Source organism: Elaeis guineensis, chromosome 11 (genome assembly GCF_000442705.2).
Source record: "Elaeis guineensis isolate ETL-2024a chromosome 11, EG11, whole genome shotgun sequence".
NCBI classification, from domain to species: domain Eukaryota; kingdom Viridiplantae; phylum Streptophyta; class Magnoliopsida; order Arecales; family Arecaceae; genus Elaeis; species Elaeis guineensis.
In genome coordinates, this window is record NC_026003.2 from 123,479,799 (window position 1) to 123,623,977 (window position 144,179).

At 36.1% G+C, this 144,179-nt stretch overlaps 2 protein-coding genes across 2 annotated transcripts; one reads left to right on the forward strand and one right to left on the reverse strand.

The window, feature by feature from the left end:
• Positions 1–48,456: 48,456 nt before the first annotated feature.
• Positions 48,457–76,739, reverse strand: LOC140852440 (uncharacterized). Its single transcript, XM_073245378.1, has 2 exons — positions 76,696–76,739; positions 48,457–48,820 (listed from the first exon to the last, which is right to left on the reverse strand). The coding sequence occupies exons 1-2, from the start codon at positions 76,737–76,739 to the stop codon at positions 48,457–48,459; spliced, it is 408 nt and encodes a 135-aa protein (XP_073101479.1).
• A 12,040-nt stretch (positions 76,740–88,779) lies between these two features.
• On the forward strand, positions 88,780–109,517 carry LOC105054534 (protein transport protein SEC23 E). Its single transcript, XM_010936070.4, has 12 exons — positions 88,780–89,753; positions 89,927–90,100; positions 96,325–96,486; positions 100,730–100,872; positions 103,159–103,234; positions 103,334–103,506; positions 103,607–103,688; positions 105,529–105,606; positions 106,074–106,235; positions 106,343–106,606; positions 108,496–108,600; positions 108,995–109,517. The coding sequence occupies exons 1-12, from the start codon at positions 88,971–88,973 to the stop codon at positions 109,139–109,141; spliced, it is 2,349 nt and encodes a 782-aa protein (XP_010934372.2). The 5' UTR covers positions 88,780–88,970; the 3' UTR covers positions 109,142–109,517.
• The last annotated feature ends 34,662 nt before the right edge of the window (positions 109,518–144,179 follow it).

Below are 144,179 nucleotides of genomic sequence, written 5' to 3' on the forward strand. Positions count from 1 at the left end.
AAAATATATTCTTCTATCAGTCTTTGGCCATAACTAATAAAAACCTAAGTTCTGATACTCTAATAAGGCTGATAAAGACAGTAGTATTCAATGTCTCAGTTAGTTGAATTAAAGAGATAATTTTATTTGATCATGATTAGAATAGAAAATAGATAGCTCAACAGAGATCAATAAGGATCAGATCTTACTATAACATATTTTTGCCTAGCAAGATGTTGTCGATGTTGTCATGGCTCCATTTTTTTTATGTATCTTTATAGACGTGCAAGCTAACTTGCAAGAAATATTGATGGATAGGCCTTGGTCTGCAGGATAAGTGCCCCACTATTAGGGGATAATAGCTAGTGTTGTGAGAGGAGAGCAACTTTAGTCCTACATCAGTTATGAGTTAAGAGAGGCTCTATCTTTATGGGATCGAGGCATTCTCTCATCCTAGTGAGATGTCTTTTAAAGGATAAAAGATAAAACCATGAGGCTCCAAGCCATGATTTGATCAAAGCGGATAATACCTCACACAAGCAAGCATAGAGAACCGTCCATCCCATTCTACTATTGAGAATATGTTCGTCTAATCCCTGTTGGAAGATTCAAGGAAGCAACCGAGCTGTCTATCTGATCCCCATTTGAAGATTCAAGGAAGCAATTGAGCTGTCCAGGGTTGCGTGTTCCAAGTAATCTGACCAAGTGAAGTGCCAGCCTTGTGTTGTTAGGTCAAGCAAGTTCAAATCCCTGATAATATGACATTTGGTGGCTGCATCAGGAGTTGCCTCCTTTTCCTATGTGGCCTATGAAATCTGAATACACCATAAGTAAGGTGGATCTACATGGCCAATTTTGACCAATCAAGTCCCTACTCTTAATTAATTGGATTTAGTGTAAGCAACTTAATCAATTCCAATTTTTCATTCTTCTAGAAACAAAGATGAATATGCCAAAGGAATGCTAGATTTTATTTATTTATTTATTTATTTTTGATGAATTTTTTCCATTTATCTTGTGCTATACATGCCGGAGGAATGCTTTACATGCATACACATGCACAAAAGGTGGTGCACCGATTTGGTCTAACCATGTGTGTCTCTATGTGCTAGTTCGCTTTAATAATAAGTGAGGAAGTTTGTGTTAGATGAGATGCAGTTTAGGCCCTCAATTTCCACTTCAAACTCATTAAAATATAGATTTGAGATTTAAAAATACTTTTATATCGTAGAGTGCATAATGGCTCTTCTAAATCTTGAAGTTCACCATATACGGTAGGCTAGTCCGAAGTGGAAACATAATTTTATATTTCCATTTCATAAAGGAACTAATTTGCTTTCAAATTGTACGTGCTAAAAGTGGCAATATTCATCAATTACAATGTATGAATACAAGACATCTACAACTTAGGATGAGTCCTTACTTACCAGTTCAAGATTTTATATGATATACTCTTATAAAAAAAAAAAAAAAAGATTTTATATGATATACATTCATATCATATTATGCATTTTTATGCCATTATAAGGTACCATAGAAGACACCTTGGCCAAAGTGCCTTGAAAGTTCACCTCAACTAGATATATGATCTCAATTTATTTTATATAACCATTTCATCACTTAATATAACCCTTCTCTATTAATTAGAGGTCCATGAGGCCCAAATTTGATATTTATATGTTGTTTTAAGAAGCATTTTCAATATTAGATGATTTTAAACAATTGAACCCAAATCATAACCCTAAAAGTTAGAACCTAAAAAAAATCCATGCTCTTTAGGCTTTTTGTTCACCAAGCTTGGATTGATAGAGAATTATATATATGGATTTATGTGTGATCATGAATCTCAACAACCATTTGTTGATGTTGCGAGAAATTCCTAATTTCGATTGGAGTAGCTAGAGATGGCCAGAGATAGCTAATGCAGTGTGACCTACAAAACAAGTCCTAATCAGGGTTGGCTCCGATGCAGACCCTTCGACAGCCAAATCAGGAAAATGCAACAGATGAGAAGGAGAGCGAGAGAGGTAGAGGGCACGCATATATGCGTATTTAGAGGGTTCCTTTTTTATCTTTATTTATAGGAAGATGAGAGCCATAAGAGGAAAAATGGTGTGAGACCATTCTGGCCTCTTCATTCATACCATCTGAGACATCCGGCTTCATGAAATACAAAGGTTAACTACAAGAAATTTGATTTTTTGCGATGAAATTTTTTCGTCGCTAAAAATCATATTTTGTCGCTAAAAGTATTTGCAACGAAATATATTGTCGCTAAAAATTTGTAGAGAAAGCCTCGTAGCAAAAGACCTTAGCGACGAAAATATTTTATTTCATCGCAAAAAATAGTAAACCTAGACGACGAAGTTATGTGCTGTATTAGCGACGAAAATATTTTGTCGCAAGAGCTTAAATTTTCATCGCTAAAATTACAACGAAAAATAATTTCGTCGCTAAATATTGTGATTAAAAAAAAATATTCTCTTATTTTTTGCGATGAAAATGAAATTCGTCGTAAAACTTAGCGACGGATTTCGTCGTAAAAAAATTTATCGCAAAAATTTTGTCGCAATAATTGCGACGAAAAAAATGTTCGTTGCTATAATTGCGACGAAAAAAAAATTTCGTCCCTGTAATGGCGACGAAATAAAAATTTCGTCGCTAGAAGGGCGATGAAATAAAAAAATTCGTCGCCATAATTGCGATGAAATAAAAAAATACGTCACCATAATTGTGACGAAATAAAAATTTCGTCACAAAAAGATAAAATTTTTAGCGACGAAACTATTTTTTCATCGCAAAAATAGTAACAAAATAATTTTGTCGCAATAATTGCGACGAAAAAAATATTCGTTGCTATAATTGCGATGAAAAAAAAATTTCATCGCTATAATGGTGACGAAATAATAATTTCATCGCTAGAAGGGCGATGAAATAAAAAAATTCATCGCGATAATTGCGATGAAATAAAAATTTCATCGCAAAAAGTTAAAATTTTTAGCGACGAAAGTATTTTTTCGTCGCAAAAATAGCAACGAAATAAAAAATTTCGTCGCAATGAATAATAAAAGTTTTACTTTTTTTGGGTTCACAAATTTTTTTGCGACGAAATTAATATTTCATTACTAAAATAAATTTTGGATAAAAAATAAAATTTTTATTTATTTTCAAAAAAAACTTGCTCAAATACAAATTATCTGATCAAACATATTTTAAATAAACAGTATATTAACACAATAAAAATATTCTAAGTCAAAAGACCAATTTCAAGTATCAAAAAGTTTCATAACCATCTTTGTCATATACAAAAATATAAGTCCATACACCATTTTAAATTTAAAATAACTACAAACTAGGTATGATCTGACTCGTTGGCCTCGTTCCCTTCTCCAGGCATCGATTCCTGACCCGATATGTGTCACGATGGTGGTGCAGAGGCGGCATCATGTGACTGTAGAGGTGCTAACTCAGAAGCATCAATACCGAGCCATCCCGCCATCGCAGCTACGATCCTCCGAGCGTCTGACTACGATTCATCCAGTAACTAATCTGATCTTGCATCATGCTCATGGATGTCCTAACTGCCTCTGGCACCGATGCATCATCAGACCGGCCGGATGACGAACTGCGTGATTTTTTGGACCGCATGCTATGACCAGATCCTAGCTGCCGCCCGAGGACAGTATCCAAAATCGTATCATCTGTCATCAAACAAATCTGCTGCGATCCAGTATCACCGTCAGATCCCACCTCCCTCGTCGCCTGCTCTCTCAATTCTAACAATTTTTCCTTCACAATAAATCAAATAAAATCATAAATTTTTTTCAAACTCTTTAAAAGTATTCAAAATGTAGAGTAATGATACTTACATGACGCTGCCTCGCCTCCTTGATTACGAACTCGCCACTCTTGTTTTGATAGAATTTAGCATAGGCGTCGACTCCGGATAGTCCCTGTTAAAACAAAAAAAAAGAAAAAAAAGATATCAAAATAATATAAATATTTAATAAGAAGTTACAAAGTATGATTGCAAATATAGTTACGTACCATCCTCTTCATTCCTTGTGTAAAAGAGGCACTTCCTTGCATGTGAATAGAATCAATCTTACTCCTATTCACCTTATCGCCTTCGATCGTCGCTACAAAATACATACAATTATAACCAATAAAGAACATAACAAAATTAAAAAAACTTGAAACACTAGACATACCTAAAATGCCTCACTTTCAAAATGCTCACATAACCACCGCCAATCGTTACTAGACCCAGCCCAATTTCTTTATGGCTGGGTCACAGGATCAATCCCCTTCGCCTGCAGTTCATTGCAGTATTTATGAAGCCTACATCGCCGATCTCTGTATCTATTTACAGCCATTTTGAGAATACATACCGTCACTTCTTCGTCAGTGCAATCCTCGAAGTCAATATTATCCTACACAGTAATCATACCAAAAAGCAAATACATGAAATTATTCATATAATAAAAAATTTATTTATATAACCAAAAATAATATGGATCATGTAATGATATGCAAGACATTCAAATTTAATTCTTACCTTGATGTGAGAGACTAGAGCATCACAGTATCGAGGAGCTACATGCTTGAAACTTTCAGCAGCCCACGGAAAATGATTCCACATATACAAACTGATCTCATTTGCGACGATACTAGCCTCTGTGCCAACCGGATGATCTCGAAATATCTGTACCTTCAGTTTTTCATTGTGTGTATGCACATATTTTTCCAAAACAAGACCCCTACTAGGACCACGCATTGCACGTCGATGCTGTGTTCCTACATATAAAAATTGATGAAATGAACATATATCATGTATCACTAAATGCATATAACAAAAAAATATATATAGTTTATAAATTGATAGAGATGTACCTGTAAGGGGATGATACTGCGGTACCATGACCTCCGACTGGGCAAGCTTTGGCTGAGCACTAGTTTGCTCTGTGGACTCGGGCAACTGAGTCTCATCTAAATCCTCTGACTCATCATGCAAAATGCTAAAGTGAGGATGTGTATCATCAAGCGGAGCCTGCTGCCTACCCCGTGAATGTCTACGTCCAGGACCAGTCATGATGCTGCAATGATTAAAATAATTTAAATCAGTACGTAATCAAAAAAATTTAAGTAATACATGATATAACAAAAAAAAAAAATTGAATTACTTATTCATATTAATTATTGTTCTCAGATTCTGAACTCGTGTCCATATAGTCATCTTCGACGGGAGTCATAGAAGACTTCGACCCTGAAGTGCTATCATCATTGTCGTTAATGAAGTCATTATTGGATCATGCTCGTGTCTGTGCCCTTATCGACGATCCAACAACAGAAACATCCTCAGGTTCATAGTCGTCTCTTTGTAATTGTCCTATGTCAATCGTATCATCTGGCACTAATATGTTATCTGGTGCTTGCATTTGATATGCTTCGTTTTCAATAATTGCACAGACTTCATTCTCAAGATGTTCATCGTTCAGGCATGTGAAAAGTGCAGGATCAAACAAATGCCTATGCTGAGCCCTTATTGCAACTCGTCAAGGCTCTTTCATTTTGTTATCATCAATATACCACACTAGTCTTGCTTGCTTTGCAAAAATATAAGGATCACTTTCATACCATACATGACCAGTGTGGACACTGACGAGTTGAGGATCTATAACAATTGACCTGTGTCGTCCTAAGTCATACCATCGACACTTGAATAACACAATCCGTCGAAGACCACTATATCTCAACTCTATAACCTCATGCAGAACACCAAAAAAATCTATTATTTCACCCTTGTGCTCACCCTCCACGCTTATTCCACAATTCTGTGTGGTTCGATCGCGATCGCGATCTTCCGTTAAGAATCGCACACCATTGACTATGCATGCTGAATATATTGATACACATCTGTCAGGTTTTCGTGCAAGTGCAACTAAGTCATTACTGATACAGTTAGGATTGTCTATACGTAGCTGAGCTATCTATAATTAAAAGAACAATAAGCAGGTTAAATTTGATAAAAAAAATACTATATAAACAAACTTTTAATTATGGATGAACATGAACATAACTTACCCATTCGTCAAACCATGATGCGAATTGATTCCTATGTCGTGCCACTGCTAATGTAGGATTACTTCTTCTGAGCTCACTTTCGTGTTCTTTGAAGTGATACAGTAATACCATGTATATTTTAATTTAGAGTCCACGTACATTCATTGATATATCAACAAATAAAAATTAAATGTATATACTCACATCATGTACGCTTCTACCTCCTCACAATTGTTTAGCACATACCAATGCATGTCATCCGTTTCTTGTGGTGTCAACATTCGAAAATCTTTTTTACCATATGGTCGGACAACATTGGAGAACACGGACAATCCATCAGTCAGAATCTCATCAACATCGATATTCCGTTGTGGCCTTATAAATTTGGTCTCCACTCGTCGAAGGTACATAGAGCAGAATGTCAGACATTCATTCATAACATGTGCCTCTGCTATTGAACCTTCAGGCCATGCTTTGTTAGTGACGGCACTCTTGTATTCACGCATCTCCCTATTCAATAAATTATCAATTGATATCACATATAATAAGAATACAATAATGAATAATAAATATTATAATATCATGCAATTACCTTTCAATTGGGTACATCCATCTTGTATGTACTGGCCCACCCAATCTAGCATCATGTGGAAGATGAACAGAAAGATGCACCATGATATCAAAGAAGGCGGGAGGAATATCATCTCGAGCTTACAGAGAGTAATGATAATCTTCTTCTCTAATATGTCGATCTGACTTCATCTCAATGTCTTCGCACATAAGTCCCGAAAATAAGTTTTCAGATCAAGTAACGCATCACACACATTATCCGGCAACAATCCGCGCAAACCAACTGGGAGCACATGCTGTAGAAGTACATGACAATCATGACTTTTCATCCCAACGATCTTCCCATCTTTCGACTTGATGCACCGTTTCAAGTTTGAGGCGTATCCATCAGGAAACCTCACTGATCTCAAATATGAAAGAAATTGATTTCTCTCTCTTTGATTCAGTGTATAACATGCCAATGGCTTCACCAGCCTATCCCCTCGTCAAATCAAATGTAATTCTTTTCTAATCCGCATATCCTCTAAGTCAAGACGAGCCTTCACGGTATCCTTCGTTCTTCCTTCGATATTGAGAATGGTATAAAATACATTATCAAATATATTCTTTTCAATATGCATGACGTCAAGATTATGTCGAAGAAGAAGCGTTTTCCAATATGGAAGATCAAACAACTTGCTCTTTTTTCTCCAATTTTTGATACTTGTTCGCACCCCCACTTGGCTGGCCAGACCCTTACCAAATATGACATCCTGTGGGTTGGGTAACTGATTTAAAATATTATCTGTAGACCAGAATCTTGGCTGCGCACGTCGTTCATGCTTGCCATTGAACTTAAGACTTCTCCTCCATCTATGATCATCTGACAAGAAACGTCGATGGTCGGTAAAACAAATCTTTCCACGAATACGGTCCGATGTAATATCATCGTTACAAGTTGGGCATGCTTTATACCCTTTTGTACACCATCCAGAAATATCGTCATATGCAGAAAAATCGTTAACTGTCCAAAGCAGTGCTGCATGCATACGAAAGATGCCTCCTACAACATGATCATATATTTCGCATCCTTCTTCCCCCAAATATTGTAACTCTTCGATCAATGGCTCTAAAAATATGTCTATGTCTCTTCCAGGGGCACGGGGACCCGGGATCAACAAGGCCAATAGATTAAAAGGTGATTTCATGCACTTCCATGGTGGTAAATTATAAGGAAATACCATAACAGGCCATATACTATAAGCAGTACTAAGATTACCATATGGATTAAATCTGTCTGTTGCCAACCCTAGCCTGACATTTCGTGAATCAGCTGCAAACCATGGATGTTCACGATCAAAATATTTCCACGCATCTCCATCTGATGGATGTCTCATGACATCATCATCCATATTATTTACCTCCTTATGCCATCGCATGTCACAAGCAGTATGCCTCGACATGAACAATCGACGCAATCGTGGTGTAATCGGAAAGTACCACAAAATCTTGCATGGTATTTTCTTTTTCTTCTTATCCTTACCACGACTTTCTTTCCATCTGCTTGAATGACAAATTGGACATGCTTGTAGATCTTGTTTATCCTTCTGAAACAGAACACAATCATTCGGACATGCATGTATCTTTTTACAGCGTAGGCCCAAGTCATCGACTCCCAAACCGAGTCCTTTCAATAATTTTTTGGCTTTATAATGACTTGACGGAAGTAACTCTCCCTCTGGCAGTAAGTCCTTCAAAAATTTGAGCAACCAATTAAATGAGTTGTGTGACCACTTACCAAGTGTCTTCATGTGTAATAACTTTATTACGGCGGACAACAGAGAGTACTTCTTACAACCAGGATAAACATCACTTTGTGCATCTCTTAATAGACGCTCGAATCTATCATTTATAGATATATTACTGTCCTCTTCAGCTTCTTATCTCAGAATGGAATGCTGATGTTCTGCTCTCGCTTCTACATTTACTTCAAATAATTTCGGATGAAGATCCTCTAAAATTTCTCTATCTTCTTCACCAAGTGTTTGTCTTTCACGACTGCATGATCCACCGACTGACGACGGATTTATGGGACTCCTGGACAACATGTTCGAACTAGTCAGCAAATCTTCACCATGACAAGTCCATCTCTTGTAAGTCACATCTATATCGTGTTCGTATAAATGATTCTGAATGTCCGATAAGGTACACCAAAATAAATTTCTACATCGACGACATGGACAACGAGCTTTCCCATCTTCTCTAGTATGATTGGACGCCACATTCATAAAAGTCGTCACACCCGTAATATACTCGGGACAGAACTTATCAAGCAATGACATCCAACCACGATCCATACCTACATATTTATGATGCAAACTATACAATCAATTTTATGTAATAATAGTTGACTAACACCTTATATCTCCTACCTATAGGGTGATGGTCCTATTCCATTCAGGAACGTAAGAATTTAATATTGCAATACATGTCTTGTATACCAAAAAAATTTCGACAGCATTTCGACGCAGTTCTCCAGATACACAAGCATTAAAATTATGCTATGTATCCAGAGAACATGATCAAAAATACCGACAAAACTCTGCGATATAGAAGCACATGTGTTGCAATATTAAATTCATTCACGGTACCAAACTGTCCACGAGGATAATTCGAGAATAGTGTGTAAAGCACCAATATTTTTTTCATAAAAAAAAATATTGATTTATGCACGCTATCCTCGAACAAAAATTCTAAGGCTTATAAATTTGTTATGCTACAATTAATATATTATTATTAAAAAAAATTATTTTTAAAATATTTTTAAATCATGATTAAAATTAATTATATCAAATAAATAATTATATCTAACATTATATCTAATTACTAAAATAATAAATAATTATTTTTAATGGCTAAAATTTATTAAGAAAAAAAATTAAAAAATATATAAATTAAAAAAATAGTTCTCACCTTCAACTCTTTCATGAGCAGTGATGGTGATAGTGACGGCAACCGACGGTGGCGCGGCAGTGGCGGCGGCGGCCCTACGAAGCCAGACAAGCCAGGTAAGGGATCGACCTTCAACTCTTTCTCAGGTAAGAGACTGAGAAAGAAAATGAGGGAGAGAGACAGGGGATGGATGGGTCGACCAGCGGCGACTGCCTTGCAGACGCTGCGGTGGTGGGGGACGGGATGCCGAAGCGGTAGGCGGCGGCGGGGGATGGGAGGCCGAAGCGGCTGGCGGCGGGGGACGGGAGAGGGTAGGAGGCGCTCGAGGAGCTTGAGCTTGGGGAGGAGATTGGAGGGGACGTTGGTGGTGAGGACAGTAGGGCAACGGCGGACGAAGGCGTGGAGCTGGCGGGGGGAGAGGCCGGCATGGCGGCGGAGGAAGGCGAGGTCGGCGTCAGGCTTGTCGGGGGTGGTGATGTGGAGGAGGGATTTGGAGGCGACGAGGGCCTTATCCTTGGAGTAGCCCAGATGATTCATCAGGTACTCCGCCATGAAGGGTAGAGGAGAAGAGGAGGAGGTAGTCATTTCGGCGGCGGCCGGCGAGGAAGAATAGGAGGAAAGTATGGAAGGAGGAGGAAAGGGAGGGAGGAGAGGTGGCCGCCACCTTCGTTTTATGGATTGGAGGGTTAGGATTTTGAGGGATTGGAGGGAACCGGAGGGAAGGAGGCAGAGAAGAGGGAGGATTTGGTGCGCGGAGGAGAGGGTGGCGAGGCGGGAGGGAGATGGCCGGTGCACTGGGAGGTGGGCTCGATCAGCGACGGGGGGCGGGCTCGAGCGGCGACGGTGGCGGGGAGGGAGGGCTCGACGGCGGTGGGGAGGGAGAGAGAGAGAGGATGGTGGCGGGGAGGGAGAAAATTTGGATGACCGCGGCAGAGATCGGGGAGGGAGAAATCAACAGGGTTATTTTCAATTAGGGCAGAATATCAAAGGTTTTTTTTTTAATTAAAAAATATTTAGCGACGAAATACATTCATTGCTAAAAATAAATATTCTGTCGCAAAAAAATAGACTTTTTGCAACAAAAATTTTTTCATCGCAAATGATTAATTTTTTGCAACGAAAATTTAATTTCATCGCAAATGATCGTAAAATCAAGTTTCTTGCAACGAAATAAATATTTCATCGCATAAAATCAAATTTTTTGTGACATAATTATTTTCATCGCAAAAAAAAAAAATAGCAACAAAAAATTTTTCTGTCGCCAAAAAAAATAATTTTTTGCGATGAAAAAACTTTCGTCGCTAAAGATCAATTCTAGCAATGAAATTTAAATTTTTATCGCAAAATATTCAAATTTTTTCAATAAAATAAAATTTAGCGACGCAATAGTTTCATCGCTAAATATAAATAAAATTGATCGTAAAAGCCTTTCTTTTTAGCAACGAAATATCAATTTCGTCACAAAAAATATAATTTTTTTGCGAAAAAATTATTTTTATCGCAAATTTTTTTTTTTAACTACGAAAAAAAATATTTTATCGCAAAAAAAATTATTTTTTACAACGAAAAAAAAATTTATCGCTAAAAATCAACTTCTAGCAACAAAAATAAAAATTTCGTTGCAAAATATATAACTTTTTACAACGTAATTTTTTTCATCGCAAATACCTAATTTTTGGGGATGAAATTTAAATTTCGTTGCAAAAGCTTAATTATTTACGATGAAATAAATTTCGTCGCTAAAATTTCATCGTAAAAAATCAAATTTCTTGTAGTGGTTGCAATGATGTGTTATCCATCATGGGACTTGAGTAGCTTATCCGGACATAGTCCAAGCAATCATTCCTTCCTGTTTGAACTTTGATGGTAGACATTATCTTATTTAGTGTGCAGTTAGATATTCAATGGGATGGCTTGATTTGATGTGGCCTCACTTAGCACGCAGCCAGTGTTGGAGTGGTATGGCCTCACTTTAAGTGATGTGACTTGATGTGATGGCATGAGGGTTGACCCTTCCAAATACGGTAGCTAGCAAGTATCAAAGGATGAATAACCTACAGCAGGGATCGACGTGAGATCCTTTGGTCCGAGATGATATCGGGCTCAGGTCTCTTGTTGGATCGATGTCCGATATCCGAGTGTCATCCTTATGCTAGTGGCTAAGGACCTACGGGCGGAGCTGTGAGGGACAACCATAGTCAAGTTTAGCGGCCAAAGCTAGGGCTGGAGGTTGAAGTCAGGATCGTCGGGTCTTCCACCAACCACTACGAGGGCTTCAACCGAAAGGGTCAGTGAGAGAGTGAGAATTGGTGGGATCTGCAGTGAGATCCATTGCTTCATTGTGTATTGATTGACTTCCTTCAACGTGGCTCTTTCTATAATTCTGAAATGACATATCTACCACTGGGATTATGCTCATTTACCTCCGTTCGGCACTGTAGTGGCAGCCTTAGAGAGTGAAAATCGGATAGGTTCGAAGTGAGATCCCCACTGCCATGTATCTTTAGTATGGACGACAAACTTCTCCCCAATACATGCCCCCTACTCTTGAATTCAAATTGAATAGGGTTCGAATGAAGGGAGTATGCTGATTGGTAGTTGATGAAGACATGCCCCTATCATGGCTGAGATGATGCGTCCGCATCTTTTTGAAGAATGGAAGGGTCATATCAAGAGTTAATCATGATTGAGAGAAATAAGATGGCTTTGCAGGATTCGAAGGATGGTGTGCTTCGTTCAGAGTGTTACCCATAAATGAGTCGTCCGTCAGTTTCTGCATGCCAATAGGGATGCACCAAATGTCAGCCATTCGATGATTAGGAGAGATTTGGTATCCAGACTGTACTGACCTCTCTATGCTTATAAAAAGTGGCTATCTTTTTTCTCTAACTTCTCTTATGCTTCCAGAGTTTTTTCTTTGTTTCTAGCCAAGTTTCCAGCTTCCTCCAAACTCTTAGAGAAGTTTTTCTTCTGACCATCTCCTCTAGTCTCCTTGGGTTGCCGGTGACTTCTCCTGGCGACTTTCCCCGTTTAACCATCCTCATCTCCCATGCCGTCATAGGTGGGTCTCTTCGTTCCCTTGCCAATTTTTGGTTTCTCTCCCTTTCTTTGGCTCTTTGCTAGTTCTTCTGGTCCATCTTTCTCTTCTCCTTCCTTTTATCCTTCAATAGTTGGTTCTGAGGGCTTTAGCAAAAATTGGTCCTCCGAATCCACCCTTCTTTGGAGAAAAATCTCATCAATTGTAATATTGGATGTGAGGGTGAACTACCTTTCTTGCCTGATACCACTGGGTCTATGTTGGATTCAGGAGATTTGGATCTATTACAGGTTCAGTATGGGATTCCAGCTTCATATCAGTTGGAGTCCCCGGGTCTCGCAGTAGGATTGGTGATCCTCCACTTGATAGAATCAGCCTAAATGAAGAATCATTTAAGGCTAGTTTTAGGTTGCTCATTCATCTCTTTGTTGCAGAAGCTTTTCGTTTCTTTAACATCTCCCTGTGTTCCATCATTTCCAACTCTTTCCGCTTTATCAGTGGCTTCATTGCCATCTACTTCTGACCAAACTCCAAACTTCATTCTTCTCGTTTGATCCTTCTAGACTATGAAGAGATAGACCAAAAATTGATGGTACATCTCACCATCAAGGAGGGTTTTCATCTTAAATAAGGGGGCCCCATCTTTGGTCCATGGATGGAAGGGCTGATTTTTGTTCATCTCGAGCCTTTCTATCAAGAGTCTTAGGTTTTTCTGTTGGAGTCAGCCAAGGAATTCTATTTTTCAGATCTCAAAGTTGGGAGAAAAAGATCTAAAGCACTCCAAAATTTTATGAAAGTACAAGGTTCATGCCCTAAAAGAATTGCTGTTGGAGTGGACTCTCTTCCATATCGACCTTAGTTTGATCGACCCTAGAGGTCAGTTTAGTAGCCTGATAACATTCGCCTCCTTTTTTCCCTTCCACTTTTTCTTTTAATTTATTCTTGCTTGTTGTAGACATAAGGCCTGAAGAACTTGAGGCATTAAGGAGGAAAAATGCTCAAAAGAAGAGGAAAGCATTCTCATCAGCTACCGCTGGGGGCCAGAAGAAGCCAAGGCCCTTCGAAGCTGATTAAGGGGAGGTGCCCCCTCTGGCTTCCTCTACTCGAACGGAAGCCATATTGGCTCCTCTGATCTAGTCCTGTCTTCCACTGCCGGCCACTCTCTCTGCCCTCGGGTCGAGGGGACCTATGCCCAGGCTAGCCAATCAAGTTCGAACTCTGTCAAAGTACCAATCGAGTGGAGGAAAATCCAAACTTCATTCCCCACAGATGCGACCCATGAGGACTGGAAGGTCACACGCCGTGCAATTGAGGGGATGCTTATTGATGCCAATCTTGATAGGATCAAGGAGATGGGTATCGAGAGATGATAGAGAGAGGTCGTGACCTCCTTCATTCAGATAAGTCTATTTTTCTCCCTTCTCTCTGAGCTCCTCTTTTTTCATCTTAGGTAGTTGACCCCTCTCTTTCCTGGGTGAAGCCAGGTCATCACATCGCTGCCTTGGTCAACTCACCATAGAACATCGAGGTGGAGGCCATTATGGTTGAGAAGAAGATGGAGGCTGCTGCGACTGAAGCTCAGTCTAAGATCGAGGCCGTCGAAGCCAAAACCCAGTGCCTGAAGGAGGCACTGGACAAGGCCTAAGCTACCAGGGTGAAGGCGGGACTGACCTAACCACAGAAAAGAAGAAGCGACGGGCGGCTTAGGACAAGGCTGTGGAGGCTAAGAAGAAGGTGGAGAGCCAGATCGCTGAGGTTGGGCATTTGACGGTTGAAGTCTTTCGAAGATCAAAGGAACTCTCTTAGATAAAGGTGGAGTTTGACCATGAAGCATATGCCATTGGTCAAGATAACTGCCATAGTAAGAATGTGGTACGCTTCTCGAGTTTGAACCTATCTTTTCTAGATGAGGAAAAGGGAGCTGATGAAGATCAAGCTCCCAAACCTACGATGGTTGAAGAGCTTTGAGCACCCAAGGCAGCACCTATTGGGGAGTCAGTACCCACCACTATGATGCCATGCCTTTGTCGATCCTTCTGCCACCTACCGAAGGGTCCGAGAAGCTAGCTGAAGCTGCTCCGAGTTCTTCCATCAATCCTCAAGTCGAGGCTACGGATATTTAATCTTGTATCACTTTTGTTTCTTTTATTTCTTGTTGATGTAAAATGGACTTTTTCTTATTAATAAAAAAGAACTTTTTGTCACTTTCGTTCCTCTTTTCTTCATGATTTCTGATTCAATGTGTCAACTCTCACTTCAGGTGACGTATGAAAGGTTGCACAGGATTTCATGCATGTATTTGAAAAATTTTAGCGAAAGAATATTAAATTCAACTATTTAATCTATAAATACATGCATAAGATCTGATCTTAAAACTCCTACAAATGGATCAATGACATAAATTTATATGCATAAAAATCTAAATCTAAAACAACAAGCATGTGAATAAAAAAATAATATTTAGTAATAGATCTAATCTATCATTTTTAGGATTCCGAACCCAATACCTAAATGTGGATAGTTGAACTCCATGATCGAGAACATAGATCTGAAAATTCTCTTTGGTCATTCTCAGCTACACAAGCATCCAATCTCTATGGATGGTCCACACGAAGCCCTCAAACCGATCAGTCCTCTGTGGGAGTGCTAGCTTGCACAGTCAACTTCTGATGGTAGATCTGATTTGATCTCTTTCTTCAATCACCTCAGACCTTTTTGATGTCGAAGATGGATCAGAGGAGAATACTGGATGGTAGAGAAAAATGTGATAAAAACTCTCTTCTCTTTGATTTTTTCTTCACCCAAAAATCTTAAAATAGTTCTAGATCTCTCACCTGAGAAGAGATCTGTCTCCTCCTTTGTTCATGCCAAGGAAGATAGAAGCCCACCCAAACCTCATGCCCCAAAGAAGGTTTTTGGCCCTTTTTCCTTTGGTATCTCATGGTGAAAAGTTCTCTCTTGTTGGTGCACAAAATTATGGCCTTTTTACAGTTTTCGCACAAACCAAATTAGATAGAATAAGAGCTAGAGTTTGTTGCAATTTAAACCATTTTGAATTTCAATTTGACTCCAACTTTTTCTCACACTTATCTGACCTAAAGAGGGACTTATCAAAAAAATTTAGATATGAAAAACAATCAGAACACTTCCTTTTCTCGTACACAATGGGCGCTTTCAAAAAAAGCCAACATGTGGAAGGATAGGGATCGAATTTTAGGTTGAAATTCAAACCATTTTGAATTTAATTCAAAACCAACTAAATTTTATCCTTAGTGGGTGACAAAAGAAGGGTTAGCTTCTGATTTTTTCATGCACAAATTGATTTTGTACGGTGAGAAAAGGTGTGAGACCTTTTGGATGGCGCAAGAGAGAGAGTCCCATTCATCTGAGACTCTAGGATTTAACCAATTGGATTTCTTTCAAGCCCAATCCAACTAGACCCAAATAAAATATGATGAACCTAATCTAATTAGGCTTCTATAATCTCAATTAAATTTGATCAAATCAAGAAATTAATTGAGCCATAGATTCGATCAAATCAAGATCATTTCTCCCTTACCGATTAGGTCATCTCATAATCTAATCAGACCTGACTTGATTGAATTAAATTCAATCAGACTTGATCCAGACTTTAATGCTCAATCAAATTGAGCTAATTAATGATCTAATCACTAATTAATCTTCCATTAATGATAGAGTCCAAGTCCAGTGGGACTCTTCACCAGAGTTTCAGTCTAGTGGGACTTTTCAGTAAAGTCTCTGCCTAGTGGGACTCTTCACCAAAGTCTCCATCCACTGAGACTCTTCAGATTAGCTATATGATCAGAGAAAAACTTCTAATATATGTGATCCCATAGGTTCGAACCTAATCTGATAGCATAGAAATAGATTTCTGTACCAATCAAAGTAACCATCTAGCAATGGTATCCGACATCCGGATAGGTCGAATGTATGCAAAGCAACACTCAAGAATCTATTTGGATATAGTTACCGTATAATTCATCTCTTTGACCCTTGGTGCTGGGATGACTTAGAGTTTAAACTGTCAACTCTCAACAGTACATTCATTATGTATCTCAACCTAATAAATCCTGTGACTTCTTACAAGGATTGCCCTGGCCAAGATCTTACTAAATTGAAACACAAAGTATTCTCTCTAATCCTTTAGAGTGGTCAATTCTATCTTGATTCACGCACCGACTTCACAAGTACTTGACTGTGTCCAAATATCTTCTGATCTTGAATTAGAAATTCAGATAGTCTGGCACCAAAGCACAATGAATTACTTGCAAGTCACCATGGTGATCTCAGATCGGAGAGACACTTATACCCATATTCTTTTAGAGTGACTTTTGACAGCAGAGTGCCCCAGATTGGTCATATTCAATGAAATATACTCTTATATTTCACCTGCATGCCATACCACTGTCTCTACACTCTTTGGTTAAGAGGACAACCAACCTATATGGTACATAATGACCTATGCTTGATATGTCTATTATCCTAGTAATAGCATATCATTTGATCGTGAACTCATTTAAAGATTAAACAATAAATTCTTCTTTATCAATTTAAAATAATCTTAAAAATTTTTATCATAATATAAAAGTTCGATATAGAAGATGTACAAGCTTATGATGAAAAATTATCAAATAAATATTTTATTAATTAATTTATATATAATTACATCAATAAGCTTAACCGTCAACAGATTAATGATTGGTTTTGGGACATAATTTTCAACAACTCCCATTTGGACTAAAAGAATTCTATACAATATCTTATACCCATCTTTGATTTATAGTCTTCGAACTCTTTGACATCGAGGACTTTAGTAAATGGGTCGGTTAGATTTTTCTTTTCATCGATCTTTTAAAGCTCGACGTCACCTCGATCTATGATCTCCCAGACCAGATAGTAGTGGCGCAGAATGTGCTTGGTCCACTTATGTGACTTCGATTCCTTCGCTTAAGCAATGGTGCCAGTACTGTCGCAGTACAACAAGACAGGGCCATCAGCGGAGGATGCCACTCTGAGCTTATTGATGAATTTTCATAACCACACAGCTTTCTTCGTAGCATCGGATGCTATGATATATTTCATCTCGCAAGTAGAGTTAGTCACAGTGTTCTGCTTGAAACTCTTCCAGCAGATTGCTCCACTATTCAAGATATAAATATATCCTGACACGCTCTTACTGTCATCATGATCTGACTGAAAATTGAAGTCTGTAAACTCTATAAGTTTTAAGTTGGATTCTCTATAGATAAGCCATTGATCCTTAGTATTTCTCAAATACTTAAGGATGATCTTTACGATCTTCCAGTGGTTCTCACCTAGATCGAACTGATATCTGCTCACTACCTCTAGTGAGTATGCCACATCTGATCGCGTATATATCATGATGTACATAATAGATTCCACTACCGAAGTATATGAAATTATACTCATATGTTCTCTCTTGAGGAGTTATCAAACAATCACTCATTAAGAGAAATTTTTTTGATCTATCGAAAGATAGCCTTTTTTGAATTTTTTAGGTTGAATATTTTCAGCACAGTATCAATATATGTCGACTGAGATAATTCAAGTAATTTTTTAGATCTATCTTTATAGATCTTTATCCCAAGGATGAAGGATGCTTCTCCTAAGTCCTTCATAGAGAACTGTGATGACAACCAAACTTTTATTCCTTGTAATGTAGGGATGTCATTCCTGATTAAGAGAATATCATTCACATACAAAATAAGAAATACTATCATCGAGTTATTAACCCACTTGTATATGCAGGATTTCTTTCCATTCTTAATGAAGCCATACATTCTAATCACTTTATCAAAACACATATTCCAACTCTGAGATACCTGCTTAAGTCCATAAACAGACCTTTAAAGCTTGCACACCTTAGACTCATATGTGGATATGAAACTTCAAGTTGTATTATATACACCTCTTCTTTCAGCTCTCCATTTGAAAAGGTTGTTTTCACATCCTTTTGCCAGATTTTATAATCCAGATGTGTTGCTATCGCAAGCATGATCCGAATGAACTTGAGCATTGCCACAGGAGAAGATATCTCGTCATAGTCAATACCATAATGTTGACGGTAAACCTTGACAAGCAGATAGACTTTATAGGTCTCCACCTTTTCATCTATGCCCCTCTTCCTTTTGAAGATTCACTTACACTCTATGGGTTTTATCCTTCAGGTGGGTCAATCAATGTCTATATATTGTTGACTTTCATAGACTCCATTTCGAATTTCATGGCTTCCAGCCACTTATCAGAGTGAGACCTCTGTATCGCATCCATATAGGTGATCGGATCCTTATAGTTCTCATCGAGTTCAATTGGATCACTATCTCGGATCAAAAAATCGTAGTATCTCTCCTGTTGATGCGATACTCTACCAGATCTTCTTAAAGATGTTTCTACAATATGTTTCAAATTTGATCTAATCAGGTCCAACTCTATGGGTTTACTAGATTGTGTCAGATCTTCTATCGATCAAACTTAATCAAGTTCAATCTTTGAGGCATTAGTTCCTTCCCCGAAGAATTTTATTTCTAGAAAGACTGTCCTATTGCTGACGAACACCTTCTGTTCGTCAACAAGGTAGAAGTAATACCCTTTGATCTCTTTTGGGTACCCTACAAATAGATACTTGTCAGATCTAGGTTCTAGCTTGTCAGTTTTCAAACGTTTGACATAAGTCTGACATCTCCAAACCTTAAGGTGAGAGAGTGCTAGCTTACGTCCTGTCCACATCTCATGTAGTATTTTACTTACGGACTTATTCAAAATTTTATTTAAAATATAACAAACCGACTGGAGTGCATATCTCCAAAAAGAGATCGACAGACTTGTAAAGCCCGTCATGGATCGAACCATGTCTAATAGGGTTCGATTCTTCCTTTTTGATACACCATTATACTATAGTGTTCCAGGAGGAATCTATTGTGAGAGAATCCTATTCTCTTCTAAGTATGTCAAAAAATTACTGGAGAGATATTCTTCTCCTCGATCAGATCGAAGAGTTTTAATACTCTTTTCAGTTTATTTTTCTACTTCATTATAGAAGCATTTGAATATTTCAAATGATTCTATCTTATATGTCATTAAGTAGATGTGCCCATACCTCGATAGATCGTCTGTAAATATAATAAAATAATAATATCTATCTCTGACACTGGTGTTCATGGGTCTATATAGATCAGTATATATCAAACTTAGAACTTCACTAGCTCGCTCATTTTTTTTCAGTAAAAGATGATTTGATCATTTTTTCAAAAAAATAAGACTCACAGATTGGAAGTGATTTACAATCACTAACTTTGAAGATACTTTCTTGTGTCAATCTATTTATTCTGTTCTTATTAACATGACCTAACCTACAGTGCCAAAGATAGATATCGGAGATATCACTAATTCTAGAGCATTTGTTGGATGTGTACATTACACTAATAGATTGTGATAATATGTAAATACTATTGTTCAGCTGTCCATTTATCACATTAACACCATTCATAATGATATTAAAATTATTTTTTTTATTAAAATTTTATAATCGTACATGGTCAAAAGGCCTACAGAAATAATGTTCAATAAAAAAGAAGGATAAAAGTGATATTTACTAAGAACAATCATATTCGACTTGAATACAAACTTAATAATTCATAACACTAGAACTGAAACTGATCTTCTATCTCCAGTATTAAGGAATCTTTCGCCTTCTTTAAATCTCCTACTGACTTGTAGATCCTGCAATGAATTACGAATATTAAAAGGGCTTTCGATATTTAATACCCAGGTAGTAGAATCATAAATTAAGAAATTACAAGGTGTTATCATATAATTATCTTGTCCAGTAATAACTTGCTTCTTTCTCGATCTGTTCGGATCTATGGAGGCAATATACTGAGGATAATTCTTCTTTCAGTGCTCCTGCTTCTTACAATAGAAGTATTCTGCTTGACTCTGATCGAACTTGGATTTTTTGATCTGACAGAGCTTCGGTGTCCCAGCACTTTGACCTTTTTCTTATTTTTTTTATTTTTTTTTTCTTTCTTAAAGGATCGACGTCTAGAAGAAGACCCTCTCACTACATTCACCGACTCTTTATGGAGCTGGTTATCCTTCTCAAAGTTCTGCAGCAATCCCAGCAAACTGTGGTAGTTGATCGCAGGCTTTGTCATTAAAAAATGAGTAAGAAAAGGAAGGTAGGACTTGGACAGAGAGTTCAAAATGGCATCTTTTTCTAGCTACTCATATAGGAGAAAACTGAGCTTGCTTAAGCACTCAATCATCTCGATCATGTGCAGTACATGATCGGTGATTGACGCTCCTTCCCTCTTTCGAGCATTAAAGATGGCACAATAAGTCCTGTGCCTCTCAATATCGTCGGATGTGCCAAAAGACTCATTCAACATTTACAACATGTCCTATGGTTGAGCATTCTCGAAATGATGGCTGAACTCATCATTCATTACCATCAGCATAATACAATGAACCATAGTTCGATCGTTGAGCCACTTCTGATAAGTATCTCTGATCATGCTACGCACGTTCGGAGCTGGCTTCTCGAGTGTCGGATCTATCAATATATATAAGATCCGTTTGTGCTCCAGGACTATTTTGAGCTTTCGATATCAGCTATCAAAATTTGATCCCATCAATTTATCACATCTAATAGTGATCGGAGCGACAAGGTGGTGGCCATAACTACAAAAGGAAAACTAAAACTTAATTAGTATATAAATTGATTAAACCTAAAGATATAGTTTTAGTCTAAAATTTTTTTCACTATTTTATTCAAATTGATAGCCTCTACCTCTAATTCAAAGAATTACACTAATTTCTTAGTGGGTACTAGAATTCACATGGATTGCACATGGGCCCGAGTGTGGCTCGGCCAACTCCCGTGCACTCATGAATATGTTCTTAATCAATTATTTTATCAAATAATTTTTAGCATTCAATTTTGCCCCAGACACCTCTTCAGCAGGCATATGGTACCTCCACTGAAAGTTATGGTTAAGTCCAACCATTAACATGCCAGAATTTAGTGTATCTAACAAACGAGTGACCAGGCCCGAGTGTGGCTTGGCTAATTTGACCATCATCAGAAAGACACAACTAAATCAACATATTATGAATGATAATTTTGATAGCCAGATGAGCACCAGATGTGTGGTGCCTCCAATGATTATCTAAACTGTTGGACTTATTATCATCTAACTTAATAGGAGGCTATGATCTAGTTATCACCATAAATATTTTATTTTAGGCACCTAATAATTTTAAAAGATTTAATTAGTTGAATTGAGAGATGATAAGAGACTTGATCAGTTAATCTTAATCTTCTCACTGACTTCACCAAGTCAGATTAAAGAAAATCAGGTATAAGCTGGTCCAGCCAATCAGTCATGAATCCTCCCACTGACTTCACCAAATCATAAAGAGGACTCAAGACAAGTTAAACTAAAGGCACCTAAATCAGTCATACTAATTTTTTAGTTAGCATGGGTCAACCCTAATCATTAAGTGATCTAATCAAAATATGATTCACCATATTGACCAGGTAAGTGAGATCGATGGGAGGGATATGCCATTAACTCGATATAGATTTAATCTATGCGAATAGTGTTGGAAATTGTGTTCTAAAATCAATCATGTGACGATTGAGTTCATCTTTGTATATGAATTATTGATTATTGAATAATAATTATTTTAATATTTTTCATCATAAAGTGACATCTTCTTTGAACTCTTGTACTGTGATGAAGTCCCTAGAACTATGCTAGTATACGATAAAGAGAGGATTTATCGTATAGTTCTTAAACAAGTTCGCGATCAAATGATACGTCATTACGGGACGATGACATTTATCGAGTGAAGGTCATTGTATGCCATATGGGTTGGTTGTCCTCTTAACCAAGGAGTGTAGTGACACTGGTATGGCATACAAGTGAGATGTAAGGGTACATCATCACTGAGCAAGTGACTCACTTGCTGAGCATTCTGCTGTCAAGAGCTGCTCGCAAAACACATAGATATAAATATCCTTTAGATTTGAGATCACCATAGTGACTTGCAAGCAACTCACTGTGTTTTGATGCCGAACTACCTGAATTTTTAATGCAGTGACAGAAGGCTACTGGATACAGTTAAGTACTTGCGAAGTCTGTGTGTGGATTAAGATGGGATTGACCCCTCCAGATTATTGAAGTTGATGTATCGCTGTATTTCAATTTAGTAAAGCCTTGGTCAGGATAATCTATGAAATAAATTTGAAAGGTTGAAATACAATGTGGATGAAGCAATCTCAGTTGACAGTTAATCTGAGACCATCCTAGAGCATTCAGGGTCAAAAGGATGAATTATGCGATAACCATGAGTATGAGTTCTGAAATATTCTTTTGCGATAAATCGATCCATCTGGACGTCGAAAATTATTACTAGATGGTATCTCGATTAGTGTAGGAATTGATTTCTATGCTACTGACTTAGTGTTTGAATCTATGGAATCACGCACACAAGTCAAACAAAGTAGAAGAAATTAACCTATGTTTATATGTCCAATCTAAAAATATTTGACTTGATTGAATATATAAGCTAAATGATAAGTGCTATATTTTTATATTTATTGATGATATTTTTGATAATTTATGGTGCTAACATCTTCTTAAAAATATAATTTTATGAATAAATTAATTTTTTTATAAAAATAAATAATTAAAAAAAAAATAAAATTAGAACATATTTATAAAAAATAGATGTTAATTTAATTGAGCAATTTAAGCACCAAAATGATGAAAAATTTTTGAAAAATTTAATACATATTTTTTTAATTTTTAAGATAAAAAATTAGAGCAAAAATCGAGCCAAAATATTCTTAAAAATAAAAAATATTACCTCCGGTGCATGGTGGACTGGTCGCTCGGTCCATAGAGCCAGGACAAAGTCCACAGAAAACTTCACACGGTTCACAGGCATGGCTCACAGTAAGAGAAGGATTCTGGATGCGATCCAACAATTGAAATTCATCCTGATCCAGATCTGATGGTCAGCATTCGTTACCGATTTGTAAGAGAGTTTTTACGTGATCCGATGGTCCAGAAGTGATCCATCATGCGATCGAACGACTTAGGACGCTCCCGACTGTGTTAAAGATTTAAATTGCATGATCCGATGGCCCAGAACCAATCTCAGATGCGATCGGATGGCTGTGGTTCGATCCGACTTTGATAAAGATTAAAACTATGGATTTTGATCAGATCTGGGCAGTCCAAAGCTGATCCGATGGTCAGAAATATTTCTAAGGAGATTAATATGATTTCTAAGGGTTTTCGAACTCCTCCTACCAAAAAATTATAAAAAATTCATCTATAAATAGGAGGTCTGGGAATAAGCTTTGAGAGCAAAAAAAATGAGTAAAAAGTGAGAAAAAAATAATAAAAAATAAAATATCTTTAGGGATCCAAGAAAAAGAAGGAAAAAATTTAATTCGCTCTATGGAGTACGATGGAAGATGGAGAGGTCATCAACCATCTTTTCGATGAGGCTTGATTAATCAATAAATAAATGATATATTTTTATATTTATTGAAGATATTTTTGATAATTTATAGTGCTAACATTTTCTTAAAAATCTAATTTCATGAATAAATTAGATTTTTTTATAAAAATAAATAATTAAAAAAAAAGAAAATTAAAGTATATTTATGAAAAATAGATGTTAATTTAATTGAATAATTTAAGTATCAAAATGATGAAAAATTTTTAAAAAAATTAATGTATATTTTTTTCTATTTTTCAGACAAAAAATCAGAGCAAAAATCGAGCCAAAATATCTTAAAAATAAAAAATATTACCTCCAGTGCACGGTGGACCGATCGATTGGTCTACAGAGCCAGGGTGCGGTCCACAGAAAATTTCATGAGGTCCACAGACGTGGCTCATAGTGAAAGAAGGATTCTGGGCATGATCCAACGACTGAAATTCATTCCGACCCAGATCCGACAGTTCAGACTCGTTGCCAACTTTGAATAGGACTCTTTTGCACGATTCGACGGTCCAGAACTAATCCAAACCCAGATCGGATGGCTGTGGTTTGATCTGACTTTGATTTGGATTAAAACTATATATTTTGATCAGATCTGGATGGTTCAAGCTCCATTCGATGGCCAAGAATATTCTTAAGGAGATTAATATGATTTCTAAGAGTTTTAGGACTCCTTTTCCTACCAAAAAATTATAAAAAAATTATTTATAAATAGAAGGTTCGGGAATAAGCTTTGAGAGCAAAAATATTTAGTAAAAAATGAAAAAAAATAGAAAAAAAATAAAATAGCTTTAGGGATCCAAAAAAAAGAAAGAGAAAAGTCGGTTCGCTCTATGGAGTATGACGAAAGATGAAGAGATTATCAACCATCTTTCCGACGAGACTGGACTGATCAACTTCAGATCCTTATTATAGTTTTATTTTTATTTTATTTTATTATTTTTTTTAAATTTTTTGTACTTGATTTTAATTTCAATTAATATAAAATTTATTTTTTTGCACTTTAAATTTCTGTCTTTTATTTTTTGCAAGTAGATATTAGGATCTAGCTAATAGATTTTAGTATCCAATTTATTTTATGCTTTTTAAAATAGGAGATTAATATTGATAAGTGCTATATTTTTATATTTATTGAAGATATTTTTGATAATTTATGGTGCTAACATCTTCTTAAAAATCTAATTTTATGAATAAATTAATTTTTTTATAAAAATAAATAATTTTAAAAAAAATAAAATTAGAGCATATTTATGAAAAATAGATGTTAATTTAATTGAACAATTTAAGCACCAAAATGATGAAAATTTTTGAAAAATTTAATACATATTTTTTTTTATTTTTCAGATAAAAAATCAGAGCAAAAATCGAGCCAAAATATCCTTAAAAATAAAAAATATTACCTCCAGTACACGGTGGACCGGCCACTCTATCCACAGAGCCAGGACGCAGTCCACAAGAAACTTCACGCGGTCTACAAGTGCAGTTCACAGCAAGAGATGAATTCTAGCCACAATCAACGACTGAAATTCATCCCGACCCAGATCCGACGGTCAGCATTCGTTGTCAGTTTATAAGAAGGGTTTCTGAGTGATCTGACGGCCCAGAAGTGATCCATCATGTGATCGGACGGCTGAAGATGCTTCCGACTGTGTTAAAGATTTAAATTGCATGATTCGACGGCCCAAAATCAATCCCAGGCACGATCGGACGGTTGTGGTTTGATCCGACTTTGATAAGAATTAAAACTATGGATTTTGATTAGATCTTGGCGGTCAAAAGCTGATCCGACGGTCAGGAATATTTCTAAGGAGATTAATATAATTTCTAAGGGTTTTAGGATTCTTTTTCCTATCAAAAATTTATGAAAAATTTATCTATAAATAGGAAGTCCAGGAATAAGCTTTAAGAGTAGAAAAATTGAGTAGAAAGGGAAAAAAATAGAAAAAAAATAAAATACCTTTAGGGACCCAAGAAAAAGAAGGATAAAAGTCAGTTCGCTCTATGGAGTATGACAAAAGATGGAGAGGTCATCAATCATCTTTCCAATGAAGATTGACTGATCAACTTTAAATTTTTATTACTATTTATTTTTATTTTATTTTATTATTCTTTTTAAATTCTCTGTACTTGAATTTCAATTTCAATTAATGTAAAATTTATTTTCTTGCACTTTAAATTTTTGTCTTTTATTTTTCGTAAGTAGATGCTAGGATCTAGTTAGTAGATCTTAGTACCTGATTTATTTTATACTTTTTAAATTCTTATTATTTATTTTTATTGCAAGTAGATGCTAGGATCTAGTTAGTAGATGTTAGTATCTGATTTATTTTTCATACTTTTAATTTTTATTTTCTGACTTAAATTATTTTCCTTAAAATTTTATTTTTTTTATAAAATCAAAGATTTCAAATCAAAATCCTACCTTCTCTGTGGATTCGATCTGACTCACTACTTTCTATGTATTTTTAATTTTTATTGAAGTCAAAATTTGATTGATAATCACGGTGTCCTAACGACAGCATCTTGACGCTATCAATTTTTGGCGCCGTTGCCGGAGAAGGCAACAATTTTAATATTTGATTTTTTTGATTTTTTTATCAATATAGCTTATTATTTTTTATATTTTATTTTTTTATCTTTATGAAGAAAAAAAAAATTCAAAAAAAGATAGAAAGCTTCCAATTTTGCTTGGTGAGATCAATCCTAATCCTAACCCTAACCATTTTTTTTGTATTAATTACTATTTTTTTTCAAATTAACCTAAAATTCATCCACATAAACTTAATAAAAATTGCATGACAAGAGTAAAAAATTAATTGTTTAGAAGCATTCATCATCTTAGATTTACTTTTGATGATCGCTGGAGACAAAGTAAGTTTTCAAGTTTGATTAATTTCATGCATCTAATTTAGTTGCATAGAACCCCTTGTTTGAAATTGGTTGTGCATATTCATCTCAAATCAATTTAAGGACAACACCCATAACAAGATAAGGTGGAGATCTCATCACCCTTTCTTAGCCCAAAAATAACCAACCAGCATCCCGCATTAATCCAAATCTAACTAAAATCAAGTAGACATTGGCCCCTAGGATCCATTGAGTTTAGTTTGAGTGTTGTGGTGAAGTTAAGTGCAAAATAAGTTTGGACTCACCCCTGAAACTGGTGTCTAAGACTGGAGGTTACAAAGGCTCTGCCTAAGTGGACTCGTGGTTATTTAATTGGTTCCGTTAGCTTACCTGGCCAATCTAATTGATGTCTAAGGCAAGTAACGGGGGAACCCCTACGATCCCACCTCTTACCTGGCTAGTTGAAGGAAGTGAGAACAAATCCAATTTGTATTTAAGCTAAGCCACTCTACATCAAACCGTTAGGTCTAAGAAACCCGTAGGTATCTAAGTTTAACTGTTTGCTAACTTGATTGCAATTAACACTTAACCACAATTAATTCTTCTCATCTTACGTCTTTAGGTCTAAGACTTTTCTTAAGGATCTCACCTTTAGAACTTTTTCCTTTCTTTCTTTTCTCTTTTTTTTTCTCCTCCTTCTTCTTAAAAAAAAAATTTGAACCACACATATTAGGGTTTGCACTGGTACATGTACGGTATAATTTATTTTGACCTAGTTGAACCTAATTTTGAAGTTAAATGGCTGATCCATATTACACCTAATAATCAAATGGCTAGAAATTCTAAGAACCACCTAAACAAATGAAGAAATATTTTATTTCTTCCACCTATAACCCATCGATGTTTCTATCATTCTATGAGATCAAATATTCTGACTCTAGTCCTGAGATCGATTTGAATCTGATAATCCAAAAATTAGATAAAGTCAACTTTCTTATAGATAAATGCCTAGCCTTAGATCTACAATCTCTTGTGCAATACACATAACCTCCCAATTATCAAGAGATTTATTCTATCTGTGCTAGCCCAGCCCATCATGTTAGTGAATGTCGTACGGTTGCATAGTTTTTATCTTTCATCTAAGAACAAGTTCAAACTACTCAGGGTTACTCCAATCTTGTCAATGATCCATTTTTAAATACGTATAACCAAGATTGAAGGAACCATCCTAATTTTTTTTGGAGACCCCAACAAACTCAGGCTAAGACTCAAATTTTTTCTGTGCAGAACTTTCAGAATGAGCTCCAATACCAAAATTATGCCTATAATAGTGGTCAGCCTAATCAGCTTATTCAGACATCCTATTACAATCAGCCATTATACCCATCTCCTCAACAGACCAATCTAGCTGACGATAGGTTTAGCCAACTTCAACAAATAATCATGACCCAACAGCAATCTCTCGCTAGGCTAGAAGTACAAATAGATCAATTAACTGAATCTATCATGAGGAGAGAACTAGGTTAATTGCCAAATGAACCAATATCGAATTTTAAAAATGACCCACCCATTCACCAATCATCTGGATCTAGTCATCAATCCAATATCCCACCTAAGAATCTCTAATTTGAAAGTGATAACGCAATTTCTGAGCTTAAAAGTAATAGGATTCTTAAAGACTCATACCAAGATCAGGTGAGTGAGGCTAGTACTGATGCTAGCCAAAATATAAATTTTAAAAAAGAAGTTAGTACTGAGACTAACCCAATAGAAGAACTTGAGCTTAGTACTGATGCTGATCTAAGTGAAGAAAAGAAGAGAGTGGATGAGTTATCTAAGATATATCCATCAAGAGTCCCATTTTCTTCAGCCTTAGAAGCCAGTTCTTCTACTTTAGAATTACCATCTCTTTTAGAATTAAAATTATCTTTGATCACACTTGAGAACACATGTTTAAAATCAACTGACATCCTTTTAGCACCCATTACTTCAAACTCAACTCCTAACCTAAAAACTCAATTCATGAGCATTTTAGAAGAATAAATAGGAGAAATTTTTGATAAACAAGGGTCTGTGAGTGGGTTTGTGAACTATATTTTTAAAAATTAAGAATGGAGATGTGAACTATTTTCTAAATATTAGTAATAAAATATTAAAATTTATTATAGATCATCTTCTTGAGATTGGTAATCCAAAATCATTAAAATTTATCAATCCAATATTCGACACGGGATAGGTGAGAGAATCAGCATGGTCTGACTGAAGACGGTAAACTTAGCACTTCCTAGAAGGCAATCCAATTTTTAATTTTTAGTTTTGTGCTTTTTGCTATCTTTTATATTTTATTTAGATTAATTAAGTTTTACTTAGTATCTTTTGTAGGAATCTAAAGATAATCTTGGCTAAGTTGGAGAGAGAATCAATTTTGAAATTTTTTTTTAGATCAGGTGATATCTCTTCTTTTCTTTCTCTTTACATGTACCCTTTATTTTTCTTACTCCATTGAGGATAATGTCGATTAAGTTGGGAGAGAGAATAATTTTTTTTTTAAAAGTCCTCAAGTAAGTTAGTATTTAGTATTTAAGCATCTGATTACACTTAAAGAATCAAGTTAAACCAAGTATTTTTTAAAAAAAATTGATGCACAGATCAGAGAGTTTGTGAGATATTGAGGGATCAAGTATTAAGAAAACTCAATAAAGAGTTAAGTTTAAAACTTAAACAGTTCTCTTTGAACATTTTTAAATTTTTTTACCAGTATCGAAGAAAAGTTAACTTTTTATGGGCCTATGTAGAGTAACTATATATTTCTTCATATATTTAAATAAAAAAAAAAGAAGAAGAGTTTTCAAGTACTTCATGCTGAATAACCGAACTTCTTTGCCTAAGTAAGCATTGAGTTTCGCATCAAAAGGTATAAAGGACAAAGAAGCTTTATTGTAAAGCTAGTTTTAACTCGTAGCTATTTGATTCGAGCAAGTAGGTCCAAGGGGTATTCTATACCTAGTGCCCTAAAGCCGTCTGGTTTGGAGTCATTGGCTGAAAACTCACTACATGGATGAAACAGAAAGCTTAAGGGGTTAAGACACTCAATAGCAGTACAATGTTAAAAAAAAAATAATCAATAAATATAGGATGGAAGTAACAATATATTTGTTCATACGAAGGTTAATAATTTGGAGATAAAGGTAGCGATAATTTAAAAAAGTTCAGAAAAGATTTAGTGTTCTTAGTTTAACTCTCATATTAACTAGTATTAATACCCCAATGACATACCTCATTTACACTCTATTGAACATCAGTGATCCTTTTGAAAATTATTTGATAAAATTTGAGATTTTAAGTTAAACGGTATTTGATTCTAAATTCTTTCTTTACTCGAGGACGAGCAAAGTCAAGTTGGGGGGTGTGATAAATGCTATATTTTTATATTTATTGAAGATATTTTTGATAATTTATAGTGTTAACATCTTCTTAAGGATTTAAATTACGCGATCCGACGGTCAGAACTTCATCAGAACCCAGATCCAATGACTGACATTTGATCCGACTTTGATAAGGATTAAAACTATGGATTTTGGACAGATCTGGATGGTCCGAAGCTGATCCGATGGTCAGAAATATTTTTAAAAAGATTAATATGATTTCTCAGGATTTTAGGACTTCTTTTTCTATCAAAAAATTATAAAAAATTTATCTATAAATAGGAGGTCCGAGAATAAGCTTTGAGAGTAGAAAAAATTAGTAAAAAAAAAAAATTTAGAAATCCAAAAAAAAGAAGGAGAGAAGCCAGTTCGCTCTATGGAGTATGACGGAAGACAGAGAGGTCATCAACCATTTTTTTGATGAGGCTTGACTGATCAACTTCAGATCCTTGTTACAGTTTATTTTTATTTTATTTTATTACTCTTTTTAAATTTTCTATGCTTGAACTTTAATTTTAATTAATGTAAAATTTATTTTCTTATACTTTAAATTCCTATCTTTTATTTGTTGCAAGTAGATGCTAAGATCTAGTTAGTAGATCTTAGTACCCAATTTATTTAATATTTTTTAAATTTTTATTATTTATTTTTATTGTAAGTAAATGCTAGGATCTAGTTAGTAGATCTTAGTATCCGATTTATTTTTTACACTTTTAATTTTTATTTTTTGACTTAAATTACTTTCTCTAAAATTTTATTTTTTTACAAAATTAAAAATTTCAAATCAAAATCCTGTCTTCTCTGTAGATTCGATCCGACTCACTACTTTCTATGTATTTTTAATTTTTATTGAAGTTAGAATTTGATTGATAATCACGGTGTCTTAACGACAACATCTTGACCCTATCAATTTGTAGTTAGTAGATCTTCTTAAAAACTTAATTTTATGAATAAATTTAGTTTTCTTATAAAAATAAATAATTTTGAAAAAAATAAAATTAGAACATTTTTATGAAAAATAGATGTTAATTTAAGCACCAAAATGATGAAAATTTTTTGAGAAATTTAATGCACATATATATTTTTATTTTTTAGACAAATAATCAGAGCAAAAATCGAGCCAAAATATCCTTAAAAATAAAAAATATTACCTCCGTATGCATGGTGGACCAGCTGCTCAATCTATAGAGCCAGGGCGCGGTCTACAGGAAACTTCACGCAGTCCACAAGCATGGCTCACAGCAAGAGAAAGATTCTGGGCACGATCCAACGATTGAAATTCATCCTGACCCAGATCTGACGGTCAACATTCATTGTCGGATTATAAGAGGGGTTTTTGCACGATCCGACGGTCCAGAAGTGATCCATCATGCGATCGAATGGCTGAGGATGCTCCCGACTGTGTTAAGGATTTAAATTATGCGATCCAACAGCCCAGATCCAATCCCAGATGCGATCGGATGGCTGTGGTTTGATCCGACTTTGATAAGGATTAAAACTATAGATTTTGATTAGATCTGGATGGTCCAAAGTTGATCTGATGGCCAGGAATATTCCTAAGGAGATTAATATGATTTCTAAAGATTTTAGGACTCCTTTTCCTACTAAAAAATTATGAAAAATTTATCTATAAATAGGAGGTCCGAGAATAAGCTTTGAGAGCAAAAAAATTAAGAAGAAGGTGAGAAAAAAATAGAAAAAAAATACCTTTAGGGATCCAAAAAAAAGAAGGAGAAAAGTCAGTTCATTCTACGGAGTACGACGAAAGATGGAGAAATCATCAACCATCTTTCCGACGAGGCTTAACTGATCAACTTCAAATCCTTGTTATAGTTTATTTTATTTTATTTTATTATTTTTTTTAAATTTTTTGTACTTGAATTTCAATTTTAATTAATGTAAAATTTATTTTCTTATACTTTAAATTTTTGTCTTTTATTTTTCACAAGTAGATGCTAGGATCTAGTTAGTAGATCTTAGTACCCGATTTATTTTATACTTTTTAAATTCTTATTATTTATTTTTATTACAAGTAGATGTTAGGATCTAGTTAGTAGATCTTAGTATCCGATTTATTTTTCATACTTTTAATTTTTATTTTTTAACTTAAATTACTTTCTCTAAAATTTTATTTTTTTTGTAAAATCAAAGATTTCAAATCAAAATCTTATCTTCTCTATAGATTCAATCTGACTCACTACTTTCTATATATTTTTAATTTTTATTGAAGTCAAAATTTGATTGATAATCATGATGTCCTAACGACAGCATTTTGATCCTATCAATTTTTGGCGTCATTACCGGGGAAGGCAACAATTTTAATATTTAATTTTTTTAATTTTTTTGTAAATATAACTTACATACTTTTTTATTTTATTTTATTTTTATCTTTATACAGAAAAAAAGAAAAGAGAGAAAAATTCAAAAAAGAGATAGAAAGCTTCCAATTTTGCTGGGTGAGATCAATCCTAACCCTAATCCTAACTATTTTTTTATATTAATTGCTATTTTTTAAAATTAATATAAAATTTATCCACATAAATTTAATAAAAATTGCATGATAAGAGTAGAAATTTAATTGTTTAGAAGCATTCATCATCTTAGATTTACTTTTGGTGATCGTTGGAGACAAGGTAAGCTTTCAAGTTTGATTAATTTCATGCATCTAATTTAGTTGCATAGAATCTCTTGTTTAAAATTGATTGTGCATATTCATCTCAAATCAATTTAAGGGCAACACCCATAATAAGATAAGGTGGGGATCTCATCACCCTTTCTTAGCCCAAAAATAATCAACCAGCATCTCGCATTAATCCAAATCTAACTAAAATCAAGTAGACATTGGCCCCTAGGATCAATTGAGTTTAGTTTGAATATTGTGGTGAAGTTAAGTGCAAAGTAAGTTTGGACTCATCCCTGAAACTGGTGTCTAAGGTTAGAGGTTACAAAGGCTTTGCCTAAGTGGACTCATGATTATTTAATTGGTTCCGTTAGCTTACCTGGCCAATCTAATTGGTGTCTAAGGCAAGTAACAGAGGGACCCCCATGATCCCACCTCTTGCCTGGCTAGTTGAAGGAAGTGAGAACAAACTCAATTTGTATCTAAGCTAAGCAACTCTACATTAAACTGTTAGGTCTAAGAAATCCGTAGGTGTCTAAGTTTAACTGTTTGCTAACTTGATTGCAATTAACACTTAACCATAATTAATTCTTCTCATCTTACGTCTTTAGGTCTAAGAATTTTCTTAAGAATCTCACCTTTAGAACTTTTCTCTTTCTTTCTTTTCTCTTCTTTTTCTCCTCCTTCTTCTTAAAAAAAAAAATCTGAACCACACATATTAGGGTTTGCACTGGTACATATACGGTATAATTTATTTTGATCTAGTTGAACCTAATTTTAAAGTTAAATGGCTGATCCATATTACACCTAATAATCAAATGGCTAGAAATTCTAAGAACCTCCTAAACAGATGAAGAAATATTTTATTTCTTCCATCTATAATCCATCGATGTTTCTATCATTTTATGAGATCAAATATTCTGACTCTAGTCCTGAGATCGATTTAAACCTGATAGCCCAAAAATTAGATAAAGTCAACTTTCTTATAGATAAATGCCTAGTCTTAGATCTACAATCTCCTGTGCAATACACACAACCTCCCAATTATCAGGAGATTTATTCTATCTGTGCTAGCCTAGCCCATCATATTAGTGAATGTCCTACGGCTGCACAGTTTTCATCTTTCATCCAAGAACAAGTTCAAACTATTCAAGGTTACTCCAATCTTGTCAATGACCCATTCTTAAATACATATAACTAAGATTGGAGGAACCATCCTAATTTTTCTTGGAGACCCCAACAGACTCAGGCTAAGACTCAAATTTTTTCTGTGCAGAACTTTTAGAATGGGCTCCAATACCAAAATTATGCCTATAGTAGTGGTCAGCCTAATCAGACTATCCAGCCATCTTATTACAATCAGCTGTTATATCCACCTCCTCAACAGACCAATCTATCCAATGATAGATTTAGCCAAATTCAATAAATGATCATGAGCCAACAGCAATCCCTCACTAGGTTAGAAGCACAAATAGATCAATTAATTGAATCTACCATGAGGAGAGAACTAGGTCAATTACCAAATGAACCAATATCAAATTTTGAAAATGACCCACCCATCCATCAATCACCTGGATCTAGTCATCAATCCAATGTCCCACCTAAGAATCTCCAATTTGAAAGTGATAATACAATTTCTGAGCTTAAAAGTGATAAAATTCTTAAAGACTCATACCAAGATCAGGTGAGGGAGGCTAATACTGATGCTAGCCAAAAAAAAAATTTAAAAGAGGAGATTAGTACTGAGACTAACCCAATAGAAGAATCTAAGCCCGAAACTAATACTGAGAAGAGAGCAGATGAGCTATCCGAGATATATCCATCAAAAGTTTTATTTTCTTCAGCCCTAAATGTCAGTTCTTCTTCTTTAGAATCACCATCCCCTCCAGAATTGAAATCATCCTCAGTCACACTTGAGAATACATGTTTAGAATCAAATGACATTCTTTCAGTATCCATTGCATCGAACTTAACTCCTAAATTAAAAACTCAATTCATGAGCATTTTAGAAGAACAAATAGAAAAATTTTCAACAAACAAGAGCCTGTGAATGGGTTTATGAATTATCTTACTACAATTAAGAACAGAGATGTGAAATACTTTTTGAAAATTGGTAATAAAATATTAAAATTTATTATAGACCATCTTCTTGATATTGATAATCTAAAACTATTGAAATTTATCAATTTAATATTCGACATGGGATAGGGAGAGAATCAGTATGGTCTGACTGAAGACGGTAAACTTAGCACTTTCTGAGAGGCAACTCAATTTTTCAATTTTTATTTTTAGCTTTTATTTTTTTTATATTTTTTTAGGTTAATCGAGTCTTATTTAGTATCTTTTGTAGGGATCTAAAAATAATCTTGACTAAGTTGGAGGGAGAATCAATTTTGAAAAGACTTATAGATCAGGTGATATCTCTCTTTTTCTTTCTCTTTGTATGCACCCTTCATTTTTTCTACTCCCTTGAGGACAATGTCGATTAAGTTAGGATGGAGAATAAAATTTTTTTAAAATCCTCAAGTAAGTTAGTATTTTATATTTAAGCATCTGATTATACTTAAGAATCAAGTTAAACCAAATATTTTTAAAAGAAAATTGATGTACAGATCAAAAAATTTATGAGATATTGAGGGATAAAGTATTAAGAAAACTCAATAAAGAGTTAAGTTTAGAACTTAAATAGTTCTCTTTCAGTATTTCTAAATTTTTTTACCAGTATCAAAGAAAAGTTAACTTTTTATGGACTTGTATAGAGTAACTATATATTTTTTCATATATTTAAATAATTTTTTTTTTAAATACTTCATACTGAGTAATCGGGCCTCTTTGCCTATGCAAGCATTGAATTTTGCATCAAAAGGTATGAAGAATAAAAAAACTTTGTTGTAAAGCTAGTTTTAACTTGTAGTCTGTTTGATTCGAATAAGTAGGTCCGAGGGGTATTCTATACCTAATGCCCTAAAATCATCTAGTTTGAGAGTCATTGGCTGAAAACTCGCTACATGGGTCAAACAGAAAGCTTAAGGGTTAAGACACTCAATAGCAGTACAACGTTTAAAAAAAAAATCAGTCAATAAATGAAGGATGGAAGTAACAATAAACTTGTCCATACGAAGGTTAATAATTTGGAGATAAAGGTAGCGATAATTTGAAAAAGTTCAGAAAAGATTTAGTGTTCTTAGTTTAACTCTCATATTGACTAGTATTAATATCCTAATGATATACCTCATTTACACTCTACTGAACATTAGTGGCCCTTTTAAAAATTATTTGATGAAATTTAAAATTTTAAGTTAAACGGTACTTGATTCTAAATTCTTTCTTTACTCGAGGACGAGCAAAGTTTAAGTTAGAGGTTGTGATAAGTGCTATATTTTTATATTTATTAAAATTATTTTTGATAATTTATGTGCTAACATCTTCTTAAAAACTTAATTTTATAAATAAATTAATTTTTTTTATAAAAATAAATAATTTTAAAAAAAATAAAATTAGAATATATTTATAAAAAATAGATGTTAATTTAATTAAGCAATTTAAGTACCAAAATGATGAAAATTTTTTAAAAAATTTAATGTATATTTTTTTTAATTTTTTAGATAAAAATTCAGAGCAAAAATCGAGTCAAAATATCCTTAAAAATAAAAAATATTACCTCCAATGTACGATGGACTGGCCGTCCGGTCCACAGAGCCAGGGTGTGGTCCACAGGAAACTTCATGCGGTCCACAGGCATGGCTCATAGTAAGAGATGGATTTTGGATGCGATCCAATGGCTGAAATTCATCTCGACCTAGATCCGATGGTCAGCATTCGTTGTTAGTTTATAAGAGGGGTTTTTGCATGATCCAACGGTCCAGAAGTGATCCATCATGCGATCGGACGGCTGAAAATGCTTCCGACTGTATTAAGGATTTAAATTGCACGATCCGATGGCTCAGAACCAATCTCAGGTACGATCGGACGGCTGTGGTTCGATCCGACTTTGATAAAGATTAAAACTATAAATTTTGATCAGATCTGGATGGTCCAAAGCTGATCCGATGGTCAGGAATATTTTTAAGAAGATTAATATGATTTTTAAGGATTTTAAGACTCCTTTTCATACCAAAAAATTATGAAAAATTCATCTATAAATAGGGAGTCTGGGAATAAGCTTTAAGAGTAGAAAAATTGAGTAGAAAGTGAGAAAAAAAATAAAAATAAAATAAAATACCTTTAGAGATCCAGAAAAAAGAAGAAGAAAAGTCAGTTCACTCTACGAAGTACGACGGAAGATGGAGAGGTCATCAACCATCTTCCCGATGAAGCTTGATTGATCAACTTCAGATCTTTATTATAGTTTATTTTTATTTTATTTTATTATTTTTTTAAAAATTTTTTATATTTAAATTTTAATTTTAATTAATATAAAATTTATTTTCTTGTACTTTAAATTCTTGTCTTTTATTTTTTGCAAGTAGATGCTAAGATCTAGTTAGTAGATCTTAGTAGTCGATTTATTTAATATTTTTTAAATTCTTATTATTTATTTTTATTACAAGTAGATGCCAGGATCTAGTTAGTAGATCTTAGTACCTGATTTATTTTTCACACTTTTAATTTTAATTTTTTGGCTTAAATTACTTTCTCTAAAATTTTATTTTTTTTTTGCAAAATCAAAGATTTCAAATCAAAATCCTGTCTTCTCTGTGGATTCGACTTGACTCACTACTTTCTATGTGTTTTTAATTTTTATTGAAGTTAAAATTTGATTGATAATTATGGTGTCCTAATGACAGCATCTTGATCCTATCACTAACTTGATTGAGAATTGAGTTATGGGTCAAACGGGATTGAAGAGTTGACTATGTCTAGCTAGCACTACACATGAGGTTCAGGTTCAATCCCGTAAATGAACAATTTTCGTCTATGATCCATGAAACATATGAAAGATTAAATTTAAATATTAATTAATTTTAGATTAGATCTGAATTAATTAAACTTAAATAGGTTCAAAATTTAAGTTAGACTTGATACAAAAATCTTAAAGAGTTTAGAATTAGCAGTCTTTCAAAATTATTTCGAACCGACTTCGAATCAGACTCAAATCGGATCTATTTTGGATGAAATATGAGTATTCCTACTTGCAGTGGGAATACCCACTCATGAAGCATGACCAAAAATTGGTTTGATACTTATTTGGGATGTCCCAAGTGGGAGTAGAAGTGGCTGCAAAGTAGATGTCATAAGTGATGGCAATTATATCTCATGTAGGAGTCTTTCTTTCATGAGTATTGGATCAATTTAAATCAGATTTGAATAAAGTATCCTCCTCTCATTGAGTCATGAGAATTATCTATAAATAGAGATAATCTCTACTTATGGATGAAAGAAGAGAATAGAATAGCAAACAAATCAAATTGAGAGAAGAAAAAAAGAGAGAGAGACAAGTGTGTGAAGAGAAAGATCCTTCATCTTCTACATCTCTCCCTTTGTTGTTGCCTCCTCTCCTTGGGCGTAGATCCTTCTTGGGCATCCCACCTACTGGTGTGAAATGTCACACTATCACATCTCATCCCTCGATTGATTGAGTTGTGAAGCCAGTTGAATTGGAGTTCATCCTGCTTTTCTGTGACGTCTGACGTGCATGCGAGACCTCCATGAAGGTTTATATCAGATAATTTGGGATTTGATCTCTAATTTTACTGCGATTAGGTAAGAATTTGATCCTTAAATAAGTAAAAAACTAAAAAAAAAATTTAGATGCAATCTGGATATTCTAGAGAAAAACTGTTTCCTTCCCTTCAAATAGCTCTCAATTAATAACCACCGATCAAAGCTGTCATACTTACCTTAGACACTAACTGGTTACTCATTTTCAATTTGATCAATTTATAGACTTGAGTTCGACTACGGAGCCATGATCAAAGTTCATATTAATCTAATCAAAGATATGAACTTGACCAACTACAACTATTGAAATTGATCAAGAAAAAAAATTGACCCAATTAGAATTAATTTTTAATTGATTTGATCAATTACTAACATAGTCTATTATCAATTATTTCTAACCTTAGATCTAACCTAGTTAAATAGACTTGACTCGAGCTAACCCATTAACCCATGAATTATAAAATTAATGCCTTAGATCTTTGATTCTCAAATCTATATTGCTTGATTCTTAATTAAATTTTGGGCTGACATAGGTTCGGATTCGATGTTTGAAAATATTTTTTAATTTTATAAAATATTTTTACAATCAATCATCTAATGATCAAAATACTAATTTTAAATGTAACATATATTATTTTAGATCTAAAATAAAATTTTAAATTTTTTGTTATTATTCATAATTATGAAAAAGATCGCATAGCATCCCTACACGCCATAGGAGATCCCATCGAATGGGTAAATAGAGTTGCAAATCTTGATTTCTCTTATGATCGAACGGCTATGAGGATCTATCCAATCAGATTACTATACTACTCAGATAATAAATTAATTATTTAGATCTAATATAAATAATTAAAATCAGATTATATGTAAAAATAAATTCATGTTATAAGAAAATCTGGCTCTGATACTATTGAAAGGTTGCACAGGGGTTTCATGCATGCATTTCAAAAATTTTTAATGAAAAAATATTAGATTAAATTATTTAATTTATAAATATATATATAAGATCAGATCTTAAAACTTTTATAAATAAATCAATGACATAAATTTATATGCATAAAAATCTAAATCTAAAATAATAAGCATGTGAACAAAAAAAAATAGTATTTAGTAATAGATCTAATCTACCACTTCTAGGATTCTGAACCCAATATCTGAGCATGGATAGTCAAACTCCATGATCAAGAATAGAGATCTAAAAGTTTTCTCTGATTGCTTGCAGAAGCACAAGCGTTCAGCCTCTATGGATGGTCCACATGAAGTCTTTGGACCGATCAGTCCTCTGTAGGAGTACTAGCTCGTGCAGTCGGCTTCTGATGACAGATCTGATTTGACCTCAGATCTTTTTAATATTAAAGATGGATCGAAAGAAGATGATGGATGATGGAGAAAAATCTAATGAAGATTCTCTTCTCTTTAGTTTTTTTCTCATCCAAAAATCCTAGAACAGTTCTAGGTCTCTCACCCGAGAGGAGATCGATCTCCTTTGTTCGCACCAAGAAAGATAGAAGCCCACCAAACCTCATGCCCCAAAGAAGATTTTTAGCCCCTATTTCCCTCTGGGATCTCACGATGAAAAGTTCTCTCTTGTTGGCACACAAAATTATGGCCTTTTTATGGTTGTCGCACAAACTAGATTAGATAGGATAAGAGCTGGAGTTTATTGCAATTCAAATCATTTTGAATTTTAATTTGACTCTAATTTTTTCTTATCTTTATCTGACTTAAAGATGGACTTGCTAAAGAAATTTAAGCATAAAAAATAAATGGAAACACTTTCTTTTCTCGCATACAATGGGTGCCTTCAAAAGAAGCCAATATGTGGAAGGATAGGGATAAGATTTTAAGTTGAAATTCAAACCATTCTGAATTTAATTCAAAACCAACCAAATCTTATTCTTAATGGGTGACAAAAGAAGGGTTAGCTTTTAATTTTCTCATGTACAAAGTAATTTTATGCGGTGAGAAAAGGCGTGAGACCTTTTGGATGGCACAAAGGAGGGAGTCTCATTCATCTGGGACTCTAGGGTTTAACCAATTAGATTTTTTTCAAACTCAATCCAATTAGATTCAAATAAAATATGATAAATCTAATATAATTAGGTTTGTATAATCTCAATTAAATTTGATCAAATTAATGAATTAATTAAGTCATAGACCTGATCAAATCAGGATCATTTCTTCCTTACCGATTACGTCATCTCATAACCTAATCAGATCTGACCTGATTGAATCTAATTCAATCAGACTTGATTCAGACTTTAATGTTCAATCAAATTAAGCTAATTAATAATTTAATCATGAATTAATTCTTCATTAATGATAGAGTCCAAGTCCAGTGGGACTCTTCACCAGAGTCTCTGTTCAGTGGGACTCTTCAGCAGAGTCTCCGTCCATTGAGACTCTTCAGATTAGTCATATGATCAGAGAAAAATTTTTAATATGTGTAATCCCATAGGTTTGAACCTAATCAAATAGCACAGAAATAGATTTCTGTATCAATCGGAGTAACCATCTAGTAATGGTACCCGATGTCTGGATAGATTGAATGTATGCAAAGCAACACTCAAGAATCTATTTGAATATAGTTATTATATAATTTATTCCTTTGACTTTTGATGCTAGGATAACTTAGAGTTTAAATTATCAACTCTTAACAGTACATCTATTATGTGTCTCAACCTAATAAATCCTGTGACTCTTCACAAGGATTGCCCTGACCAAAGTCTTACTAAATTGAAACACAAAGTATTCTCTCCAATCTTTTAAAGTGGTCAATTCCATCTTGATTTACGCACTGAATTCATAAGTACTTGACTGTGTCCAAAAATTTTTCGATCTGAATTAAAAATTCAGATAGTTCGATACCAAAATATAGTGAGTTGCTTGTAAGTCACCGTGGTAATCTCAGGTCAGAGAGACACTTATATCTATATCTCTTTAGAGTGACTCTTAACAGTAGAGTACTCCAGAGTTGATCATGTTCAGTAAAATATACTCCTATATTTCATCTGCATACCATACCAGCGTCTCTATGCTCCTTGATTAAGAGGACAACCAATCTATATGACACACAATAACCTACACTTGATATGTCTATTATCCTAATAATATCATATTATTTGATCGTGAACTCATTTAAGGATTAAATAATAAATTTTTCTTTATCGATTTAAAATAGTCCTAAGAACTTTCATCATAACATAGAAGTTCGATATAGAAGATGTACAAGCTTATGATAAAAAATTATTAAATAAATATTTTATTAATTAATTTATATATAATTACATCAATAAGCTCAACCATTAACAAACTGATGATTGACTTTGAGATATAATTTTCAATAACGTAGACATCGCATCGGATGTTTGCCCATAATGACAATCCTATCGATTCGGCCTAAAATTAAAGCTCTTGAAAGGGGGATTAAAGAGGCCAAAAAGGAAGCAGCCAAAGCAATGCAAAAGCTTTGAAAAGTGAAGAAAGATTTTGACGAGGCTTCGATGAAGGTAGACTAGCTGAGGACATATGCTAGACAAACCTGCATGGAGTATCTCATCAAAAAATATGAATTGATCGAAGATCAAGATAGACTCGCCAAGGCGGCAAGTGAAGCAAGGTGGAGCAAGGCCGCGGAGGTGGCCTTATGTCGGGTGGAGCTGCACGAAGTCCAAAAAAGGATATTTGAGTTGGAGTACACCATCACATCATGATAGGGTTTGACTGCCAAAATAAGTCAGCTTCAAGGTGAGCTTCATTCGGCTCAAGGCATGATTGATGATCTTGATCGGTCATTAAAGAAAAAGTGGTCAACAGTCGTCGAGCTTCGAAGCGAGCTTGCCGCAGCTCAGGGAGCTATTGATAGCCTCCTTCAAACCATGAATAAAGAGAGATCAGAGATGGTGGAGCTTCGGATCAAACTGATAGGGAGTGAGGTGACAGGCAGATTTGTCGAAGGCAAGGTTAAGCATCTGGAGTCCTTGCTTGCAGCTGGTCAACATGAGGCAACGTTCCAAGCCAAGAAGGCATCCATGGAGGCCTTCAAAGCTGATTTTGGTGAATGCAGGATTCTATTTGCCGAACTCTTCCCTGAGGTGGACACCAGTCTCCTCGAGATGCCTAATGTTGGCGACACTGGTTCCGAGTATCTGGTCATCAAGGATGCTCCGGGTTCACAACGTGCCAAAGCTTCATCTGCAGGAGGGGGATCTCCTATGTGATTGATATATTTTTCTCTCTTTTTTGTAGTCACCTTTTTTTTTCATGACCTAACTTCTATAATCGAATAAGTTTATTAATAAAGAGTTTTAAATTAAAGTCTCGTGTTTCATCCATGTTGCTTGTATCTCTTCCTTGATCCATTTTATTATGTAGCCTGAACTTTATGTTCTTTGACTTCATATTGGAGATGGCCAGGAGTTGAAGCTCCAGGTGTGGTTGATTGCGTAATGAGAGATAAGGCTCTCATGGGTTCTTATAAGAGGTGGAGGTATTCAGGGGCTCTAGAGGATCTTTTCTAAAAAGCTACTTTCATAGAATCTTGAGGGCATCATGCTTTTGTCATCATATGTCTCCAAAATGAGAATCCCATAAGGGCATAGGATTTGGATTCTTGGTCAATGATCGAGGCAATCTCTACGACTCATTCCTGATTGATCCCCATCCTTAATAGGCAGGAGTTATCAGGGGGTGACCTACCTCCTACTTCTTTTTATAGAGGGATCCTTCATCATCCTAGGATGGAGATCTGCTTACGACACTTCATGGCATGGCAGTGCGGTCTTCTCTCCGATGAGTAGCAGATGTCTTATGGCTAGGGGAGCCAGCTCTTCAAGTCGGGCCTCCACCAACCATGAGGACTTAGGCTTAGAATGGGTGGCCTTGAAAATTCTCCACCGCACTTGGGGAGGATTTTGGATCTGCAAGGGATGAGGATTATTCCCTTGCAGTGCTCAAAGGAGAGGTTTTTGATCATTTAGTGGGTGCCCCCTTTCCCTTCAATGGGATGGCTTCTTCCATGGTCTTTGGTGGGACATCCGGCTGGTGAATTTATCCCTCTAAGCTTTTCTCATAGTGTACTTGGGAGACACGTGCTCCTGAGAGGGATGGCCACTTGGCTATTGAAGGGGCACTCAAAGAGGCAGCGACCTTCGCTAGCAGGAGGGTTCCCATGTGGGGACCCTCAGTGACCTATTGGTGTGGCTTGGATCCATTGACATCATTGACTGACGAAGCTACCATCATTACTCTTTGTATTCCTGCTTTACTATTGTCTTTGTAATGATGGTCTGATTTTTAAGGAGCATATATTTTTCCTTTACACTTTTTCCTTCATCTCTTAGTCTTGCGTAGTTGCTGTCGATATGCTTTGTCCGATGTAGCACCTCCGAACAGCTCTCAGCTACATTTGTGTATATAAACAAAGTGCCCTTCTTGAGGCTATATTCATCCAGAGACGAAGCACTTTTGAGAAACTCCTGGCTATATTTGTTCAGAGATGAAGTGCCCTTCTCGTAGCTATATTCATCTAGAGATGAAGTGCTCTTCTCATGGCTTGATCGAGATTTTTATCTCGGATGGTTGGAATTGGTGGGCTATGAGGGTCCTTACAAGTTAGCCCTTTGAAAGTAGGGTCGACAAAATATGATCCGACTGACCAACCTAATCCATATTTGATTCACCATAAATAGATTTAGATTTAGGCTAAATGAGTTTGGATCATAAACAGATTGATTCATTTAATCTATTTAATATTTGGATTGGATTTAGATTTTAGACATCTGATCCATTTAATCTATTTAATATTCAGATCAGATTGAGTCAGATAATCTATTTAACCTATTTAATCTATTTAAAATTTATTTAACATATTTTTAATCCATTTAATCAAACTTGTTTAACTTATTTAAGATCTGTTTAATCTGTTTAAAACCTACTTAATCTATTTCTGACCCATTTAACCTAATATATTTAACCTATTTAATCTATTTAACCTAATTTGACCTATTTAACAAATGAGTTAAACAGATCGGATTGAATTATCTATTTAAGAAACAGATTGGGTTCATGTTTAAATTTTTAATCCATTTAATAAATAGATCGAATTTGGATTGATGATTTTTTGACCTGATCCATATTGATCCAATCCGTATATGACCTGAATTGACCCAATTGCCACCCCTATCTGAAAGTCCTCTTGGGTTAGCCTTCGCTTTCTATACCATGAAGATCTTTTGATGCTTAACTCACTAAAAAGCTAGGAGTTGGGGGTCCTTTATAGGTTAGCCCTTGCTTTTTAGTTGCCGAAGTCTTCGATCCATATAGCTTGGATTGACAGGCACTGGGGGTTCTTTTAGGTTAGCCCCTTTTCAAAGGTCCTCAATAGGTGAGACTTCGCTTCCCATACGATTAAGATATTCTGATGCTTGACTCACTGAAAAGTGAGAAATCAGGGTTTCTTTATGGGTTAGCTCCCGCTTCTTAGTTGTCGAGATCTTTAGCCCATGTAGTTTGGATCAACAGGTGCTAAGGTCCTTTTAGGTTAGCCCCTCTCTGAAGGTCCTCAATGGGTGAGTGTTCGCTTCTTGCTCAACTAAGGTCTTCTGATGCTCAACTTACTGAAAAATGAGGAGTCAGGGGTCCTCTATAGGTTAGCCTTCGTTTCTTAGTCGCTGAGGTCTTCAACCCATGAAGCTTGGATCGGTAGGCACTGGAGGTCCTATTAGGTTAGCCTCTCTCCGAAGGTCCTCAATGGATGAGTCTTCACTTCTCACATGACTAAGATCTTCTAATACTTGACTCACTGAAAAGCAAGGAGTAGGGGGTCCTCTAAGGGTTAGCCCCCACTTCTTAGTTGCCGAGGTCTTCGACCCATGTTGCTTGGATCGACAGGCACTGGGGGTCCTTTTAGGTTAGCCCCTCTCCGAAGGTCCTTAATGGGTGAGCCTTCACTTTCCACATGACTAAGGTCTTCTAATGCTCGACTCGCTGAAAAACGAATGATCGGGGGTTCTCTATGGGTTAGCCCCCACTTCTTAGTTGTCGAGGCCTTCAGCAAAGATTAGGAGAAGAATGGTTGTGTCTTGAAAAAGGGATTATTTTATTTAAAACATAATCAGTACATCATTGATAATGCACCTGAAGATTCTCTGGCATAGTTTGCTGTTGCTTTGGTTGGGCTTCAAAGACTTTCGATGGATGAACCTAAAGTTTCCTCTAGGTGAGTTTGGGGAGTTCTAGCAGTTGGGCCTATGTTGGTCAAAGTTTGCTTGTGGGTTTGCTCATCAGAAACCCAAGTGCCAGCCCGTGATGCACCTTGGAACTCCATTCATCATAATGGTGAGTGGGACTTTCCAAGGGAATGAACTGGGGATTTGTCCTGAGTCAATCTCTGCATGCCATATGACAGGCCAAAGTAGGTCTTAATAGGTCTCACCAGTTGCTCCTTGGTAATGGAATTGCACAGTCAATGGCTGTGATGATTGATGTTTTAGAATCGAATGTGTGACACGATTTGATTGCTAGTTGGTTGGGCGCATGTCGCTTGAAACCTGTATAAATAGGGAGTCTCCCTCATAGTAGAGGCATTCGCTAGAGAACCCCTGTGAATCTTTCCTAAGTTATTTCAGTGATGGAGCCGTCACCACAACTTGTGAAGGAGGTAGTGGAAAAAAAGCCGAATACCTACAGAAATCTTTGCCAAAGAGGGAGAAGGCCCCCTTTCTGGAGACTCCAACTGCAGATCGGGCACCACCTCCTCTGAGGGCCCCAAGCGAGCGGTCCTCCACTTATGGGGGAGCAGCCCATTAAGGCATCACCGTTGATGCCTTCGTGGAGGTGTGGCAGAGTACAAGACTTTTGAAGCCTTCAAGGGAGAGCTCCTTGATGCTTCGATGGCTGGATTCATCCAAGACTTCAAAAACTGCAAAGCCCACATAAAGTACCTGATGCTGCAATTGGACCTGCACCGTCTCCACTCAGGGAACAGTGATGAAGAAGTCAGAGTGTTTTCCTCGAAGGATGATGATTAGGCCCTCTTTGCTATCTAGTTTCTGCTTTTCCTTCTTTCTTTTTTTCTTTTTTCTTCTTTTTTTTTTGCACAGTGCCTTCATGGCACCATTTTTGTAAATGTAAATATTAAGATGAATGGAAAAAAGAACTTTTATGTATGCCTTTCTTGTAGATGAATTCTTCTTTATAGTGGTAGCTTTCTCTGAAGTTTTCTAGACTGTAGTATCGCAAAACCATTGGGTCATTGTTCTAAGGATATGCCTTTGAGGGTTCGATAGGCTGAACCCTTTGTCCCAACTCTTGGGGATTCGCATGGGAATCAGGTCACCATCGAGAATCAAGAGAGGAGTGTGGGTCTTGAAAAGGATTAATTTATTAAGAAGTAATTACTACATTAGTGGTAGCATAGTCGAAGGTTCTCTGAATTATATGGCCGAAGTAAGGGCGCTCCATCTAGTTGCTTTAGATGATACATCCCCAGCCTGATGATTTCATCTACTAGATAGGGGTCTTGCCATTTAGGGGATAACTTTCCTCGCTCTGTAGGCTGCGATACTTCGACATGCAGTAGGACTAGATCACCGACTCTAAATTCTTTGCCATGGATACGAGAGTTATAGTATTGTGCCACTTGATGTTGTTAAGCCACCATCCTCATCCATGCCTTCTCTCAAACTTCAATAGATCCTAGTTGGCCCGAAGCAACTCTGCATTGCTTTGGTCATTGTAATTCTCGACCCACAGCGATGAAAGTCTGATTTTCATTGAGATAACTACTTCCATTCCAAAAGAAAGGATGAAAGGTGTCTCTCCCATAGATATCTTTTGGGTGGTTTGGTAGGCTCAAAGCATGTTATTTAGTTCATCCACCCAAGATCCCTTGGCTCGATCCAACCCAGACTTCAACCCCTACAAGAGCATGTGGTTAGTGACTTCAGCTTTTCCATTAACCTGCAGGTGCTCTATAGACATGAAGTGGTGAGAGATGTGAAAGCTTTGACATAATTCGATGAATTTGAAATCAGAGAATTGACGATCAACACCTGTGGGAGGCTGAAATGGCAAATGATAGACTTCCAGATGAAGTCCTTCACTTTAGCTTCAGTGATGCTGGCAAGAGGTTCTATTTTTATCTGTTTCATGAAATAATCGATGGCTACAAGTAAAAATTTTTTCTAGCCCGATGTCTGTAGGAAAAGCCCTAAGATGTCCATCCCCCACTGAGTAAAGGGTCCAGAGGCACGATTGGGGTCAGCAGAATGGCCAATTGGTGTTGGATATTGACATTTCTCTAGCATTGGTTGTAGTGTTTGGTGAAACTAGCTGCATCTTATTGTATCGTGGGCTAGTAATATCCTCATCGTAGTAGCGTATAGGCCAATGATCTACTATCTAAGTCATTTCCACATATCCCCTCATGTACTTCTTGTAGGGCATAATTAACTTCAAAGAGGTGAAGATATTTGAGGAGCAAGAGGGAGAATGACCGCTTGTAGAGTTTGCCTTTGTAGAGGATGTAATGGGGGACCTAATGTTTGATGTTCCGAGCCTTCTTTGAGTTCGGGGGTAGTGTCCTGTCTCGAAGAAAGTAGATGAAGAGATCCATCCAACTGGATTCATCATCAACCTGTAGGATTGGAACTGGATCTTCGGTGCCAGGCTCCTTTAGGATCTTAAAGAATGATCTTCGGGCAAATCCTTTGGTGCCAAAGTTGTCAATTTGGATGGCAAATTAGCTCTCAAATTTTTCACTCGGGGACCTGCTGAATATCAAAGCTAGCAAACATTAGGATTAAGTCTTTCACTTTTTTTTGGAGATATTTCTTCATACTCTCCTCTCGTGCTTTGTAGTCCCCCTTCACTTGCCCTGCCACCAACTGAAAATCAGTGCGGATTCTCAAGTTCTGCACTCTAAGATCCTTTGCAATCCTTAGGCCCATGATGAGAGCTTCATATTCAGTTTCATTGTTGGTGGCTGAGAAGTCAAATCTTAGGGTATACTCGACAACAAATCCTTCAAGTCCAAGGAGCAGCAGGTCTGCTCTTGATCTAGCAGAACTGGAGGACCCTTCTATGTGCACTATCCAATACCCATCTGGTTCTCTGAGGAATCTGGTTCAATAGGTTCGATCATTTTCAAGACTGGTTCAAGCTTTTTTTGATCCTTTGAGATGGTACATTCTATGATAAAGTCTGTCAGATTTGAACTTTGATAGAAAGTTGAGGTTTGAACTCCACTCCAAATTCTGTCAACTCAATCACCCATTTAGCTAGTTGACCAGATGTTTTGGGCCGATGTAAGGCCACCTTCAGTGGCTGCTCAGTCAAGATCATAATGGGGTGTGCTTGAAAGTAGGATCGAAGCCTTCGAGCCACAATGATGAAGGCGAAGATGAGCTTCTCCAACCTGGTGTATTTGGTTTCTGCATTATGGAGAGTTCAACTGACATAAAAAATTGGCTTTTGAACCTTATCTTGCTCATAACCCAATACGGCACTCATGGCAACTGGAGAGACTATCAGATATAGATAGAGTTTTTCACCTGGCTTTGGCTTGCTAAGGAGTAGTGTGGAGCTGATATAGTTTTTCAGTTCCTCAAATGCGCACTGGCATTCTTCGGTCCATTAAAATTTTTTTGGCTACTTTAGGACTTGGAAAAAGGAGAGGCAGCACTCAATCGATTTGGAGATGAATCGATTTAATGCTGCCACTCGACCAATGAGGTGTTGAATCTTCTTGACAGTCCTAGTGGGTTCATTTACCATATGGCCTTGATATTTTTGGGATTGGCTTTGATCCTCCAGCTTGAGACCATAAACCTTAGAAACTTATCCGTAGTGACTCCAAAAGCACATTTTGTCGGATTCAGTTTCATCTAGTATTTTCAAAGGATGATAAAAATCTCCTCGATATCTTCAATATGGATTTGACGGGCTCTACTTTTAACCAACATATCATCCATGTAGACCTCCATACTTCTCCTTATCTAGTCCTTGAAGATATTGTTCACGACGTGCTGGTAAGTCACACCTGTATTTTTTAAGCTAAAGGGCATAATCCTATAATGAAAGAGACCTCGATCAATAACAAAAATTATTTTTTTCTCATCTTCAGATGCCATTCGGATTTAGTTATATTTAGAGAAGGTATCCATGTTTAGATAAATGCCTATAAGCCAATCGGACTGACACATTAATTTTTTTAAGATATAATTTTATATTTGACTTAATTATTTAGGATAGTTAATTACCATTCATATAGTGTATGTGCTCATGAATTATCTAATGAATTAACAAGATGATGATACATATTCTCAAGAGTTGAAAATTTGAGGTATGTATCATTGATGGTTAATTCATAACTACTCTCGATCGTAGGATCATCATGGGGATGATGATCGATCCAGATAGGTTGATGCATGAATCACTTTCTTATGGATAGATGAATCTTGAATATATAGTATAGGGACACTGAGCAAGAGTGTAAGTGCTTGTTAGAAAATAAAGATGCTGAGCATGACCAACATGAGAAGTCACTTGGATGTCTACTCACTCATCAGTGATATTCTCAATACTGAAGTAGTGTGAATAGTTCTTTGATCTACGGTGCCTCGACTGTTCATAATGAGATTACCGTAGTTTGACTGTACCATAACTCAATCTTCTAACCATACAGAGTCTTAAGATATATGTTGGCTGTAGTAGGTTTATTATAGGAATAGGATATGCACTTAATGAGATCTATCGATCTTAGTAGAAAAGAAGAAGTCCTATGCAATTTACGAGACTGAATTTAAAAATTTTTGGCCAAAGCAAATATGACTATTGAAAAAGAGTTTCCATGAGAATTCATAAATGAACTCGAGTCAAGCCAATCTTACATATGACAGGCAATGGGATTTGACGAATTTTTCATAATCTCCGTCTTATCGGGACTCATGATAGAAAAACTAATCATACGGTAACTACACCTAGAGGTTCATTATTTTTATTCTACTAAATTATCACTACATACTGTTAAATATTAATGATAGATCGTGAGACTCGTCGAGCATCATTTTGATGATCGATGACCCTTGATGGGTAGAGTTGGAATTGTTTCAATCTATTGAAAGGAGTTTCAATGATATTTGATGGAAATCAAAATATATCTCACTACTAGATAGAATAGAACCTAAGAGATTATATACAAAAGAGATCTTGACTAATCGAGATGTCGAATTATGATTTTGAATTGTAAAAAAATTTAATTATCAATTTGATTGATGATTGGACTTACATATAAAAGTTACATGAAGAACTCACTAAGAGTTTGTAAGTTATAGGAGGACTAATTTACAAATATTATTAATTATTTGATTTGATCAAATATGGACTGAACTAAATCAGATTGGATCTGATTGGATTTGGTTTAATTTAGATTTTCTAGTCTAAATAGAATTTGGACTTAATTCCTAATTGGATTTGAGTCGTTTGACTTAATTTAGATTCAAATTGGATTCGAATCAGATTGATTAAGTTAGAAAATTAGAGTCTCATTGCACTGGAACTCTCTTACTTATCCATGCCCAAGAGGACCATGCCATTATGTTTTTGTGCATGGAGAATATATTGGCGCAAGAAAAGTGGCGTACAAGGGGAGAGGGGCGGCACATATCGACGAGTCCTTCCTTAAGGACTCTAACTAACTTCTAACCTAACCTTAATTGTTAGAAATAAAAGAGGGTGCCTCTAATGAGATTACATGATGAGAAAAGAGAGTCTTTTGGCATGTAGGAAAGGAGAAAAAAGGAGAACACATAAGGGAGGGTGGCACATTATCTCTTTGAGTCCAAACTCTCTTGGACTCCCATCTTACGCCTAAAAACCCTAACTAACTTATATGTGGAAGCCTCCTTATCTCATATGATGAGATTTTTAGCTTGAAAAAGAGAGAGGGTGTGCATGAGGAAGGGATTAACACAAAAAGAAAAGGAGGGGCGCTAAGGTGGTTAGACGCATCCTTCTTCTTTCTTACAAGATGTCCAAAGTTGTTGGGCTCTCCCTTCTTCTCTCTCTTTTTGTCTAAGAGTTGGATATTTCTTCTCATCCTGATTACATCTAAGAGTTGGACATGGCTCTCTCTCTCCTTCTCCTTCATAGATGTCCAAGAGTTGGATATGCTTTCTCCTCCATGATCAGTCCAAGAGTTGGACAAGAAAGAAAAGAAAAGAGATGGGATTTCTTATTCTTCTTTTCTTTCGATCTTCTTTTTTTTCTTGAGAAGAAAAAGAAAAAAAATAGATTTAATTTGATTTTTTGATCCTCCTACAGATCTCTTTAATTTTTTTGAGAAGAGAATCAAAAGAGATTAAAGATTTGACAATCCAAGAAGCGATCTCTGCAAGGAAGCTAGCACCTCGGTGAGATCAAAATCTCCTAATCAGATCAGTCTTGTGTGGATATCTGTAGAGACCGACAAGTATGTGGCTTCAAAAAGACTTAGAAGATATTTATAGATCATCATATCATGGATTCAACGGACCATGAAGCTATCCATGGATCATCAAATTACGATGAAGATCTACTCACATAAAGATAAAAATCAAATTTTTATTTTTGCTTGAATCTTATTCTTATACATATAATGATGTATAGGTTATGTTGAAATATGATCTCTATATGCATGCTTGATTAGATTAGATCTAATAAGTGATTTATTTTAACATCATTCTGATATAAGGTTGCTCTGACATAACGTTGGTAATTATATTGTATGGTTGTCCTATAATGATATTGAAAAGTTTTTGAATTTTTTTTACTACATATTGAAAAATTTTTAAAATTTTTACATATATATCGGATCGTCATATGATGATATTTTCTAATAGTGGTATCAGAGCCATCTCATTATTTCAAGATTAAGATTAAAGTTTAGATCTGAAAAATATTTTCAAATATGAAATTATGAATGATTATGAGAAGGAGATAGAGTTCAAGATATGAAAATCTGAATGATTGAAATTCATGTGATGGATTTTGTGATATAAAAATCTATTTTTATATCTAAAATTTAGATTATTTTATATTCATGCATTGATTTCAAGATCTAAAAATTATTTTAAGATCTAAAAATTTGATTTTTAATGTTCATGCATCTATAAATTGGTATCTAATTTTCATGTAATGTGAATCCTATTAGATCTGAACTTATTTTTATTATATATTTATGCATGAGATGATGTTCATAGATAGAGATTCATCTTGATGTGATCTGTGATGATATGGATATTTTCAAGTTAGAATAATTTGATTGAATATAGATTTTATAAATCAATCTAAGATCATCCTGATATAAGATTGTCCTGGCATAATAAGGATTGTTATGTAGTATGGTTGTCTTTGAATAAAAAGAGATTGATATATAAAATATCATAAGAAATTAGCATAAACATAAGGACTATGTGATAGTCACGCATGTGTTTTTCATAGATACGTGTGGTGGCCTTCATGAATCACTACAAATCCTAAGAGCAGGATTGTATTATGAATACACTTTAGATAGTTGCAATCTCAATTTGTAGTGAGAAAACAAAAGCCAAGCCCAATTTGAAATAGGTTGACCTATTGGTGTCTAAGATAAGTGCTTTGAAAAGTGGTTACTTAATTAGGATCGTCGCATCAGCAACGAAGAGCCTCCATCGATTATTACTTATCTGACTAATTTGGTTGATCAAATTCTGATTTGGGGTGCATAGTATTGAGTTCGTCACGATTGTGTTGCACCATGAGTCTGGTCTTGATGAGTCAAGACGTGATCTCACTAGTAGATCCAATTTAATTATGAATTTACATGCGATGTAAATAAATAATTAAAATCTAAAAAGATCTAAGTAAATTTTTTTAATTAGATATTAAGTCGAGCGATCTTCCACCTTATGTTGTGGATGTTCGGATCCTTCCGGATGTTGACTGTTCTCGGTTGGTTATAGTGGTTCAGTTGCATCAAGGAAGATGTAACTACTCTATAGCATGAGATGCTTCAGGGTAAAGATAGGATTGGACCTAATAACTGTCAAATGAGAGATCCGATGATGGCTTTACACCTGTTGGTGAGCAGTGGGTCTGACTTAATTTAGAAATAAGGTCAATAACTATTAGGTGAGGCCTTAGGACTTAAAGGTTGAAGATTACTGCAACATATCTAGAGAAGCATTGGACAAGAGTTGTCTATTCATTGGTTGATATATCTCCAATAACTATCAGGTGAGATGGTGTGCCAATCAGTGGGATTCCAATATCCACTTGAAATCCTAGTCGTGAAGGATTTTTGTTTCTTTACCTGAGGAGTGCAAGAGATTCGAAGAAATAGTAGGAGGTATATTTATTTTAAAAAATCTTAGAATAAATATTAAAATTAAGTATAAAAATCTAACTAGAATCTCTACTCTTGATAGAATAAGATATCGGCTTCAAATCCTTTAGGTCATATATTAGAAACCACTTGACTAACCAAACAAGTTATAAAGACTGGCTCAAAAATCTAAAATAATTTTAAGTTTTGAAACATTGAGCTTATATCATGTCTTGGATATCCCTATGATACCAAACCGTTCGATAATTGATCAAAAGACAATCAGTTCATGATCATTGTTTTACAATGATTAAGGACTTAGTAGCTTGAGAAGCTCGACCATGCACAAAGAATTATGAATGAATTTGATTCTGCAATCTCTTACCAGTTTATATGGATAGTTTATAGCAAACTACCATATGAATTAGATGGATTGCACTTGATTAGATTATTGAACATGTTGGTAACTATCGAAGAGACCTTGGAGAGTTCAATGTGCAGAGTTCTTGTTGTCGAGCGGGCTTTTACTTCTAAGAGAAGGTCTACTTAAAAATCCATGAAGAAATATAAGTCTGAGAGCAAGCCAAAGAAGAAACTATCCTATATACCTGAAAAGCCTAAAGAAAAAAAAGGGAACATACCTTCAAAAGGTATGTTAGGTCTGCTCGATATCGATATCTGATCAGATAGTGAGTGTCGTAGGATCTGAGAGATCTAGAAATAAGATGAACCCAAAGTATATGTGAAACCTCAGATTTGGTCATATTGGAGGGGACAGAATAAACAAAAAAGAATGGCATGAGCTTTTTAAGCTCATCGACTCTCGAGTTATTTTTGATTTGTAAATTCTATCTTCAGGGATAAATAACCAAACTACCCTTTGTGGGACATAGGATGAGAATCACTGAGATACTTGATCTGGTACATACTGATGTGTATAGTCCATTTGATGTGCAAATCAGGAGTGGTTATCTTTACTTTGATACTTTTACTGATGACTTTTCATAGTATAGGTACGTGTGAGATACAAATCTGATCTTTTGAAAAGTTCAAAGAATTCAGATATGAGGTAAAGAAGTAAATTAGAAAATCCTTAAGATTCTTCGATGAGATCCAAAAGATGTATACTTTAGTGAAAGTTTCTAATCCATCTCAAGAAAAATGGTATAGTTTTATAATGGACTCTTTCTGGTACACATCAAGAGGTGTCAGAAAGAAAAAAGGAGACACTATTTGATATCATCTAATCCATGATAAACATCACTAATCTTTCCTTATACCTTTAGAGATAAGCTTTACTATTGAATAGTTTCCTCTAAGTCTAGTCCTATCACATCACATGAGATGCAGCATGATGAGGATATTCGGCCCATATCATATGATAACAGGTAGACAAATTAGAGGTTAGGTCTATAAAAGCTCATTTCTAAGATATCCTAAAGAGTTTAGAGATACTACTTTTACTTCCTAAAGGATCACAATATGATTGTGACCCGACATGTTATATTTTTGAAAAAATAGTTGATCGAAGATGGAGATAGTGGGAGGATAATTGAGCTCAAAGAAAAAGTCTCTAAGAGCAACAAGTCATAAAATCTATAGAACCTATTTATGATTGAGCCAGTATATGTAGTACCTCCTCTATCTCATAGGTCGAGTAATATCTTGAAAGAATAATATCCTACAATTCAATCACATATGTGATGTGATAGAATATTTTTTTATATTTTATCTTCTAAACTCATGTATTTGATATTATTTATTAGTAAAATTAGACATCTTTGATTCATTATATGCTACATCTTATATTTATTTAAAATTATAATGAATCCCATAGATTAGGATATTGATTTTAGAACCATGATGAGATCATGCCAATGAGACCTAAATTCTTGATAGTCCTAATTTAAAATATTCTCAGTCGTTAGTTCATTGAGTCAGAGATCAATAATATCGATAAGACTGGTACATCCTATGTATGCTTGATGGAGAGGATAGTTGATCTCACAATCACTTATGTGTGACACTAATATAAGAATGTAGATGCTCATTAGAGAATGAGTTTACTGAATTGACCTATGAGAGAATATTTGATAGATCTTTATTTGCATATCAGTAGATTATTCTCTAGTGGGAGTTGTGCAAGTGATCCTTAGACTTAAGATCACCTTGGTACCTTATGTACATAAATCCATATTTTGGTTCATTCTCTAGCTTGATTCTCTGATCTTTGTGTGAAGTATTTTAGATATGGTGAAGTATGCATAGAGGTTGTGAATGGTCAATAAGTGATCAATCACTCATAATAAGGGGAGCGAACATCTTATATGATCTCACAGATCGATGATTTGAAAAGTCTTTGGCCAAAGTGAGATGATAATTAAAATTTTTTTTTAATATATCATCAACTAAATCATCACCTTCTGATCGAGATACATATAGATGAGTATTTAATTTTAACATGATTTTATATCCATTGCTCATCTAAAATGTTGTATGGCTGAAGGATTGAATTACACGATAACTTATCACTGAGTGATAATTTTGATATTTTTATCAAATTTTATCTCTTTCGGATCATCATGATACATTTCTAATATCAATCTTGACTTGTGGACTCATAAAAATTAAAAAAAATTAATTTAAAAATTAATTAGAAAGAATTCTGATTAATTGATGCAATTGGGCTGACCTAATCTAATCAGATTAGGGTTAGGTCGAGAGCTTGGATCCACTGCTGGCTAGATTTAGAATCCAATAGATCACACTCTTTAAAATTTGATCTTAATCTGATTTAATTAGAATTTATTATAAATTTATGGGTTAATTTGATATGCTAGCATATTGTGTTAACTTAAATTCCTAATTTGATTAGTTCAAAGTGTTTGAGTTAGACTTAACTTGTTGTCTTGAACCTAATTAGATTAATTTTATATTTAAGTGGTTTCTTACCTTTACATAAAAGTATTTCATGTGTGAAAGAGGTTCTCTATGCCACCCACCTGAATTCAATGCCAAAATTCATGGATGTGGTAAAAGAAGAGTCTTTCTTTTAATACATCTCTTTGTTTCTCACTCCATTTATTTCTTTCACACACTATTAATATATGATATTTATAAATGTGGAAGAGAAGAAATTTTTCTATAGATGGGACTCCTCCACACCATTTATTCTTGCATGAGGATTCATTTCCTCATGTGAGAAGGTGGAGCACCAATAATTGGCGCCCTTTGGGAGATCCATGCACCTCTTTATTTCCTATTTATAGGGGATCCCTCCTATGGATTTTGAAACAGATATCCTAACATTTGGACCTGGGATAAGTGAGGATTAAATAAAAAAATTTGAATAAAATTAAGAAAAAGAAAAGAATAAAAAATAGAAAGAGAGAGAAGAAGAGAGAAAAAAGCAAGTGAGGGCTGCTTGACCTAGGATTTGATTTTTCTATGTGTTGAAGTACAAAATCAAACTCTAGATGATGAGATCTCTTAAGAAGAGGTTCTTGGCATGGTTTTAGTGAAGGAATCAAAGGCAAATAAATAGTGGTGCAATTCATTCTTGGAGAAGGACATTGGTAGCGTTCTTGTGAAGAAAGGCTGTAGCACTATTTCGATTAGAAAGGATCTTGATCATCTTCCGTGTGGATTATCATTGGAGGGCTTCTACTTTAGAGCCTTATGGAAATCATTTTGCCATCTAATTATCTTCTTTAGAAAATTTTTTTTTTTTGATTGCATGCTTGAATGGTTTGATTAGAGTCTACAAGGTGATTCTAGATTTTGAGTTTCGATATGCTAGTTTTAAGTGTTAAAACTCTTTTTATGCATGTTAAATTTTTTTGAAATTCATATTTTATTGTATGATCAAAATTCAATAGTGGTATTTAAGCCACCCTTATTAGATTCAATCAAACAGGTGCTATTGTTGTAGTATAGATTTGATCTGATTCATATGGTATCGAAATATTCTATTGATTTCTTACATCGATCTTAAAATCAAAAATTATTTTTTACCATGATTCAAGTATGACTTGAAATTTTAATTCTTAAATTTTGAATTTATTGTTTTTTGAAATTTTATGATTCATGGTAGATTGGTGCTTGAATTGATTTTATTAAGGTGTATTGTTTCTAGCTTATTTGCTGATTTGGTCAAACCTAATTTGATTATGGTTTGGACGTTGCTTCAATTTGTTGACCTAAGTCAAATTTGACATATGAATTGGACCAAAGGGTTTAGTCCAGATCATAGTCAAATAGTATTAGCTCAAGTGTTGAACCAAATTACACCCTTGCATGATTTAGTAATCATAATTTTTGGCATAGTTATATGAATGATATTACAACTTGAATAGCATGTTATATAGAATGATATGATATATAAAAATTATTTTTATTTTTTTTATATGCATATTATATATGATGTAAGTGTTAGGATATACTAGAGATCAGTTTAAAATCTTCATTAAAAATTATATTAAGTTGTAGTATCGGGATTCACTTTCTAATTGATTGTTGGATTTATTAATCAGTTGGTGTCTAGAAAAATGTTAAAGGTGGTTATTTAATTAGGTCCATTTGCTTACCGACCAAATTGTTGGTGTTTAAGAAAAGCATCGGAGAGCCTCCCACCTACTTATCTGATCAATCTGGTCTATTAAGTTTCGAGTTTGAATTGCTCAGTGATGTAGACACTACATGTGCCTTCCTTCATGCTAAGCTAATATCATATCAAGAACTATAGTGAGTTTATTGTGTAACCATAAAACTTACTATGGAGATTGATGTGGGATTGTCTTAGTACATATTTGATGCTTATAGTATTTTGGATATGTTGCTTTATTGTGCAACTATAAGGACAGTATCATTCAGATATGACTGTATAGAAATAAAGGGTTTAACTTAACTAAAATATTATAGTTTGTTGTGCAACTAAAAGGCTATGAATGTTTTAGAGGTAGGAAGATATTAAGAGTTGCGTGAGATGCAATTAGAAAGAAGTTTTCTATCTTTGAACTCATGAAGGTTTGTTGTGCAACCATAAGACCTTTTATGAAAAATTAGAATCTCAACCTCACTAAAAAAATTAATAAGATTTCTTGTTTATCATAAGAGAGGGCTATGATATTCGATAAAATAATAGAAGTAACAATTAGATAAAAATTTTAATCTAGTTGTGCGCGCCATCATGAGTTGTTTGCTTATATTGTGTTCTTATACTTGTAGATTAATCTGCATAATGGCATCCTCACTTTCACTGCATGGCATACTTGATACCAACAAGTTGATCGGACCTAATTATGTGGACTGATTGAGAAACTTGAGAATTATTCTCACATAGAAAAAAATCTCCTATATTTTGGATATCCTTGCACCCGATTCGATCGGTGAAGATGCAACTGAGAAATAGCCACATACAAGATGTGACAAGATGACAGTGTGACTGTCAAATGTGTCACGTTTGTCTCTATGAGCAATGAGCTTCAGAGGCAATATGAAGGCATGGATGTTCCTTTCATACTCCTTAATTTGAAAGAGTTACATGGAAAACAGAGTCGGACTGCTAGATATGAGATATCTAAGCTGTTATTCCATACCAGAATGAGTGAAGGCACATCCGTACAGACTCATGTCCTAAAAATGATTGATCTGATCACTCATCTGGGATAGTTGAATTTTGCAATGGATGGTGAGCTTAGTCAGGATTTGATCCTGTAGTCACTCTCTGATTTTTTCTCACAGTTTATCATAAACTATAATATAAATAAATTAAACACCAGCCTGCCCGAGCTGCTCAATATGTTGAAGATAGCAGAGACCCATTTCAAAGATGATAAGACTTCAGTTCTTCTTATGGATAAGATCTCCAAGAAAAAAGGCAAGAAAGGTTCTAAGAAAAAGTTGAACCTTAAGGCTAGTATTTCTAAAAAGAAGGTGAAGAAAGTCTCCACCAAAGGTACCTATTATTAGTGTGACAAAGAAGGGCACTATAAGAGAAACTGCAAGGACTACCTTACTTGTTTGAAGTACAAGAAAGTAAATATTGCTAAAGATTTGTATATGATATAAACAAAGTTATCATTAAGTACTTCAATTTCAGATTCTTAGGTATTGGATACCACCTATGGTTCACACTTTTATAAATCATTGCAGGATCTACAGGACATAAAGAGTCTGAATAAAGATGACTTCATGCTGTTCGGTGCTAGTGGAGAGTTCATCTGGATCGAAGCCATAGGAACCAAGCTGTTGAAGTTGCCTTTGGATAAAGTTTTGGAATTGAAGAATGTTATTATATCCCTAACATTATTAGAAATATTATTCTGAACCTATGTTATTCGAATAAAATTTTGAAATAAGAGAAAAGGATAATAGTTGCTCTGTTTATTTTTTTAATGAATATTATGAAAATATTTTTATTGATAATGGTCTTTTATTCTTGTCACTTAATGATAATATTCTTCATATTAATCAAATGAAGAAAAGAAAGAGAGAAGATGTGAATGTCATATACCTCTTGCACTGCCGACTTGATCATATCAATGAGTCAAGGATTAACAAATTATATGAAAAAAAATTCTTTGATCCTTATAATTTTGAATCATATGAAACTTATGAATCTTGTCTCACGAATAAAATGATCAAGACTTCATTTACTGGATATGGAGATAGGACGAGTGATATTTTAGACCTAGTATATACTGATGTTTGTGATCTAATATCGACTCAGATCAAAGGTGGATACTTCTACTTTATCATATTTACTGATGATTTATCTAGGTTTAGATATATGTATTTAATGAAATATAAATTCGAAGTCTTTGATAAGTTTTAAGAGTATCAAAGAATAGTTGAGAAATAAACTGATAAGAGTATCAATGCTCTTCGATCTGATCAAGGAGGCGAATACTTAACTAGTAAGTTTTTTGATTATTTAAAAAAAAATAAATTTTTTTCTCAATGGACTCTTTCCTACACTCCACAATTAAATGATATTGTAGAAAAGAAGAATCACACCTTATTAGATATAGTGCGGTCTATGATGTGCTTTATAGATCTTTCGATCTCTTTCTGGGGTCATGCTCTAGAGACTACTGCACATATTTTAAATAGGGTACCTAGTAAATCTGTCCTTAGTGCTCCATATGAGATATGGAGAGATAGAAAGCCTAATCTTAAGTATCTTAAGATTTGGAGCTGTCCTGCTTATATCAAGAATAATGAAAGACATAAGCTAAGTGCTAGATCGGATAAATATATATTTGTAAGTTATTCTAAGAAAAGTATAGGATACTACTTTTACCATCCAACTCAACAAAAGATATTTGTTTGTAGGCATGCCATTTTCTTGAAGAAAGAGTTCATCTAAGAAGTAGTGGGAGGATAGTTGAACTTGAGAAAGTTCAAGACCTACAGTCTATCCAGAAACAACATGTAGAGAGTCCATAAGTTGATCCTCAACCTGATGTGCCCATTATTGAGGCACGACCGTAATACACACCTCCTCTCCAAAGGTCAGATAGAGTGCATAATATACCACTCAGGTATTGATTTGTCATTGAGAATGACAACTCATTACATATTATTGAGAATGATAATCCCATGATCTATTCGGAAGCAGTCATGAGTAGTGACTCTGACAAATGGCTTGAAGCCATGAAATCTGAAATAGACTCCATGTATGTTAATCAAATTTATACTTTGGTTGATGTGCCTGAGGTTATGACCTCAATAGACTGCAAATGGATCTTCAAAAAGAAGATTGGAGTAGATGGTTAGGTAGAGACCTATAAGATCAGGCTAGTAGCAAAAGGTTTCAAATAAAGACAATGTGTTGACTATGAAGAAATCTTTTCACCTATAGTCATGCTCAAGTCTATTCAGATTATATTTGCTATAGCTGCATATCATGATTATGAGATCTGACAGATGGATGTCAAGACTGCTTTTCTCAATGAAAACCTTAAGGAAGAAGTCTATATGGCTCAGCCAGAGGGATTTATCTTCAGTGGGAGGACAAATCAAATATGCAAGCTAAAAAAATTTATTTATCGACTAAAGTGGGCATCGAGGAGTTGGAACATTCATTTTAATGAGACAGTCAAATTATTTAGCTTTATCAAAAGTATAGATGAACTATGTGTGTATAAAAAGACTAGTAGGAGTGTCATTATCTTTTTGATCTTGTATGTAGATGACATACTGCTCATTGAGAATGACATCCCTATGTTGCAATCAGTCAAAACATGGCTATCTCAAAAAATTTTTATGAAAGACTTGGGTGAAGCGTCTTATATACTTCGTATAAAGATTTATAGGAATAGATCGAAAAAGATGCTTGGCTTGTCCCAGTTTACATACATAGATCTATGTTGAAGAGATTCAACATGGAGGGAAGTAAAATAAGTTACTTACCCATGAGTCATGGCATACAACTCTCTAAGAAGATATCTCCTAAGATACCTAAAGAGAGAAATAGAATAAATTCTATTCCTTATACTTCAGCTGTAGGATTGATTATATATGCTATGCTGTGTATCAGGTCTGATATATCTTGGGCATTATGAGTAGATTTCAGGTAGATCCAAAGGAGGATCATTGGAAAGCTGTTAAAAATATTCTCAAGTACTTGAGAAGGATTAGAGATGTTTTTCTTATATTTGATGGATCTGATTTGAAACTAGAAGATTTTTCTGATTTCAATTTTCAATCTAATCTGGATGATAGCAAATACATATCTGGATATGTGTTCACCCTGTATGGTGGTGTAGTGAGTTGAAAAAATTTTAAACAGCAAACTGTTGTTGACTCAGTCATTGAGGTTGAGTATATAGCTACTAGTGAGGCTACTAAGAAGGCCATCTGGATGAAGAAGTTCATTTCAGAGTTGGATGTAGTTTCTAAAATTGAATAACTAGAGTCTCTTTATTGCGATAATACTAGGATAGTTGCTCAAGCTAAGGAATCAAGATTTCATCATAAATCCAAGCACATCCTAAGGCGGTTCCATCTCATTCGAGAGATAGTTGAAAGACGTGATGTGATTGTTGAGCGAGTCGATATCAAAAATAATATAGTGGATCTATTCATTAAGATCTTGTCATTGCAGCAGTTTGACCGCTACCTAGATTGCATGGGCATCAAGTATAGGGACGATTAGCTTTAGTGCAAGTGGAAGATTAAAAGAATAATGCCCTATAAGCTAATCGCATATGTGATACGATGGAGTATTTTTCTATATTTTATCTTTCAAACTCATATATTTGGTATTATTTATTAATAAAGTTAAGCATCTTTGATTCATTATATGCTGCATCTTATACTTGTTTAAGATTATAATGAACCCTATAGATTAGGACAATGATTTTAGGGCCATGATGAGATCATGCCAGTGAGATCTAAATTTTTGATAGCTCTGATCTAAAATATTTTCAATCATTGATTCATTGAGTCTAGGATCAATGATACCAGTAAGACTGGTATATCCTATGTATGCTCAATGGAGAGGGTGGTTGATCTCACAACCATTTATGTGTGACACTAATATAAAGATGTGGATGCTCATTAAAGAATAGTTCACTAAATTGACCTACGAAAGAATATCTGATGGAGTCTTATTTGTATGTCAGTAAATTATTCTCAAGTGGGAGTTATGCAGGTGATCCTTAGATTTGAGATCATCATGGTACCTTATGTATATGAATCCATATTTTGGTTCATTCCCTAGTTTGGTTCTCTGATCTTTATGTGGAATATTTTGAATATGATAAAATATGCATGGAGATTGTGAGTAGTCAATAAGAGATCGATCACTCCTAATAAGGAGAGCGAACATCCTATGTGATCTCATAGATCGATAATTCGAAAAATCTTTGGCCAAAGCAGGATGATAATTAGAAAGGAGTTTCTAATGTATCATCAATTGATTCATCACCTTCTGATCGAGATATATATAGATAAGCATTTGGTTTCGACATGATTCTATACCCATTGTTCGTCTAGGATGTTGTATGACTGAAAGATTGAATTACATGGTAACTTGACACTAAATGATAATTTTGATATTTTCATCAAATTTTATCTCTTTCAATTAGTCATGACACATTGATAGACATCAATCATGACTTGTAGACTCACAAGCATTAAAAGAGTTTAATTCAAGAATTAATTAGATAAAGTTCTGATTAATTGGTGTAATTAGACTGACCTAATCTAATTGGATTAGGATTAAGTCAAGAGCCTGGGTCTACTATTGGCTAGATTTGGAATCCAATAGAGTACACAATTTGAGATTTGATCTTTATTTAATTTAATTAAGATTTATTATAAATTTTATAGGTTAATTTGATATGCTAGCACATTGTGTTAACTCAAGTTCTCAATTTGATTAGTTCAAAGTGTTTGAACTAGACTTAACCTGTTGTCTTGAACATAATTGGATTAGGTCCATATTTAATTGGTTTCTTACCTTTACATAGAAGTGTTTCATGTGTGAAAGAGGTTTTCCATGCCACCCACCTGAATTCAATACCAAAATTTATGGGTGTGGTAAAAAAATAATCTTTCTTTTAATACATCTCTTTGTTTCCCACTCTATTTATTTCTTTCACACGCCATTATTATATGATATTTGTGGGTGTGGAAGAGGAGGAGTTTTCTACACTTGAGACTCCTCCACATCATTTATTCTTGCATGAAGATTCATTTCTTCATATGAGAAGGTGGAGCACCAATTGTTGGTGCCCTTTGGGAGATCCATGCACTTTTTTATTTCTTATTTATAGGGGATGCCCCCTATGGATTTTGGAGTAGATATCCTGCATTTGGGCATAGGATAAGTGAGGATTAAAAAAATTCTAGAAAAAATTAAGAAAAAGAAGAGAGAAAAAAATAGAAAGAGAGAGAAGAAAAGAGAGAAAGGCAAGTGAGAGCTGCTTGACCTAGGGTTTGATTTTTTTATATGTTGGAGTATAAAATCAAACTCTAAATGGTGAGATCTCTTAAGAAGAGGTTCTTGGTGTGGTCCTATTAAAGGAATCAAAGGCAAATAGGTAGTGGTGTGATTCATTCTTGGAGAAGGACATCGATACCATTTTTGTGAAGAAAGGCTACGCACTATTTTGGTTGGGAAAGATTTTGATCATCTGCTATGTAGATCACCGTTGGAGGGCTTCTATTTTGAAGCTTTGTGGAGATTATTTTGTCATCTGATTATTTTCTTTAGAAAGTATAATTTCTATCCTATTGCATGCTTGAACAGTTTGATTGGAGTCTACAAAGAGATTCTAGGTTTTGAGTTTTGGTATACTGATTTTAAGTGTTAAAACTCTTTTTATGCATGTTAAAATTTTTTTGAAATCTATATTTTTTTGCATGATCGAAATCCAAATGTCTCTCATCCTATCAAATGATATTTAGGTATTCTAACAGAAGATGTAGAGAAAATATTCTTTATGAGAGATAGAAAACATGGAGATGATCTCAGAACTACTACGAGTCGATGTTAGATATCAATTTCGAAAAGTGGTTGAATATAATATAGTTAAAAATTGACTTGATGCATTCGAACCAAATTTGATCCTTAGTAGATCCACCAGCAGGTATAGTACCTAGTGGATTCAAATTGATCTACAAAAAGAAGAGTTGTAAAGGTAGAGACCTTTAAAGTAAGCATCTCGAAATAAGGATACTCAATGCAATCAAATAGTTTGATTTCATCAAGTATAGGAGGAAACATGTTTATAAAAGGGGCTAGTGGGAGTGATATTATATTCCTCATGTTGTACAGTGGATTCCATCCTCCTAATTGAGAATATTATTCCATATTAACTTTGGTTAGAATATGATTATCTAAAGAAATTCTCCTCAAGAGATCATAGGAAACATCCTATATATGTCTATGAGATAGATATAGGTCTATGAGATAAATTTATTAGGATGCTAGTTTCACAGAAGATATATATAGAAGAGGTGCTGAAGGGGTTCAGTATAAAAAATTCTAAAAAGATTTTTACCCCTTGCGTATGGGATTAATCTCTACAAGAAGATGTGTGGGATACATCTGTAGAAAAATAGTACATGAGCTAGATCTCTTATGTTTCAGCTAGTAGGAGCCTTATGTGTATACTTTATACATGATCTGATATATCTTTGCTATGAGTGTTATAAACAAATATTGGTTAAATCCAGACTAAGAGTACTGGATAGTTGTGAAAATATTTTTAAGTACTTGAGAAGCACTTAGGATATGATATTTGAGGAGAATAAAAGTTGAGGGTAAAAAGATATAATGAATCAGACTTTATGTCTGATTGTAATGGTATAGAGTTTACCTCAGAAAAGGTATTTTCTTTTGCAATATAGATTCGGTAAATTGAAAGAGTTTCAAACAATCGATCATTATAAATTTTAGAAGTTGTGGATATCGCTGCTTATGAGATTACTAGAAAAGCCTTTTGGTTAAAAAAAATTGGTTGCAGAACTAGTGTAATGTCATCAGATGGTATAACACTATATTGTGACAACAGAGGCACCATTGCTTTAGCAAGGAGCCTAGATCTCACCAGAATTTCTAGCATATAAGAGTGATTATTCACGATTATTTTCAAAAGTAAGACTTTGAGAATCAGAATAGACCCTACAAAAATGTGGCGGACCCATATACTAAACCATCTGACTAGCAAAAGACCAAAGCACATCTTGAGAAGATAGGGCTTAGGTCTATGGTAGATTGACTTTAATGCAAATAGAAGATTGTTAGATGTATGTCCTAGAAGCTAATCGGGCTGACACATTAATTTTCTCTATGACATAATTTCATCCTTGATCTAATTATTTAGGATAATTAATTATCATTCATGTAGTGTATGTGTCTATGAATCATCCAATGAATTAACAAAATGATGACATATATTTTTAAAAATTAAAAATTTGAGGCATCTATCATTGGTGGTTAATTCATAAACTGCTTCCGACCGTAGGATCATCATGAGAACGGTGCTCGATCCAGATAGATTGATGTACAGATTGCTTCTTTATGGATAGACAAGTCTCGAATCTACAGTGTGAGGATACTAAGCGAGAGTGCAGATGCTTGTTAGGGAATAAGGATGCTGAGCGTGACCAATATGAGAAGTCACTTGGATGTCTACTCACTTGTCAGCGACATTCTCGATGCTGTAGTAATATGAATAGTTTTTTGATCTGCAATATCTCAGTTGTTCACAATGAGGTTATTGTAGTTTGACTACACCATAATTCGATCATCTAGCCATATGGAGTCTTGAGGGGTATGTTGGCTGGAGTAGATTTATTGTAGGAATAAGATGTGCATCTAAATGAGATCTATCGATCTTAGTGAAAAAAAATTTTTATGCGATCGAGACTGAGTTTAGAAAATTTTTGACCAAAATAAGTGTGAATACTAAAAAAATTTTTATAAAAATTTATAAATAAATTTGAGTCGAGCCAATCTTGTATATAACAGATGATGAGGTTTGACAAATTTTTATAATCTCCGTCTTGTCAGAATTTACGATAGAAGAACTGAATCACAAGATAACTATACCTAGAGGTCATTACTTCTATTCTACTGGATTGTTACTACATACTATTAGATATTACTGATAGATTTTAAAACTCATTGAGCATCGTCTTGATGATCAATGATCTTTGATAGGCAGAGTTGAAATTATTTCAATCCATTGAAAGGAGTTTCAATGATATTTTGATGGAGATCAAAATACATCTTTCTATCAGATAGAATAGAACATACAAAATCATACACAAAAGAGGTTCTGACTGATCAAAATATCGAATTATGATTTTGAGTTGCAAAAGGATCTAACTATTAATTTGATTGATGATTGGACTAACATATAAAAGTTACATAAAGGACTTATCAAGAGTTTGTAAGTTATAGAAAGACTAATTTATAAATATTACTAATTATTTGATTTGATCAAATATAGATTGAATTAAATCAGATTGGATCTAATTAGATTCGATTTTATTTGGATTTTCTAGTCCAAATAAGATTTGGACTTAATTTCTATTTGGGTTTGACTCAAATTAGATTCGAATTGGATTCGAATCAGAGTGAAATTAAGTTAGAAAACTAAAGTTCCATTGTATTGGGACTCTCTCAACTTATCCATACCCAAGACACTGGGACTCTCTTAACTTATGCACACCCAAGAGGACCATGCCATTATATTTTTGTGCATGGAGAATATATTGGTGCAAGGAAAGTGGCGCACAAGGGGAGAGGGGTGGCACATATTGATGAGTCCTTCTTCCTTAAGGACTTTAACTAACTCCTAACTTAACCCTAATTGTTAGGGATAAAAGGGGGCACCTCTCATGAGTTTACATGGTGTGAAAATAGAGTCTTTTAGTGTGTAGGAAAGGAGAAAAAAAGGGGAACGCATAAGGGAGGGTGGCACATTATCTCTTTGAGTCCAAACTCTCTTGGACTCCCATCTCACACCTAAAAACCCTAACCTATATGTGGCGGGCTCCTTATCTTATATGAAGAGATTTTTAGCATGAAAAAGAGAGAGGGCGTGTGTGAGGAAGGGATTAATGCAAAAAGAAAAGGAGGGGTGCTAAGGTGGTTAGACGCCTCCTTCTTTCTTACAAGATGTCCAAAGTTGTTGGGCTCTCCCTTCTTCTCTTTCTCTTTGTCCAAGAGTTGGACATTCTTTCTCCTCCTAATTTTGTCCAAGAGTTAGATATCGCTCTCTCTCCTCCTCCATAGACATCCAAGAGTTGGATATGCTTTCTCATCCATGATCAGTCTAAAGTTGGATGGAAAAGAAAAGAAAAGAGATGGGATCTCTTGTTTTTCTTTTCTTTCGTTCTTCTTCTTTCTCTTGAGAAGAAAAAAAAAAAATCAAATTAGATCTGATTTTTAATTCTCCTATAAATTTTTTTGATTCCTTTAAAAAGAGAATCAAAAGAGATCAAAGATTAGACAATCTAAAGAGTGATCTCTGTAAGAGAGCTAGCATCTCAGTGAGATCGAGATCTCTTAATCAGATCAACCTCGTATGGATATCTATGAGGTCGGACACTTGTGTGGCTTTAAAAAGATCTTGAAAATATCTATAGATCATTCGATCCTGGATACAACGGACCATGAAGCTATCCACAAATCATCAGATTGCGGTGAAGATCTACCCACAAAAAAAAAAATTAAATTTTTATTTTTGCTTGAATCTTAATCTTGTACATATGATGATGTGTGGGTTATGTTGAGATATGATCTCTATATACATGCTTGATTAGATTAGATATAATTAGTAATTTATTTTAAAATCATTCTGATATAAGATTGTTCTGACATAATATTGGTACGTTATGCTGCATGATTGTCTTAGAATGATGTTGAAAAATTTTTAAAATTTTCTTCTGCTGCATATTGAAAAATTTTTAAAATATCTGCATACACATCGGATCATCATGTGATGGCGTTTCCTAACACCATGAAGGTGAAAAGTTCGTGTTTTGAAGTAGCATCCACTAGCTAGTCAATCAAAGATAGTGGATAGCTGTTCTTTGGACACACTTTATTCAAATTGGTGAAGTCGATGCAAATCCATCACTTACCATTCATCTTTTTCATAAGGATCATATTTGTGATCCAGTCGGGGAAGGTTACTTTTCGGATAAAGTTGGCATCGAGCAATTTGTCCACTTCTTCGGCTATTGCTTTTTGCCACTCAAGCACCAAGCTTCTTTTTTTTGATGGGTTAATAAGTTAGTTTGATGCTTGGCCAATGTGTCATGACCTCAGGATCAATACCTAGTATGTCAGCTAGAGTCCAGGCAAACACATCTGTATTTTTCTGCAAAAAGAAAATGAGATATTTTTTGATTATCAGATCTAGGTTTGACTCGATTTGGACTGTATGCTCCTTATTCCCCTCATTCAATGGGATCGTTTCGAGGTCTTCTATCATTTCTTCATGCTCCTCCATTACTTTATTATGGGTATCTAGTCCGTCGACCAAATATACTTTAGAGGTCCTGGTGCCATAAAGCACAATGATGTAGCATTGTTAGGCTAGGGCCTGATCTCTTTGAACCTCACCAACTCCGAACTTAATTGGGAATTTCACCTTTAGGTGGTATGTGGATACCATGGCTTGGAGTGCATTAAGTTTCGATGTCTGATGATAGCATTGTAGGCTGATGGCGTTTGGACTACGAGAAAGTCAATTTGAGCTGTGGATCGTCTAGGGGATCATCCAGCAACCATAGAAAGAGTGATAACTCCTTTGACAAGTATTACATCACTAGTGAACCCCACAAGGAGAGAATCCAAGCACCCTAGCCGCTTAGAGGATATACCCATTTTAGAGAAAGCATCATAAAAAATACATCAGTTGAGCTCTTATTATCAACTAAAATGCAGCGTACATCATAGTTGTTTATGTTAAGAGATATAACCACCACATCATTACGTGGGAATTGAACTCTTTGGGCATCTTCTTTAGTAAAAACTATAGATTCCTCTATTTTCTACCTTTTGGAAGGTTCGATGGCTCCTCTTATCTCAATAGCATGATGCCCCCCGATGATGATGTTAGTGACTCTAACTGGGGGTCGATCTACGGAAGGCTCTCTCTATTATTGTTTTGACTATCGGAGATCCATCTATCATTCATCGTGCCGTACACATCCTGCCTGATGAATCGATCCAAGCATCCATGATGAATAAACTCTTCAATCTCATCCCAGAGTTAGATGCATTCCTCTGTGTCATGGCTGTGGTTGCAGTGATAGAGACAGTATTTTTTTTGATTACATTGATCTGGCTTCATCCTCATCCTCATCACTCTAGGGAGCTGCTCTTTTATCTCCATCAGCTCTTGAGTTTGGGGTGTATTCAGTAGAGTATAGTTTGTGAACCTCCTTAGTAGAGATGCACATTGTCCCCCTCTGATGGAACTCTTCTGTTGGTGGTTCCGTGGAGGGGTTCGGGATCTCTGACATTTGGACAGAGATCGGGAGCTCTGCTGACTCTTTTCGCAGTCTTCCTTCGATGGAGGCTCCTTGACCTTATCTTTTTTTCTTTCTTCAGCTCCTGGGGGCATCGGGTGCTCATTTTTGAAGGCCTCATCTTTTCGGGCATACTTTTTTGTCCAAGCTAGGATCTCCACAAAATTGCAGGGGTAGGTCTTCTCCATGAATATCAGAGATCATTTTTCAAGAGTCTGCCCTTTAGGGTGATCATCGCAATCGACTGATTCAGATCGTGAACCTTTAGAATGGCCACATTGAAATGGTCAATGTAGGATCAGATTGACTCTCCTTCCTTCTGTTTGATGTTGATCAGTGAATCCAATCCTTTATGCTACCTCTGACTACTAATAAAAGGAGTCACAAATAATTGACTCATCTAATCAAATGAGTGAATGGTCCTGGGCTTCAAGCTTGAGTATCAATACTGGGCCATACCCTTTAAAGTGGACGGAAAGGTTCGGCACAGGACAATATCAGTGGCATTGTGGAGGAGCATCATAGCTTTGAAGCTCTCCAAGTGATCTACGGGATCGGTGATCTCATCATAGCTCTCCAGCTATGAGATTTGAAGTGATCGGGAAGCAATTCCTGTATGATCCAAGCACTAAATGGTGGATCAGTGTTGTAGCCATCATCTCGCACCAGAGCCTGGTTGCGAAGGGCTTCAATCCATTGATTCATCTCTCGAAGTCTGTGGTCAATTTCTGCATCTCGGATAGTACAAGCTTTAGAATATTGATATTAGAGCTAGATGGTACCAAGGTGCATGATTGGTATCAAAGATAGGTGTTGTCCAGGTTGCAGCGGTGTGGATCAACAATTTGGTATCAGAGCCAGATGAAGCCAAATTGTTCCGATAGTATTAATCAAAATTAAAAAACATGGAGAAGTTAGGCACAATCAAGATGGAGATCAACCACGAATAGTTGATCGATGCTTTTTTGTGCAAGGAGAAGTCGTCTATCATAAAGATGCCAATGGGAGCCTAGTACGAGATGGAGCTCTAGGTGGAGATGGATCGAACACAAGATGAGAGATTCGAAAGGATGATAGGCGATGTCACTAGAAGGCTATCTCGAGTAGGTGTTAGGTCAAGCGAGTCACAGTACAGGATGGAGATGGGATCGAGTGGTCTGACTCGACTCTCATGTTTATCCATCCATGAGTAGGCAGATGTTTGTCTCAGGACATGGGGGTGGGATCATACAAGAAGCACTCAGAGTTAAGTGGAGGCTGAATGTCGAGTCGAGATAGAGATTGTTAGAATTTGGTACCTCAAATTCGATCTACAGGAGAAAAATTTAGATGCAGAGAAGTCCAACACACAGTGCATGATGCAAGAAGCTCAAAAATAGGCTTGGAGATGGAGTGTGTGCAGGCCCACGGTAAGGTGGGATCCGCAAGCATGTGCAGGCCCATGGGACGTGTGGCCCAGGCACGCATTGGCCCAACATGGGCGCACGGCCCAGCACATGCACCTGGGCATGCGGGTGCATGCGCATGGCCTAGCGAGGAAATCTAGCACGGTCCATTGTGGACCGCATGGAAGTCGCAGTCCACATGGCCACCATGGATCGGAGTAGTCCATGAGGCAAAAATTACGGTGCATGAGGTCTTTGTGCAAGCTTGCAGGTGCGATCCAATGGTTCTGGTGGTGAGCGGGAGTGATCTGGTGGGCAAGAGCACGACTGACGATTCAGAGTAGCATGTGGAAGTGATCGGATGGTCCAAGACATTTGTGGAGTTCGATCAGGACTGTGATTTCGATCTGGAGTGGGTTTCAGCTTTATAAAGGAGGCCTAACGGGTGGAGACCAAAGAGCATAGTGGAGCATCTCAGGGTGTCTCAAGGAGATCGAGGGATCTTTGGGAGATCGAGAGTGGGTCTCAAAGAGATCGAGGGCATCTCAGGGAGACCAAAAACACCTCAGGGAGGATTAGAGAGAGATCGTGAGAATGCCAGGGCCATCAATAGCAGTCGGGAGTGTCCAAAAATGACTGAAGAAGTGGCCTAGGAATAAAACCCGAGGCTTGATGTAATGACTGAGAGCTTCACAAAAAGTGTTCAGAGGCATTGAGGACCCTGATACGGTAGGTCTATGAGAGGGTCTTCTTGTTAGATGAGTATCTTAGAAGCCAATTATTGCCTGACATATTTTACATTTTCAGAGCTTATCTTTGTACTTGTAATACTTTTATTATTAATAAAAGATATTTTTATTTTCAATCATATTTATGTGTCTATGATTTATCTTAGAAATTAATAAAGATAATTTTTGTATATTCTCAAAGTGTTGAAAATTTGAGACATATATTAATTAGTAGGTAGTTTCTAAATGCTTCTGATCAAAAGATCGTTATGAATGACAGTGATCAATCTATTTAAGATCGATACACTGTTCACCTCTTTTATGGAAAATGAGTCTCGAGTTTGCAATGTAGAGATACTAGAGTGAGAGTACGGATGGTTATTAGAGAACAACTTACACTAAGCGTGATCAACATAAAAAACCACTTGAATGTCTACTCACTCCTCAGTGGTTATCTTGATGTTGCAGTGGTGTGAGTAGTCCTTTGACTTGCAGTGTCATCGACTATGCATAGTGAGGCTACTGAGTTTGACTTCATATTTTCTTGATCCCTAGTCATTTGGATCCTTACTATATATGTTGGCTATAGTAGGTTCAGGTTCGCTGTTAGAAGTAGGATGCACTTAGAAGAAATTTATCGATTTTGATAAAAAAGGAGAAGTCCTATGTAATTTGTGAAACTGAGTTTAAAAAATCTTTCGTTAAAGCAAGTGTGAATACTAGAAAAAAAATTTACAAGATTCACAAGTGAACTTAAGTCGAGCCAATCTAATATATGACTGATGATGGGATCTGATGACCTCCGTCAAGTCGAAACTCATGATAGAAGGACTGAATCATACGATAACTGTATCTACGGATTCACACTTTCATTCTACTAGATTGTCACTATATATTGCTAGGTATCACTGATGGATTGTAGGACTCATCGAGCGTCATCTTGATGATCAATGATCCTCAAAGGACAGAGTTAGAATTGTTTCAACTCATTGAAAGGAGTTTTGATGATATTGTAATAGAGATCATAATATATCTCACTACCAGATAGAATGGAACCTATGGGATCACACATTAAGGGATTTAATTTTGAATTAACTAATTGGACTTATGAAGTTCTAATTGGATTAAAATTTAGTAAAATCTTATTAGGTTTAAGAGAACCATGCTAGCACATGTTTAAACTTAATTTTTCTCTGAACTTTGATTCCTTATTAAATAAGGATTGGATCAAGTCCATAACTTTGAACCTAATCTAAATCTATTTTGATTTGGATTTAGTGAGACATCTATTTATGGGCCCAAAAAGATTGGATTAAGCCAATTAGTTGGCAAACTAATTATTGTTCAAAGTTGATAAAAGGTTCAAAAAATTGAGATCCTATTTGGAGAAGAAGGATCTACAATGAGAAGAAATGTTCAAGGTTGATCTTGATGGATACCTATAGAGGTCAGACATGTATGCAGCTCAAAAATCTTCAGATCTAAGATCATCGATTGTGGTGTATTTTAACCCATGCAAGGTATTGAGATCCGATCTCATTTTTAATTTTTAATTTTCAAATTATATGCATGTCTTAGATTTAGGATTTGGATAGATATAGATTAGATCTATAATATGTGAGGTTAAAAGATTTAACCTAGATCTATTTTCACTGCTATTTCAAAATATTTTGAAATCTATGCATACTAGTCTATCCAATTTTCTAACAGTGATATCAAAGCCATTGGTTCTTTAAAATATGTATAATCTGATTTTCATATTAGATCTAAAAGTTTAGATGATTTAATATTGATCTTGTACTGGTATAAGGTTGTCATGGTGTAAGGTTTATCCCTTATATTGAAAAGATTGTCCTAGTACAAGATTGATTGATTTTAAAAATTATTTTTGAAATATTTAAATCAATCTTTTAGATCTAAAAATTAATGTATATGATATGTCTTTATTTATTTTATATCTAAAATTAAAATAATTAAATATTTACATCGGATTAGTATAAGGTTGTCCTGGTATAGGGTTTATTCCCTATATTGAAAAGATTGTCCTAGTTTGATGTGAACTATTTTTTTAAAAAAAATATTTTTAAAATACTTTAATCATTATTTTAGATCTAGTTATGCATATATTTGATATATATAAATTTAGTTTTAGATCTGAAAATTAATATATATGCGATATATATTTATAGTTTAGATCTAAAACTTGATATATGTGATATATGACATTAGGTTTAGATCTGAAACAGTTTCAAGATCATAAGCCACTAATGCATGTAATAAAATATAATCTAAAAATATTTTTAGAATCTGAAAATTATATTATTGCATATGGGCATAGGTTGAACAAATTAGGTTGAGTGATCAAACTATAATTAGGGTCAATTGATTAGATCAGGTTAGAACTTGCTGTTAATTTTGAGTAGTTGATTGAATCTAATCAATTATTGGTTAGGATTAGGTCAAAGAGACTCAAAGTCGGTTTTAGTTGTAGTTGGTCGCATCGATTCATATTTTGAGATTCAAACTCAAGATCTAATTTGACTCAATGGTTAAGATCCATTTCAATAGATTAATCTGATCGATTCTAATCGATCAATTTGATGTCTAAGGCAAGTATCTAGATGGTGGTTATTTAATTAGTTTCATTATCTGATCCGACTAATTCATTGGTGTCTAATAAAAGCAACGGGAGGACCCCCACTCATCTTAACTTATCTGACCATTTTGAAAGATTTAGTTTCGTACTAGGTTACTTGTTTACTCGAGTTCACCCATATCGACTAGGACGGTCAGACATATGGATGTGCTGATCTGAACTTGATCAGTTGGATATCATATTTGCTGATTTAGAAGAGATCTAGACCTATATCTCCTAACTAAATATTAAGTCTAGAGGTCTTCCATCATTATAGAGATGCAGGTGCCTTCCTAGCATTGATCGTTCTCGACTGGTTATAGTGGTTTGGTTGCATCGAAAAGGTATAACCATTCTATTGGTATTTGATGCCCCGAGGTAGAGATAGGATTGGGCCTAATAACTATTAGGCGAGAGTTCCAATGATGGTTTTGCATCTATTAGTGAACGATGGGTCTAACTTAACTAAGAAATATGTCAATAACTGTTAGGTGAAGCCACAGGGCTTGGAGACCAAACTTGCTGCATCTTACTTAGTGAAGTAATGGATAAGGTATTGTCCACTCATTGGTCTATGCTCATTAATAACTATTATGTGAGGTGCATATGGATCAGTGGAACCACAGTACCCACTAGAAATCGATCGCGTATAGGTTTTCATTTCTTCATCCGAAAAATGTGAGAGATTCGAGAAAATAGTGAGAGCCTTATTTATTTTTTAAAGTTTCTAGAATAAATATTTAATAAGTATAAATATCTAACTAGAAACTATTCTCTCTGCAGATAACCATATCGAGTTTCAATCCTTTAGATCATATTCTTGACACAAATATGTTGACTGGAATGAACTACAAAGATTAACTCTAAAATTTGAGAATTATTCTCAGTTTTGAGAAACTTACCCATGTTCTTGATCAGGATACACCTGTATTACTAGCTCATCCATCCCCTGATCAATGAGCCGTACTTGAAAAGTGGGGGATGAGGACAATAAGACGAAGTGTTCATTCTAGCATCCATGTCCAATGATCTTCAACATTAGTATGAAGATATGAGGACTGCTAAGGAGATGCTGACTCATCTGTAAGAGTTGTACGGTGAGCAGAGTCGCACAGCTCGCTTTGAGGTCTCTCAAAAATTATTCAGAGTAAAAATGCATGATGGGCAGTCCGTCAATGATCATTGTTTGACAATGATCAAGGATATCAAAGAGCTTCAGAAGCTCGAGATGAATATGGATAAGAAATTACAGGTGGATTTGATCCTCCAATCTCTTTTTGATTCATATGGGTAGTTTATTATGAACTACCATACGAATAAGATTGATAGCACTTTGTCCGAATTACTGAACATGTTGGTAACAGCTGAGAGTACCTTGAAAGGTTCAAAGGATACAGTTCTGACTGTGGAGCAAGCTTTCTCGAATAGAAAGTTTTCTTTCAAGAAAAAGAAGAAGCCTACAAAGAAGTAAGAGAATGAGGCCAAGTCCAAAAAGCAGGTTCTGAAGAAGGCTTACAATAAAAAAATATTTTCATTGCAATATCAAAGGCCACTGGAGAAAGAACTGTCCGGCATATCTGACAACTGTGAAGAACAGAAAGAAGAATGGACTTTCTAAAGGTACATCTAACTTACTCATAATTAAAACTAATCTAATGATTTTTTCTTCTTCTAGTTGGGTTCTAGATTTTGATTTAAGTACTTATTTGTACACTTTTATGCAGGATCTTGAAAAAATTAGAGGGCTGTGAGAATGCGAGATCACTCTTCGGATCGGCAATGGAGCAAGGGTTGCTGCTGTGGCTGTCGGAACCTACCCTCTACAATTATCATTAGAAATTAGTTTAATTTTAAAAGACTGCTATTATATACCGGTAGCTAGTAAAAATTTAATTTTCATATCTGTGCTAGCACAGGATAACTATATTTTTTATTTCAATAAAGATATGTGCATAATTTATTTTGAAAATAAAATTGTTGCACGTGCTTTCTTGATTGGCGATCTTTATTATTTGTATATAGATGTGAGTATTAATATTAACGAGCAAACTGTGAATGTCGTAAGGTCTAAGAGATTTAGAGATAGGGTTAGCCAAAAATATCTATGGTACCTTAGGCTAGGTCATATAGGAGAGGATAGACTTAACAAACTAAAGAAAGATGATTTTCTCGGGCTATTGACTTTCGAGTCTTAGTCGATTTGTGAGTCCTGTCTTTAAGAAAAAATGACTAAGCTACCCTTTATGGGACAAGAAGAAAAGGCCACTGAGATATTAGCTCTAGTACATACTGATGTGTGTGGTCCATTCGATGTACAAGCCAGGGGTGGATATATTTACTTCATAACTTTTATCGATGATTATTTGTATTATGATTTTATGTATTTGATGCATCGTAAGTCTGAAGCCTTTGAAAAGTTCATAGAGTTCAGATATGAAGTAGAAAAATAGATCAAAAAATCTATAAAGATTCTTCGATCAGATCAAGAAGGAAAATACCTTAATGGAGAATTTTGGACCTATCTCAAAGATAATGGTATAGTCTTACAGTGGACACCTCCAGGGATGCCTCAACTCAATGGGATATCTGAAAAGAGGAATCAAATCTTATTAGATATGCTTTTATACATGATGAGCTTCATAGATCTTCCTATCTTTCTCTGGAGACACGCACTACTTTCTACAATTCATCTTTTGAATCGAATTCTCTCTAAATCTATTTCTACCACTCCATACGAGTTATGATATGATAAGAAGCCGACTCTTGGGTATCTTAAGATTTGGAGATGTCTGACCCATGTCAAGCAACAGTAGGCAGATAAGTTAGAGGCTAGGTCTTTTAGGGCTCACTTTATAGGATATCCTAAAAAAATTATGATACACTACTTCTATCTTTCTGAGGATCATAATGTAATTGTGAGTTATCATGCCGTCTTCTTGAAAAAAAAAATTATTCAAGATAGAGGTAGTAGTAGGAGGATTGAGCTCGAAGAGAAGGTCTCTGAAGAGAATCGAGTCTAAGAACTTGAATCCAGTAGTGAGTCATGGATATGGTACCTCCTCCACGTCATAGATCAAGTAAGGTCTCCCATCCTCTTGAAAGGTACTTGGGTATTCTTATAGAGGATCCAGAGGAAGCATTCCTTGTGGGAGATAGGGATATTAGAAATGATCCCAAGACCTATGCTGAGACAATATTAGATATTGACTCCAAGAAATAGATGAAAGCGATGAAGTTAGAAATTGACTCTATACATTCCAACTAAATTTGATCCTTAATAGATCCACTTGAAGGTATTGTATCTATTGGGTGTAAATAAATTTATAAAAAAAAATTAGATCGGATGGTAAGGTAGAGACCTATAAGGCAAGACTAGTTATGAAAGGTTATGTCAATGTGAAGGCATTGACTATCATAAAATTTTTTCACCCATGGTCATGTTAAAATCCATCCGCACTCTACTTGTGATTGTAGTTTTTCATGATTATGAAATTTGATAGATGGATGTGAAAACTACCTTTCTAAATGGATATCTTGAGAAAAATATCTATATGGAGCAGCTTTTGAGTTTCACATCCATTGATAGTGTCACATGGTCTGTAAGCTGCAAAGATCCATATATGAACTCAAGCAGGCATCTCAGAGTTGGAACACTCGCTTTAATGATATAATCAAAATATTTAATTTTATCAAAAATGAGGAGTCACGTATGTACAAAAAGGTCAGTGGGAGCGTTGTTACATTTCTCATATTATACGTGGATGACATCCTCCTGATTGAAAATGATGTTTTCATGCTGACATCAGTCAAAGTATGGTTGTCCAAAGAATTCGCTATGAAAGATCTAGGAGAAATTTTTTACATTCTTGGTATAAAGATCTATAAGGATAAATCTAAGAGAATGATAGGACTCTCACAGCGAATGTACATAGAGGAGGTACTGAAAAAGTTCAGTATAGAAAACTTCAAGAGGGGTCTCTTGCCTCTTAGACATGGCATTCATCTCTCTAAGAAGATATGTCCTAACACATCTGAAGAAATCTAGTGCATGAGTAAAATCTCTCATGCTTCAGCAATAGAGTCTCATGTATGCCATGTTATGCACACGATCTGATATAGCCCTTATCGTGAGTGTCACAAGTAGATATCAGGCGAATCCAGATGAAGAATACTGGATTGCTGTGAAGAATATCCTTAAGTATTTGAGAAGGACTAAAGATTTGTTCTTGATCTTTGGTGAAGGATCAGAGCTAAAAGTGAAGGAATACATCGATTCAGACTTTATGACTGATGTTAATGATAGAAAGTCTACATCGGAGTATATTTTCTTATGTAATGGTCGTGCAGTTAGCTGGAAGAATTTCAAACAACCAATCATTGCAGATTCAATCATGAAAGTCGAGTACATTGCCACCTCTAAAGCTACCAAGAAAGCTTTTTGGTTCAAGAAATTTATTACGGAGCTAGGTGTGATGCCATTGCACTATGCTACGATAATAATGGTGCCATAGCCCTAGCTAAGGAGTCCAGGTCTCATCAAAAGTCTAAGTATATAGAACGACGGTTCCACATCATATGTGAATATCTCGAGAAGAAGTTCGTCGAGGTGTAGAGAGTTGACTCTGTGTAAAATATGGTGGACTCACAGACCAAGCCTCTTAACCAGCAGAAGACTGAAGCTCATCATGAGAAGATGGGTCTTAGATATACGGCTAATTGGCTTTAGGTCAAGTGGGAGTTTGTTAGATGAGTGTCCTAAAAGCCAATTGTTAGCTAATACATTTTATATTTCTAGAGCTTACTTTTGTACTTGTAATCTTTTTATTATTAATAAAAAATATTTTATTTTCAATCACATTTATGTGTCCATGATTTGTCCTAAAAATTAACAAAGATGATTTTTGTATATTCTCAAGATGTTCAAAATTTGAGATATACATTAATTAATGGTTAGTTTCTAAATACTCCCGATTAAAAGATTGTCACAAAGGATAATGATCAATCCATTTAAGATCAATGCACTGTTCATCTCTCTTATGGGCAGATGAGTCTTGGATCTGTAGTATAGGACATTGGGTTGAGAATACGGATGGTTGTCAGAGAATAACTTACACTGAGCGTGATCAATATGAGAAATTACTTGGATGTCCACTCACTCGTCAGTGGTTATCTTGATGCTACAGTAGTGTGAGTAGTCTTTTGACCTATGGTATCATCGATTATTCGTAGCAAGGCTACTGAGTTTGACTGCATATTTCTTTGGTCCCTAGCCATTTGTATCCTTACTGTGTATATTGGCTATAATAGGTTTAAGTTCACTGTTAGGAGTAGGATGCACCTAGAAGAAATCTATCAATTTTGATAGAAAAGAAGAATCTTATGTGATTTGTGAGACTAAGCTCAGAAAGTTTTTTATCAAAGCAAGTGTGAATACTGAAAATAAATTTCTATGGAATTCATAAGTGAACTCAAGTCAAGCCAATTTAGCATATGACTGATGAGTTCTCTATGATCTCCATCAAGTCGGGATTCATGATAGAAGGACTGAATCATACGATAATTATACTTAGAGATTTACACTTTCATTCTACTGGATTGCTATTATATACTGCTAGGTATCACTGGTGGATTGTGGGACTCATCGAGCATCGTCTTGATGATCAATGACCCTTGAAGAGCAAAGTTGGAATTGTTCTAATATATCAAAAGGAGTTTTGATGATATTATGATGGAGATCACAATATATCTCACTATCAGATAGAATAAAATTTATGGATCACACATTAAAGAATTTAATCTTGAATTAATCAATTAGACTTATGAAGTTCTAATTGGATTAGGATTTAGTGAAATCCTATTGGGTTTAAAAGAACCATGTTAGCACATAGTTAAATCCAATTCTTTTCTGGACTTCGATTTCTTATTAGATAAGGATTGGATCAAGTCCATAGCCTTGAACCTAATCTAAATATATTTTAATTTAGATTTAGTAGGACACCTATTTATGGGCTCAAAAGGATTGGATCAAGCCAATTAGTTGGCAAACTAATCTTTTTATTTTTTTTCTTTATTATTTCCTTATGTGGCATGAAATTATTAAAAAGAAGAGAGGAGGCATAAGCCTCCCCTTTTGAAAAGTCCAAGGGGCGCAAACCCTTGGAGTTGGCGTGAGAATGAAAAAGGAGCCCACCCCCTCTTTTGCCATGCCATGGAAGAAGAGAGAGAGGGGCTACGCCCCCTCTTTTGTGTGCCATGTTTTGATAAGGGTGCCCACTCAACTTACCTAATTTGATGTGGGGCATCTCATATACTTACCAAAAGAGGTGAAGACCTTTGCAATTGGATCTAATTTTTTTGAGAAAAAAATCAAATTAAAAAGATAAAAATTTTTATGGGTAAGGACTAGCCTTTTTAGATTGATTGGAGATTGATTTCAAGAAAAGATCTATATAAGAGATGGTCTCCTAGGGTTTTAAAATTATTGAAGTTAGAAATCAGATCACCTCTCTATCTCCTTGTCCATGCCATCTTCTCTTCCTCCTCTCTTTCCAATGCCCAAGGGTTGGGTGTCCTATCTTTCCACATGCTTGAGTTGAGGGTGATTTCTTCTACAGTAAAGAATAGGGAGAAAGACTGTAGTTTAAGCGTTGAGATCGCGGTCAAAGATTAAAGATTGATAAAAGGTTCAAAAAACTGAGATCCTATTTGGAAAAGAAGAATCTACAATGAGAAGAAAGGTTCAAGGTTGATCCCAGTGGATACTTGTAGAAGTCGGACATATGTGCAGCTCAAGAACCTTCAGATCCAAGATCATCGATTGTAGTGTATTTCAACTCATGTAAAGTATTGAGATCCGATCTTAATTTTAATTTTTAATTTTTAGATTATATGCATTTCTTAGATCCAGGGCTCGGGTAGATGTAGATTAAATCCATAGCATGTGGGGTTAAAGAGTTTAACCTAGATTTGTTTTCGCTGCTGTTTCAAAATATTTTGAATCTATGCATGCTAGTTGATCCGATTTTCTAACACTTCTGGGGTTATCTTTGAGAGCATTGTATGGGTGAGTGCTTCTAAGTTAAGAGAGAGGGTTGGTATATGAGAGTTGAGAGTATGTCTCCTCTTGTATTTGTTTCTTTCTTATAAGTGAAGCTTGCATGCTCTGTAGAGATAAGTTTTGGGCTGATCTACGTATTTGATTGTATTTTATTTTATTCTTCTTTCTTTTTGCTACAATAAATGGTACCAGATCTCTAATATAAGGCAAGTGGGATCGGCCTGGGATGAAGTCATGTTCAAAGCAAGGACTTAGGGATCGCCATGTCCTACGCTCTGGTGCTCAGGGGTGGCTTTGCCGAATCTATCCCCCTAACTCAGAACCTTGCAGAGGGATTTGAAGTTGCTCTGACAGTGGAGCGGCTGGTAGTGCGGGGTTGTTATGTTGCATAGTTTGAATAGCAGCAATCAAATTTGGACTTGCTGGACTAGTAAGTTGAACTGTTCCATGTTGACTATCATTTCTGACCAGGGAGAGCCTCCGATGGTGGCACTTGGGCCTGCGGGTTGGTAGAATTTTTCATTGGTTGGGAGCTAGCAGCATTAGAATGGTGGGAGGATGCTCTTTTACATGGTTCCATAATGTAGACCCCTTGTTTCTTCTAAAAAAAATAGGTTCCAGGGTCGTCCTTCCTCTAATGCCAATATGTTGTTGGAGATTCTTGACTTCGATCGGAGTGGTGGAGATAGCTGGTTACCTATAAAACAAGTTTCGATCGGAGTTCACTCTGGTGGGGATCCTCCAACAGTCAAGTTAGAAAATTGCAACAGATGAGAAAGAGAGCGAGAGGGGTAGAGGGCATGCATATATGCGTACCTGGAGGATTTTTTTTTTACCTCTATTTATAGGGAGGTGAGAGCCATAAGAGGAAAAATAATGGAAGACCATTCTAACTTCTTCGTTCGTACCACTCGAGATGTCCGAATTCATGAAATATGAGAGTTGCAGTGGCATGTTATCCATCGTGGGACTTGAGTGGTTTACCTGGGCATAGTCCAAGCAATCATTCCTTCTAGTTTGGACTTTAGTGGTGGATGTCACCTTATCCGATATGCATTTAGCCATGCACAAAGATAGTTTGATTTGATGTGGCCTCACTTGATGCGCAGCCAACTGTTGGAGTGGTATAGCCCCACATAGGGTGATGTGACTTTATGTGATGGCATGAGGGTTGACCCTTCCAAATGCGGAAGCTAGCAAGTATCGAAGGGAGAGCAGCGCCTGCATAGGGATTGACGTGAGATCCTTCGATTGGAGATGATATCGGGCTCAAATCTCTTTTTGGATCGATGTCCGATGTCCGGATGTCACCCTATACCAATGGCTAAGGATATGTGAGCGGAGCTGCGAGGGGCAGTCAAAGCTAGGTTTAGCAACCGAAGCTAGGACTAGCGGTCGAAGTCAGGATCGGTCGGATCTTCCACCAATCGTTACAGGAGATTCAGCTGAAAGGGTCAGTGAGAGAGTGAGGATCGGTGGGACCTGAAGTGAGGTTCACTGCTTCATTATATATTGAATGACTTCCTTCGACGTGGCTCTTTTCATAGTACTGAGGTAACATTTTTACTATTAGAATTATACTCATTTACCTCTGTCTGGCACTATGATAGCAGCCTTGGAGAGTGGGGATTAGAGAGGCCCGAAGTGAGATCCCCACTGCCACGTGTCTTCGACAAGAGCGACATACTTTCTCTCAATAGTTGGAGTCAAACAAATCTCATTAACCATTACTTTCTTGCAAAATTTATTAATTATACCATATTAAAATGGTTGGTACAGAATGTACATATGATATTGCACATCAGGCTTATGCCAATATTCAGTATATTGAACCAGCTCCGTACTAATACAATAATAAATTGGCATTAGTATGAAGCCTGGTATCAAAATATTGAATCTTGCTTCCACGAAATGCAATGTTTTAACCACTCTTTGGAAAGTGCGATCAATTGTTTTCTTTACTCTAAATCCTTGTATATAATGAGTAGCATCAAAAAAAAAAAAAATATCAACGTTAAATTAACAACTCCTGCAAGTAAAATTTAGAAATTAGTGTCCTGAAAATTTATGCCTTCAAGGGAGTTGCGGCTCAGCATGTGGCCCTACACTGCTAAACGTCTTAGCAGTTCTTGTTCTTGTTAGCACGACCGACTATTTTAGTACACGAGTGTACAAAAAGCTAATGTATTATTCAATAAAAATTACAGATTTAAGAAAGATACCATTCATCCCACTGTGCTTGTCAATGTTCTTTGACGAGTTAGTTGGCTGCCTGCTTGCCTCCATAATATACGTGACATGCTTTGAAACCTCTCGAAAGGATCGCCATGTTTCAAGCTCTTTTTTTTTTTAATTAAAAAGATTATATTGACCCTTTTCTCGGAAAAAAGAGAGAAAGAAAATGGTATTGGCTACATGGAACATTTTTTCTCATTTAAAGTACTTTCGCGCAGACATAGGATGATATCCTGTCACTTGTCTCTTATGGTCGAACAGCATCACTCATGTGAGTAAAGGAAGTTGTAACGCAAAAAAAAAAGGGTTGGGAACGGTTTGAAACCCATGCAAGGGTATTTCCTTTTTTGATCTTAATGCAGGAGGCAAGGGACACGAGAGGAGCCCAACGAAAGATCCTTTAGCTGTATTATTGCCTAGTTATTTCTTATTTCAAAGGTCCCGTAATATCCAAATCGATCAATATATTCAAGGCTTACTTATAAATCAATGGATAACACCTCCCTGGCTGTATGGACAAAGGGATCTGTTCAAACAATATTCAGCACCATTGCTTCACAGATCGGGAAAGCAGCATATCTTTGACAGAAGAGGTCAGTATGAGATAAGATCATTTGTAGCTGATGGAAAAGACTTAGGATATATCTTGGCAAGACTTGTTAACTTCTTTTATTTGCTCAAGAAATATTTTCTGCTTCTTCGAAAAAGATTGATGGAAGACTGTTTCTGGATGAGTTTGGGGGGTCTATTCTTTTTTAAGGATCAGGATAATCATATTAAGGGTGTTTGGTTGGAGAGTGGGGGTCTAGAATCGAAATCGGAATAGGTGACTCCTATTTCAATCGTTTGGTTAGAAGAGTCCCATTTGATTCCGATTTCAGGATGGAATGGGAATAGCTCAATTTATATAGAACTCAATCCCTGCTTCCTATATGGATTCAAATTTTCATTCCAATTTCGATTTCGATTCCGGTCACGAATTAAATGCTTCAGAAGATTTGGCCATTCTGATTCCGATTCCAAACCATTCCGATTTCGATTCTATTTCAATTTCTTTTATGAACCAAACACCCCCTAGTGTTCCTCTACTGTATATCACCCGTGGATAATGAGGCATTTTATCGTATAAAGTCAATGCTTTGTAATGGCTTGAAGGTCTGTTTTTACAGGAAACAGCATAAAGAGGAAAAAAAGAATAATATACTGAAAGAGCAAAAGTGAGAGAAAAATTCATACAAAATATTGATATACAAAGTAAAAAAATTGAGTGAACTAAGCAAAAGAATCTGAAAAAGGAAAAAATTAAGAAGGAAAAAGAAGAGTGGAGAGAGAGGGGAAGGAAAATATGCTTACGGCTTATTGTTTTTATATGTGCAGATTACCTATCCATCACAGGACTGGCAAAATATTGATGACATCTATGTTTCAATCATTCTCTACTATGGAATTTTTGTGAGCAATACGAGGATCAATGACTCAATAGGTCCTCTTACCATTCAAATTTACGTTTCAAGAAATGAAAGGAGACATGTTGATAATCTACTATCTATTTTGATGATCTACTGTTCCAAGTTGTTGAGTGGTGTAGGGATTGTTATTTCTGGACTTGAGATTCATGATTGCATGGCTCATGTTAATCAATGCAAAAGGTTGATCCTTTATGGAGGTGTTGTGTGGAATGGGAAAGTTAGAAGTAGAAAAAGTTTGCAACAACAAGCGGTGAAGTGGGGAAATATTATGGTCAAAAGCGAAAAAACAATGCTGGAAAAAATAGAGAGAAGGAAACAACCAGTAAGCCAGGCAAGAATTGAGGGAAAAAACCAAAAAGAGTTAATGTGAAGGGAAAAATTGAGCCAAATAATTAAAAGAATAGAGGGGAGTGTAGAGTGGAGATTTCTAACCTTTTTGTTACTTGTTCTCATGCAGGTTATGCTATTAGCTTCCAGTAGTTCTATGACTAACTTCGTTTCTATGGATTGCTTATTTCACATTGTTAATTATGTTATACTCTTGATGATGCTACTCAGATTACTTCTACAGGGGCCTAAACTGATTATGATAATTGTATTTGGAACACTAATGGTTCCTTCAGGTTATGCTATCTATGAATCTATAACCAATGGCATCTCTCCTTATTATAACATTTAGGGGAGAACTGGTTCTTGGTATCGTTTCCAGCTCAGGGTTCAGGACTATTCTGCGGATTATCAATACTTTATTCGAGCTAAGATCATTCTCTTTCAACCTACCCACTGACTAACTAAATATGATAGCTTTTCTTCGGGAAAACAGTTCAATATTTTTTGGTTTACTGTCAAGACATCGCTGCACAGTAATAAAATTACTTCATGTTTTTATGGTCTCAGCTTATTACTGTTGCTGCACAAACCTCAGGAAATCTGGGGGCTCTGGATGACTGTTTCCTTAGGTACCTCTTATATTCCAAGGTTCCACCACTTTTGGATGTTGTTTTTATGATGTTATCATGTAAAACCTCAGCTTTTAGATCTGTATTGGTTTGTCTTTCTGTTTGTATTAAACTCCGTTATGTAGCTCTCTTTATATAAATGAAGTTTGCTTTTTATCAAAAAAAAGGTTAATATCGGATATCTATAATTCTACTGTCTTTTTTTATGAGTGCACTTGAGGAGAAAAGATTGGCAAAACTTGGAGCAGCTCACTATACCGTAGAGATCGTAGATAGGGTTTATGATGTGGAGAGAAAGGTTTTTCACTGAAAGAGGCGAGGGGCCTTGGAAAGTGCAAAAATAAATAATATCCAAATCCTATTATGCATGATGTAATTTCGACTCACGTCCCATCCTTTCACTCCGCGGACAACAAATGGAGTTAATCGCCTCCTCTCCATCCCTCTTTCATGGATCCTCTCAGATTGTGAAGCAGCTTGGATACAAATTCAAAAAGAAAATCAAAAGAAATTACCAAATGTCCATACAAAATTTGGATAAAAAATTGTTACAAAATCAACAGATATCGAATGTATTATTACTGTAACATCTTTTTTCTGAAAAACATCATTGTAATATTTTTACAAGTTTAGGATTGTGAAATAAGTATAACAGAACAAGAGAATAAATTAACTAAAAGAATGTTGCTAATAACCGATAAATATCACAATTAATTTATGATTCATATATTTTTTTAAATCAGCCTGAATCCATTCATGAATCGATCATAATCTATGCTAACAATTGTCAGTATTCCTTGTCCGATTTGCTTCTGAGCAGGCATATTTTATCCCAAAAGGGCACGTCACCTGTTAATTCGGGAATTATTCGGCGGTAATGGTATAACAGTTGATGCATCTCGCAGAATTCTTATGATACTTTGGATTCTCCGCATCTCAGATTCCGACTCACTTGAGAACTAACGACAGTACTAACGGATTCAAGGCTACAACAAGCCGACCTCCTCAGGATTCCTTTTGGTTCCGCCACTTACACGTCATCATGAATCACGTCATTGACACAAAATTCGGCTTCATCGGGCTTCCGTTGGTTTTGCCTTTTCTTGTAAAACAGTAGCTTTACTTTTTTTTGTAAAACAGTTTGCCTCACTTCTGTAACTCCTTTCTTTACGTCTATAATTGTTTGATTCTTTCCTCTGCAAAACAGTTGCTCTTCTATTCTCAATCGAGAGAAGAGAATCAGGTCTCCGTTATAGTCTGCAAGGGTGGACAACTCCGACCTGGATCCAAATAAAATCCCCCGCGGCCCACCCGAGAGTTACCACAACAAAATCCCGCGGCCCACCCGAGAGTTCCCACAACCCAATTCTCCACCGCCCCCTTCCCTCCCCGCCATAACCGGGGCGGCCGCCGGAGCGATCACCCGAGATCGATCCACCACCACCACCACCGCAACGATGGCGGCGGACCTGGCCGGGGTTGGCGTAGGAGCGGCGGCGCCGGTGGACCCCGACGGCGTCCGTATGACGTGGAACGCTTGGCCGCGATCGAAGGTGGAGGCGAGCAAGTGCGTGATCCCCGTGGCGGCGTCCATCGCCCCGATCCGGGCATCTCCCTCCCTCCTCGTCCTCCCCTACGCTCCACTTCGGTGCAAACCCCCCTGCGCCGCGGTCCTCAACCCCTTCGCCCGCGTCGACTTCGCTGCCAAAATCTGGATCTGCCCCCTCTGCTTCTCCCGCAACCAATTTCCCCCGCACTACGCCGCCATGAGCGAGACCAACGTCCCCGGCGAGCTCTATCCGCAGTGCACTACCGTCGAGTACGCCCCCCCGCCCCTCGACGCTGCCGCAGCCGCCGTCCCGCCACCAGTCTTCCTCTTCGTTCTCGACACCTGCCTTATCGAGGAGGAGATGGGATTCGTCAAGTCCGCCATGCGCCGCGCCATCGGCCTCCTCCCCGACCACGCCCTCGTCGGCTTCGTTACTTTCGGCACCCAGGTCCACCTGTACGAGCTCGGCTTCTCCGATCTGTCCAAGATTTACGTCTTCCGCGGCACCAAGGAGATCTCCAAGGAGCAAATCCTGGATCAGCTTGGCCTCTCCGCCGCCGGTCTTCGCGCCGGTACTGCAGGGGCCCCTGGGTACCCCAAGGCGAGGCTCGAAGCCAACGGATTGCTTCCTTCCGGGTCTGTCAATAGGTTCCTGCTCCCGGCCTCCGATTGTGAATACACTCTTAATGCGGTAAGATTCTTCTTTTACCTCCCTTCCCACCAAAATTGACTGTTGTGTGGCTGTTGATCTCTCTATGTTGGGTTTGCCCACCCCAGGAAATGTCTTGCGGGCAATCTTTTTATTTATTTTCCGTAAACAATTGTTTTTCTTAGAAAAAGATTGGTTTGTGCCTTTTATTACAGTTGTTAGATGAGCTGCAGACGGATCAGTGGCCTGTGGAAGCTGGAAACCGGGCTCTGCGTTGCACGGGGGTTGCTTTCAGTGTTGCAGCTGGCTTATTGGGAGCATGCATGCCCGGTACTGGGGCTCGCATCATAGCTTTGGTCGGCGGGCCTTGTACCGAGGGCCCTGGAATGGTAATTGTTCCTAGTTTGTTGACGCAATTTATTCTTGATTTTCAACGTCCAAATTTGTCCTTGACTTGCCCAAGTGTTAATTGGAGCTCGGGATAAGTGCAACATGCTTAAGCTACTTCTTTTTCGATACTTTCCACCTCTAACGCTAGAAGTCATGGAATTGGAACAAAATTTTGAAGACCTTGCATCAGTTGTGCTGTCTCAAGTCTTTTAGGCTTTTTATTTTAGGATTTTAGTCGATGAAAACATTTCCAGTCAGTATCTTTACTCGATCACTCTCATGAAGGAGGCAAGTTCTGGAGGTAAGCTCCAAATATGCCCATACATTTTGGGATGATGGTACGGTGTCTTGCAGCCAAATGCAATGGAATATCATGCTCTAATGAAATAGTCAAACTGCTCAGCACATTGGGCATTCATAATGCTGCCCAGATAGGGATTCCACCACCCCCCCTCCCCTGCCCCTCTTCTTCTTCTTCTCTTTAAATCCTTCTTTCATGATATTGTGAATAAAATGGTCAGCAGGATTGGTTAAAGTTCACTGCTCAGCTCTGATGTCAATTTCTTAGGTTAGTGTTGTATCTTGCTCATAATTGATGGTAGGATTTTTATGTTAGGTTTATATCTTGCAGCATTTTTTATAAAAATCTTCCACTGTATCGGGCCTTTGTAGTACTTTACAACTTGCATGTTGCAATATAGAAGAGATGCATGGCTTGACCTTTAATGAGATAGTTGTCCATATGGTACAAAACTCTAATGATTTATCACTGTGAATTACAATATTATGCATGTGGATGTGAGATGGAGATCTGTGCTTTACTTAATGGTGATCAATGGAAATTAGTTTTTGTTTCATGGGTCGAGAGAACCTTTTCTTCTTCTTAGGATTTTAATGCTTCCTAAGTTTGCCACTTTGGCCCAACAAGTAGTGCCATGGATGAAATGTTATACTACATGTACATCAGAATCAGATATTATTATTTTGACACAATTCTTAGGTGGATAGGTTACGAAGGACCTCTGTGTGGATTACAAGTTTGTGGAGTTATTCTTAATGTTATTTTCTTTGAAGTATTTATATTAGAGATTTTATGGATTTTCATAATGTAGATGGCTAGTTTCACACTTTTTTTTTGGTTGTAATCAGAGCAGTATTTTTATTAAATCATATGAAATCATGGCCTTTATATATAAAGGGTTAGGTCATTCGGACAAATTAAAGTGATAGTTTAGGTGGCCTTAGTTTATAATTCAGTTTGTTTATTTTGGATCTAGTTATACTAATAACTTTTCGGGTTCATATATTAAGACTTAAGATCAATTTTTAGCTTTCCAGTATACAATTTGACATCCATCATGGATATGCTAGAAGCACAAAATATGATTGGTTGTACCAAGTTTACCATGGTGCATGTGTTGTGATGGGAGATGAAAGATAGTCCAAGGTTCGCCGAGCCGGTACTGGAGGTGTAGCAGCCTGTGACTATTTGGCATGATACAGATCCGTGTTGTGCTGTTCTGGAGGTACCGTCACAAGAAGAGCCGGAGAGGAAGGGAAAGAGAGAGAAGGTGTGAAAGAAAAAGAGAGGGAGGGAGGGAGGGAGAGAGAGAGGAGATAGGGGGCTCGAAAGTTCTCATCAACTGGAGGTTGTCCTTATTTTGTTTCGAAATATGGATGCCTTTTTTTTTTTTTTTTGAAGATTTCGAATTGAAGTCGACAAATAGTTTGCCGACTTTTTACTGAGTGAAGTCGGCAAATCATTTACCGACTTCAATTCAAAATTTACAAAAAAAATTATATGTTCTGAACTGATGGGATGAACCTTGCCGGTAACCGACTGGTTTGATTCGGTACACCTTGAACTAGCCTATTCAGCATGATTCAGCAGATCTTGAAAGATATATTCCATTTATTATTTCTCTACTCATAACTTTAGTTTACAAATTCAGATTGTTATGGTTGACAAATGCTAGTATAAGTGAGATTTTTTTAGGATTATACTGGTTCATAAAAGTAGGGATGAGGCCATCCAATGAGATTGAAGATGACCTATGAAAAGCTAATTAATAACCCTCTCCTTTGCCCCCTCATGCATGATGGATTTCATGCTTCGATCAAGGTATGTGCGGGCTTGAAGATTGCCCTTATGATTGATTGTCCAATCCAATCCATCATTTGCCTCATTTTTTTTTCAGGATCTTTTAAAAAAAAAAAATTAATATCATGTGCAGATACATTTAATAAGTGCCAATCTAAAGTATGTTACTTGGCATTAAGTTTGTAGAATTCTTAGTTTGGAGCATGAGTTTTAGTGATTTCTCTTTGAATTATTTTTGGTCTTTAGTCACAAGACATGCTTGATATCGTAAGAAGAGGATGACTGGACTTGTGCATTGGTTGTGCCAAGCCAAGCCAAGACATCATATCAACAAAGTTTTGGCTGGCCCGAGCTTGGCCTAGCTGGCTTTTGGGCCTAGTTTCTCAAGTTTAAGGTGGACCTCAACCCAGATATAAAGTCCCACATCCAAGTATGACCTCACTAGCTCGAGAAATCCTCATCCATTATGGTAGCAAAATAGAGGGGGAAGGTGTAAGAGGATATGTTGGGTATGGTGGCCATGATTGAGCATTGAAGAGAAGGGAGAAACAAGGGGTTAAGGAATGTGGAGGAATTGAGGGGGATTGGAAGGAGAGAGAAAGAATGATATGGTTGGGATTGGTTTCCAATAATGGTGGCTGTGACTGGAGGGAGGGAGAGAGGGGCAGAAGGGGTGGATAGCAAGGTCTTAAATCCTTGTGGGATGTCCTGCCAACCATCCTGAGCATTGGAACAAGGCACCATCCTTAGTGTTGAGACAAAACCAAGGTAGGGTATGGACTAAGATGGGATAGGAAAACCACTTCCCTGAGTGTTTGGATGCAAAACAACCTATTCAACGAAAAATTGGGATGGTACTGGGTGGTGAGGGAGGAAGAAAGGAGAGTAGGAGGTCAGGGGGGTTTAGGAGTAGAGTTAAGGTGGGGGGGGGAATATTTTATATAAATATAAGTTATAAAAATATTAATATTTATATTTTATGAATGGTTAGGGCTAAGCCTTTATATTTTGGCTTAGCCTTAGTGCGACCCTTAGCCTTAGTCCGACCCTTATCCTAATCAAGGGTTGGTTTTTTTGAGCTAGTGGCTTGTTGTGCTTGACTTGAATGCCCAAGATCGGACTGGGCGGGTTGGGTTGGATTTGCACATGTGACCTGTAGTCCAGACTGCGAAAGTAGGTCGACTAGCAATTGTATTGTGCTATAAGTTAGTGCCAACCTTAAGGACTATTTGAATCAAGCCCCATTTGATGGCCTACTCAGGACATACGTGGTGAACGAATGCTAAAATTAGATTGTCAAAGAACAACTCGAAGATTTACATGTCTTGAGTTTAGTGGCAAGATGCATCAAACAACAATCTAACAAATAATCATGGAAGGCTTGCATGCAGAATGGCACGTATTGTGGAGGTTCTAATATTGTTGAGGATCTAGGCATAGATTGTCTGAATGAATTGCATCTTTTTGCAAGACCAATTGCTAAAAAAAGATTGATGAATTTGACTAACAGGTGGCTACCATATATGGTATATACATGTTACCATGTTTTAAGGATCCAATATCTTGTCCAATGATGGATTAGTGATGAAGCAGCTGTCTTTTAACCCAAATTTGGTCTTGATCATTTGGTTGTGGCAAGTCAATGGTATGTGATGAAAGTTGTGTTCACCAACAGGATTTTTGTATGCGATCTACATAGCAGAAGCAAAACGGTGTGCTTTAGATTTGGATAAGTTAGTCCTTTTGTGAATCGATTTTTTAGATCTAATAATAGCCAGAAATTGCATAAACTATAACTTGAGAACGAGGTACTTGTTTCGACTTTATAATACATGATTTTAAGATGATCTGTGATGTGTAAATTCGATGCATTAAATCAGTTATTCCAAACTAAGTTTTGATGGCTTGCTTTCATTAATTATAATTTTGTTTCTTGGTCATGGTTAGTTTGCTTTCTTTAATGTCTTAGAGACTTAGACTAATCAGGGATTTTTGTTATTCTAATTGTACGTGTTGGGAATGCAATCCTTAAGAGATTGTAGAGAGTTATTAAAATTTAAATTTAATCAGTTTTATTCCTATTTTTCTCAATGTTTCAAAATGCAGGTGTGGTATGTGGGCAGTCGAGGTACCACATAGTGCATATACAGTATATGCATGCATATGTGGGCACCTGTGAAGTTGGTATTCTAGTATTTTAAAATAAATAGATCTCATAAAGTTAGATTAAAATAAGTCAAAATTCATAACAAATAAGCAAACTATCAGAAAGAAAAGAAGATTAAAGTGTGCACATGTGAACCTATTTGTGAGCTTGTTTTACTATAATATGACATTTTAACCTAGAGAATAATAATGTTTCCCTGCAAACTATACTCAAATTTCAGATACAACAATGCAACAAAAAGATTTGTGAATTATCAAACAAAAAAAAAAAAAGCAACAAGGATGCAAGTCTTATAACTAAGTTTGAAGCACGTGGCTACGGAAACAAGATGTGTATTTAAGCTACTAATTCTCAGAAAAACCCTCTACCTCATGAAATGACTTATCATTCATAACCATCACAATTCATTTTTGGTTGTGCCACATAAGGCAGTTCGCAAGGGCCTGATTACTTGTGGTCCAGCCCCAGTGTGGTACTCACCAGGCTGCATCTTCATGTGCAGTCGCACGAACTGTACTTTGAAGCACTGTTTTTCCTCTCTTGTGCAGTAAATTCCATGTTTTGATCTACCTTTGCCTGGTCTAAAAATATGACACTATTGTTACATTTCTCTCTTTTTTCTTAGTATGCTTCCAAAAAATATAGATAAATTTGTTTGTTATTTTCAGTCATTAAGGACTGATGTATGATTACTAGCCAAACTGTCATGTGAACAATATTAAAATCTAGATAATGCAAAAACTAAATCTCAGATTTTGAGTCATTCTTTACCCCTTTATGGTTTCTAAATTTAGTTATATAGGGAGTCAGGAACAAAATCAAGGTTGTGCCCCTTGCAAAAACACATTTGATGGAATACAAATCTGCTCATTTTTTCCCAATATCTACCTGATTTACATAAGTTAGTTGGCCTATGCACTTGAGCAACCATCACAAGTTTTTAGCAGCAGTAGGTGTTAAAGCAAATTATGGTGTCCATGTTGAAGAATCTATGTTAATATTTATTGGCTTGTTGGATACCCATTTGCCACTTTGGACTTATCAAATTTGTTACTGTAGATTTTGAAGATTGGAATTGGACCGAAGGTATATCTTGTGGCCATTTTTCAACATTTATGGAAGATCCACTACATTATTCGCATACACATCTCCATACACATGAGAGTCAGTTATTGGAGTATTTAAACTTAGACATGTCATTGTAAATTAATCAATCACAAATAAATTAACATTTAAAGAACACTTTGTTGTTTCATGTAAAATCTTCAAAGTTGCAAAGTTGAAAATTTGACCTTTGTATTAATGTATCTTATTCTTTTCCTCTTGCTAAATCAGATATTTGGCGGCATATTTGCATCCAAGTCTCTTGTTGGTGTCCAGACAACATCAGTTTTCAAGTTCTTCGGGTTCTTTATGTTTTATTTCATTCATTTTATAGTTTAGTTCATGCTAGGGCCAAATTTGGTCAGATTTTTGGTTCTGTTTAACTGTTTGATTTGTATTAATTATCTGTTGAAAGATTAAAACTACAATGCTGTTCTCTTAGAGTTTAAGAAACGATGCCTTCATATTACAAGCATACGTACTCAGTTTCAGATTGATTGAAGCTCAGTTAGTTCAATATCATGATGGACTTGTTTTTTTCACCTTCTTACTTGAGGTGGATCCCTCATATACGTTAGAGTTCCCTCATGTACGTTAGAGTTTAGCAGATATTTGAGTGGATGAGCTGTGCTATAACATATTCACGTGGTTTCTTTACCAAGTGTATATTTCTACATCCAAAGATGCTAGACAAGAAGGCCTGTTGTATATGTCTGACGCAAACATGCATGAGTTTTTAAGATATTTTGTTAAAAGAACGTTTTTTTCCTTACCTCAGATATATATTTTTTTATGTTGTTATTGTGTAATCTGTTATAATATTTGGTGCTTAATTTATTTTTAATTTGCAGATTGTGTCAAAAGATTTGTCAGAGCCAGTGCGTTCACATAAAGATCTTGACAAAGATGCAGCTTCACATTTCCACAAAGCTATTAAATTTTATGATAGTCTCGCCAAACAGCTGGTTAACCAGGGCCATGTCTTGGACCTTTTCGCTTCTGCACTTGATCAGGTTTGTGTAACCTTTGGTTCTTTCAGCAGTTATTTTCCTGTACATTTTCTTTGATGAATTTGGTTCTGTGATGAATATGACTGTCAGTTATATGTTATAGGAATATAGGGATATGTCATATTAACTTAAAACAGTGTCTAATGGTAGAAAATCTAAGGTTGAATCAGAGTCTTGATTGTACTTACTGATGGTGAACAAGTTAGCTAACAAAAAGCTGCTAAATTGTGATTGACAATGAGTGCTTAGGCATTTATTTTTTGGTTGAACTGCCGAAGGTGGCATCATAATGCAATTTCATTTAACACTATGCATGATCAATGGTCTATTTTATAGGTGAAAATTATACAAATAACTTGTGAAATTTCAAGGATTAGGCTGCAAGTGGGTTAGGTTGGATCGACATTGGATACAACACAAATACAATCCATATTGAAATCAGATCAACAAATTGAACCCTACCCAAACTTATGCCTGTTTAAGTTGAATCAGATTGGATTTATGCTTTTTTTTTAAAAAAAATATTGATCCATTTTGTTTCAGATCAGAACAGGTCAAGGATATTACCATGCAAACCATAGTACAATTTGTTTATCTAATTATATCATAAACATAAAATAAAATATCAATTAACAATATTTGGACATTATTAACAACTTTTTCCATATAATATTTGATTGACAACCATATATAAAGTATAATTAACCGCACGAAATAAGTACTATCTACATTATATTTAAAAATAATTTCTTAAATTCAAGAGGATTGTGAATTCATTGTCTATTAATTTATGATTGGTTTGAGATACTTAGTGATCTAAGTCTAATCCATGTTAAAAGCGGGTCATATTTTTCAAACCAAGCCTTCTTTGAATAACTCAGGTTCAAATTGGACCGGATTATTTTGGGCTTTTTCCAAATTGGAAGTGCGTCAATCCAATCCATTTGCTGCCCTATCTAGGATTGTGGAAGAGAAAAAAGGGAATTATGGCATGGACATGAAGGTTCAAATTGATTTAGTTAAAGAAGGATATATGTATCAGCTTTCCATAAAATGGTCAGTTATAGATGTAATAGTCCAAGAGGAGTTGACATTAGTAATAGGTGGATTTAAAGATGAGCAACATAATGGGTGACAATTTTGTCTTCTAGTTTGTTTTCCTCAAAAAAAAAAAAAAGAAAAAACAAGAAATTTTGTTTTCTAGTTTGTTGGAATCAAAAGAATGTAAAGGCTAGATATGGAAAATTCATATCCTTTTTGCCGGGAGTAGAAATTGAAACTTAGAAGAAGAATTCAATGATTAACTAAGGATGGTGGTAAGGATCGCTGACTTGAAACCAGATCCTATGCCGGCCGGTCGGCGGTATGAGTTAGTATGCTTTTGTACCGGATCATATCGGGTTCGAATCGACACAGAAATGGAGGATGAGCCAGGGAGAAAAGAGAGAAGGGGAAGGGAGGGAAGGAACGGGAGGCCGACAGAGACGTCTGCGATGGCCATCGGAGGACGGTAGAGGCCGCTGAGGCCTCCCAAGCTTTGCGGTCCTTTGTGAGAGAAACTAAGAAGTGAGAGATAGAGAAAGGGAAACGAAGGGGAGAGGAGGGAGTGAAAGGTGGCGAGGAGGCCGTCGGATGGCCTAAAACCTCACATTGCAAATCCATTGCCAGCTTTACTGTGTATCGGATTTTTTAAAAAATCCGACGAAACAGGATTTTGCCCCTGTTTCGAACCCACGACAGTCGCAGAGGGTTTTGGGGCGGCCTCCCTGCCGCCTCCCTCCTTTCCCCTTTTTTCTCCTCTCTCTCTATTCTCAATTTCTTTTGTGGAGGACCGCAGAGATTCAGAGTCTCGGTGGCCCTCCGACAGCCACCCGACCACCATTGGCCTTCCTCTCTCTTTCCCTCGCCTCCTTTCTGTCTTCTTTTTCTTTCTCTCTCACTCTGTTTTTGTTAGCATTCTGAATCAGATGCCCAAACCGCACTAGTTAGCCGCTAGTATGATTTGGCACGCCTCGAACCATCCGGTTCAGGTCAATTCGGCGAACCATGTATAGTGGTACTGGTACTTGATGTGAAGAAGGAGAGCATGTAGGCCATGGGTTTCTTTGTAGATTTAGTTGGAGGTTGTGGCATATGATGAAGAATTCTGTGGGGTTGAAGAATGCTTGTCATGCTCTACTATATGTTGGGGCATAGATTTAGTATTTATCTTTTTCATGTCATGAAGGGAGGATGCAACAGTTATGGGAAGTTAGAAAGGCCTTCTAGCTAGTTGGCTGAACCATGCAAGATTGTATCCAAGTCTTTGCTGAGGAAATGTAGTTAAGAGTTTAGATTTCTAAATTTATGGATCATCATGCTTTTTATGGGCCAATCTTGGCTGATAATGTCTGTGTCTGCATTGAGGCTTATCATTTTATTGAGGGTACCGGAACTTTTGTAAAAGTTTGATTTGGAAAATCTTTCTTATAAAATGAACTACAGTATGCCTTTCCACATAATGATGGAAATTGCTAGCAAAAAGAGATCGTGCCATTGTGACATGATTGTCCTGTCTTATTAATGGATTTTTCCAATGAGGCTTGGGCAATGGACAGGCCAGGCTACAAGCAAGATCGAGCACCATTGGGCTGGTCCAAGCTATGTGTAACCCAACCTTGGACCTAGTTTTGAAAGCCTAAGTATGGCTTGGTGATTAAACTTCATGCCTAGGTGACCGAGGCTGAGCTCAACCCAATCAACCCATCTCTTTGGTGTTCTGGCATGGTAACATTTTTGCATGGGTTCTCCTCCCTCCCCCCCTTCTCTCTCTTGTTTTTCCTTTTCCTTTTCTTTTTCTTTTTTGGAGGGGGGCTTGGTGGAAGTGAGAGGGGAGGAAGACAGAGGTTGGACAAGAAGAGGACGGGAGGGAGAAGGAGCTGGAAGAAAGAGGTGAAGTGGATAGAGAGGGAAAATGATGGAGCAAATAGAAGGGAAATTGGGAAAATACTGAATGGTCATGAAGGAGTTTTAAGGGTTTTACAGTATATATTATGATTTATATGATACATTGTAAGATTTTTTTGGCTGGGCTGAGCAGGCCAAGGTAAATTTTGATCAATTCAGACCCAACCTGAAAAGTGGTCTGGTCCTTGATTTCTAGACCTGCCCAACCTCATGTACTGGAAATCTGTGCCGAAACCTGCCTATTTACTAGCTGGAATGAGTGGCCCCAGAATGCCCAAGATTATTCTCTCTCTCTCTTTCTATATGTGCGCGTGTGTGCGCATGCATGTGCATGCATGCATAAGTACCGCATGTATGCATGTGTAAGTACATATGAGTATGTATATATGTATGTATTAATGCAAGGGGACCCATTTTTGGATGTTCGGATGTACATAAGTCAACTAAGTCATGTAAATCTATTATATATTTTACTCACAGTTTTAAGAAGTTTCAAGAGTAACTTGCTTAAAATATTTAGAAGTTAGTTGTAGGAATTGTAAGAATCATGTCCAAACTATTCATGCTGTTTTAACTGTGACCATGTGCATATAATTGTTTGATTAACCATGCCTGACCTTAGTTGATAATAGCATGCCATGTGACTTTTCTCATTTCCTTGAGCCTCCCTTGATCATGTCAATTGTTTGAAATTGGAACTTACCCTTTAGTATGTCACTTCTATTGAACTCACTTTGAAATTCTGACATTTCTTATATTTATATCAATATGTCCAGGAAATGTAGCAGGGAAATTATAAGTAGGATAGATGATTTTCACCAGATTGAAGAAATTTTTTATGGGGCACATATAATTGCAAAACAGTATGGAACTTTGAATACATAAGTCTAGTGAAAAATCTAGCTTTGAGGAAGTAAAGAATACTCCATGCAGTGGCAACCGGAAAATATGAAACTTTACATTCTTCACCTCTTATTTTTGTTTGAGATTGGTATTGTAGCGTAGGTTGAAGATTACATCGGTGTAAGCATGCAAGTGCTTAATTGGAATGTGTCTCTAAATGTTTGAAACTGCTAGATCAATTTGATGACACATATAGTGAGTCCCTCTTATCTTATGATTATCAGACAAGCATGGCCGCACACACACTTATTGAGAGATGTGATTGGTAATCTTCTCCTTCTACTAAAATTCGTTCATGTGAAAGTAATTGCTGCTCTTGATTTATTTCAATGCTTTTCTAAATAAATAAAGATAACGCTTATCTTATGTGCTCTGGTACCATCATATTTATTTCCAGGTTGGGGTTGCAGAAATGAAAGTTGTTGTTGAAAGAACAGGTGGTCTTGTTGTTTTGGCTGAAAGTTTTGGACACTCAGTCTTTAAAGACTCTTTCAAGCGAATTTTTGAGGATGGTGAACAATCTCTTGGTCTTTCTTTTAAGTGAGTTTTGCTGCATGGCCTACCAGTGATATGTTAGTTGGATACCAGTCTTTCCTAGCTCTATGTAATGGAAATTAATTTGAAATGATTATATATACTGGGCATGAAGATTGTAAAATTCACTCCACACGCATAAGCATAAAATATCATCCTTTTAGTGTCGGTGGCCCAGGCCTCTGTTGTGCCCTATACACCCTGTACCTTTTAAATTTTTTTGCTCATTTGTATCGAGGCATATCCCCTCTATATTGAGGATCATACCATACTCGCTGGTGATCGATGCAATATTGATCCTTCAGATTTGAATCTTTGGTGTATATTGTCTAGTCGTTTGTCCTCGAAAAATAGTGATGCAGACAAAACTTGCTCTATAAATTCTCGCTTGCCACCTCTCTCCGAGTTGTCTTTTGTCTATTCCCATCACCTATATGTGTATGACCTAATCAATGCAATCTCGTGCTTGCACATATCAGCATTGGTTATCCTCTATTTGTGACCCTCAAACCTTCTTATAATTCATTCATTCTTTATACTCTCTCTTAGAGTTTTAACAATTTATGTGCCTGAAAGGTGTTAAATATATTATGTTATTGTTCTTGTCTATGCTCGTTGACTATTATGCCAATGCTTTTTTATTCACCTATACTTTGACTTTCTATGTTATTGGGATACTCCATTTTTAAGCTGTATGGAAGTGTTGGTACTTTTGGACATTTGGGTGGTAGAATACGACATGACATGGCTGGACACTCCACTTTGAAGTATCCTGATGATGTTAGCAAAAAGTGTCCGACACTTGGTACTCTTTTGGAGTGTCATGCAGGATACTCTTAGTTTTAAATGCTATACACCTTCAGTGAAGTATCCTTAAATTTTTTTTTGGGACACTTCAAGTGAAATGTTCTACATTTTTCTGGACACTTGAAGAAGTTCCTTATATTTCTAATTATAAAGTTATCAAGATTATATGGACACTATAAACGAAGTATCATGATACTTTTAATATAAGTTATCATAGTTATATGAATGCTTTAAGCAAAATATAAATATATTGCAGTTGATTATCATTTTGAGTATCTCAGCACATCTTAAATGAACCTAAAAAATAAATTAAAAAACTTGTAAACTTGTGGCTACACCATTATTTTTTTTTTATAAATAGCATCTATAATTTGAAGTTTCGCATTTTTGTCTATGATTCATAGGTTCTCCTTTTTTGGATTAAGCATAAAAAAATATAAACACGCTACATACATATGTACATAGTTTAAGGTTTGTTGTACCACTCCGTACCATCCAGTATGGGGCATACCATATGGTATTAGTATGATGTCTCATACTGTATCGACATTTGGTATGCTATCTTGTACCTTACCAACTGTATACCGATACTGTAATAGGATGGTAGCTGTATGGGGTCCAGTACCAAGACGATGAACCTAGGTAGAAATAGATACACACAAATACATACACTATATACACATGTATGTCTCTGTATATGTCATGCCCCTATGCATAGCTTTTTTGGAGGTTGTCCTCTCTGATACTTAAGGATACTTAGACACTTGGTGCCTATGTGAAGTGTCTAGGTAACACCGACAACTTTCTCGCAGAGCAAATCGATTGTGCAGTGAAGCCTTATTCTACTTTCTATGGAAATCCTTTCTAGCTTTCTTCAATAAGATCTGATTTTTCAGTAGTGTTATTTGAAAAAAATCCAGTAATTTAGTATGCTATAGTGCTCTCAAAGGCGATAAGCCCTGGATTGATGAATCTTTTATTTGGTTTTTGTTTTCCTTTTTTTCTTTCTTGATAAAATAAATAGTTTTTTATTATTATTCAACAGTGCACAATCAGACACTTGCCCTCTTGAGATAATAGTAGGACTTATCGGGCATCCTGATATGGATTATGGAAAGGATTTAACTCATTTTTTGGTACATATTATGGCTGGAACGACAATGCTGATACCTATTCATATTCTCTTATGAATAGATATCTAAAAACCAGCAAAAGGCTAAGTGAAGCACATAGTTTACATTTTTGTTCGATATTCATGCAAAATCTTACCAGTAATCAGCATTCTCAGTAATTTGTTGTGCTAGCATTATTGTTGTACCTGACTATATTCTGCATGGAAAGCATCACTTGTTTTCAGCACTATGGCTTCTGTTTTCGTACCATTTTTCTTAATCGTTGGTTAGCTGGGTGACTCTATTGCTTGTGTACACATACTATGATGGTTGCATATATGTATTAATGCTGAATGTTACTTTTTTGTTCCAGCGGTACACTTGAGATCAATTGTTCCAAGGACATCAAAATTCAGGGAGTTGTCGGACCGTGTGCATCTTTGGAAAAGGTTGTCCAATTTAAGTCTCAGTGCTACTGGATGATATTGTTATAGGCTTTATGTTTTCTGTTGTCTAATCAATACTGCTGACTGTCATGATACTTGCAGAAAGGAGCTGTTTGTGCTGATACAGTCATAGGCCAGGGAAACACAACTTCATGGAGGATGTGTGGTCTTGATAGGAGTACTTGTTTGACCGCCTTCTTTGATATATCGCCAAGTGAACGATCAAGCCAACCAGGAACTACAAACCCACAATTATACATACAGTTTTTGACGAAGTATGGTGCAACTTCCTTCGGGACATCTTTTCCTTTATGTAGTCTTCTATTGTCACAGTGAATGATATCAGTCAAAGATATAATGATCATTTTCCTGCAGCTATCAGAATCCTGAAGGTCAAATGAGGCTACGAGTTACAACTGTCACTAGAAGATGGGTGGATGGTTCTGCTAATACAGAGGTTAGTCATGACATTTTATTATATGTTCATTATATTTCTCTGACTGTACATCAGAAAATCCATGATTATTGAGTCTTGTTTCAAAGTTTATGCAACCCTCACTTAATATATACTGTAGAGCTTGTTCTTGTCTGTGCTTTTTTACCATCATATGATCTGCTTGATTTCCGTATTGATGAATGCTTTGATCTTGTATGTACAGACTAATGGATCTACAAGCATATCTAATTAAAGTAGCACTAGGTGGATCAATTATGGAGGTTGTGGCCTAATGAGGTCTAAGACAGTGGGTAACATGTTGGTGAGGACTGGCCTTGGAGACATGGCTGCTGGAGCTTGGCATGTGGATGAGGACGGGGTGAATCTTTCATGTGGGAGGGCCCCAGTAGTGGACCATGAGGACATTGCAACAGCAAGACAAAGATAAGGGTCAAGAGGAGAGGAGACGAACAAGAGGGGTTATTATTGATTGTCTAATGAGAGTATCAATTAACATGCTCTCTTTTATTTTCTGATTTACTGCTGTATTTATTTGCATCAGAGAGAAGGGAACAGAGAGGAGGGTAGTTAGCATAAATTATAAGTGTTCTGTCAGTGTATATGTGGCATATACATATATTCAGTTTTGGATTTGTGGCTGGGGTCACATCTGCGCCAAGGGCAGCACAATCCTTTCCCTGGAATCACTTGTGTCTTTCTATCTACATGCGGTTTAACCCTGAGCCTGATTTTCCTTAGCTTAAGCCTGGCCTGAAGTGGACTTACATTATATCAGCCTGGGCTCACTTGTAGTCTTACATAAGTTTCTCACAATGAAAGTTGAAGAAACAAAATTAATGCTGGTCATGTTTCACGGTGCAAGCCACCTTAGGAAGAGGTTGTCTTAGTTTTTATTTGCATCATTTTTACTCTTGTTTCCCAGCCTTTCTTGGAGATGTTGCTGAATTTCAATCCTCCGCCTTGCAAATTTAATTTAGTAACAGTCTTAAGCAATGGAGAGTTTGGTTTAGTGCTCTCTAGGATATGTTTTTTGGGCCATATTTTTTTTAATTTGTTAATGTACTGTATCTTTAACATCAAGGTTTTACATCCTAGCAGGATAGGGGGCATCTTGGAAATCCTATCCTGTTCCTATGAGAAAATGTGACTTGGATGAAGTTGGGATTTTGAAACCCATCCATATAGGGGGAGAAGAAGAAAGAGGAAAGGAAGAAAAGATGAAGAAAAGAAAAAATGTGAGAAAAGGAGGAGAAGAAAAATGAAAGAAAGGGAGGGAGAAGAAAAAGAAAGAAAGAAGGAAGAAAGGAGAGAGAAAGAAGAAGAAAAAGGAAAAAAGAAAGGAAAGGATAATAAAAGAAGGTAGAAGAAAAGAAAGAAAAGAAGGAAAGAAAGAAAGAAAAGAAGGGGAGAGAGATAGAGAATATCTATAGGGACGCATGATTGAGATCGCTATCGAGATGGGACAGGACAGCGGCACATCTTATTTCATGAAGAAATCGGGACACCTCCATCTCATAGGATCTAAAACATTGTTTAACATGATGATCAAACTTGTACATGGATCAGCATGCATATAATAGAAGTAAATTTGTTGCTTGGGTGAGTGTGTAATGTTGGAAAGAGGTTTTTAGGAAGTTCTTCAAGACTGGAACAAGTAAATGATACCCAAGTTTTCAAGGTTATGTGATTGTTGATTTACTTCTCAGCTAGTATGCTAAAAATTCTTTACATGTCTATCAAAAATAGGCTTCTCTGTTACCCAAATATATCTTTCTACATATTGAAATGCATATTACATTCTTGATTACATGACTGCTGTGAAAAATTGCTGCATGTGCAGGAATTGGTTGAAGGGTTTGATCAGGAAACTGCAGCTGTTGTTTTAGCAAGATATATATCCTTGAAGATGGAGATGGAGGTGAGCTACGGATCTCACATAACTATGTTTGTAAAATTTATTTTTTATATTTTAATTTGAGATCTTTATTACACTTCCCAATAAATCAACTTCAGTTTTTGTGCTTGTAAAATTTATTTTTTATATTTTAATTTGAGATCTTTATTATCAGCAACAATTTGGGTGCATCCACAAATGTTCTATATTTACCTAATGTCTGCAACATTTTGTTCATGAAGTTATGATCTGATATTCTAGATTTGTTCACATAGTGTTTTGTATATCTACATTTATCGGCTTAGAACTTTATTACCTTATGTCCATGTATAGCTTGTGAAACTAGAATAGATTGGTCCTAGTTTGTATGGTGAACAAAATATTAAATTGTTTGTTATGATCCTTGGGTTTCTATTAAAGATCACTTGTGCTTGGCCCTCTTCAAATGATAAAGGTCTTATGTAGTGATTGTGATTTATCCGTCTTTCCAGGAAGAGTTTGATGCAACACGATGGTTGGACAGATCCCTCATCCGCCTTTGCTCACGATTTGGTGACTATCGAAAAGATGATCCTGCTTCCTTTACATTGCATCCAAATTTCTCAATATTTCCACAATTTATGTTTAATCTTCGGCGCTCGCAGTTCGTACAGGTGAAATAGTGTAAATTACTATGAACTTTTTTGTTAGATAAAAATTACTATAAACTTTGAGAATTGCTTAATGCAATTTTCTTGAAGTTCAGACTTTCCTGCTGCAGGTTTTTAACAATAGTCCAGATGAGACTGCATATTTCCGGATGTTGTTGAATCGAGAGAGCATTACCAATTCTGTTGTCATGATTCAGCCTTCACTGCTTTCATATTCCTTTAATTCACCTCCTGCTCCTGCGTTGTTGGATGTAGCGTCTATATTGGTGGACCGTATACTATTGCTTGATGCATATTTTAGTGTTGTTATTTTTCATGGTATGACGATTGCTCAATGGCGCAACATGGGCTATCAAAATCAGCCAGAGCATCAGGTAACTAGGTGGTGGTTACGATTTTGTGTACTCTAGTATACTTGAATTCTGGTGTATATGTATCTCATTTTAGTTAAAATTGGATTACTTGGACGTTGCATGGTGTTAAATTTTTCTTCATGGTCACCATTTGTCAATTCTTGGCTGCCTTTTATCATGTTAGAGATGTTGAACTTCAGCAGTTGTCGTGGAATCTTACATCTTAATTTTGTTGATTTAATGGTTTCTTTGAGAATCACTGGCTGTACCACTGTCAATCTAATCACAAAAATCAGGTATTAGAACTGTGCATAAATCAACAAATCTCAAGACCCACTTCACGTATACTCCGATCAAGTGGTTGACCTTGCAGTTAAAGAAACCAAAACAAAGAAATAGAATAGACTTCTCATAGTCTTCTAGTCAGACCCTAACTCTAACTACACCATATAGATAGCCCATAACCTAATATTTCCCTAGAAAACCATCCATTACCGTTCTCCCATATAGACAGCCCATAACCTAGTATTTCCCTGGAAAACCATCCATTAATGTTCTCCATAAGACTACATTTTTGTTCACAAAATTCAGGCATTCATTTTTGCACCATAATCATCAGCTGGTAGCTTGAGCTGCCATATTCTTATCACCTCTTGCTTTCCTGTCTCCCTGACAACACATAATACAAGCTGTATCACACGCTTAATATTGCCTTTGAATTTACCCAAGCTATGCTTCTGGCAAGGTTCCCAAATAAAACCCCAGGCCTTGAAAGTTGTCTTTGCTTGACAGAGCCTTTATTGGCAACTTGTCAATTTCGTCTTTGTCAACAGGTTGGATGGTCAAAGATGCACTTGGTTTAGTGAGTGTGGAAACTTTGGTGCATCTTTGGTCCCCAAGGTCTCACATGATCCATTCTGTGTTTACAAATAATTATTGCAAATTGTTAGAAAGAAGGATTGCGTTAGGGAAGAAGCTGATCCTGCCTACTACTGAGTTGACAACAGACATGTCTATGTTTTAGCCATCTGTCATATTGGTGTATTTTTAATCTCTTCTCTATACTTTTGTTCACCTTGTTATCAGTTTTATCTACTACAAGATATCTCACTTGGTCATTTAAAAATATGATGTGTTTCATCATGTTTGAACTTAAAATGGTTGTTAATTCTATCTAGAGGGAATACTGAAATAGGTCATTAATAGTTGATGTTTTGCTTTCCTAGAATTTTAACTCCTTTATATCCCTATAGCAAAATGTACTTAATTGTAATTAAACTCTTCATGGTGGTTGATCACTCGATCCTGTTCAGAAGGAATAGTGAAAAATGAAGCTGGTAGCTAACATAAAGTATAAATTGGCTGGATATTGTTTATGCTGTCTGTTGGTGTTTTTTCACTAGTTATATCTTATTAGATCCATTAATCACATTTTTGATTTGGTTGTTATATGTGCTTTTATCTTTGAAAGTGGTCTGTACTACTGCAGACAACTCATGCATTATATAAATATATTCTGCCAAGTTTCCACGCATGCTTATCAGGGGAGTGGTCACACTACTCTTCCTAAATTTTAACTATATATGTTTGGATATCCGGGTCCTCACTTTCTTCTTTCTTTTCCAGTGAATCATTTTACATATATAGTTTACATGTTGACCCATAAAAGTGGATGTCTACTTAATAGATAAATCATGAAGCATCAGCTTTCCTTTGAGAACTATATATATATATATATGTGTGTGTGTGTGTGTGTATTCTGCTCTTGTTTCAGACAATTCTATACGCAATTTTTACGAAATGCTAGAATTTGAGAGGCTGTCAAGTTCTCTTTTAAAGATCGGTAAACTAGCTGTTGTCAAGTGAGTTTTTAGGGATAATGTTCTTGTATATTGTTGTGTGATTAACAGGCCTTTGCTCAACTATTACAAGCTCCTCAAGATGATGCGCAGATGATAATCAGAGATCGTTTTCCTGTTCCCAGATTGGTCATTTGCGATCAACATGGCTCCCAGGTCAACCATTTTTTTTACAAAAATTTGGTCTACTCTTTTAATGCGACCATTGATATTAACTTGTCATGCAATACTCAATGATTCCTTCCATGCTATCTCCAGGACGTATCATTATCTAACACTTAAATTGATGGACTTGTCTTATAATTAGTCTTCCTTTGACTTCAGTAATCCTTAACTTTGGGGTTGAAGCAGTATTTCAGAAATAAAAACACAAATAAATTGTTTCTTGGTGTTAAGTATACTGATATTTTTGAAATGGTATGAAATGTGTTAGGGGGTCTGATGAATTGTCACCTACAAATTGTTATTACATCCTTATTCTGTTCTGTAAGGGAGCTACCAGGCTTGGCCTTGCTGCTGATTGTCCTACTTGTAATTGTATTTTCTGCAGGCAAGATTTTTGTTGGCAAAGTTGAACCCATCAGCTACATATAACTCTGTGCATGAGGTGGCTCCCGGCTCTGATGTCATTTTCACAGATGATGTCAGCCTTCAAGTATTCTGTGAACATCTTCAGAGGCTGGCTGTTCAGTCATGAGAACATGTATGCAAATCCTTTCTCAATTTGTTACCTGGTTATCTTGTTTGGGTTGAGGTTGTTCCTAGGTGTGAGCTATTCACTGTTTCCCCAGCATTCTTCAACACTGGTCCTCATATATTGTCAATATGAAGCCAGTCTTCTCACTGACAAATAATTGTGCATCAAATCTTTTTGATGCTGGATGACGAATTCAGCTTACAGGAACAAAGATATCAGAGAGCTGGCTGTTTTGATATACTTAGTTTAGGGATGGTTTGAGCGACTCATTATCTCAGTTTGTAAGTTTGATATTAAAGGATTTTGTATATGGATCCGAGTAGTGATACTTCAGGCTGGAATTTTAGAGAGAGGTCATACATTTTTTTCCCTGTAACATTTGCTCCCATCCTCTCTCTCTCTCTCTCTCTCTCTGGTTGGAGAAAGCCTAGTCAAAATCAGGACGAGGGTGGGATCAAATCCAGATGACTGGTAGCGGACACCCAATGACTATATCAACTCAATGTTGTCATCTTCTTCCGGGTATCCTTCTGATTCTGGATGCTTTTTACCATCTGGAACTCTGAATTTTTCTGTAGCCTGGCTACAGATAGGATGCATCATCAGTATATGATTGAGATGAGGGGGTAGAGATTTATAGTTGCCTAAACAATGGTGTCAATAAATTAGAACGTGTAAGGTCATCCATGGACATGGAGCAGCAAGCATGTGTTTGAATTACTAGTTTAGCTTTGCGGCATAAACAACTGGTCCCCTGCAATGCAAAGGCGTTGCATAGTTGTGTCATGCGGGTGTGATCTACGAAATCAACACCCGAGAAAGGTGTCTTCTTATAATGTCTCTTGAGGCAGTTCGTTGCAGCAACGAGATGGGCATGACTGTAGTGACCGATTTGGTAGGTATGCTACACGCACACATTTGCTGGAATTATAAGAGTTCCCGTTTCATAAAGTTACATTTACTCTCAGGAGAAAAGAATCTGGATTAGATAGTTCAAATGGAATAAATTAGAAGGGAAAAAAAGAAATCAAAATTGTTCTATCTTTTCATATAAATAAATTATTTCCATATAGAGTGGATAGGTGGGGAGAGGTAGTATAAGATATTTATAATGTGCTAGCTTTTATAAGTATCTACTTTATCTTAAAATGGATGCGGTAAGCAAGCTGAGAAGCCTTTGCTCCTTGTTGTCAGATTTTGGGATTGTGTGAGGGGACACTGGGACAATTCTTGGGTTTCAAAAGAATAAACCCAAGAATTGTTTCCGCTGCCGTTTCCCCACTACTTGATTTCATAAGCAGCAACCCCATCCACCACCCAACCCCGGCCTGAGAGATAAGCCTACCTGCCAAGAACCCACCAATCTCTTGAACCACGATGATGCCATGCGCCATCCCATCACCGACTACTACGACTACTATTACTTCCGACAGCAACTTGTTCAGGGCTTATCAATCGTATCGTACCTTTAGAGGACATGCCCTTTCCACGCCGGTTCATGCGTGTAAAGCATGCACAAGCGGTTGCATTCTTCAGGTCCGCAGCAGCCAGCAGCAAGGGCCGATACACCCCCTTTTTCCCATCGCATTTAAAATACGGACCATTGTTATGCTATAACGACAGTTATTCTGTGCTGTTGCAATGAAACTGATGACGCTAACAGTAAATTACTTTTATGACGGTGTTAGTAATTACTTTTAAAATAAATTACTTTTGAACAGTAAATTTCTTATGATTCATTGTGTCATTTATTCTAAATTTTAGATAAAAAGACTTTTTCACCCTCGAAATTATTGCGATCTTCGTGGGATGTTATCCTGTGCTAGATTTTGGTGATGATGTTATTTTATGGTAGCTCTCATTTTCAGTGATTGTTCCGGCTAGTGGAAAAATTAGGTCGGACTTGTAGATGCGGGACCATGGCAACATCGAGCAAATCCGTTGGCGTGGCTCGAGGGAGGACCAAAACCCGACAGTACGTGCGGGCCACAGCTACGTAACCAAGAGAAAAAGACATGTTAGGTCACGTTTCCAAGGGAAAAAGTAAGGGAGGAGGTGCGCAAGTTTCTTTTGGTTCGAACAGGACCTTGGGCATATTTCGATCATGACAAGTTTGAAAAGCGACCCATTCGTGGTTCAGCACTGGGCGTTTACATGATCCACTAGCATACTAATCGTACGATGATCTTGAATATTTTGCCATTTTAGTAATGCTTGGGGGCTCAACCGAAGCACGATGACGTTGGGATTGTGGCATAGGGTACTCATCCTTTCATGACACGTCGCTTCCCACTTTTTTTTAAAAAAAAAATTCGTTTGGGTGCCAAAGTCGTGCCCTGAAGCGCTTTTTTCTTTTTTGTTTTTTAATGACCATCCATTACGAGACGGTGGCAGCTAGACTCTGGAGTCAGGTCTATCGAGTGGGTCATATCCCACAGCCGATCGATAAAAAGAGGAAGACATCCTCCAATGGTTGTTTCTTTGGAACGCACGTAGTATTGCACTGGATATTTCGATAAAAAGAGGAAGACATCCTCCAATGGTTGTTTCTTTGGAACGCACGTAGTATTGCACTGGATATTTCTTTGGGCGACACGAAAACCATAAATAATGCAGCTCGTTTCTAAATCAACGGAGGCATGTTGCTGAGATATATTATCTTATGGAACAACTCGTAAATTTGTCTGCCATTTATGATAAGATTGGTTCGTCGTTTGCTGAATAGGAGGCCCCTAGGTAAAGTGGTTAGCGGACCACCGTCGATGCCTTCTCTTTTTGGAACTCATGGTACGAAGACTGACAGATGGGAAATTAAAGGACACCTGCGGAGCGGATGAGAACAAGAGATAAGCAAATGATTATAGCTTGAATCCCAGAGGACAGCCTCAACACTATGATTAATTCATAGTTATATGGACTCATTGTTTGGAGGACAAAAAAACTTAACCAAAAATCTATGAATAAATATTTTTTAGATGATATCAGGATAAAAAATAATTTATTTATATTTTTTTATATATTAAAAAATGACACAAAAATTTATTATTCATATTCTTTCGCATTACTAATTTTTTAGATAAGTTGCTAAAATCTATTCATATTTTCTGTAATATTTTTTATTATATAAATATTATTATATATAATAATATAGTATGATATAATATATTATAATATATAATAATATAATACAATATATAGTATATTATTTTATATATTCTATAGTATTCTATTCTATTCTATTCTATTAATATATTATACTATATTATAATATAATATAATATAGTATATTATATTATGATAATATATAATAATATATAATATATAAATATTATTATATTATATTATAGTATAATATATTATTATATTATCATTATTGGGTTAAGGGTATATTAAGAATAAAATAAATAAGATTATTTTTTCAGTCGATGAAAAAATGATTGGATAAAACTTTCTCTCATTTAATAAATAAATGATGTCTACAAAAAAAATGATTTATCCACCTACAGAAATACGAGAACATGGATAAGTCGGTGCATGAAAAAGTTGATAAATTTTTTTATGATATTTATCCATACTAGTACAGATCATATAGAACATTATATAAGAACTTTACGAGATAATAGGACTTTCAAGAAGATGAAGCCATTGATGCTATCTAGGATCTTTTCTATTAGCCCATTGAATTAGCTTGTAATAACAGCCTATAATCATCTGTGACCTACGACCAGAAGAGAACCAAGCCTCATGTGCTCTCGTTGTCGTCGAATAGCACATTGACTTTCTAATCCCAACTCTAAGAAGTTTCGATGAGAAAGACCTCACAAGCTCTCAAGTGAGTTGGAGATCAAGTTCGTAGGGGTATCTTTTATAACATACCTCATCCATCAGAGGCAGTATCTGAATCAGTCGCAAAGACTGAAAGATGGACGTTATCCACAATGGTTGTTTAGATGTTAACTTTATCATGACAACCATCAAGTGTATCCTCAATTTATTGAAGACTTATCTTTAGTCGGAGTCTAGATGAATTAAAACCAACCAAAACAAATCCTGATTTGTGCTAGTGTGGGCCACATCTGGATGGAATTTAATCTAATAAATTTCAATATTCTTCCACTTAGCTCAGCCTAACACAAGCATCTTCATTTTAATTATTTAAAATATTTTAAAATCTTTAATAAAAATTTTTTTGGATCTGAAAATTGAAAAACTCACGTGGATCTATATTTTAAAAAATTTATGCCTATTCCTTGATCATCTTTATATCATATGGTAAATAGCTGATCAGCGTAAAATAAAATAAACTGAATTTATTATAAAACCCAATGTGATAACTTTATATATAATGTCTAATACATATTATATAATAAATTATATCTATATGATCCATATGATCCCTCAAAATTTTGAAAATGAATCCTTTAGTCAGTAGATCTACAAATATTATTAGCTCTATATAATATGTTCTACAGACACTGTATCCTTTATTCTCTTATGAAGAGCAAGTATTTAACACCAATATACCTGATGGTGCTTGCACTCTTTGTAATGTAGGAGAATCTTATTATAGAATTATTATCACAGTATATCTTTATTGGTCTGCTTAATAAAGTCAATAACTTTAAATTCTGTGATAAAATTCAACAACTATATAGCTTGTAAGGAAGTCTCATATAAGCTACATACTCTGCTTTCATAGTAAATATAGTGAACAAAACCTTATTGCACACTCATCCATGATATAGCACCTTCTACAAATAGAAAGATATATTCGATAATAGACTTCCTACTGTTAGTACATCTAGCAAAGCCAAATCCTAATAGCCTATTACTTCATAATGATCAGACCAATTGTATGTAAGCATGTAAATTTTTATACGTTACAGGTAACACTACAAGAAAATAGTGAATTTGCGATTGAAAAATTGATTGCAAAATATAAAATCAATTGAAAATTGATTTTTACAATTGATTTATGATCGATTATAGTCGTCGCATAAACCTTGGTTGCAAATATTTTGTGACCAAAAATTTCGATCATAAAATTTTGCGACCTATTTTGCAACTGATTAAATAAAAATAAATAGTTGCTAAATTAAAAAAATCAAAATTTGATGATAAAATTAATCAATTAGTGATTGAATTTGCAGTCAATTTTTTGATTGCAAAAATAATAATAATTTTTAAATTTTAAATTTACAATCGATCTTTCAGTCGTAAATTTAATAAGAATTGTTTAATTTTGAATTTATGATCGATAAATCGATCATAATTTATTTTTGTAAAAAGAATTATTTTTATAAATGATTTATTATTTTTTTATTTTTTAATAAATAGATCATAAAATTGATCGTAAATTATTGTTAATATTTTTTTAATTTCATAAGTCGGTCATAAAATTGATTGTAAATTATTTTTAGTATTTTTTATTTTAATAAATCAATCATAAATTAATTTTATTATTTTTTATTTTAAAAAATTGATCACAAAATTGGTTGCAAAATTTTTTTGATATTAAAAAAATTATTTATTTTTATGCAAAAAAATGATCCATAAAAAAATAGAATATCATAGTACAAACAATAAGCCCAAATCAATTGACATGAATATAACTTAGATTTTAACTAATTAGTGTTATTATTTTTGAATTTAAAAATAAAATAAAATAAATTATTAAATATCTTTTAAAAACTACAAATTGATTCACAAACAAATAGAATTTCATATTATAAACAATAATCCCACTTCAATTGACATGAATATAGCTTAGATTTTAACTAATTAGTGTTATTATTTTTGGATTTAAGGATAAACCTTAAAAAATTAAATAAACATCCTAAAAATAACAAAATATCCACAAACAAATAGAATTTCATAATACAAATAGTACCCAGCTCAATTGCCATGAACATACCATACATTTTAACTAATTATTGCTATTATTTTTGGATTTAACATAAATAAATAGAAAATTAACCTAAATTTCTAAAATGAAAAAGGCATATGTAAAAATTAACAAATCACAAATAAAAAAAGCATGATGAGATTATGAACTTGTGTTTGAAGCATAAAATTTGAGAAATTTACCAAAAAAGAGAGAGAAAAATGAGAATAGCTAGCGGTGGCCCACAGTGGCACCATCAGTTCCAACATTGGGGATTGGCCGATAATGACGAGCAGGTCTTGTCAGAGCTGGACAGCGACAGCATGGCACAGGTGAGACGTCAAAGGGAAGAGGGGAAGAAGGCCTGTCACGGGGTGTGGGGCTTAGCGTTGGCTCCAATTTTGGGGATTGGCCAGCAGTGGGGAGCAGAGGTCGAAGGAGCTGGACGGCGGCGGTGGGTTACAAGGAGATGTCGGAGAGAAAAAGGGATCTGCGAAGAGCAAAAGAAACCAGTACTTTCTTTCGAATCATGAAAAGGAAAAGAAAACTAGAGAAGACCTATTGCGAGGGTCAGTTGGGAAAAAAATAGATTTGCGATCGATAATTTCAAGTTGCATCTGATATATCAGCTGCAAATTAAAAATACTTTTTTTCTAGGTTTGTGATCAAAAAATAGTGGCAAAAAAATAAAATATTTTTCAAAATAAAGTAGATTTATTTGCGATCGATTAATCAATTGCCAACTAAAAAATAATAAAAAATTAATTAGAAAAAAATTTGTCGTTGCGATCGATTTTCTTAAATTGCGATCGATATATTGATCGCTAAATTAAACTAATTTTTTCATGAAAAAGATTTTGCAATCGATATTTCGATCGCAAACTCAAAATTATATTTGTTTCCTATTTTGCGATTGAAAAAGTGGTGGCAAAAAATGAAATATTTTTCAAAATAAATTAGATTGATTTACAACTGATTAATCGATTGCAAAATTTTTAAAAAATAAAAAATTAATCAAAAAAATTTATGATCGATTTATCAGTTGCAAAGTTATTAATTTTTTCAAATAAAAAAAATTAAAATTAAGAAATCGATCATAAATTTGGTTGCAAAATATTTTGGTGGGTGAGGGCGGGAGAATTTGCAATCGAGTTTGCAACCGATTGTAAATTGATCATAAATATTTTATTTTATCATAAATCGATCGTAAAATTGATCGCAAAAGTGACAAAAAAAATTGATCAAAAAATTGATCATAATTCACTATTTTCTTGTAGTGTAATGCATAACTTTTTTTATAGTTTTTTAATGCTCCATTCCTAGATTATGTTAATAAGTCCAAACATTGCTATATCAAAAATAATGTCTAGATGCATACAAACATGGGCATATATTAAATTCCCTACAACATATGTGTAGATTGTAAACTTTATTTTCTTTTTTTATCTTAATTCTTGAACATGGAGCTTTATTAAATTTATCACCTTTTACTATATGTTAACATCCAAAAAAATAATTTTTTATCCTAACTTTAGTACTATAGAAATGTAAGTCCTCTAAGATAGTCTAAGTAACTCTAAGAATCTATTTATGTAAATCTTAATGTTGATAACATAAACGACTTCACTCATATCTTTTATCTTAAAATTTAGGGATTGAAACTATTTGATTTCCTTAAGTAGACTAAAAATACTACTAGCAAGCAGAATATTATCTATACCAAAATTATGAGCTTATTCCTACTGATCTTCAGACATATATATTAATAGTATTTTTTTTAAATTTAAAAAAAATAATTATCCTATTAAATTTGAGATATCACTATACGGAAGTCTGTTTAAGTCCATGGCTGGATTTCTTTAATTTGCAAATCATGTGCTCTTATCCGCTGACCATAAAATTCTTGGGTGTGGATCTCTTCCCACTACAAGAAAAAAAAATTTTACGATAAATTTATTAACAACGAAAATATTTTCATCGTCAATAAGTCTATTTACGATGAAAAATTAAATTCGTCGCTAATAATAAATTATTTATGATGAAAATTAGTTTTCATCACAAATAGCTTCATATTTGCAATAAAAAAAAAGCATCTAAATACCTATTATTTACAAAAAAAATTAATCATCACAAATAATAAAATATTTACTTTAATTTTAAATTTTTAAATATTCATGATGAAAATAGTTTCATCATAAATAGTATAAGTATTTACGATGAAAACTTATTTTTTATCGCAAATACTAGTTATTTACAATGAAAAATTTTCATCCATATTATTTAAAAAAAATAAAAAATTTAAAAAATTAAAAATTAAAAATTATTTGTGATAAAAATATTACATCATAAATAATGGACTATTGATGATGAAAATTAAATTTTTATCATAAATATCTCATTATTTATGATAAAAATTTATCATCGCTAATATATAAAAAAATAAAAAATTTAAAAATTTAAAAATTATAGATTATTTGTGATAAAAATATTACATCATAAATATTAGAGTATTGATGATGAAAAGTCATTTTTCATTATCAATATTTCATTATTTACGATGAAAAATTTTATCGCTAATATTTTAAAAAAATAAAAAATTTAAAAAAATTATAAATTATTTATGATAAAAATATTACATCATAAATAATAAAGTATTAATGATGAAAATTAAATTTTCATCATAAATATCAATTATTTATGATAAAAATTTATCATCGCTAATATTTAAAAAAAATAAAAAATTTTAAAAATTATAGATTATTTATGATGAAAATATTATGTCATAAAATAATAGATTATTAGTGATAAAAATTAAAATTTTATTGTAAATACCTCATTATTTACAATAAATTTTTTTATCGCTAATACATAAAAAAAATTAAAAAATTAAAAAATTACAGATATTTATGACAAAAATATTACATCACAAATAGTAGAGTATTTACAATGAAAAGTGGCTTTTCATCATAAATACCTAATTATTTATGATAAAAAAATTTTATCGCTAATATATGAAAAAAATAAAAAATTTTAAAAATTTAGAAACTGTAGATTATTAGCGATGAAATATTACATCGCAAATACTTGAGTATTGACGATGAAAAGCTAGTTTTCGTCACCAATACTCTATTATTTATGATGAAAATTTTTTATCATTAATATTTAAAAAAAATAAAAAAATATAAAAAATATAAAATTATAAATTATTTATGATGAAAATATTACATCGTAAATAACTTAGTGTTTGTGATGAAAATATATTTTCTGTCATAAATAGTCTATTATTTATGATGAAAAAAAATCAAAAATTGATCATTATTTACGACAATACTTTTCATCTTTAAGTTTCTTTAAATTTATCTCATTGCTCAATTTTACATACGTTATTGATTCTATGGACTGACCAAAGATCATAAAGTACAAAGGCCTTGTATCTGCCCAAGAACATAGAAAGGAGATGATACTGGATCTTTATACGTTAAAACATGATTTACAAAAAGATTATTCACATGGTACTTAATCTTTATACGTTAAAACATGATATTGGATCTCAATTATTTACGATAAAAAATTTTCATCGCTAATATTTAAAAAAAATAAAAAATTTAAAAATTACTGATTATTTATGATGAAAATTAAATTTTCATCGTTAATATTTTTAAAAAAATAAAAAATTTAAAAATTATAAAAATTATAATTTTTTTATGATGAAATGCTAGAAAATATCGTAAATACTTTATTATTTACAATAAAATAATTTCATCGCTAATAATTAAAAAATTATAAATTTAAAAAAATGACTTTCAATACTGAAAAAGAATCATTCTCTCAGTATTCAGACTTTGTTGGATGATGCAACAAAATTCTTCACCCACAACCGAATCAACCGTCTATAAGATCTAAAAACAAACCGTCACAGAAAATTAAATGCAAAGAATTTGATTCAAGAAAAATATCAACTTCCAACTATATAAAGAATAAAACTTTATCAACTGTTCGATGGACTAAATTATGTCATATACTTTTAAACTGTATGCAGAAAACCTTTGCTGAGTCCTTCAGTATTATTTTTTGAGAGTGGATTCATGATCTTAATTGGTATGCGATGATTGTTTGATTGTTAGTTAACATCTGCAATGTATCAGTAAAAAAATGATTCTCATCCGATGGTATATAATTACGTAACTTTTTTGCATACGTAATTTTTTTATGTACGTAATTTTTTAGAGAAAAAATTATAAATTAACTATTTACATAAATTTTTTTATTGATATTTTATTTTTCATCATGAATATTTTTTTAATATCATTTTTTGTTGTTAAATTTTTTGGATAGAAAATTTTTAACTGAAAAAAATTTAAAATTAAATTTTTATGAAATTATTATTGGAGAATTTTTTTTGCAAAAATTATTTTCAATGAAAACTATATTTACATTGCTAATAAGATTATTAACAACTAAAATTTAGTTTTCATCATAAATAATTTTTTTACAAAATTTTTTAAGAGAAAAAATTTTTTAGAAGGAAATTTTTTATTTTTTTAATAGAATTATTAATGATGAAATTTTAGTTTTCGTTACTAATAACATTATTGGTGATGAATATTTTTCATTGCAAATATTTTTTTTATTTTTTGGTGAATTATTAGTGATGAAAATTAGTTTTCATTGCTAATAAGATAATTAACAGTAAAATATTTTATTTTCATCATAAATAATTTTTTGAAAAATAGGAGTAATTTTTTTTGACAAAATTTATTAGCGATAAAATTTATTTTTCCATCACTAATAATATTATTAGCAATAAAAAAAATTTTCATCATAAATAAATTTTTTTATGGCAAAATTTTTTTATCAGAGAAATTTTTTTTGGTAGAAAGGGAATTTTTTTAGCAAAAAATGGGGAAAATTTTTTTTTGGCAAAAATTATTAGCGATAAAAATTATTTTTCTATCTCTAATAATGTTATTAGCGATAAAATTTTTTTTTATCATAAATATTTTTTTTTGTGGCAAAAGTTTTTTACCAGAGAAATATTTTTGGTGGAAAGAAAATTTTTTTAGCGAAAAAATAGGAGAATTTTTTTTTGGCAGGAATTATTAGCAATGAAAAGTCTTTTTGCGTCGCTAATAATGTTATTAGCGATGAAATTTTTTTCATCGTAAATATTTTTTTATGATAAAATTTTTTTATCGAAGAAATTTTTTTTAAATTATTAGCGATGAAAGTTAGCTTCTATCGTTAATAACGTTATTAGCAATAAAAAATTACGTCACTAATACTTCTGCTTTCAATCAACATCAAATCGACGTCTTTTCGCGCAAAACTGCACAAAACTCTTATTTTTCCCCTCTCTTCTTTCCTTGCTCTCTCCCTCTCCTTGAACTCTCCTCTCCCCGTGCTCTCCCCTCCATCTCTTCCCATCGGCGAGCCCCCCTCCACCGTCATCTGCCGTCCGACCGTGTCCACCGACCGTGGCACCCACCATCCACCGTCCGTCGGAAGTAAGATTTTCAACCTTTTTTTCTTGTTGATCGGGCCACCAGGGGGTGGAGCCGTCCGTAGGGGGGTGTGCCATGGGCCACTAATGGCGCCATGGCGCCGGAGAGGGGTTAGCCGGTGGGGAGGGGGCGGGATCCAAACAAGGGCTAATAAAGGCATTTGCGATGAAAAATTTTCATCGTTAATATTTTTAATTTGATTTTTATAAATATTTTTAATTAAATTAATAGCTATAAAAAAATTTCATCGCAAATGTGCTTATTAGTGATGATAATATTTTTATCGCTGAAAATTTTTAAAAATTTAATTTTAAAAGAAAATATTTAATTAAATTAATAACGATGAAAATATTTTTATCACTATTAATATATTATTTATTAGCGACGTTAAATTTTATCGTAAATATTTTTTTTATGACTAAAATTTTTTATCATAAATAGTTTTCGAGAAAATAAATTTTTTTAACGATGAAATTTTTTTATCGTAAATAAATGATTATTTGTAATAATTTTTTTTATCGTAAAATATTATCAACGACGTGATTATTGGTGATGAAATATTAGCGATAAAAATTTCATCGCTAATAACTATTAACGACGAAAATAGGTTATTAGCGACGAAAAATTTTTATCGCTAATAATTTATTTTGTTGTAGTGTCCTCTAGATCACCATTGAGGAAGGTCATTCTTATATCCATCCAATATAATTTTAAGTCAAAAATGAGCTACTAAAGCTATGACAATCCTAAAAAATAGGTTCTTTTAAATCAATGCCTTTCTTTTATATGAACCATTTTGCTACAAGCTTGATTTTATACTGTTTAACCTTCCTATTAGAATTTTTTTTGGGTCATATAGTTTCTTTTATAATTTATTGGTCACATCCTTCAGATAGGTCAACTTATTTTCAAATATGATTGTTATCCATAGAGCTTAGTACTTTTATTTTATAAAATCTAACCATTATTAGGAGTCCTCATCTTTTATGGATTGTAAGAACGTCTCAAGATCATATCTTTTTTCTTATATTAGTCAGATACACCATATAATCTAGAGGTATAATAGATTTTTTTATTCTAATAGATTTCTAGAGAGTTATCCCTTGATCCACTTATGACGATGGCTAGACAGTTGCTTATTTGATAATAGAAACCTTATGGAGTAAAGCTTGATAAAGTAATGGTTCTTTTTGAATATTATTTCGAAGAATAATTATAGAAATCATCACTTTTGTCTGCTTTTTAGATCCAGAATTTAAGATCATCTTTCCTCAAAGACAATGTCTTGAGATTCTCTATTCCCACTAAACATGCCATCCTTTAAAAATCTACTTTTATTTTCTACCATCTATGGTGTATGAGATGGATAATGAAATCTATACTCTTTTGATCTCTTTGGATAACTAATGAAAAACCACTGATCGTTCCTTAAATCAAATTTTTTAGATCAAAAGTTTTTGCTTGTGGGTTATAAATCTTGACTTCAGTTGGATAACCCTATAGACATATATTTCTCAAACTAAATTTTCTACTATTTCATAACTTACAAGGAGTTTTTTGAACTGCCTTAGTAGGGACCTTATATAAAATATATGCATAGCTATTTTATAGCCTCACCTCACAAGTAATTAGGTAGAGTAAAATAACTTATTATAGTCTGAACTATTTCTTTAAGTGTTCAATTCTTTCTTTTAGCTATACCATTTTGATCTAATGTGTTTTGACATTATGTACTAGAATACAATGCTAGTTTCTCTAGAAATTTTGTTAATGGTCTTGACCTTTATTTCATTTCTATATATCTACTATAGTACTGCTATTTCTTTTTGATTAGACTACTTTAATTATTTTTCTTGATTGTGTCTCTATCTTTATTTTAAATTCCTTAAAGACATCAAAATATTAGCCCTATCATATAGAAGGTATAGATATATATCATGAATAGTTATTAATAAGTATGACAAAATATTTGTTAAATATGAAAAAAGATTTGCATGCAATCGTATAAATAATTTTCAAAGTTTTTTTACTTATCTTGACACCCTTTCTTAAATATGTATGACTGTTTTATCTTTATGTAGTCAACACATGTCAAAAATTAGTAAAATTTGATGATTCGAAGATCCTATCCTTTACTATCCTTTTGACTCTTTCTTTTGGAGGTATGCCCCAACCTCCAATGCCAATATCATAATATAGAAAAAATTTCAAAAAAAATATAAAAATAACTCTAGAATTTAAGATGATCCATAGCATCTAATAGTCTTAATAAGTAAATGCACTTGATTTTCAATAAGAATGGATTGTTCACTTTCAGTCAAATGCTTTTTTAATAGGAAGTCCTAAATATTGTTGGCAATATGCACACATGCACTAGAGTTAATACACCAAATGGAAGTAGGAATCTTTATAAAATTGAATTCAAAATACACATATGAGTAAAAGATATTTTTCTTTTACAGTTACTTTTCATACTTGACGTAGTTTTACTTAGATGTCCATTTTTTTTACAGAAAAAGCATTTGATAACTTTATTAATAGCTTTACCTAATACCACATGTCTCACATGTCTCAAAAAATATTTTGTACTTTCATACATAAATGGTGAAGATTCATCCATTCAAAATATCATACCAAGATCAGCATATCTTAATATGAGCATTGATATCTCTTTCTGTTCTAATAAATTCAATCCATTAAGATTTTTTTTATTATGCTACTATTAATAATTATGAGAATTAATACTGCGAATAATACATGCTCACATTATCATCAAATAATGAGACTTATTAAATTTTATTCAAAGTAAATAAATTTTTTGATATTTAAGTTTGGCGGGCAGTCAGAAGTATCATTATGTCTCTTTTGGACGAGTGCCATAACATACTAGTGGCTATACTCGTTTAGTGATATATCATATCATCAGTGAGCCTAACAAGACATGCATATTGGGTACAAATAAACACTATATCTTTAGGTATGAAAATGTTACTTGATTCAACATACAATCCTATCGTTTCACCCATCTAAACATTAAATATGAAGATACTCCTTTAGGAGCTGATCAATATTTCAGTAGCTTAGACATAATTGTGACATTATTAAAATTTTATTGGATCAATTATATTTATTTAAAATTATATTTTATAAAAATTTTTGATTTTAAGAGTTCATGGTCACTTTGGTGAACGCACTGAAACAATCAAATCAAAAACCTTCAATTTCTTATGGTATCAATAAATTTTATATGCACAATATGACAAGACATAATTATGACACTATTAAAATTTTATTGGATAAATTATATTATTCCAGATTAGACATTATAGAAAATTTTTGGTTTTAAAAATTCATGATCGCTTTGAAGATCACACCAAAACAATCAAATCAATAATCTTTAATTTTTTATATACAATGTCAATAAACTTTATATGCTAAATGGCATGAATATATTATAAAGAACATGATAATAGGCTTTCAATATTTTATTTATATTTAAATAAATTAAATAATACATAAAAATATATAATGTGCAAATTTATAGACCTTTATTCCATTTTATCATAATTATCAGAGAATCTTTATATAATAAAGTTTATTATGGAGACTAAATAATAATCCAAGGGTCTTTATGTAATAAACTCTATTATAGGGATTGAAATTCAATTTTATAAGGACTTTTGTATAATAAAGTTTTTTTCTCTTCCTTTTATATTATTTATTCATCTATTTAAACACCGAGTCAAGCCTAAAAAATGATTCACAAATCCTTAAAATAAATAAATAAATAAGCACAAATCCTTTATGAAATTCGAGAATAAATTTTGATTGTGATGACTCCAATAACAAGCAATCGACCAGAATAGTCAGTCAGATTTATATCCATGTCAACTTTATATGGGTACGAAGACTTTAATCTTCAAGCAAAAACCTATGTGGCTCTGATATCGTAATATAAAAACTTTATGGGATAATAGAACTTACAAGAAGATGAAGCCATTAATGTCATCCAGAATCTGTTCAATCATCCCGTCGAATTAGCTTGTAATAATAGTCTGCAATCACCTGCAACCTGCAACTAGAAGAAAATCAAGCCCGATATGCTCTCGTTGTTATCGAGTAGCACCTTGATTTTTTAATCCCAACTTCAAAAATTTTCGATGGAAAGGACCTCACAAGCTTTTGGATGAGTTAGGGACCAAGTTCATAGGAGGGTTCTTTTATAACGTGCCTCATCTATTAGAGACAGTAGCTGAATAAGTTACAGGGACTGAAAGATGGATGTACGTTATCCATGATAGTTATGTAGAAATTAACTTTATCACGATAATCATCAAATATATCCTCAATTTATTGGATGCTTATATTTCGTTAGAGTCTAGATGAATTAAACCAATCAAAACAAACCGTGATGTGTAATAGCATGGGATAAAATTTAATTGGATAAATTTCAACACGTTGAAAGTAAAATCCTACTTTGCCCCCCACCAACCTGCTTGGTTGGTAAAGACGTGCCATCTTATTTTCAAGCATTCTTTCCTTTTTCTATCAAAGCAATATTCTTTCCTTTTCCTACGAGGAATCGTGCACACTCTCCTTCTTTCTCTGTCAGATTTACCATATAAATACTTCAGTTTTCATAAAATATTGATCGGACAAACCTACTTTTTCATCAAAAAAAATTCTATTCTTTTTATTAATTTAAAATTATCATAAATAAATATTTTAAAATATCTATATTCAAGCTTCAAAAAAATAAATTATAATTATTATAACAGTCATTCTAACGAACTTGGGCCGCTTTTAGTATAGATGAAAAAACTAACAGCTATTCCGATACATTATTTAGAGTTATTGTTGTTTATTATGATATTAGTAATGGTCAATATTTTCATTTACATATTTTTATGCAAAGTTTTAATTTTCAAAATTCAGATTTTTGCATTAACTTATTCTTTAAAAATAATTTTGTGATAAAAAATAATGTTTTTATTCATTGAAAAGTCCAGGGAAGACTAATAATGTTTTTATTCATGATTTTTATAATGATGTCGTAATGGCAATAATAATAATAATAATAATAATAATAATAATAATAATAATAATAATAATAATAATAATAATAATAATAATAATAATAATTAAATATTATTTTATAAAAAATAATAATTATTATAAATTAAATGATCCGTGACAGCTTTGGGGAAGGTCACTGCAATGATATGATACGCGTTATTTAAAAATCATGCTGTTTTGATATCTATTTACGCGCGAGACTTGTAGATTGGAGTTGCAGCGCTGGCAGCTTTTTGACTTGGAATAAAGCTAGGAATCGCTTTTGGGGTTCATTCATTCCCCCTTGTCCATGCTAGTGGAGCCGTACCAACAAAGCGATGTCCTTGAGCCGCACGGCTAACAGGCCGGGAAGCGCGGCACCGGCGGTTGTTAGTGGGCGTCACTGTCAGCCTACTCAGACGAATGGATTTTTTCCGATCTTGTCCGGTTGTCAGCTCCACGTCACCCTAATCCTCCCGGGAATATGAGCTGCTTCATTTCAACCCTCACCACCGAGTCTGGCTGCATCTTGTCCATCTATCTATATGTTGGCGATAGATGTACGCCCTGCCGGGTGATTGATTTGATCTGTAGCCTTCGATTCATTTCATTTTCACCAAGGTATATGCGTACCTGAGATGGAGGAATTAATTAACATACCCTAACGCCCCTGTATATCATCACCATTCCGCATGTCAGATTTCATCTTTCGTCATCCTGTTAGCCTGACTCTGTCATTCCATATATACTTTAGGACCTACGATCCAAGAAATTGGTGCTCGTCGGGGTGGTCCAAGTCGCGCGCGGATCAAAGATGGGAGATCACCACCACCAGGGTCGTTATCTACGTACAGCACTCGAAGAGAAGAACAAGCCGAGCAGGGATGGAGGGACTCGGCTTCGAGAGGTTTGCTAGGGGCCACAGTGACGGCTGCAAGCGCGCGCGAGTCCATTTAAAGACACCACCGATGCCAATTCCGTACGCTCCGCCCCCCCCCCCCCCCACTTCCTTTGGGCAGGCGTACCCATATTTTTTAACCAAATAAACAAACAGCAATGAAATTTCATATCCCATTACATCAAGCAATCCCCCACATCGATCCGATCCCGCCAACCCCTCTCTCTTTTGTGAAAATCATCTAGGAAGGGATCGATAAACGGTTTGGATAGATATCCACCTATTTAGATAGGAAGGAAAGGTAGAAGAAGTAGGCACAAGCAAACAAAAGAAAATGTATCAACAATTAGAAAACAAACAAGAAGAAGGAAAAAAAAGGAGATTCAGATTTTTTTTTTTCAAGGAAAATAAATAAAGATCACAAGAATGTGAAGCAGAATCAACAATGTTGGATGGAAGAAGGGGGATTTTTTTCTCCTTTTTGTTCTCTTTCCTCTTTTCTAGTTTTTTTAATCGTGATACAATATAGGGTGAGTCCTCCTCCCTTCTTTTTCATCACATAAAAAAATAAATAAAACAAAAACCGGTCAGGGATCTTATACAATCACTAATATGTTGGCTCAGCATACTCAAAAGGAATTAGGTAATTAACACATGAAAAGAAAGTTGATATAAAATTCAGGATCTAACTCCAAAGTGAATTTTCTACTAATCTAAATTCTTAATTTACTACTTCAGGAAAAAAAAATCATTTTTCTTTTAACTAAGATGATTCAATTAGGATCCAGTGATATTGACTTCACAAAGAAGAGATTTTGTGTATCATTTTACTATCAACTAACGAAAATAATAAAAAGTGAGGGAGCCTACTTTTGAAATTCTTATTATTTTTTTAGTATTAATTTTTGTGAGAGACTCAAGTTAAGTGGACTAAAGGAATTGCCACCTCCTCTTTTCAATTGGATTGCAATGAGAGTATCGAAGTAAAATCAGGTGTGTGCCTTGAGAGATTTCTATTATTTTTTGTAGTAGCTCACCATAGGAGATGATTCTTCTCTCCTTTTCTCTTCAACACAAAACAAGCGAAGCTAAGTGATTTGAAAGTTACCATAATAGGCGATAGAAAATATTTAGAGAAGTAAATAATATTATATAATATTATTCATAACATGATCATAATAGAAAGGGAGCGATTTGCCTCACCACCCGACAACAAATATATCATGCATGGATGGTGATTGGGGATCTGCATGCATGATGTGTACCCTATTTGTATGACATTGTTTGCATTACATATAGGACTTATTTGGTTCACAAAAATAGAAGAGGAAAGACAGTTTTTGGGAAGTGGAGAAGAGTGTCTTAGTTTGGTTTAAGTTTTGAGAAGAGAGAATAAAAGAAAGCTCCTCTCATTGAAAGACACTTCCTATATTTCATAAAAAATAAAAATTCATGGAGGAGGTGAATTTGGGGACTCCCCACAAAATGAAAATTGATAATCTTTTTTTCTTTTTAAAAATATTTTTTTAAAATTTATGACAGAAATTCTATAAAATATTAATGGATGATGTTGGTGCAAAAATCCGCCTGCGTCGGAGAAGCTGGAGTCGAGGGAGCCGCGGTCGCTGTCGGGATTTGCAAAAGAAGTCTAAACCGGAGGTGGAGTTGCTCCAGCAAGACCCTCCGATGCTCAAATCAGTTCTCTGCCTCAACAAGAATGGAGTGCTCGAACGAAAATTTTAGCAGAGTTTCTAGGTAAAAATGAGAGCTTAGAGAATAACGTATCTAGGGTCCCCTTTTATAGACGGAGGGAGCAGAGGATTGATAGCGACTGTCTATGATCGCCTCGTCGTGGGCCATACGGGGCCAGGAGGAATTAATCATGAAGAGTAATGGGGTGAAGTTGTGGCTGTCATCATGGCTCGCCATGTGGAATCAGTTACAGGGAGCGGAGCGGCGTCCGTTGTCGCGACTCACCAGGGAGTAGTGGAACTGCACAGGATCCACCGTAGGGAGTGGGACAGAGTCGTGGCCGTTACTGCGGTCCGCCAGGGAGTAATGGAGCCACGTAGGATCCGCCGCAGGGAGTGGAGCAGAGTCGTGGCCGTTACTGCGGCCTGCCAGGGGGCCCAGACTTGTCGGCTGAAGTTCGGTTGGAGTCTGATTTTCGCAGAAGCCCGGATGGGGATCATTTGTCGAGGAATCTAAGCCGAGACCTTTAGCAGGAGTTCAGGACGGAAGTCTGGCTCCCGTGAGGGCCTGGACAAATCCCACCTGTAGCTGGAGTCGGAGGCGAAATTCGGCTCCCGTAGGAGCTCGGACGAAGTCTTCCTGCAATCGAAGTTGGAGACGGAGTCCGGCTTCCGTAGGAGTCCGGACGAAGTTTACCTGCAGTTGAAGTTGGAGACGGAGTCCGGCTCCCATAGGAGTCCGGACGAGGTTTACCTGCAGTTGAAGTTGGAGACGGAGTCCGGCTTCCAATAGGAGTCCGGACGAAGTTTACCTGCAGCTAAAGTTGGAGACGGAGTTCGGCTCTCATAGGAATCCGGACGAAGTTTGCCAGCAGTCGAAGTTGGAGACGGAGTCCGGCTCCCGTAGGAGTCCAGATGAAGTTTGCCTGCAGTCGAAGTTGGAGACGGAGTCCGGCTCCCGTAGGAGTCACTCCTGACACGAACTTCAGCTGGGGAAGTTTTACACCCAACACTAGTCCCCCTACTTCCGAGTTCGTGCTTCGAGCGAAGGAAGTACATAAAGTTTTCACAGCTGAAGTCGTTTCCTCGAATTCTGCACACGATCGCCCTCGAAAATCTTGGCATTTAATGCATGCGTGCTGGAGCCTTTTTCCGATTAGGGCGATCCGAAAAGTCCTTTCGGAACTCCCACCAGGGCGTAATCCTAAGCGTCATGCCATAGCGGTCCGCGAACGGTCAACCCTATGTCGCGGTGAGTGGGACACGTGGCGGGTATTGGTAGGCCTAGGGATATCTGCCACCATAACTGCACCAGGCCCCGTTGCTTATTTAAGCCCCCGCCTTTACTCCAGGGGCTTCACTTCGCCTGAGGGTCGACACCTTTCTTCCGCTTGAGAGTTTAGCCACTCAGCCACTCCATCGGTGCCCTTTTCGACTCCGAGCACCCTTCGCACCAGTCTTCGCCATCCCCGCCGGCTCTCCGCCACCTTCAGTCCCCTCGCCTCTCTGAGGAGTTCTCCCGCTGGGGCCCCCACCCCAGAGGCCAACCTCGAGGGGATGCCACAGATCAAGAGGAGTGTGAGGAGGAAAACAGTGGCCTGTGAGTTCTCCGACTGTCAAACTGTCACCGAGGGTTCCCGTCGCCTTAAAGGGGGCTCGAGGGAGAATTCCTCCAACAATAGGGGTTTAATGACGGGGTCCACCGGCGAGGGCATTCCGCCCGAGAGTTTTGGAGTAGCCGAACGGGGCGACACCGGTCAAGGGGGCAGAGTTGTCGTCACAAGCTGTGGCGGGATTCTTGACGTCGTCGGGGCCGAGGGACCAGAAGCGGTCAGCACCGACGGTGGGGCAGTAGAACTTGTTGCGGGGATGGTGGAAGTAGCGCATGCCGACCTTGCCGGAGTACCTAGGACGGTGGTTGTCGTGGAGCACACGGTGGTGGCACATGCCTCCGACGCCATCGCGGCCTCTGGGATACCTCCGGTTCTTCTTGAAGCAGGTCGTCGTCGCCGCTGCTGTTGCCTTCGCTGCCCCTGAATTCTATCCCATCCTTTTCCCCCTAGGGTTGGGGTTTCGGCGATGGAGCGGAACGAGGCGGGGGGCGAGAGCCGAGAGACTTATCACACGTACCGGAAAATATTGCTAAGAAGGACGGAACCGGGAAGAGAAGTTGACAGCTTGAAGTGGTCTCCGGTGTATCCCTTTGTTTTCTTTTTCTGGCCCTCCGGGTCTTGTAACGTACATCTTGTTAATCGAAAAATGAAAAGAAGATTTTGTTACTTCGTCCGCACTTTGCGTCGAATTACTGCCTGCCGAACTTCTTTCTTTTACCGTTGTTATTGTTGTATTCCCTTCTCTCTCTTTCTTCTTCTCTTTTTTTTTTTTTTTTTTTTGAGGTCATCCGGAGGTTACTGGTTGTGGCCACGTCGGCTCGCCTTTCCAGTCATCCTTCTTCTTCAGTCTTAATGGCTCTATAATGCGTATTTAATAAATGATATAAGAAGAAAATTTCTTGCTACCTCTTTTACCCATGTGTTGAATTGTCGCCTGCCGTGCTTCTTTCGGCCTTTGTGTCATTCGGAGGTACCCGATTGCCATCGCATCGGCCCATCCTTTCGTCCGAGGTCGCAGATTTGTCTGGGGCCGCTCGGGCTTGGTGCCCCCCATTAGGGCTTGAGCTCGGAGGTCTGAGCTTCTCGTCACCCTGAGGAAGTCGTCTTGTCTCGGACTTGCGTTGAGAGCTTTCTTGAAAGCTGAGCTTCTTGATAAGAACCCCAACCCTTGCTGAGGTGAGGTTCTCTGCATATTTGATGCTGTTTGTTTTTCATTCGTCACCGACGAAGTCCATCGCTTTCCTCTTTAACTCCTCTCCGCTTTCCCCTTTTTCTTTTTCGAGTGGGATTTTTCCCTCTGCTCTTGGTGGGGTTGCGGGAGTCCGGCTCCTGTAGGCGAAGTCGGGGCGAAGTCCAGCTCCCGTAAGAGTCCGGACGGAGCCTACCTGCAATCGAAGTCAGGGGCGAAGTCCGGCTCCCGTAGGAGTCCGGACGAAGCTTACCAGCGGTCGAGGTCGGGGACGAAGCCCGACTCCCGTAGGAGTCTGGACGGAGTCTTCCCATAGTTGGAGTCGGAGACGAGATCTAGCTCCCGCAGGAGTCCGGACGGAGTCTGCTTGCGGTTGAAGTCGGGGACGGAACCCGGCTTCCGTAGGAGTCCGGGCGAAGTCTACATGCGATCAAAGTCGAGGGCGAAGTCCGGCTCCCGTAGAAGTCCGGACGGAGTCTTATTGCGAAGGGGCCGCTGGGAAGGTCCCCCTTTTTCTCATCCGATCTTGAATGATCAGACCTTAATTGATGTCGGGGTGAGGTTCTTCCCCTATTTCTGTCGTAACAGGTTTCAGCTCTGGTTAGGACGAGGTTCTCCTCCTGTCCCTAATGCGGCTGTAAGGGCACATAGGGGCGCTGTTGGGCCCTTCCCCCCCATCCGGTCTAGGTGTAACCGGACCTTCGACTTTGCTCATATTAGGACGAGGTTCTTCTCCTGTTCCTAACATGGCTGTGGGGGCACATAAGGGCATTGCAGGGCCTCTCCCCCAATCCGGTCTAAAGAGAACCGGACCTTCGACTTTGCTCAAGTTAGGATGAGATTTTGCTCCTGTCCCTAACAGGGCTGTGGGGGCACATATGGGCGTTGCAGGGCCTCTCCCCCCATCTGGTCTAAAGAGAACCGGATCTTCGACTTTGCTCAAGTTAGGACGAGATTTTCCTCCTATCCCTAACAGGGCTGTAGGGGCACATATGGGCGTTGCAGGGCCTCTCCCTCCATCCGATCTAAAGAAAACCGGGTCTTCGACTTTGCTCAAGTTAGGACGAGGTTTTCCTCCTGTCCCCAACAGGGCTGTGGGGGCACATATGGGCGTTGCAGGGCCTCTCCCCCCATCCGATCTAAAGAGAACCGAGCCTTCGACTTTGTCGAGAAGAAGTTTTCCTCCCGCTTCCGACACGGTTTGTTTCGATTGTCCTGTCGATATAAGCTAGTGCCAAGAGGGGAGACATGTAGATATGCAACTTTTATTTAAAATAAAGTTATCGGTAATACATTCGTAAATTTTTCGAGCTCCATGGTCGCGGGAGGTCTGCTCCCCCGAGCTCCTTGAGGTAATAGGTTCCGGACCGGACTACTTCTTTGACTTCATACGGGCCTTCCCAGTTTGGGACGAGCTTACCTCGGTCCTGAGGTTGCGAGACAGCAGCTCGTCGAAGCACTAGATCTCCTGCTCTAAAGACTTTATTCTTGACCCGGGAATTGTAATAGCGGACGACTTTCTGTCTGTAGGCTGCCATCCGAACTTGAGCTACCTCCCGCTTTTCTTCTAGTAAGTCGAGGTTGGCTTTGAGACCTTGCGAATTACGATGTTCGTTGAATGCCATGACTCGCACTGACGGAAGTTTAAGCTCAATTGGGATAACAGCCTCCGTTCCGAAGGCTAAAGCAAAGGGGGTCTCCCCCGTGGGCAGTCTTTGGATAATTCGATACGCCCACAGCACATGATAAAGTTCGTCTGCCCAAGTTTCCTTCGCCTTTTCGAGCCTTGTCTTGATCCCTTGCAGCAGGGTTCTGTTGGTCACTTCAGCTTCGCCGTTCACCCGGGGATGGGCTATTGATGTGAAGTTGTGGGAGATATTTAGATCTTCACAGAATTCGATGAATCTTGCTCCCACGAACTGCCGCTCGTTATCGGTGATTAGGGTTCTTGGCAGACCAAACCTGCAAACGATTGACTTCCAGATGAAATCTTGCACCTTAGCTTCTGTGATTTTCGCCAATGGTTCGGCTTCGACCCACTTGGTGAAGTAGTCAATCGCTACCAGGAGGAACTTCCTCTACCCCGACGTCACGGGAAAGGGTCCAAGGATGTCCATCCCCCATTGCGCAAAAGGCCATGGGGCACTCAAGGGTGTAAGCTCGGTGGCGGGCTGTCTCTGGATGTTGGCATATCTCTGACATTGGTCACACTTTCTGACGTATTCAATCGAGTCATGATGCATCGTCAGCCAGTAATATCTTTGGCGGAGCAACTTGTGAGATAAAGATCTAGCCCCCATATGGCTTCCGTAGATTCCTTCATACACCTCCCACAAGGCGTAGTCAGCTTCCGAAGGCCGAAGACATTTTAAAAGGGGCAACGAGTATGATCTCTTGTACAACTTGCCCTCATAAAGAATGTAGCGGGAGGCTTGATTTTTGAGCTTCCGAGCTTCTTTTGCATCCTGGGGGAGAACCCCGTCTCTAAGATATGTTATAGTGGGTCGATCCAGCTGGGCTCGTGGTCAATTTCCATCATGGGCCATGATTCTTCCGTACTCGGGCACTTTAGAACTTCAAAGAGAACATTCTTAGGCAATTCGATCGGAGCCAGCGTTGCCAGCTTGGAGAGAAGGTCGGCCCTGATATTTTCCATCCTCGGAATTTGCTTGATGTTGAAGCTACTGAAGGCGGGGACGAGCTCCTTTACCTTTTCAAGATACTTAGCCATGCTGTCCTCTCGTGCTTCGTAGTTTCCGTTGACTTGTCCCACTACTAGTTGGGAGTCGCTGTGGACTTGGAGCCGATCTACTCCCAGCTCTTTGGTGATCTTCAGTCCTGCGATCAGAGCTTCATATTCTACTCCATTGTTTGTTGCGGGGAACTCGAAGCGCAGAGCGTACTTCACGACGATTCCCTCTGGACTGATCAAGATCAGGCCCGCGCCTGCGCCTGACATGTTGGAAGATCCATCCACGTAGAGGGCCCAAAAGCAACTAGAGGGATCTGCTTCTTCTTTGGGGGAGTTCGGTTGGGTCTCCAGGCCGTCAAATTCACCTTGTTCAGGTTCGGCCTCCTCAGGGATAGTACACTCCACTATAAAATCTACCAATATCTGGGCCTTCACTGCTGGCCTGGGTCGGTAGTTGATGTCAAATTCTGTGAGCTCGATCGCCCATTTTGCCATCCTCCCGGAGGCATCTGCCCGGTGTAGAATCGTCTTGATCGGTTGGTCGGTGAGCAGCGTTATGGTGTGCCCTTGAAAGTAGGGTCGGAGCCTCCGGGCTGCAATCAACAGGGCGTAAGTCAGTTTTTCTAATTTAGTATACCTGGTCTCGGCGTCTCTCAATGCGCGACTGACGTAGTAGATCGGCCGTTGGACTTTTGCTTCTTCCTTGACAAGGACTGCCGCGAGAGCCATGGGAGAGACCGCCAGGTATAAAAACAGTTCTTCTCCAGGCTCTGGCTTCGCCAACAGCGGAGGTGAGCCGAGGTAGCTCCTTAGTTCTTCGAACGCCTGTTGGCACTCAGGGGTCCAACAAAAGTTCTTCGGCCACCTGAGGGTTTGGAAGAAGGGTAAGCACTGTCCGACCGACCTTGCGACGAAGCGATTCAGGGCTGCCACCCTCCCTGTAAGGCGCTGAACCTCTTTTATCGACTTCGGGGCGGCCATCTCCTGGATGGCGCAAATTTTCTTCGGGTTGGCCTCGATTCCCGTCCTGATACCATAAAGCCCAGGAACTTTCCCGAGGTCACTTTGAAAGTATATTTAGTCGGGTTCAGCTTCATCTTGTATTTTCGAAGGGCATCGAAGGCCTCCTCGAGTCGGTGACGTGGTTCATGGAAGATTTGCTTTTCACGAGCATGTCGTCCACGTAGACCTCCATATTGCGGCCGATTTGCTCCTTGAAGATTTTGTTGTTGTTCACCAGCCGTTGGTAGGTTGCGCCTGCATTTTTGAGACAGAAAGGCATGACCCTCTTCTCCTAAGTTGGAGCCGATCTTCACCACATACTCCGCATTCCCGTCGTTCAAAGGGATCAGAACCAGATCTTCGATTGGGCCGCCCCTCTCCTCAGTGAGGTCGTCGCGGGCATCCAGCTCATCAACTGGACAGGGGTCGGATTGGTCGCTTCTTTGCAAGGCTATGTTGTAGCAGTGTCTGGCCAGGGCTTGGTCTCCCTTGACCTCTCCGATCCCCTGATCGGTAGGGAATTTCAACTTCAAATGATAGGTTGACACGATGGCTCGGAGAGCATTGAGGCCAGATCGGCCGAGGATTGCGTTGTAGGCTGACGGTGCCTTCACCACTAGAAAATTCATCAGAGCCCGGGATTGCCTTGGATATCGACCCGCGGTCACAGTCAAAGTTATCACTCCCTCCACCGGAGCAGCGTCGTCGGTAAACCCTACTAGAGGGGAGCTAATCAGCCTCAAATGACCGTCAAGGATGGACATTCTTGAGAAGGCGTCGTAGAACAAAATGTCGGCCGAACTCCCATTGTCGACAAGAATGCGGTGGACGTCGTAATTAGCTATGTTCAGGAAAACTACGACCGCATCGTTATGACGGAATTGAACTCCCTGAGCATCTTCTTCGGTGAAAGTTATGGATTCCTCGATCTTTTGCTGCTTGGGAGGTCCGGCCAATACGCCAGTCGCTCCCCGCCGAGATTCTTCCGAGATAGTGTTGGCGAAATCCGTCGGAGGCCGATTGTCCGACCGCTCCATGCCGGCGGCCATCTCCGGAGGATGTGGGACCTGAAAAACTGGAGGCGAGGCCGGAGCCTGAGATCTGGCCGCGGAGGCCGTGGGTCGCCGTGCGGATGCTTCGCGAGAAGGCATCGGGCGAGGATCTAGTGGGGGAAGGAGGAGCGGATGTCGGAGAAGATGATCGGAGATGGTCCCGTCGAGCGCTCCTTTAAGAACAAGGGTACTGCGAAGACACATGGCCCTTCCTCTAGCCCAATCATGTTGGTGCAAAAATTCGCCTGCATCAGAGAAGCTGGAGTCGTGGGAGCCGCGGTCACCATCGGGACCTACAAAAGAAGTCTAAACCGGAGGTGGGGTTGCTCCGGCAAGACCCTCCGACGCTCAAGTCAGTTCTCTGCCTCAACAAGAATGGAGTGCTCGAATGAAAATTTTAGCAGAGTTTCTAGGTAAAATGAGAGCTTAGAGAATAACGTATCTGGGGTCCCCTTTTATAGATGGGGGGAGCAGAGGATTGATAGCGACTGTCTATGATCGCCTCGTCGTGGGCCGTACGGGCAGGAGGAATTAATCATGAAGAGTAATGGGGTGGAGTCGTGGCTGTCATCATGGCTTGCCACGTGGAATCAGTTGCGGGGAGCGGAGCGGCGTCCGTTGTCGCGACTCACCAGGGAGTAGTGGAACTGCACAGGATCTGCCGCAGGGAGTGGGGCAGAGTCGTGGCCGTTACTGCGGCCCGCCAGGGAGTAATGGAGCCGCGTAGGATCTGCCGCAGGGAGTGGAGCAGAGTCGTGGCCATTACTGCGGCCTGCCAGGGGGTCCAGACTTGTCGGCTAATTTCCGCAGAAGCCCGGATGGGGATCATTTGTCGAGGAATCTAGGCCGAGACCTTCAGCAGGATTCAGGGCGGAAGTCCGACTCCCGTGGGGGCCCGGACAAATCCCATCTGTAGTTGGAGTCGGAGGCGAAATTCGGCTCCCGTAGGAGCTCGGACGAAGTCTTCCTGCAATCGAAGTTGGAGACGGAGTCTGGCTCCCGTAGGAGTCCGGACGAAGTTTACCTGCAGTTGAAGTTGGAGACGGGGTCCGGCTCCCGTAGGAGTCCGGACGAAGTTTACCTGCAGTTGAAGTTGGAGATGGAGTCCGGACGAAGTTTACCTGCAGCTGAAGTTTGAGACGGAGTCTGGCTCCCGTAGGAGTCCGACGAAGTTTGCCTGCAGTCGAAGTTGGAGACGGAGTCCGGCTCCCGTAGGAGTCCGGACGAAGTTTGCTTGCAGTCGAAGTTGGAGACGGAGTCCAGTTCCCGTAGGAGTCCGGACGAAGTTTGCCTGCAGTCGATGTTGGAGACGGAGTCCGGCTCCCGTAGGAGTCCGGACGAAGTTTGTCTGCAGTCGAAGTTGGAGACGGAGTCCGGCTCCCGTAGGAGTCTGGACGAAGTTTACCTGCAGTTGAAGTTGAGATGGGGTCCGGCTCCCGTAGGAGTCCGGACGAAGTTTACCTGCAGTGAAAGTTGGAGACGGAGTCCGGCTCCCATAGGAGTCCGACGAAGTTTGCCTGCAGTCGAAGTTGGAGATGGAGTCCGGCTCCCGTAGGAGTCCGGACGAATTTGCCTGCAGTCGAAGTTGGAGACGGAGTCCGGCTCCCGTAGGAGTCCAGACGAAGTTTGCCCGCAGTCGAAGTTGGAGACAGAGTCTGGCTTCCGTAAGAGTCCGGACGAAGTTTGCCTGCAGTCGAAGTTGGAGACGGAGTCCAGCTTCCGTAAGAGTCGGGATGAAGTTTACCTGCAGTTGAAGTTGGAGACGGGGTCCGACTCCCGTAGGAGTCCGGACGAAGTTTACCTGCAGTGGAAGTTGGAGATGGAGTCCGTTTCCCATAGGAGTCCGGACGAAGTTTGCCTGCAGTCGAAGTTGGAGACGGAGTCCGGCTCCCGTAGGACTCCGGACGAAGTTTGCCTGCAGTCGAAGTTGGAGACGGAGTCTGGCTCCCGTAGGAGTTCGGACGAAGTTTTCCTGCAGTCGAAGTTGGAGATGGAGTCCGGACAAAATTTGCTTGCAGTCGAAGTTGGAGACGGAGTCCGGCTCCCGTAGGAGTCCGGACGAAGTTTGCCTGCAATCGATGTTGGAGACGGAGTCCGGCTCCCGTAGGAGTCCGGACGAAGTTTGCCTGCAGTCGAAGTTGAAGACGGAGTCCGACTCCCGTAGGAGTCACTCCTGACACGAACTTCGGCTGGGGGAATTTTACACCCAACAGATGATTAAGATGAAATACTAAATAGTTATATGTGGAGATCTATATTTTCTCTTCCTTATAAAATTAATATTATATAATATTAATATAATCATAATATTTATATTAATATAATATAATATTTATAATATATTAATATTAATGTAGTATTTATATTAATATGTCAATATTTATAATAATATAATATTATATTTAATATTATATTTATATCTATATTAATAAATTTATTATATTAAAATATAAATATTATGTTAATATAATATTAATATATATTAATATTATATTGATATAATAAATTATTATAATCTAATATTATATTATAATATAATAATTATATTTATATTAATATAAATATAATATTATTATTTATACAAAGTTTGAGAGTAAAAATGTATGATTTTATATCGATAAATATATAATAGATATTTTATATAATTTTTTTAAAAAAATAGATGCACAACTAAATATAAGTCATTCTGAAATAAGCTACTTTTTCATGATCAACCAAACATACTAAGATCATATTCTCAAAAAATAATTTTTTAAAAAATTATTTTCTAAAAAATTAATTTTTAAGAAGAAAAATTCTTCCTATGAACTAAATGAATCTATAGATTAATGGTGGGAACGTGTCACCCGCACCCCTAATGATTATCATGTGCATACAAGTGGTCTCACCATTGGTGACAAGCTAAACCCATATATCCCCAGTAAAAGTGCCACGCCTCCACTCAAGATCATGAGCGAAGGATTGTGGCAACTGCCGCATATTTATGAAGAACTCTCTCCATAAGCATACAAGGTATTTCATCATGATATCAATGTATTACAGCAAAATAAAATTTAAATAATTATTATTCAACTTTAATTCAAATAACTAAGTTAAATATCTTACATCTAATAAAGTTTCACAAAAAATAAAGTACTAGATCTAAGTTCAATGAAGTTGACAATACTAAGTCTCATTTCTAAAAGCTCTATCCCAACATTATTATCCACACTCATAATTAATTATGTAAATCTGAATAAAAATAAAATAAAAAATAATGAGCCAGACAGCCCAACAAGTAACAAATATCTCAACCAGATATTTTAGATATTATATAATATTCAAGAACAATACTGTGAATAAATATAAAAATATATTTTATGCTAATTTAATGCAAATCCAATCTTTTCAAATATTTATATACAATATAATCATAAATTTGATTTAAATCAAAACACTCATAACTCAATAGCACGACTATGACCAACATTTAACCTCCATTGACGGAGTCCATTGAATACTAGCACATAACTTCCACTAGCAGGGTTCATTGAATATCAGTGCATAACCCTCACTCATAGGGTCCACTGAGTACCAACATATAATCCCTATTGGCAGAGCCCACTAAAACATAGTTAGGCTGAAAACATAAATCCGACCTATATCAAAATACTTTTGTATCATAATATATCATAATTTTCACTGGACATATGCATAATCAATAAAATATAGTATTTTAGAATCATTTTTTGTTTAAAATATAATTTCATAAATCATGCATAATTCTAAGAATAATTATTTACTTTTAAAATAAAAATAAAATATCTCGAGAAGATGATTCATTACTTATCTTTCATAGGCTCCTGAATGAACAGATCGATTAACCTTTAGGAGATTATTCAGTACCTATTATTCAAAATTATATTCTTACATTAATTTTAATTCAAAATTAAATCTAAACAAATTTTAAATCAAAACTCCACTTAAGATCGGACTCTTCACTAAACTCGATCAAAATCATCAAAAAAAAATCTTTCACTAGGCTAATCTTAGAAAAATAACTTTAACAGAGAGAAATCCATTGAGAGAGAGAATCAATCTAGAGAAAAAAAAATTTAGAGAGAGAAAGTCCAACATTCTAGAGAGAGAAAGCAAGGGGTCAGACTGAAGGGAGAGAGAGAGAAGAGAGAAACTTTTTTTTCTTTTTTTTAGTTATTTATTTATTTATTTATTTTCTTTCTTTTCCTCTTTTTCTTTTCTTTTTTCTTTTTTTGTTCTTCACGGGAAACAGAGGACCTACGTGGTCCTCTCCTTTTCTTTCACAGAGCAGAGGAGCTTTTGCTCCCCTTGTTTTCGAGCTAGGATGGCAACCACCTTTGCTGGCGATCCTTAAGGCTGGAGGGGCAATCCCTGGCATTGCCAACCGGCCAAATCCGGTGACCGGCGGTGACAAGTGGTGGCAGGAAAAACCAAAACAAAACAGAAATTAGGGAACTCGAAAAATAATAATTTTTGAAGAGATTTTCAGCAAGAATTCAAGATTAAAACCTTTGAAAGATTGAGAGAAACATGATTGAAGAGATCACCTAGCTTTAAATAGGTTTGAATTTGATTTCTGACGGCCAAAATAAAGAAGAATCATCGATTAAACAAGATGAGATGAAGGAAGAGAACAGTAATTTAATCGATGATTTTTGATGATTTTCTGGTGAGAAGAAATCAAAAGGTTTGAGGGCCATCAAATAGATCACAAAAGGAAGAATTTTAATTCAATTTTTACTCGAATTTTCGAGTGATTTTGGGACTTTGAATCGGAGAAGGAATGGAACTCTTCCAGGGTTCTTTCCATATTTTTTTTTGATCTTTTTACTGCTTAAAAATTTGTGCAATTAAGGCTTAGGGTATTACATTCTCTCCTCCTAAAAAAATATGTCATCCTCAAAATTTTTCTTACCTGTCATCACTGTATTGGAAGTCTGTGCATTCTGTTGAGTAAGTGCATAAACTCTTTCTTGGATTTTAGAAATTTGCCCACCTCCCTTATTTTGTCCATCATAAGTTTTTTGGCCAAATTGATTTTCAATGCTTAGCGAGCAGTTAGCAATTTTATGAACCATCTGACCACGTTATAAACAAGCACCTGTATTCCAATGGCAATCCTTGTCAGTATGATTTCTGTCACATCTAAAGTACCGCTTACCATCAATCTATTGAGTCTTATTATTTGTTACTCCCTTAGCTGAACTTTTGAAGTTTTTACTATTCTGCCCTTATGTATCATTTGATCTCCTCTCTTTCTTTGCTTCTTTTTTCTTTCCACATGTTCTTAATTGACTTCTCTTTTAATTATCAGTGCTTTGTTTACCAATTTGCATAAGTCATCAATTCATACGAAACCACTTGTTTTCGAATTTTAGTTCTCAACCTCATCTCAAATTTATGAACTTGTTCTTGCTCACCATCCATTAATCTCGGAGCAAATTTAGTTAATTCTATAAATTTTGCTTCATATTCAGTCACACTTATATCTCTTTGCTTTAGATAAATAAACTCTTGCTCTTTCTGGATCCTTATACTCCGAGAAAAATACTAATCATAGAATGTAATCCGAAATCTCTCTCAGGTAAGTATTTCACCATTTTGTTCATACTTATGTTATAGTTGCTAACACCAGTTGTATGCTTTTTCTTGTAATAAATAAGCTGCATATCGAATCTTTTCTTAATCACGGCACTCTTGGATAGTGAAGGCTTTCTTCATCTCCATTATCCAGTTATCAACCTTCAAAAGTTTAGTAGTCCCCTTGAAGGCTAGAGGAGCTAACTTTTTTAATTCTGAAATATTATTCCATTGCATTGGCTGCTCTCCAGTTGTTGTGGTGGATGCTGATATTTTTGTGCATCTCGTTGTATCTGCCATTGTTCAAGCATTTGCTGCTGTATTTATTATTGCATCTGTACCATCTCAATTAGGATCTACATTAACTGAGCCATATCCGATTCTTGACGTAATCTCGAAGTAGTCCCAATAGGATCTACTATTCCTTCCTCTTGAGGGGTGCCACTAATCAGATGGGGAGTGCTATCACCTCATGGTTGCGATGTCTCTTTTGCGGTCTTTTGAATAGTTCTTGTCATTCGACGGAAAGGCATAATAACCTCTAAAGTAATAAAATCTTATTAGATTCATTTGTCTACTTGTTATGATAGATTTGTTATGATGCTCATACTTTAACGTCCCAATATTCATGATATCTATCCATCTATACTCATACTATGTCTAATTCTATATGTCATAATTTATCTACTTATGCTCTAATACTATATTAATTGTCACATCCCCGACTTGAAATCATGAGCCAAGGGTCATGACAACCGTCACATACTTATGAAGAACTCTCTCCATAAGCATGCAAGACATCTCATCACGATATCAATGCATCACAATGGAATAAAATTTAAATAATTATTATTTAATTTTAATTTAAATAATTAAATTAAATATCTTATATTCAATAAAATTTTACTAAAAATAAAATAATAGATCTAAGTTCAATGAAATTGACAATACTAAATCTCGCCTCTAAAAGCTCTGTCCCAATATTATTACTCACGCTCGTAATTAATTATCTGAATCTAAAACAAAAATAAAAAGAAAGATAATGAGCTAGATAGCCCAGTAAATAACAAATATCTCAACTAGATATTTCAGATATTATATAATATTCAAAAATAATACTGTGAATAAATATAAAAATATATTTCATACTAAGTCAATGCAAATTCAATCTTTTCAAATATTTATATATAATATAATATAAATTTGATTCAAATCAAAATACTCATAACTCAACAGTCACGACTATGATCAATGTTTAATCCTCATTAGCGGGATCTACTGAATACCAATGCACAACCCCCACTGATAGGGTCCACTGAATACTAACGCACAACCCCCACTGGCAGAATCCACTGAGCACCAACATATAATTTTTATTGATGGGACCTACTAAAATATAATTAGACTAAGAACATAAATTTGATCTATATTATCATAATGTATCATAATTTTCATGAACATATGCATAATTAATAAACCATAGTATTTTAGAATCACTTTTGGTTCAAAATATAATTTCATAAATTATGCATAATTCTAAGAATAATTATTTATTTTTAAAATAAATATAAAATATCTTAAAAAATAATTCATTACTTATCTTAAACAGACCACTGAACGAATGGATCGATTAATTTTTAAGAGATTCTTTAGTGTCTATTATTCAAAATTATATTCTTATATTAATTTTAATTCAAAATTAAATCTAAACAAATCTCAAATCAAAATTCTACTTAGGATCGAACTCTTCATTAAACTCGATCAAAATTATCAAAAGAAAGTCTTTCACTAGACTAATCTTAGAAAAATAACTTCAAGAGAGATAAATCCATCGAGAGAGAATCAATCTAGAAAGAGAAAATTTTAGAGAGAGAAAATAGAGAGAGAAAGTTCAATATTCTAGAGAGAAAGTAAGGGTTCAAACTGAAGGGAGAGAGAGAAGAGAGAAACTCTCTCATTTTTTAGTTATTTATTTATTTATTTATTTTTTCTTTTTTTTTTCTTCACAGGAAACAGAGGACCCGCGTGGTCCTCTCCTTTTGTTTCACAGAACAGGGGAGCTTTTGCTCCCCTTGTTCCTGAGCTAGGATGGCAACCACCTCCACCGGCGACCCTTAAGGCTGGAAGGGCAATCCTCGGCATTGCCAACTGGCCAAATTCGGTGATTGGCGGCGATAAGTGGTGGCAAGAAAAATCAAAACAAAACAAAAAATAAGAAACTTGGAAAATAATGATTTTTGAAGAGATTTTCAGCAAGAATTCAAGATTAAAACCTTTGAAAGATTGAAGGAAACATGATTGAAGAGATCACCTGACTTTTAATGAGTTTGAATTTGATTTCTGATGGTGAAAATAAAGAAGAATCACCGGTTAAATAGGATGAGATGAAGGAAGAAAAATAGCAATTTAATCAGTGAATTTTAGCGATTTTATGATGAGAAGAAATCAAAAGGTTTGAGGGCCTTTAAATAAATCACAAAAGGAAGAGTTTTAATTTGATTTTTACTCGATTTTCGAGTGATTTTGGGACTTTGAATTGGAGAAGGAATGAAACTCTTCCACGGTTCTTTCCGTGTTTTTCTTTTTTTTTTTTTGATCTTTTTACTGCTCGGAAGTTTGTGCGACTAAGAGTTAGGGTATTACAAAAAGAGATCCTTATCTTTATAACTACTACAGAAAGTAGTCTCTAGAAGAGATAAGTGGAGACGTCTAGGCATTTGATGAAGGCGTTTATGCTAATCAGTCGCTTGCATGACATTAAGGCATGTTGGCTTCTTCTAAAATGAAGTAAAGAACTTTTTAGGCTAAGTTGGAGTTGGATCAACTCTAACCATTCACTTGGAACCAACCAATGTATCTTTCT

What these genes read in the sequence shown, in the direction of transcription:
- LOC140852440 (XM_073245378.1), bottom strand. Translation starts at nt 76,739, where the DNA reads ATGGATGAGCTAGTAATACAGGTGTATCCTGATCAAGAACATGG. An exon ending in TATCCTGATCAAGAACATGG is followed by an intron (nt 48,821 to 76,695) that starts GTAAGTTTCTCA and finishes CTATTGAACCAG; the next exon opens with ATTCCTCAGAGAACCAGATG.
- LOC105054534 (XM_010936070.4), top strand. Translation starts at nt 88,971, where the DNA reads ATGGCGGCGGACCTGGCCGGGGTTGGCGTAGGAGCGGCGGCGCCGGTG. An exon ending in GTACCGAGGGCCCTGGAATG is followed by an intron (nt 90,101 to 96,324) that starts GTAATTGTTCCT and finishes TTTAATTTGCAG; the next exon opens with ATTGTGTCAAAAGATTTGTC. An exon ending in TACATACAGTTTTTGACGAA is followed by an intron (nt 103,507 to 103,606) that starts GTATGGTGCAAC and finishes ATTTTCCTGCAG; the next exon opens with CTATCAGAATCCTGAAGGTC.